Source organism: Zosterops lateralis, assembly GCF_965231275.1.
Source record: "Zosterops lateralis genome assembly, chromosome: 20".
In the NCBI taxonomy this organism is placed as follows: Eukaryota; Metazoa; Chordata; class Aves; order Passeriformes; family Zosteropidae; genus Zosterops; species Zosterops lateralis.
In genome coordinates this window covers 2,629,445-2,767,005 of record NC_139780.1, presented here as the reverse complement: position 1 = coordinate 2,767,005, position 137,561 = coordinate 2,629,445, and the positions used below count along the sequence as shown (strand labels likewise).

The 137,561-nt window shown below is 46.1% G+C and overlaps 1 protein-coding gene across 3 annotated transcripts; it reads left to right on the top strand.

Moving 5' to 3' along the window:
• Positions 1–49,957: 49,957 nt before the first annotated feature.
• On the top strand, positions 49,958–126,454 carry TNC (tenascin C). Of its 3 annotated transcripts, XM_083875574.1 has the most exons (24): positions 49,958–50,522; positions 76,206–76,798; positions 78,521–79,741; positions 81,008–81,271; positions 82,269–82,384; positions 82,465–82,621; positions 83,208–83,477; positions 84,807–84,992; positions 85,764–85,853; positions 87,139–87,402; positions 95,563–95,832; positions 97,790–98,062; positions 106,874–107,146; positions 111,813–111,935; positions 113,186–113,329; positions 114,513–114,632; positions 115,697–115,840; positions 116,488–116,618; positions 117,532–117,664; positions 119,111–119,262; positions 120,417–120,513; positions 121,173–121,334; positions 123,277–123,440; positions 124,933–126,454. In XM_083875574.1, exons 2-24 carry the CDS (start codon positions 76,336–76,338, stop codon positions 125,041–125,043), a joined length of 5,328 nt encoding a protein of 1,775 aa, XP_083731700.1. In that variant the 5' UTR covers positions 49,958–50,522; positions 76,206–76,335; the 3' UTR covers positions 125,044–126,454. The 3 variants fall into 3 exon arrangements, with proteins under 3 accessions (XP_083731700.1, XP_083731701.1, XP_083731702.1); XM_083875575.1 differs by lacking the exons at positions 95,563–95,832; positions 97,790–98,062; XM_083875576.1 differs by lacking the exons at positions 95,563–95,832; positions 97,790–98,062; positions 106,874–107,146.
• The last annotated feature ends 11,107 nt before the right edge of the window (positions 126,455–137,561 follow it).

Sequence of the window (137,561 nt, the reverse complement as noted above, 5' to 3'; positions counted from 1 at the left end):
CTTGCTGTGTGTGTTCAGCCCATCATGAGGGAATGGCTGAAGGAAGGAGAGGATTTGGGGGGTGTCTGGGCTTTTCCTCATCCCCCCTGATTAAACTCCAGGTGTCAAAAAGCAGCTGTGACCTTTAACTTGCTCTTTATAAAGTTCAAGTTCAATTCTTCTGATGTTTGCTCTTCCCCAGCTGCAGTGAGGCTCAGCTTGGTGTGTTGAAACAATTCAGCCTTTTAGCTTTGTAGAGCAAGGGAAGTGTGGTTGTAGGGACAAAACTGAAAGAGATGGGTTGTTGAGGCAGTAAAAAGCCTGGGTTAGTCTCTGCTATGTAAAAACAGCTCAATAATAGTCTTGCAAAGATATTTTGTTTGCCTTGTCTGGATATTTAGAGTTCCTCTTGGGAATTTATGTCCTGAGAGAGGACCAGCTTGGAAAAGTCAGATGGAAATTACAGAAAAACTGCAATGGAGAGGGGAAGAAAGTGTTCTCTGCATGTTTGAGACTGAGCACCCTGCTGTGTCCTTATTTAGAAAGGACCCATAAAGCTGGGCGTGCATTTTAGCCAGCCCAGCATAGAGGGGAATCCCTTTTCTTTACAGTGGCAGCCAAATATTTTGGTGACAGTTTAACCACATATCAAGAAACAACTTTTTTCATCAGAACGTTTTCCAATGTGGTTGTATTGTGTTTATGTGTTGTATTTCCAGGCTGGAAACAAAATCCAAGGGGAGCTTGGGTTCAACCAGTCCTAAAGGAAATGAGTGAAACCACAAGTTTGGGGCCAGCAAAGACACCCAGGTGGCAGCTGCTGGTTTTCCCCAAATCAAGAAGGTTCTGCCTCATGAAATTGAGGGCAGGGGCAGCACCTTCCTAAAGAATTTTGGGACCAGGATTTGTTGTTATAAATGGCTTTGAACACCCCTTTACAGTCCTGGTGAATAAAGTTTTGTGAAAGGGGTCACTCCTGATGTGCTGCCTCATGGTTGACTCTTGTACACACCCAAATTCAGGAGTGCTCAGCAAATCACAAAATATGGTTTGGGTTGGAAGGGACCCTTAAGATCATCCAGTGCCACCCCAGCCATGGGCAGGGACACCTCCCACTGTCCCAGGGTGATCCAAATCCTGTCCAGCCTGGCCTTGGGCACTGCCAGGGATCCAGGGGCAGCCACAGCTGCTCTGGGCACCCTGTGCCAGGGCCTGCCCACCCTCCCAGGGAACAATTCCTGCCCAATCTCCCATCCAGCCCTGTCCTCTGGCAATTTGAAGCCATTCCATCCATATAAGCAAATCTCTCATCCACGTGTGACTCCTGTAATTCGAGGGACCCCATGGAAGCTGCAGGTGGTTGGTGGGGACACAGAAGTGTCTGATGACATTTGTGATCTTGCAAAGTTTCATGTGATAATTTTTTTTAGAATCTGCCAAAAGGGGCAGGTTTTCACCATCTCTGCTACTGCCTTTGGGAATAAATTCCACCCTACTGACTCTTTGAGCCCGGCTTTGAGCTTGTCTAAACACAGATTTGTGCCCTCTTGTTAAATCCTTAAACAATTTTGCTGAACTCCCTGGAGGCTGTGTCTGATGTGCAGTAATTTACTGATGCTGAGCATGACCATGGATGGTTACAGTGCAGCTCTGTGGGAGATTTTTCTTCTGTGCATTCTTTGGCTTAATTCACAGGGCATGTCTTGGGGAAGATTTTAATTTCCACTGAATTGGAGGCGTTCTCTCAATGCCTTTCACTGTGCTGAAAATCCTCAGCTTTAATATCATGTTTAGCTTCTGCTTTTAACACTAAACAATATTTTGATTTGAGAGAACTTGTTGACCTCTGAGGGGGAAAAATGTGCAATTGTTGAGCTCGGCCACATTTGCTGAATGTGCTCAAATGATATGTGGGATTATAAAGCCCTTAAAGAGAAAAATGGCAGGGGTCTCCAGAAGGGCTATTTCCTTTCTCCCCCCTGGTGAAAGAGAGAAATAGATCTGTCTGAAGAGAAGCAGGGTCTGTCCCTATGGCTTTATGGCTGGTTTTAAGTGTCTGCTTAAACCACCTGAGTATGAATTGGCCTCTGTCTGGGAGCTGAGCAGCCCTGCTGAGGTGGCAACAAGCCTGGGGCTTGGAGGGGCATGGAAAAGGCTCTGCAGGAATATCAGCCTGGAGCAGGCTCAGCTCTAGCCAGCCTTGAACTTAGAATTATAGAACTATGAAATTGTTTGGGTTAGAAAAGACCTTAAAGATCATCCCCTGCCATGGGCAGGGACATTTTCCATGGGCCCAGGGTGCTCCAAGCCCCATCCAACATCCAGGGCAGGAATGGGCAGGAGCCCTGGGTGCTTGCAGAGAGTTTAATGAGCCTGCAGAGGACACAGGTAAAGGGGGTGATCATGGTCCATGTGTGGGAGAAAATCCCCAAAGCTCTCTGGGGTCTCTGCTGAGCCCCAGGTCTGAAAGATGCCCCAGTCACAGAGCTCCAAGCAATCCTTCCCCTGCAGCCTGCTGGGGTTGAAAGAGGAAGGAGAGTGGATCCCAGGTTTCAGCAATCCATTAGTGAGGAAGTGTCACATAATTCAGGCTTAGGGGTTTAGCTCGAATTTTAACTGCCTGCCTTGTCAGCTCTGGGGTTGCTCTCTGGAGGAGTGATTTAGATGGGTTTTTTTTCAGGCAGCTGCTTGTGAGGAGCTGATTCTCCTGCAAAGGTGAAAATATGAACCTGGCAAATCCCAAATATCAGACTCTGCTGTGTTTTAATTCTCTGGAGAATGGTCTTTCCCCTCCTGACCCCCTGGAACCTCTTACCATATAGTTTAACCCTTCTTTCCTTCCTTTCTCTCCCTTATTCCCTGGGGTCCAGATATCCCTTCCTGAGAAGAAAATTATATAAACCCCAACTCTTCCTTGTTCTGTCTCTTTTCCCCTGGAAACCTTGAAGAATAAACACCTTGGACAAAGGTCCTGGGAGAAGAGCCTCTTTTGATATCTTTTGTCTTGTCCCTGATATATTTCCCTCCAAAGCCTCTCAAGGACTGACTGAGCCATCCAAAGCCCCCCGGGAGGTGGGCAGAGGGTTGATTATATCACTGCTATAGACAACTCAGGTGCCACTGACTTTGCTCTCTTTGCCCTCTGGTCATCTGCTGGTCATCCCCTGATAGTAAATGTTCCTGGCTCCCCACACTGCAAGCTCAGGCAGGAGCACCACTGGCTAACAGCTGCCTCATGTTTGGCTGATAAATTCATTTAAACAGAATCCCAAATGGCAAAGCTCGTAAATGATGGGTTCACATTTTTGATTCACATGTAAGGAGTGGGGGCGGAAGAGGAGCTGTTGTTTTCCTTCTGCTCTTCTCGTCTGCTTCTAACCTCAAAAACCACTTGGCGTGGAAAAAAAACAATTCCCCGGAGGCTCTGAAAATAGCAAATCTGAATAAGCAGAATATTTTGCAAGTGAGATAGCACACCCACGATCTCAGCAACCGCGCTCAGAGAGGAGGAACATCAGCAGTCACCTCCGAGGAACTGAGACATTAATCTGGGAGCAGAACACAAAGAGGAAACTCAAGTTAAGACACCTAAACGTGACTCATTATGGCCATTTGTCTTAATTAGGACGCTGAGACAATGGCCTGATTATCTCGGCAGCTCTGGGTCATGTTATACCCACCAGCCAGTGTCGAGGAGGAATTAGCCCGAGTAGGACATAAATGCCCTCCTCACACAGCAGCTGAGTCATCGGCCAAGAGAGACAAAATAAATCCTGGGGAGGAGAAGTGGAGAATTGATTAGAGCAGAGGAACAAGGGCCGGGGGATCCCGGTCCAACCTCCGGCTTTGGGATGACTCACTGGAGCCCTGGGCAGAAATTCTGACATCCAGCATCCCACCTCTGCGTGCCTCTGCTTCCCAAAAGGAGAGAAATTCCATCTGCCCCCGGCCAGGGCTGCCCTTGGCTCCCCTGAACAGTGTCTCACTCATCTCTGGGGGTATGGCTCCCGAATTCCTCCTGAATTCCGGGACGATTCAGAATTTCTGACTTCCAGCTGCAAACCCTATGGATGAGTTTGGTGTCTGCCCTAAAGAGCAATGAAAGGAGATGGGATGAGGCACAAAGGACATGAACATGAGAGAGGGGAGTGAGGACTAAGCCAGGGAGGCACTGAGAGCTGACCATTTGGGGTTTTCTCTTTGTTTCATAGTGATCGATACAAGGGATGATAAATGTGTCCTGGATGAGAATAAACGTTTCTCTTAATTTGCCATTGATGTTGCACTACAATAATTAATGTTGTTGACTTGTGATCTTTATAAGAAACTTTCTTCATTTCCAGTTCCTGTTCTGTCTCCTAGAAACAGTGATGGAAAGGCAGGGATTTATGAGCTTTAGTAGTTCTCTGTGTAGCAGAAATCGATTTATTTTTTCCTTGATGGAGGCGATTCTCAAGCTGAGAAATGAGATGCTGCTCCTCTGGCTCACTTGCATAGATAGAAAAAAATGGGTGAATTTGTTTCAGCTGAGGCCACCAGTGCTTTGGGGAGGGATTTTATTGATGGAACAGATTTGCAGGGACAGCAGGGTGACAAAAAGTCTTTGTTTTAGTACTTAATGAAGTACTTAATATTTGCAGTGTTGCTTCTCTAGTGGAGACCTTTAAAGAGCGTAGTGGTTTATTCTCTTCCTGTTTCTGTCCTCAGGCTGCTTTGGGCTTCAAGAGCTGGAAAACCTTGCAGTCTGACTTCTGTTACATGACGAAGCATTTTGGATTACAAGTTGGTTGCTGGTGTTGGCACTGAAGTGAGCTATTATCTCAAAGGTTTAGGTGGCTTGCTGGGTATGTGCTGCAGCTCCAGGGCTTGAGGGGAGTTGGGATGTTGTAGGGAGGAGCAGCTCTCCTGCAGCCCAAAAGATGGTGAACATGAATGGAAATACTAAAAAGTGAAGGGAGAATCCCACTAAACACTCCACTGCTTGTTCCCACTCAGCCTTTCTCATACGTAAATTACATAAGAGCAAACTTAAAAGATTTACTGTTGGCCTTTCTGCCAATCCTGTGCCTCACCTTGAGCCATTTTAATTCCATCTTCTGGTGAGCAATGATGACTCTGCCCCTCAGCTCTCAAAACTGCTCAGAGACACAAGATGGTTTGAAACTGAAAGAGAACAGGTTTAGATCAGATGTTAAGAAATTCTTGACTCAGAAGGAGGTGAGGCCCTGGCACAGGGTGCCCAGAGCAGCTGTGGCTGCGCCTGGATCCCTGGAAGTGTCCAAGACCAGGTTGGACAGACCTTAGATCAACCTGGAACAATGGGAGGTGTCCCTACCCATGGCAGGGGTGGAATGGGATGGGCTTTGAGGTTCCTTCCACCCTTTACCATTCTGTGATTCTACGTACATATGACAAAATACATAACATTTACATATGTGAATGAATGAATGAATGAATGAATGAATGAATGAATGAATGAATATTTAGTGACACATTTGTGATCTACCAAGCTCAGTCTGGTTTTCAGACTCTTTCCTCTTCCCCCACCTCATTTTTGTGTAGGAAACTGTTGCAATGTGCATTTTGCGTTTTCTAAAGTTCTGTATGATTTTTATTATTGAGTTTCTGTAAAAGTTCATCCACCCCCACCCCCCTTTCCTTAATCCCTGTCATTATCCACATAATAGGCCTATCCCTTTCCATTGTACCCCCTCAACAGCCTGTCCCAGTGTATTGTACCTTCTGTTGTATCTTATCCATGGACACACCTCGATACTTGAGAACCCTGGCAAAGCCAGATGGCTCAGCCAAGGCTTCAGGTATCCTCTTTTGCCCCAAAATGACAATGTAAATTCCCCCTTTACCTAAGTCACTCCTCCTCATTTCCATCAGTAACACCCCTGTTCATAAGGGCAAGTAAGAGCCCAAATCGGGACTCACACTCATACTCAGACTCACGAATAAACACCTTCTTTACCACCAAGTATGAGCTGCTCTTTCTTCCGAGCAAGATCACGTCTCTGTCTGAAATCTGGACCCAAAGGAAAAACTCATTTATATGGTATCTGAAGAGCAGAGCTGGCCAAGAAACAAGCCCAGAAGGACCATAGGAAACCACTGGGCTGGTTACAGACTGTGATGCTGCCATGGACAGGGAGCTGCATTTTGCTCTCAGTGCTTTCTTCACCCCTCCCCTGCCGAAAAGTGCTGCGGGTAAGGAGGGTGAGAGGAATGACAGACTTGTCTTTACAAACAAGCACTGGGTCTGCTGGTAGATAAAACCAGCACTGAGAGAGAAAACAAACAGTGAGAAGGATTCTACTGATTGATGAATGGAAAAGGAGATATTTGCCTTTACCAACAAACTGTAGGTTTGCTGATAAATGAAATTGGATATTGAAAGATGACAGAAACAAAGGGAAAATCCATAAAATCCATAAGAATTAAAAATTAAAAGGAAGGTTATACATTAAAGGGGAAATTTAGGTATTGGGCACTCCGGGAAGTCTGCACCTCTCAGCCAGTGGGGAAAGAGAGATGGAAATGGGGCTGGGAAATTGGGATAAATAGGGGACTGAGTCCTCCAAAATTAGAGAGACCCCAGGGGAAATGCCCCATGGCCTCTCTCTTTATTAGAATAAAGTAAAAGAACTCCTCTGACTCCTTTTTGGACATAAAGCTCTTTGGTTTGTGGATTAATTTTCCCAACAAGGGGAAGCAGAGCAGTGAGTGCTGGCGAGGACAGGCTGCACAGGAAGTGAAGCTGCTCTGCCCTGCAGGTTCCAGGTGTGCTCAGCCTCCTCTGGGCTCCCTCGGGTTAATCCCTGCTGCTTTTCCTGCTGGGATGGGGGAATTTCATCCCTCACTGCACAAACCTAAGGCAGCTTTCGGGATGAAATGGAGATGTTAGCAGGTAATCCAAAGGAAGGGGGCACAAAACGCTCCGATTTCCTCGGTATTTCCCTCGAATGAAGGAGCCCTTTATTCCAGCCTATTTTTAAAGGAAATAAGGAAGTTCCAGTGTGTTTGCATTTTCCAGGGGGATGTCTCTGTGTGGTCACTGCATGAATAGGGGACTTTGCCTGTACAAACAGGTAATGACCATCCCAGCTCAGGCATAATTCTGATTTTAGCTCCTGATAGTAATGTGAGCAAAAAGTATGAGGTAGGTACTGTATGGATGAAAGGTAATGATTTCCTGTGAGACAGTAATGTCTTTAACAGAAAAACATCTCAGGAGGGAGCAGGAATCACTGCAGACACTTGATAGCTTTTGCAGGGATTTGTGTTATTAATGTAAACACCACAGAGTCTTCCTTGGAAAAAATAATTTAATTGTTGAAATTGTGTGTTGTGTAAAAAATAATTACAGGTGTGACAACACTGAGCACTTCCAGAAACTCCTGGGTAATTTTCTCTTAAAGGGGAGGGACATGTTTAACTTCCAGGTGTAACAAAAGGTGGGGAAGCCTAAACACATTTGCAAGGAAAGGAATTGTAGCAAACAGCCAGGGCATGGCATGGCAGAGCTGAAGGGCAGATGGTTCTGGCTCCTTTATCTCTGCCAAGGTCGGGATTAATACACAGGAGTCGGAGTTTGTTTTTGGACTTGGATGTTTATTATTTCTTATCTATTTACAGACGCACCAGCTGTGAGCTCTGACGAGCGAGTTAGAGAAATGAGGTAAAATGAAGATGTGTCTAATTCTTTCCAAGGTTATTTAAGTGATAATTACTCAATAACGAGGTGACACCTGTATTATTTATATTTCTGACCCAATAATGATCACCCAAGGCCCGCAATGGGACCTTTTTCACCCGATTACAGAAAACCACCTAAACCCATGAAGAAGAAAGAAGTGAAGAAGGACCCAGACAATGCTCAAAGTCCTCCATCTTGGCCCATAAATTACAATATACTAAAATCCCAAAATCTGAGTTTCCAGAATTCCAACACTCAGGTTAGAACTGGTTCATTTAGGCTGGAAAAGAGCTCTGAGGTCATTGAGTGCAGCCATCGACCCATCCCTGCCAAATCCCTGATTTGGGCCAAAAGGGACCTTAAAGCCCATCTCATTCCACCCCTCTGCCATGGGCAGGGACACCTCCCACTGTCCCAGGCTGCTCCAAGCCCCAGTGTCCAGCCTGGCCTTGGGCACTGCCAGGGATCCAGGGGCAGCCACAGCTGCTCTGGGCACCTGTGCCAGGGCCTCAACACCCTCATGATGGGAGGGATGGAAGTGGTACCTGAGTTTGGGGCCATTGCTCTGGAGAGCAGGGGATGGTGAAACTCTGCTCTCCCTGACTGGATTTGTCAGATCCCCCTGGACTGGTCTGACCAAACCACAGTGGGCAGGACCAGGAAGATGAGGAGCTGCTGCTTCTGGCATTTTCACCAAACACAGCTGTGGGCCAAACCAAAAACAAGACAACTAAAAGGCTTTGCAATCTGTCCCAAGGAGGTAGAAGACATTATCCTCTGAGTTTCCAAGGAAAAAACCATCTCATGCTTAGCATCACTTTGATTTCTGGGTTCAGCAGGAAAGCCAAGGTTTCCTGCCTTCCTGCTCCGAGGATGAGTTTAGAGCAGTTCAGAGCTGTGTTCCTCAAAAGCTGCCCTGGTGTGCCTGGGCTGGTTCCTGCTCTCTGATTTTAAATAATCAGCTAAAGAGGACACAGGGCTGAGACCACCCAAGTTTGTGTCCTCTCTGCTCCACCAGTTCATCCCCACCCAAAGCCAAAGCTCCAGCTGGTTTCCCTTGAAATCAGGCACCACCTCCACCATCACCCACCCCAGAGCCTGTCCTACATCCCCTCATTAACTCTGATGGGAAAAGAGCTGAGAAACACCAACAAAAACACTTTGGGGAGAATAAATTCCCCTTTCTTCCCTAAAAGTCTTCAAGGAGCAGCTGCTGTGGCCTTTTGGGGAAGGTTGGGGAAGCCTTTAGAGCAGCAGTGAGTCCCTGGTGTTCCCAGGGAGGCTCTGTGAGCACAAACAAGATTTTTTGTGCTTTGTGGATTGTCACTCCAGGCTGTCTCTAACAGAAGTGGCAGAACCCCAGCAGCGTTAGTGACAAGCAAGCCTTGGGGAGAGATAATGCTCAACCATCTGCCAGGGTATTTTTCAACTTTGTATGCTGAAACAGTGGATTTTTGAGTAAAAGTCCTCCGTTAAAGTCAACTTTAGGCTGGGCTTAGCAATTCTTGCTGTGGCAATGAGCAAATCCTAAAATGTGAACCTTCTCCAGTAATATCCCTGCCTCAGGTGTTTGCTGACAGTTTGGCTTCAGGGGTGAGGATGGGTCTGTTTATATTTCCTGTGAGTTTGTTTTTTTTTTGCAGCAAATGACTATGGACTGAAGCATTCATTTATTTTACTGTGGTGCAAACAACGGCAGTCGGAACTTGTTTATTTACAAACCAAAATGTTTAGAGGGAAATCATTCCTGGGGAGACACTCTAAACCCAGCCGGTGACAAATAGCCATGATTTTCAGCTTCCTCTTTCAATGGAAAAATGCAAAAATGAAACAGCTCTGATCAGGTGGTGTGTCAGAGCTTGTAGCTGGTTTGAGGCATTGGGATCAGCTTTGATCTTGGGCACAAATGGGACTCTTGTTTCCTTCCCTGCTAATGAAGAAAAATGATCAGTGTAACACAGCAATTAAGAGCACGGAATTCCCAGGGGAAGATTCTGTACAAATGGCTTCTTGATATCTTTTTTGTTTTGGTAATGAGCTGTTTCCCAGAGACTTTAATATATTTATTATGTGACGAATGAGGCTTGGTTCTTTTCAAGACAGTAAAATAAAGTAAACCTGAAATCATAATAAGTCTTCTGATGGGAAGCTTGCAGAAATTACATTTTGGCCTCTTGAACCCAGATTTGTCCAAGTGCAGGGGTTTTATGGGCAGTGTGACCTGCACTGGTGGTGTCAGAGCTGCCCTTGCTGCAGGCACACACTGAAGACCATCAGAGGAAAGAGAGTTCCATTCCAGCAGCTGCTTTTTGAGCTTTGAAAAGGTATTTTAAAACCAAACAAACCATCCAAGACACACAACACCAAGCCACCTCCAAACAACCAACCACTGAAAACCCAGACCCAAAGGGAAATCAAAAGAAAAACTTCTATTAATCTTCAGATGTGGAAATAGCCACAGTTGTTCTTTGGCCTCTTGCAATGGGATTTTCCAAGTGGTTCATTTTGCCTGATGGTTCCTTCCTGTTGGCAGCAACATCTTCAAAAAATCCCCTTCAGATTCACCCAGTGCTGCTGGTTTTAGCAGAAAGTGTCAGTGCTCAGTTTCCCAGAGTCAAGCTGCAAACTCTGCTGGGATTCTCTAATAAACATGAAGCTCAGTTTGGTGCAGGGAGTCATTTTACCAACAGAAGAAGGCTGAGGGGATGGTTGGGAGCTTTTTAAAACCTTGGTAGATTTCCAAAGCTCTTCTTGGAAATGGAGGAATTTTGATTAAATGTATCTGGAAGAGTTGTTTGTCCCTAAGCAGAACCCGTGGTGGAAGTCTAGGGAAGGGAAGTGGCCCAGGATGGATGAAGTCACATCCAATCCATCTTCTTGGAGAGAGGAACTGGGGTAACTCAGTCCCATTTAGGAGGATGAGCAGGTCAGATTCAGCTGCTTGTCTAAAAGTGGTGCAGCTCTGATAAAAAAGATTTGGTGTCTTGCTGATTAAAATCCTCTCCTGACATGGGACAGTTTGAGCAGTGACTTGACCCCACTTTAGCACAATTCTTGAGAGTGCAATGGACACTAATTTCTTAGTGATGTCTTGGGCTTATATTTCATTGTCTGAACAGGATGAAATTTGTTTGATTCCATTGTCTGAATGGAAATAGTTTGATTTCATCCTGATGTGACATGGGAAAAAAAATCCCTTTGAAGTTTTACCTTTTCTCTGAGATGTATCATTAATTAATTTTTATTTATTTTATTTATTTAATTTTTTTAATGTCAGCTTTTGTAATGGAATGTTCTGATGAAACTGCAAGTTCCAGAACACGCTCCAGAGCCCAGGTGAGGGTGTGAGATATGATGAATGTGGTGATGAATGCAGGTCAGGCCCCAGCCCATACTGGTGAGTGGAGTTGTTCCTGCCAGGTGCAGGACCCTACATTTCCCCTTGTTGAAGTTCAGAGAGTTTTTCTCTGTCCCTCTCAGCCTGCTGAGGTCCCTCTGAGAGGCTGCTCAGCACTGGGGATTGTGTCATCACTGAGATTTGTGTCATCACTGAGCTGCTCATCCAAGCCATTGATAAATTAATTAAACAATACTGGGCCCAGTGTGGAATCCTGGGGGGATTCAAACAGGCCTCCAGCCTCACCCTGTGCCACTGACCACAGCCCTCTGGGATCTGCTCTTCAGCCACTTCTCATTGTCCAGAATAACAGCTCTGACGGTCACTGCACTGATGCAGGGTCATCCTCAGAGAATCACAGAATAAAACTGCCCTAAACCCTCAGCATCATTCCAGGTGAGCAGGGACCAGCCCACACAGCACTGGAGAATGGAAAAGTACAAGTAAGAAAGGAAAACTGTCCTGTGCACCAGGGGAAGAGCCCAGAGGGTGGGAGAGTCACACACTGATCTATAAAAGATCCTGAGCTGGAAGGGACCCATCAATCCAGCCCCTGTCCCTGCACAGACCCCACAACAATCCCCCCCTGGGCACCCCTGGCAGTGCTGTCCAAAGGCTCCTGGAGCTCTGTGCCCATTCCCTGGGGAGCCTGGGCAGTGCCAGCACCTCTGGGGGAAGAGCCTTTCCCTGCTCTGCAGCCTGAGCCTGCCCTGGCCCAGCTCCAGCCGTGCCCTGGCTCCTGTCCCTGTCCCAGAGCAGAGATGGAGCTGCCCCTGGGGAGGAAGCTGAAGACCAGGGTGAGATATTCCCCTGATTCACCCACTGCAACACCAGACCTCGTGTTTCACTTCCATCTGTGCCAGGATTGCCTCACATTTCTAGTTTGACCACGGGTGGCAGACGTGAATTTCCCTCCTCCCAACATCCCCTTTGCACTCCCAGAGAAGTTTCCACGTCCGTGGGATCCCTGCCCTGTGCAGATGCAGCCCTGACTCTCGATGCTCTCATGTGTTAAACATCCTGGTGCTGGCCTGGCTCTCGCACTGAGTCGGGCTCTGAGAAATTCGCGGTGACGTTCGTTGCCCCTGCAAATCATCCCTGTCTGCCTCACATGGAGAAACGGGCCAGAGCTCTGCTCGGCACCAGAAGGGAGCAGAGAGTTTTGGAGAATTAATTCTGGGCTAATTCGGTTCAGAGATTTGTAAGTTCTGAGGTATTTGGCAGAATGTTTTGTGAGTGTCGCAACAGCCCCCGGTTGGTTTTAACGCCGTTTTTGTGAAATAGGAAAAATTTTCAAGTGTCTGACAGAAAGGACGTCAAAAGAAATTGAGGTTTTTCTGCTCAAAATTTTGCTTCCAGACTATCCCAGTGAACAAGGAAGAAACAGGCTGTAAAAGGAGAAGGAAATTCAGAAGGAGTAGAATTCCTCCAGAAGGCAAAAATAATCAGGTCTGATGCAGGGTTTGGGGAAAAAGGGGATCTTTATAAATGTGTGGATCCAATTAAAATCATGATGGACTGTGCACCCCTTGCTAGAAAGTTGCACATGCCTTACCTGAGGGTGAATGATTAAAGTAAGACTTTTTCTTTTTGTTTTAACAACCAATATCATTCCATTTAGAAGAAAAAGATGCATTGCATAGGCACACCAGAGCTTCCCTGCATTTTCACTCCTGTGTGAAATAGAAACTGGGAGAAGGATTGGGAGCCACATGGGACAAAACAAGGAAGATGAATCTGTTGTAAAAATGCAGAGACAAAAATTTTATTTCAGAAAAGTTTTAAGATTGGCAAAACACTGCATTGGTTACAGTCACTCTAAATGTCACTGCTCTGTGAGCTCTTCAATGGGTTCAGCAGTGAAGGAGGATCAGTTCTGCTTTCCTGAGCTCTAATGGGGCCACTCTAATGGGCTCAACCAGCAGCAGACAAACCTCAGGCTCCTGAAATGACAAAAAGTCATAGTAGGGGCAGCCTTTGAGTAGCCCTCACCAAAGTGACTTTGACAACCAGCCTTTTAATGGAAAACATCCCTGGAAGTAATTTTTTTTCTGTTTTTCAATGAGAAGAGAAATCAGGCTGAATGTGCACACTGCTGTACCCCTTGAGCTCAGGGTTTAATTTAGGAGTGATGAAGATCACTTTGCCTCTCTGTTCCCTGAAATCTACTTTTCCCTGCATGTCTTTGCTCCATTCCCTCCAGCAGTTTGTTCTGCCTAATTACCCAGAGTGTCAGAGCAGGAGCAGGTGGTGAGTGCTGCACAGAGCTCTGTGATCCATTTCCCTAACCAGGAGCTGCTCCTGGTGTCATTAAGATTTCCACAAAGCTTGTTTTGCAATGTGCTCATTCTTTCAGACCTTACATTTTCTCCCCAAAAATGCTGATTTTTCTTTCTGTCAGCCCTTCAGTTCAAGTGTAATAGCAGCTCACAGGAAACTCAACCCAGTCTTCACAACCCTTCCAGGGGTTTTGATGAGGCCTTTTGCACAATTTGCAGATTTTTATCTTTAATTTATAAATGACTGGGTTTGGTGCACTCAGCTGCTGAACGCAGGTGGATGTTTACACCTCATTATAAACCTTCATGGTGTATCTTAAAATCATGGAATTCCAGGCTGGTTTGGGTTGGAAGGGACCTTAAAAATCATCTCATCCCACCCCCTGTCATGGGCAGGGACACCTCCCACTGTCCCAGGCTGCTCCAAGCCCCAATGTCCAGCCTGGCCTTGGGCACTGCCAGGGATCCAGGGGCAGCCACAGCTGCTCTGGGCACCCTGTGCCAGGGCCTGCCCACCCTCTGAGTAAAGAATTTCTTCTTGACATCTGATCTAAACCTCTCGTATTTCAGATGAAAAACCATTTTGCATCTTTGAGCAGTTTTGCTGCAGCTCAGCCTCACAGCTGTGCCTGTTCTCAGGCAGCAGGGCCAGAGCCCAGGGAGAAAACCCTGCAGCAGGTTCTGGATAAGTCACTTTTGCTGCCTAAAGCAAGAGGCTGATTCCTCTGGGAAACAAGGATCGGTGGCTGACCCCAGGGAATGTTCCTGATGTAGCTGTCACTCCTTTTTTTCTCTGACTGGGCAAGCAAACCTAAATCTGTGCAGATTTGTGGGTTCTGAGGAGGTGGTGTGGGTTAACCCAGCAGGCAATGAGCACCACACAGACATTGACTACCTCTCCCTCGCTGGGATGGAGGAGAGAAGTGGGGAATAGAGTAAAACTTATGGGGTGACATGAAGAAAAAAGGGAAGGGAAGGGAAGGGAAGGGAAGGGAAGGGAAGGGAAGGGAAGGGAAGGGAAGGGAAGGGAAGGGAAGGGAAGGGAAGGGAAGGGAAGGGAAGGGAAGGGAAGGGAAGGGAAGGGAAGGGAAGGGAAGGGAAGGGAAGGGAAGGGAAGGGAAGGGAAGGGAAGGGAAGGGAAGGGAAGGGAAGGGAAGGGAAGGGAAGGGAAGGGAAGGGAAGGGAAGCAACAAAAGAATACACAAAGCAAGGGACGCACTGCAATTGCTCCCTGCTCTCCTGAGGGATGCCCAGCCAGTCCCCAGGGAGCAGGCTGGCACCCCCAGCTCTAGATGTTGGACATGGCAGATGGCATGGAACATCCCTGGGGTCAACTGGGGCCAGCTGGGGTCACTGGCCTGGCTGTGTCCCCTCCTGACCCTGCACTGGCAGCGTGGGAAGCTGTGAAGTGCCTGACTTGGTGTGAGCACTGCTGAGCAAAAACTGAACCATCAGTGAGTTATCAGCATCACTCCCATCCTAAACCCAAACCAGATCTCAGCTTCTAGGAAGAAAATGAACCCTGTCCAGCAGAAAGCAGGAGAGTTCTGTGGTTGGTGTGGAACTCGTATGAGTAACACAACTACTATGGAAAGAATCACCTCTTTGCTGTCCTAAATTCAAACCAAATCTTGCCTCTTTGTTTTGCTGAAATACATATTGTTTGTATTTTGTTTGTATGCTCTTGGCACACTTGTGATATGCTGGGACCAAAAAATAAATCCCAACCTTCAGACAAAACAACTTTCCTCTAACTGAAAGAGGATCTCCTCTCCTTGGTAAGCGAGCCACTATTTAATTTTCTCCATTTGAAGTTTGACTGATGTGTCAAAGGAGGTTACACAACAGGCCATGTTCTTAATTTACAAATGAATCAACATCTTGTTAAGAAATAAACCTCATAAAAATCCAGCCAGCATATTGTTGTCCACCAGCTTTTCTTGTTGCTTTGCTGCTACTGAAGAAGTGCCCAGACTGGGAACTCCAGAAAAGTTCACTGCCCTTTTCTAGGAGGAGAAACATAAAAGTAGGACTTTTATGACAAGAGAATTTTTCTGCTCCTTTTTTACCTGTTCAGTCTTTGATAGTGTCAAGGACACACTTTTCCCACTTAGATTCTCATCTGAAATAAGAATTAAAAATGTGTACACAATATTTCTTGGAATCTTGATCTGGTTAAAATTAGGACAGAAGATTCCTCTGCTCTCCTGTAATGGGGAAATCATGAGTGAGCTGATTTGGCACAACCAGGAGAACTTGATTTTACAATTCCAGGCAGGAGAGGAAGGTTTTCTGCAGGACCCTGTGTGCCCCTCTGTCCCTCTGAACACAGAAATCTACTGCAGTTATTCTTTGTGCTCTCACTCAGTTGCCAGCCTGCCCTGATCCACCTCAAATCTCTGAACTCCATTTCTAACTCCTAAAATCCACAGTGATTAAATTTCTGCTCATTTCTGCTCCTCCATGACCACACTAATGAAGCTGGCGGCTCTTTCACAGGTAAGTTCTGGTATTTCCCACACCAGAGGTTTTGCCTTCTCTTGTGTGTCTGATTCAACAGCTGAATTAGAGAGTGCTTTGACCTGCTGGGAAAAAAGTTCAGGTGAAAGTTTTCCATATTTTACTCAATGTCTCTATGGCAAATTCTTCTGCCTGGCTTAAAGGCTTGGACACAGTGTGGTCTAGCAGCTCCTCTGGGGTGAGCTGCCCTCCCATTCCAAATGCTCCACTCGATATGAAATATGATAAAAGTATGGGAACAGCTTCCTGTCCTTGCTCCAATAAATATTTAGCCAGTGACACAAAGCAGAGCAAGTTCATGAGGAGAAGCTGAGAGGCTGCCAGGCTGTAATTAGTGATTGCTGTGGGAGCTTGGGCTGCAGGGTTCCCATCCTTGCTCCAAATCCAACAACACCAGGTCTTGGTCCTGAGTCTCCTTCACCCTGAATGGCTTTGGCTGCTGGCCTTGGGTGGAATAGGACAGCACAACTTGTCTCCTTGGATCTGTGGGAGATGGGATTCACCTCCACTGATGGCCTCTGAGAAATAAACATCTCCTTTCAGTCCAGAAATTTAAAAAAAAAAAAAAAAAAAAAAAAAAAAAAAAAAAAAAAATTAAGATTAGCTTCAGTCCAGAATTAAACACTGGATTTTTTTCAGACTCCACCTCTCTCTTTGTCATTTTTAATATCCCAGTGATCTGGTGCTTGCTGCAGTTGGTGTCTTCCTGCAAAACCTTATGAGAGGCCTCCTTTGTTACGGTGATAATTAATGGAGTGTTTGCATTACTCAGTAATCCCAAATGGCTGGGCATAGGATCAAGAACCTGTCCTTATTTACTCAGCTCTTTGAGGGTTTTTATTCTAAATGTGCAGGTTCTCACCTCAGCTGCAGCTCCAGACATGAACAGATTAGGGGTAAATGAGGTGTTGACATAAGTGGAATTGAAAAACTATAATTGAGACAGAAGTGGAATTTAAAGGGGTATTTTTCAGCTTGTCCAGAAGTTTGCCTGCTTTTCTTGCTCTGAAATCAGGATATAAATCTCATCGGGTTTGAACTTAAAAGAGCATCTCCTGATGTTGAAATCATTTTGCTTGGTGGCACCGCAAGGTGAGGCAGGATGGAGGCTGAGGGTTTCCAGGTGAGAAAGAGCAGCAGGAAACCACACAGGGTTTCTGGCTGGGGAGAAACTGTTGAATACACATTTTTAGCTAAATACTCTTTATAACCCCTTCATTTCTGCACTGAGGTCTCTGATTGGGAGCAGAGAAATAAGTGAAGGTTAAGGAAAGCTGAATCCTACACTGTTGATTGCCCTTCTCAAGTAAAGCTTTATCACAGAGTAAAGTTTTGTCAAAGAATATCCTGAGCTGGAAGGGACTGAAGGGATCATGCAGTGCCACTCCTGTCCCTGCACAGACCCTAAACTTAAGTTTTCCACCCTTTCTAGGGTCATCTATCGATATTTCAAGTTATTATTGAGTTTAGGGTTGGGCTTTCTTTGCTCTTTAATATTTCGTTACCAATGGGGGTATCACTGAACTGACGACAAGTATAAAACGTGCTCAGCAGGGAAGACGTGACCAAGTCTGACATTAAAATCCATTTTATTTCCATCCGTGTGAAAGAAGAGTGGGAAAGGCCTTCTTATGTCTTCAAAAGCGAGAGATTCTGAGGTGACCTTGAGGGAACAGCTCCATCCTGTGCAGCATTCCTGGCCCAGGCATGAAGGCTGGGTGGTTTGTGGAGGCTCAGGAGATTGCAGCACTTGGAACACCGTGTGCCACCCCATGGAAACATTGTTCAAACACTGAGGGAAACCTCCTCACCTGTTGGGAAAGATGAAACAGGAAAAGCTTACAAATATGATTGCCTGGCAAGAAATACTAAAAATATAAAACCTGTGAGTGAAATAGAAATGAAGGGCAGCTCTGAGATGTGATCATGGCAGGCAGGAAGACAGGGATGAGCTGGAGATGGGTTGAAGGACAGAAAACAAAAGGACCCAAGAATGCAGCCCCTCTCCACCCTGCCAAGGCATCAGGGAAAAGGTGGATAAGAAAAGTCTCTTTAGAGTTTAGAATACAGGATGACATGGTGATAGAGCAGTTCTCATGGGCTGCAGGCAAAGTCTGTAGGTTTTGTATCTCACGCCGGTTGGTCACTGTAAATTAGAATATTCAACACAAAAGGAGATGAATGTCCTTCATCAACAAGGTCCTTCCTCTCTTGCGTCTCTTACCTCTCTTACCCCTGCTATGTCCCCTACCTGATACTCTCTCTCTCTCTCCCTCTCTCTTTGGGGTTTCCCTCCAGCCCAGGCTGGTGGCTGAAGGCAAAGCCCTTTTTACCCACGACCCTGCAATAAACCCACGTGTTCCTAGAATATCTCAGGTCTGCAGAGTTCCTTCTCCCTGTCATCCAGTGCTCCTACACTCACAGGCCCAAACTCCCCTACCACGGCCTGCCTGGAGCCCCAGCTGTGCTGGGGAGTGTTTCCCTGCCTTGCCAAGCCCAGAACATCAAGCTCCAGCTTCATTTCTGGGACAGAGCTGCCCCAGGAGTGCCACACGGAGGAGGAGTTGGAGGAAGCAAAGGGATCATTTCAGAGCAGGGCTTGGCCAAACCGTGCGGATGTGATTTGGCTTCTGGCCACGCAGCAGCTGGGGATGGCCTTAAAAAGCAGTGGAAGTTGTGTTAGCATGTGCTGCTGGCAGGGCAGCGGGACGGCTCCGGGTGCTGCTGACTCACAGACCGGGAGCTGGGGGGAAGTGGATGTTGGGTGATTCATCGCGGGGTGTCCGTGCTCTCCTGCAGGAATCCGCACGTCCCCATGGAGTCAGGGTTGGTGTTTCTGTGGAACAGGGAGCCTTGGCAGGAGGGGAATCCAGCTGGAATCTACATCAGGCTCTCTCGGTGCCGCTCGGTGCCTGAGCTGGGTTGTTGCACCCACAGGAAGGAAAATGATCGTGTTGTAATCCTGTTTAACCAGCCAAAACTGGAGCTGGTTATGGATTCCTCCAGTAATTATTCTGATAAATAACAGCACTTGGGTTTGCCCCTCAGTGGAACAAATGCCAGAAGCATCTCCAGGTGCTTCTCCAGCAGCACCAGGCCTTGACCCTACAGGGCTCATCAGAAGAGAGGGTGAGGACTGCATCAAAACTCATTAAATCATTAGAAAATCACTACTATTTGTAGGCTTATTTCTTCTCTTGGAGTTCAAGGACACTTGAATAAAATTCTCGTGGATGGGAGTGAAAAATGAATGAAAAATATTAATGAGGGAGCTTCACAGGAATTTCCATTTGTACAGAATGTTGTGCTCCAGGGGAAAGACCCAGAACTAAAAAAAACCCTGCTCACATTTTAAATAAAGCCTCTAAAAGTGTGTGCTGGGTGTTTTGGGCAGGGTTAAGGTTGTGCTTTAGGTATGGGGAGGGTGTGGGGGGCTCTGTGGGGACAGGCCGGGGCTGCCCCATGCCAGGCACAGCCTTTCCAGCTTCTGCTGGGCCTGGGAGTTACATCAGGGATGCCTCGATGAAAAACAGGAGTTAAAAAGATCCAAAATGTCAGACAGGCAACAAGGATGAGGAGAAAAGGGTGAGGGAGCAGCCCTGCAAACACCCAGGGTCAGCAGAGGAGGAGGAGGAGCAGAGATTTTTCTGCAGCCTGGGGAGAGGAGCAGAGCAGGGACCCTGGGGGGACCCCAGGCTGCAGCAGGGAATGTTTGGTGTTTCCTGACAGGAATTGAGGAGCCACACTGGAACAGGTGTAAAAGGTGAGGAGGGAAGATGTCAGGAGGAGTTGTGGACTGACCATGACCCTCCATCCCCTGGGTGCCTGCACTGTGCAGAGCTGGGGGGAGCACAGGAGCCAGGAGTGAAGCTGAGCCTGTGAATACAGGGCTGGGGTAGGCAGAGATCTTTTCATTCCTCTTTCTCAACCTATTTTAATCAGCAATACAGTAGGGTTTGTTTTTTTAAAAAAAAATCTTGTTTTGCCAATGGCTGCAGTTGCTAAGAGATCTCCCTGCCTTTTATCTCAACCTACACATTTTCCATCTCCTGTGTTCTTCCCCTGCCCTGTTGAGGAGGGGGAGAATTTTTTTTAATTTTTTTTTTCAGTCTTCCTGCCATGTAACCAGAATCTCTTGAGGAAGAACTGATGCATCAGCACCTTCCTCAGAAGAGCCACCCCTGCCCAGGGCCCTGGCAGCTGCTGCACCTCCCCAAGAGCCTGGGAGGTCTGTGGGAAGCCCAGCTGGAAGCCTGGTGAGCACCACTACAAACACCAACTCTGGGGGAGAATATATTGTTACCTTGGGCTAATAGTTTTAAACCACATCATCAGGATCAGACACCTGCCCAGGTAATCGCCATGGCGACATCAAAACAAACAGTAACCTTGAAATGATCAGCCTGAGGAAAATGAGGAGCTGATGGGGAGTTTTGGAGGGTGTTTAAGATTATGCCTGTGTGGTTAAGTATGAGTTTGTTCAGCACTGAAGTGACCAAAAGAGCTGTGCAGGGCTCTGTGCCTGGACCAGCACACGCCAAATCTCTGCAGACCTCATTAGTCCGGACAAAAGGAGCAGGGATATCAAGATGATCAGAGAGATGGAGAACCTCTCCTGTGGGAAAAGGCTGAGATAATTGGGATTGTTCAGCCTGGAGAAGAGACCAGGGGTGACCTAATTGTGGCCTTCCCGTGCCTTGAGGGAGCCAAAGAGAGAGAGAGAGACTATTGACAGCAGCCTGGAGGGACAGGACACAGGGAATGGCTTCAATCTGACAGAGGGCAGGGCTAGGTGAGATGTTAGGAAGGAATTGTTCCCTGTGAGGGTGTTGAGGCCCTGGCACAGGGTGCCCAGAGCAGCTGTGGCTGCCCCTGGATCCCTGGCAGTGCCCAAGGCCAGGCTGGACATTGAGGTTGGAGCAGCCTGGGACAGTGGGAGGTGTCCCTCCCATGGCAGGGGTGACACTGGATTAGCTTTAAACTTCCTTCCAACCTGTGATTCTATGAAAAGTCCACACCTGCAGCAGCTCTGTGTGACAGAACACAGGCAGAACAAACTCCTGTGGCTGTGACAACACATCCACCAGAATCAGGAGCTGTGATTCATGTCCATGGTCAGCAGCCCCTGAGCCTCCCTGGTGTCCTCCCTGCTCAGTGGATGCTCAGCCCTCACACTGGGCAGGGAACAACTCCCTAACTGTGTGTATACATACTTTTCCCCCAAACTCATGCAGGCATCTGGCTGAGCTGCTTGAATAGATCGTTTGGCTTGGAGGGGAAAACAGTAAACAGGATTAAATGGGTATTAAAATGGAGTCTGGAGGAAGGAAAAGGGCACAGGCGCCCATATATCTCACTCTGGGGTATCTGCATCAACAAAGCCAGGAAAGCAGCTGCTGGGGTTGTTCTGGGGAGCTCTGGAGTGATGATGTTTCTGCAGGAAAATGTGCAGTTCGATCCTGCTGGGAGAGGATCAGCAGCTGCCGGGAGCTCGGGCTCCACATGGAAACCAGCTGAGCCCTGTCTGTCCACATGGAGGGGGGAATACCAGCCTCCTGGACTGCTCTCACTGCTGGAAGGATCTGGAAGAATTAACGAGTTCACAGTTCAGGAATGCTCCGAAAAAAACACAACAAGAGAATCTGAGTGACTGCAGACATGGAAAGTCTGTGAAAGCACAGACCCGAGCTCCCCGTGGAGAAGCAAAGAAGAAAAGGGAGGTGAGGATGACCCAAAGAAGGAAAACCTCTGGGATCTCTGACACAGCTCCCCTGAGGGCTCCTAAAGCAGCTGCTCAGGTGCTTCATCTGGGACTTCCTGGTGGCATGAGGGCCAGTCTGGCTCCTCCAGCCCTCCCATGAGCTGTGCTGGCAGCACTGGGATGGCTCTGGTGGCTCCCAGGTGACTGCTGCCCTTCAAACACACCTGGCAAGGACAATTGTCACAGATCTGTGTCTTAATGACAGAAAAACAACCCCAAACACAACCAGAAACAGAGAGAATAGAGGAAAACCCTGCCTTTAGGACTGCTGGATGCCAGTTTAACCTGGTTTTAATGGTGTCTCTCCTTCATCCATCTGACACAGCAGGAAGGGGTTATTTTGCATGGGAGAAGATATGAGCTATAAAAAGTAATTAGGAGAATGTTTCTGATTGTACAGATGCTAAAAAATCCTGCTCTGAGCATTAATTATAACATTTCATTTATTTTTATTCCAAAATGATGCCCCAAACTGATACACTTGGTACAGGTGCAGCTCTATACAGAACAAAGCTTTCTGTGGATGTGTTTAAATCAGAGCAGAAAAATAAACCAGGGATTTTTTAATACATAATAGGAATGGTGTAATTTTTCCAATATGAAACAGATAAAACATAGATCAAACAACAAAAAGCATCAGCACAAAAGATTTGCAGATACAATTTTAATACCAGCCTCACATAGCTCAGATTATTTTTTTCCAGCCACACATTCCTAATGGAAAATTACAGTGTAGCATCAAACAGCTCAGGGTAAATGAATGTGAGGAGTAAAGCTGAAGTGACAAACACAAGCTTGTGAAACATGGCAACGATCAACAATTGTAAAAATTGTGGAAATACTTCTTCTAATGCTTTTTTGGCCTAGTGCTGTAAGTTCCTCTGAAGGACAGAATCTTTCAGCTGGGTCATGGGGAAAAATTCTCACTTGGCACCAAATATTGCTTTGGGTTATAAAATAGTAAACTCTGGGTTATAAAATAGTAAATTCTGAGTAATAAAATAGCAAACTCTCCTTTGATGGAGAGTCGTATTTCCACCACGGGTTTCAACAAGGGCTGCTCCAGCTTGGAGAATCTTTTTTCCCCAGCATTCCCACCTGCTCTGTGCTTCTCTCTGCCTTAGTGTCTGACTGTATTTTAGCTTCAAATGTTGGGACATTTTTTCACTTTCTTACTTCAAATCTACAGGGAAGTTGATTGTGCTGGTGGTTACAAGTGTCTTTTAATGCTCTATTGTTTGTATATTACTATTATTATTATTATTATTATTATTATTATTACAGGAACATATTCATCTTTATCTAAAGGATGCTTGACTTGCACTAAACTCTTGGAAGAACATTCAGGTTTTAATTGGGGAGTTAAATGGAAAAAGGAAGAAAGAAGAAGAAAATTCAGCAGTTCTGTGTAGCCCTGGTTTTATGCCTGAGATGTTTTAGTTTTCTGAAATTCTTTTCCCAGGGAATTTTCTGTAAACAGGAGAAATATTTTTGTAACTGTATTTATGTTATTAATTCCTTTTCCTAGGAGAGACTTCTTCTTGATGTCCCTCTGCTCTGACCAATGTGAGTGAAGAGGTTTGTCTTTGTTCAACCAATCAAATTGGTCGGTGTAAAATAGTATAAAAGGGAGACACATCCCAAAAATAAAGGAGTAATTTTCAGCCTTCTGAATCTCAGAGTCTGTGTCATTGTGGTGTAAAACAGTGTCAGTTCTGGACCTGCAGGTTTTCCCTGGGTCTGATAACCCCGCTGGTTTCCTGCCTGCAAACCATGCAGGGGGATGTTGCTCCTGCTCTCCAGGCCCTGCCTGTGGCTGAGCACTTTCACAGCCTTGGGTATCTCCACACCAGTGCCCTCAAAGCCTGATTCTTTCAGGAAAACGCATTCTGCACATTCCTGATTGTCTGACTCACGGCCCTGGTGCCAGCACTCCTCATTTCTATTTATTCACCACGGGAAGCCTAAAGTACAAATACACTGGATGAGAGCCTGGCTCCAGTGGAGTCAAGGACAGAATTCCCATTGATGTCTGTGGGCAGAGAACTTCACTTCTGTGCTTTTGGTTGTTCTTTACCATTGCTGGCTCAGGGCTGAAGGGCCATTTGAAAAGGCTCTGTTGCCCAGAGTGATGCTGAGTTCCAGTGGCACTTCCAAACACAGCCCGTGTGCACAAGAAGCATCTGTTTGCATCCTGGGGGCTTTGTAGATTCTGAACTGGGGCAGATTTGAAGGAGGGCACAGAAAAGGTTTTCTCCACACACTCAGGCTCTGGGTCTGTTTGAAGTTGTCCCTCGGGGATAAAAGGACGCGTGGCTGCTCCAGATGTTGTTCAGCTTTTGGGAACACACAGAGTTGGGTAACAGTGATGGGATGGAGCTTTTGCCCACCTGTCCCACCATGATTTTGGGGGTTCTCACAGAGCTAAAACAGCCTCCTGTTGGTGTAACCTGTCCAGCACAGAATCACAGAATGGTTTGGGTTGGAAAGGACCTGAAAGATCCTCTAACTGCAACCACCCCCCACCATGAACAGGGATCCACTTCAGCAGAATTAATGTGACTCTAATTAATGCTGCAGTACCTATTTTACTTCTTCTCTAAAGAAGTGAAAAGAATTATTTTGGATTTTACCCCAGCTGGGGAGAGAGCCTTGGCTGTTGCCTTATTACCACATTGTAAGGACTCACTATGTGCTCCATCAATTACAAATTCTGATAAAGAACCTCTAAGAAAAAAAAAAAAAAAAAAAAAAAAAAAGTAATCCTAAAACCCAACTAAACCCAGAGCATACCACACTCTTAGGAGCATAAAATTTCCAGAAAAAAAGCCCCAACAAATACCTCCAAGTACTTCACATCTGAGTTGAGGAAAGTCCGTTGGTTAAAAAAAATAATACTGACAACTCCCCAGCGCTCAATTAATCATTTTCTTTTAACAACAGCGACTCAGAGGCAGCCACAAAAGTGGAGCAGGAAAGCAGGAGAAATGAAATGGGCCTTTGTCTTGGGGCTGAACTTGGTGCCCCTTGCCAGGACACAAACAGTTCATCTGGGGAGAGAAACCCACTGGCCCACTTGGCATCCTGCAGCTCCTGGCACGGGCTGAACAGGGCAGTAGGTGGTCTGGCACAGCCCTCCTGGACGTGCTTTCTCACCAGGTCCTGTGCCCTGCAGGCAGCAAAAACAGCCCCACAGAAAGGGCTTTTCCATAGGATTCATAAACTGAGCCGTGGTACTCAGTGAAATATGAATTCTGTAAGGCTTGTCCTAGTTATTACAGCCATTAGAGTTGTTCCATGATATCCCATGTAATTCCTTTGGAAATCTGTTTGTTTTGGCTATTCAAACATTTTAGCAGAGAGAAATTGCAAGCAAAACACAGATTTGTGCATTCAGAAATCAGTAAAATTACCAGGTTAAATAACGAGGCTGAAACTTTCAGATGAAGTGATGAAGAAACCTAATACTTCTCTCTGCCTTAGTGTCTGACTGTATTTTAGCTCCAAAAATTGGGACATTTTTTCACTTTCTTACCTCAGATCTACAGGGGAGTTGATTGTGCTGGTATACTACTACTACTATTATTATTATTATTATTATTATTATTACAGGAATATATTAATCTTTATCTAGAGGATGCCTGACTTGCACTAAACTCTTGGAAGAATATTCAGGTTTTAATTGGGAAGTTAAATGGGAAAAGGAAGAAAGAGGAAGAAAATTCAGGGCACATATTTGGTAAATTTGACAAGTTTTTCTGTCAGTTTGGTGTTGTCTCTCAGAGCTCCTGTGTTCAGGGGTTGTGGAGGGGAGACCAGGCTGTGTTTTCTGAGGTTGAGACAGGGACATATTATTTATTTTATAGCCTCAGCAGAGTTATTGTTTAGCAAAACTCACTGAGCAAAAAAGAAACCCAAGGTGGAAGATTGTCTTTACTGGTGTTTATTCTGGTGTGCTTTGGTTCATTTTCCTCCATCAGGTTAAATTGGTGCCTTTCCCATGAAATACAGAGGATTTATATGTGCTGAGAAATGGGCAACTCCTTATACAGGTGCAGTCCTGTTTAGTTTGATAGAATTGTCCCAGTTTTTTATTTTAAAAATTTGAATTTACTTCAGTTTCATATAAAGCTGTAAGTTATGTCCACCCTTCCTCTGCCAACTCAACAACAGTTTGGTTTTCTCCTTACAGGGATGGCTCCCATCAGTGCCAGAGTTGAGAAATGCCCTTCCCAGCACATGAGCTACATGAACTCTCCTGTGACATAAAGAAACAGGATTTTAGATATCAAATGAGCTTTGGTGGGGAAAAGTGTCAATAATAACACAGTTAAATGGGCTTTCAAAGCTGTTTGAGATGCCCAGATTCAGTCAACATCCCACTTCAACACACCCAGACCTCAGTTTTCCTTTGTCTTGGACAATTAGTGAAGACAAGTTCCCTCCTTCCCTGAGGAATGTTGGGAGTTTACTCTCCTGGGAGCTGTCAGTGCAGGAAAGGGATTCCTAAAATATATACAAACAACAGCTTTCCATTCAGTCTGTTCCTTCTTCCAAATCAAGAAGTTGAGTGTGCTGCACAGCAAGATGGAAAAAATTAATTAGATTTCTTTTTTTTTTTTTTTTTTTTTTTTTTTTTTAATGCTAGTGAGTGCAGAGGGTCAGCTTTTATCTCACTGTCAAGCACAGTTGTGTCCATGAAATCTGAAGTCCCTGTCTTTAAATCATTGAACATTTCAGGAGTTCCTGAAAAAAAATCCAAAGTTAATTCAGCAGAGTGTTTTTGGGAGATGTCCTCACTCCCTTTCCAGCTGAGTGTGCCCACTTTGCTGGTTTGGATTGGCCTCCCAAATTACCCAATTCTTGCATCCACTCCCCATCACTCCCTCATTTTCCCTGTGAATTCCTGCCTGCCTGGATTTTGCACAAGTCGATAAGACACTTTATTCCCTAAAGAATCTGTTTCTCAGGAGGGAAAAAAAAAAAAAAAAAAAAAAAAAAAAAAAAAGTCACTCTTTTCCAAACAATTCCAAACAATTGTCAAGAGCTCCTGAGCCTTCTGGAGCATCACACAAAAGCAGCTTAATCCTGCTCTCTGCAAATGTCACTTTGCCTTGATCCCTCTGAGCAGAATTCAGGAATTTGTTGAGTTGTTGCTGCAGCCCTGCCCTGTGTCCCCTCCTCGTGCCACAAACCTCACACAGGGACCTGTCGGGGGTAACAACAACACACACAGGATGGAATGGCTTCAATTCTGTCTGAGGGGATGCAGGGCCATAATTCCAGGGCACTGGGATTGGCTGATCTCTGTTTGCTCCTGCTGGAGCCTTTGAGACTGAATTAGGTCATGGATCTGTAGGGGGGGTGGAATTTGCTGTGTAGAGCAGAAAAAAAAAAAATTAAAAAATTCGAGTTGAGTATGGCTGGGGCTTGATGCCTTCATAAGGATTTACTGGAAGTGATTTTGTAGTGTGACCTTGTCCAGAGAGGCAGAGCCAGCCCAGGGAAAAGGAGTTTGTGTCTGCCTGGCTACTGGGGCAGAGAAGGGGACAGGACTGGTCAATCAGGGTGAAACTACTGCTGTTCATTTTCCTTTTATTTCCACTGAGGTCTCTTGAGGACATTCTGTTGAGTGCCTCCACTTTGGAGTTTCAGCTTCCAAACTGGGCTGAGGGGAGGCTGGTGGTGGCTGTGCAGGCAGGAGGAGGCAAACACAGACCTGGCCAGGGGAGCTCTGAGCTGGCACTGACATCCCAGGGTGTGCAGGGCAGGATTTATCAGCTTGGGGTTAGTGCCACACTGTCCCAGTGGGGATTTGCTGGGTGGCAAATTTTGGTTGGCCTTTGGAGGTAAATTGTTACAATCAGGGAATGGTTTGGGTTGGAAGGGATCAAATCCCATCTCGTCTCACCTCTGCCATGGTGAGGGACACTTCCCACTGTTCCAGGGTGATCCAAATCTTGTCCAGCCTGGCCTTGGGCACTGCCAGGGATCCAGGGGCAGCCACAGCTGCTCTGGGCACCCTGTGCCAGGGCCTGCCCACCCTCCCAGGGAACAATTCCTGCCCAAAATCCCATCCAGTCCTGCCCTCTGACCATTCACTGTGTCCTGTCACCCCAGGCCCTTGGATACAGTCTCTCTAGCACCTCTGTTGTGAGGAAAGGCTGGGAGAGCTGGGATTGCTCAGCCTGGAGAAGAGAAGCTTTGTGGTGACCAAACTGTGACCTTCCAGCACCTTAAGGAGCCTGCAGGAAAGATGGAGAGAGACTAAAGGACAAAATAGGACTAAAAATTTCCCCCAGCCCTCAAGTGAATTTGCTGCAGATCTATTCCCCTAGAGTGAGAACTCTGCTGAATGAATGATCCCTCTGCTGCAGCTCTTTTATTTAAGAAATTGCTTTTCACAAGGGAATTCTCTTCACTTGTCACTGTCTGGGTGACACCAGCTGTGTGACAGTGACAGCACACGGCCCCTGGAGGGGACACTTGGCACTGGATGGAGAAGGAGGAGCTGGAGCTGGGCAGGAGAGTGGGTTTGTACACGGAGTTCTGCCTCATTTGTTGCCACTCAGTGAGTTTATTTTGGTGGTTTGACTTCCCCAGTGAAAGATACACAAAAGGTGTGAGAGGAGCCTTCATCTCCATGTCCTGATGGAAGTGTTCTCCATTCCTGGGAGAGGAAGTGGTAAAGGGAGCACGTATTTATGTGGGAAGAGATCCAGTTCTGCTAAGACAGCTTTGACTAAATTGTCAGAGGGGATTTTTCCATCCATCCTGCCCAATGAGGATTTGTAGAGAGCTTGACTCTTCTGTCAGAGGAGTGTGGACTCCTGCAAAGAATTAATAATGTTACTGATGGCCAGATACACCTGCTGGATGCAGCAGCCCACCAGCACTGTGGGGGGAAAAACAATTTGTTTTTAGACAGGATTAAAGGAAAGCAGTTTGTTCTTTTTCTTATAATGTAACAGCCAATTTACACTTTAAAGAGAAGGAATTCCCCATCTGGAGGGAAGATGTGTGTGCATTCAGGTTTGCTGCTGTAAAAACAAGCTGTGGAGGGTTCTAGCTGGTTTTTGCAGCTGAATCATTGAGCCAAGTGGTTTGAACTGGGTGAGGGAAGGCTGATCAAGAATGGCCCATAACGTTCTTACAAGATTTCCTCAAGGGCTTTGCAATTAGAGATTATTGTGTCATCACAGAGGAAGGGCAGCCTGGAGGTCAGCTCTGGTGTGGGAAACCCCAGGCAGGTCTTTTAAAACAGCAAGGGCAACTCAAAATGATGAAATAATGAGGGAAGACCAGCTTGTTACTCAGCATGGCTTCCCCAAAATCTGCTGTGCTGTGTCAGCACAGAGACGTGGCCCTGAATCCCAAAACGTGGGCAGTGTGTTTAGACTAGAGGATGTCTCATCCTTGAAAAGTTTAAATCCAAGCAGAGTTCTTTCCCACAGACATAAATAGTCTATCAACACAGGACTTTTCAAATTGATTACTCACAGAATACAGATTAATATTTGCCTCACAATTCCACTTCTGATCAATTCCCAGCAGGGCTCTGAGACGTGGGAAGGGCAGTTCTGCCCTGGAAAGTTTGGAGGTTGCAGCATCTGTGGCTGAGGCAGCAGCAGATGTTTCTGTTTGGATCCCTGTTACCTCTGCCCTTTGAGTGGTAAGAAATTGTGATGTGGGTGTGGACCCTCACAGAGGACAGCAGGGTCAAACATGGAAGGCTCTTTATTATCTAACTCCAATTCTACTTATATACATTTTGTACAGAGGGCCCAGATTGGCCCAAGGAGGTTACAACCTCCTGACCCCATTGGTCACTGTGACCACCACTCAAATTCTCTCTCAGAGAACAACTATGCAAAACACACAGATAAATTCTAAGAATACACATTGTTTACATGAAGCAGCGTGAGAATCAGGCTGCAAAGGTTCAAACACTTGAAAGCAAGAAAGTCAGGGACGACAGATCCCCGCACAGTTTGGGATTGTGGTGTGGCCACTCCATTTTTCTCTGTGCTGTGTGACATTAGAGCAGTGATTCCTGCCCTCCCCAGGGGCAGGATGTGCCTGCAGCCAGCAGAGCAGGACGAGCAGCATCTGGCACGCAGGGCACGGGATCTTTCCACAAGAGCAGCACAGGACACTTTAAAGCAAACAAAAGGTTGAAACAATCAGGCTCCAGGCAGCTCGGAGAAGAAGAAGAAGAAGAAGAAGAAGAAGGGCTGAGGCTGTGGAATCCCAGCCAGCACATGCTCCAGGCTGGTGACGTTTCCCAGCAGCAATGTAAAACAAGAACTCTTTCACACTTCAGTCCCCCCAGCTCTGCCGTGTTGTGCCGGGCTGAGTGTGACTCGACTTTGTTCTCCAGACAAGGCCCCATATTTGTCCATGTTTACATATTTTGACAGGAAAGGAGCAGCTCTGCTTAATATCCCCTGGGCTTCCTCAGAGCAGATTTAAACAGTGCAGGGCAAATAACAAACCCTGCAGGTCCTGCAGGAGCCGAACTCCCACGGGCTGGGCTGGTGTGGGGAGGGAGCAGGAATCACTCAGGGATTTGGGATCTGTGGTCTCTCCTACATGCAGATGTTGGGGAAACTCCCATTCCCTCCAAGCAGGGAGAGAAAAGTGATCAAGAGGGTCTGCTAGGAGAGCTGCCTCCTCCTCCTCCTCACCCCTCAGAACGCCTTGGGAATGCTCCTCACAGGAGCCGAGCACTGAGGAGTTGTTCCAACACACCCATGGCAGGGACAGGCTGGAATTCTGTGTGCACTCAGTAGTGCCCTGCCTTTAAACCCATTTGTGAATGTGTCACTGAATCCCAGGGTTGTGGAAAATGAGGGTTTATGGAGCTGATTCTTTCTTCTTGACACTGAACTTCATTCTGATTTGATCCCATGTGCAATGGAACTGGGATGGAGCACATTTACTGAACAATCTTGGTCCAGTTTTGTCCTCAATTCCACTGGTTTTACTCGTTCCTACAGGCCCTGCTTTAATCTGTTGTGTTATGGGCAGAGGACCTGAAAAGTTGGAAGAAATAAAGGACAGATAGCAGTGGATGAGGAAACTCAGGCACAAAGAATATGAAATTATTTTTCTGTGTCTTGTGGGTTATCAGGGCATTTATTGCAAGACTGCCTTACTGCATCCCCCTGAACTTTGATCATATTTAATATATTCTGCTTTATTGATCTGCTTTGCCTTTTGATTTAACAAGGAAAAGCAACAAAGAAAGCACAAGTAAGCCTGAAATGGATAAAATCTGTGCACTGAAGATGTAGCATGCCTTCCTCTGAAGGACCTTTCATCTAAATCCTGGGAAGCTGGATTAGCACTACGGGGAATTACAAAGAAATGCTTTTGTCTGAAAGTCAAGGCAAGGTGAGGGGTAGATACACAGGAAAATGTGTGACCCCTTTTAGGGCAAAGCTTTTTCTTGGAAAAGCAACAGATTTGGTTCAGGGAATTCCAGCACTGCTTTTCTCTTCATCTTTTTGAGAATTCACTCTTTTCTTGATTTCTCTCCTTTTTTTTTTTTTTCCTCTCTCTGAATATTGTGAAACAGAACATTGTGTCACACTTTTAACCAGAATCCAACAAGCTGAAACTTTATTTACATTCAGGATCAATGAGAATGAATGCAAGAAGCCAAAACCTTCATTAAATGACAATTTCTGTGTCCAGTGAGCAGAAACACAAAGAAACAGCAACTGGAGGAGCTGCTGAAATCACATTACTCTATTTATATTTAATAGCTTTATTTAAAAAAAAAATCCAGGCTTATCAGTAATTAGAAATACAGGACAAAACTGAGAAGGGCAGAGCCTCGTTGTCTCTAAATAGATATTGTAAAAAAAAAAAAAAAAACCTGGCTGCTGCTCCTGCAGCAGAGTCAGCAATGAGACCTCAGGTCTGTTTAATTTTCTGTGAGGAAGATGAAATGAGAGCAGACTCAGAGCCTTCCTCTTCCCATCCCAAAGTTCCCTTCCTTTTTTAAATAATCTGAGGGGGAAAAAAACCTAAAGCCCTGAACCCAAAAGTTAACCCAGAGTTAATCCAGTTTGAGTTCTGCCCTTGGAGAAAGCTCAGGTGTGACACTCAGTAGGGGTGACAGGCTGGGTGAAAACCCCCTGAATTCAGAAGGGGCTTTTTAACTAAACCAGGAGAAAACCTCAGCAAACTCCACCAGGCAGAGCAAGTCCTGGAGCTCTCACAGCACACCAAGGAAACAAGACCTGTGGTGAGCTCCTCAATGTAAAACACACACAAACCCTGATCTGCAGCTGAGGAAAATTGGCTGAACTCTCTCTGAGCACAGTTGAAGAGCTGTTGTTTTATATTTTGATGGAGTTCTCTGTGTTTTGGCAGGGCAGCAGTTTAGGCTCCCTGACACACTTAAGTGTGGATGGGTGGATGGAATAAAGGATGATTTCATTCAGCCAGTTGTAAATATTTATGGACACAGCCATCATTGGTAGGGAATGCGCTGTTACTTGGCATTAGGAATAACGGAAAGGGCAAACATGGCTGAGGCTCACGAGGCACATCTGGGGCCAGTGAAATTTATGTATTTCCCCAGATTTCTGATACTTTTGTGAAGGTCTAGACAGGTGAGCAGCATTGCAGTGATGGAGGTGCTCATTTCAGGCTGAGGATTATTCCTGTGTTGATATGAGGATGAAGAAACAGAGGAAGTGTTTGGGTTTGTTGAGAGCAGGAGTTTGATTTCAGTGATGGGTTTGTTCCCTGCTGGCTCTAATAATCCAAAAGCTTCGTTCAGTCTTGTACCTGTGGCCCCAGTGAGCCAATGTGACCCCAGTGCAGCAGATTTTGTGATGTGGTTGTGTCTGAATGTGTCTGCAAGGTCAGGCTCTGACAGACATCAGGAGTTGATGCCTTGGGAAGGCTGAGCTGGAACAGAGACTGGGCAGAGCTGGAGAATAAAGTAGAGATTTATTGAAAGGCCTTTAGGATTCACCTTGGGCAGGACAAGAGCCTGACCAGGGCTACACCCAAGGTGGACCCAAATTGGTCACAAAATGGATCCAAAATGGTCACAAAATGACTGACTGGTCACAAAGTCTCACATTTTTCTAAGTTTTGGTCCATTTGGATATTGGGGTTGAATTGTCCAATCCCAGCTCCAGGCTGTGAGGTCCCATCCTTCTTGTCCCTCCCTCCAGCCACCCTTGTTTGTGCTTTTGGGGCTGAGAGTTGTCCTTGGTGTGCAGCAGGAAAAGGATTTGTTTTGTGTCCCTGCTGTGTGCAGAGCTGAGTGACACTGACTGTGAGCTCAGAGCTGCACCCCTGGGCACCACAGAACCTGAAATACATGAAAGCTCAAATTTAAGGCATCAGAGTCATTAGGAAAAAGTAACTTTTACCTTAAAATCTGGGAAAGGATTGTTAGGTCGGTTCTTCTCCTTTTTGAAAAGCTGATTTTTTTTTTTTTTCCACATATGTCCATTCCAAAGAAAGTTTCCTTCTGGTTCTGCCTTGCCCAGAAGCCACGCATTCCACACAAGCCTTGAGAAGTGCTGAAGGGTTTGGTTTGGCTGAGGATCCTCCTGGGTGCTGGGAGCTCTGGCTGCGCCTGGCTCTGTCACAGACACCCTGTGCAGCCTTTTCTGGGCCACAGGGTGGGCACCAGGCAGAGGATTTTAAAAACACAAGGAACAGATTTTATGCACAATTCATTGTTTTTCAGGTACAACTTCCAAACTTAGCCCTGACTTATTGCAGGAAGGATTTTATGTTGTTTGCTACACCAGGAGGAACAAGATTTGTATCTCAGGTCACTTAATCTTTCTCCTCTACAAATATTTCCCTCCTTCACTGCATAACTCCAACACTTTGATATCCTTCTACGGGAAAAAGCTGCCACAATAACCTGAAGCAGAAAAACCCAAATCAAACCAAACCAAACCAAACCAAACATCCTCCCAGCCTGGCACCTTTGGGGCCAGGTTTGTGGGCACAGATCCTCTTCACAGGCTCTCCTGAAGTTCCAGATGTGTCATTCTCCTGCCACCCCTGCAGTTCCAGATGTGTTCAGCTCCTTGGCTCAGTGTCCCCTGCCTGCCAGAACTGATTCTTGCAATGGGAGCCCAGGAAGGATGTCACCCCCCATCACCCTGTCACCTTTTCCAGAGCCATCCTTCAGCTCCAGCCTGTCCTCAGCACCTTCCTGAGCAGCAGCTGATTCCTGGATGTCTGGGCTGGCTGGATGGAGGCCTTGGCCAGAGCCTGGCCTGTGGGAGTTGGTGGTAAACATTCTCACGAAGGGCTCGCTGTCTGTCACAATAATTTGCTAATCTGTTTATAGCTGGGATTCCTACAAAATGAAATCAGTCCCCCATATAAGCCTCTGATCCAAATGTCTCCAAGAGCTAGACTTGATGCCTTTGATGAGATCACTGAGCTTGCTGCTGCTTGACCCCGTGACATTGAGCAATATCCTGCCAGGATTTATCCAACCTTGGAGCTCACAAGGTGTAAGAGCAATTAAATCCTACATCCTGTTTCCTCACTGCAAGGGAGCTCTGAGCTGAAGATGCCACAAGGTTGTCTGCCAGGCAGTAAATGCTGCTTAGACAGTGGAAGTGGGAGCAAAGTGATATTTGTCAATACATCTGAATTTTGAGAGTTGGAGAGTTATGGAAGGGGAACCGTTGGGAGAGAAAGGGATTGAGAGCAGCACCTGGGGGTGCTGTGGGTGAGAGCTGGACCTGCCCCAGCTCTGAGCCCCCTGCCCTGGGCTGAGCCCCAGCCTGGGCAGCAGGGGAGGGGATTGTGCCCCTCTGCCCCTGTGCTCAGCTCAGAGCCCACCTGCAGAGCTGCCCCAGCACAGCAAGGACCTGGAGCTGCTGGAGAGACCCAGAGGAGGCCCCAGGGGGATCAGAGGGATGGAGCAGCTCTGCTGGGAGGAAAGGCTGGGAGAGCTGGGAGTGTTCACCTGGAGAGGAGAAGCTTTGGGGTGAGCTCAGGGTGGCCTTGCAGGGCCTGAAGGGGCCAACAGGAAAGATGGAGAGAGAAGATTTACAGGGATCTGGAGTGCCAGGACAAGGGGGAATGGCTTCAAACTGCCAGATGATAGGTTTAGATTGAATATTGGGCAGGAATTGTTCCCTGGCAGGGTGGGCAGGCCCTGGCACAGGGTGCCCAGAGCAGCTGTGGCTGCCCCTGGATCCCTGGCAGTGCCCAAGGCCAGGCTGGACATTGGGGCTTGGAGCGGCCTGGGACAGTGGGAGGTGTCCCTGCCCATGGCAGGGGGTGACACTGGATGATCTTAAGGGTCCCTTCCAAGCAAACCATCCATTATTTTGTGATTCTTTACCCTCTTAAACAATACAGTGATTTCTGTCACAAAATCACAGAGACTGTCGGCAGAGTCCCTGTGGGTGTCATTTGTGCCCAAACTTTGGGGATCCTCAACTGCTGCAAAAGGAGCCTGCCCTGAACTCATTCACAGCCTCCTGTCCTGTCTGTGGTCACTTTGACCAGCAAAACAGAGAGCTGATAAACAAAAACCATCAAAGGGCAGGGTTTTCAAGTGAGCTTCAAAATGAGTGGTTTGAATAGTAAAAACCATTTAAAAAAGATCAGATTTTAGCACTGGACAGTCACAATCTCCAGCAGACCCTCAAAGGCATCTCCAGTTGTAGCCAAATCCTTGTCACAGTCTTTGTGTCACTGCAGCAGAGGAAGTTTTTTCTGTGTTTTGCTGCATCCCACAGACGTGTTGGGGTGTGTGAACAGGACCCTTCTCAGCTCAGAGAGATCACACAGCTGCAAGGCCAGAGATCTCTGTTATTCCAGGACAGGGCTCACCTGGGGGATTCTATGAAGGAGTTGATGCTGCAGATCTCTAAAGAACCCACTGTCAATATAAAGGTTTTTCCGCAGCAAAGATTCTTAGAAAATTTCTGCTACTCTCTTATTTATATTCTTCTCTTAGATGATAAAAAGGGAAGAGTTTTACAATCTGTTCAAGAGCTTTAAAAAAATCCATATTTATTAGCAGTCCCCAATTCAGCTGTCGCATTCCTTTATTTGGTGCTTAAAGCACGTTTGGGAGTGCTCAAAGTATGTTTGGGAGTGCTCAATAACTCGAGGGGAGTCACCCCAGCCAGGCAGGAATGCTCAAAGGAAGTGGAAAATCCCTGGAAGTCAGACAGGACTGTGCCCAGTGCAGAGCTGTCCTGCCTGCCCTGGCAGAACTTAAGGTGCAGCCTGAGCCTTTGGCAAAAGGAGAAAGCACAGCCCAAAAGTCACTCCCAAAAATATTTCACTTGCTGGGAGTCTCTGGTATTTGGCAATTACCTTTAGATTTTATTTTCTCTTTTTATTTGAAAGAGCCAGACATTTCTAAGGAGCCTTTGGGGATGTCTGTACTGCAGGTCAGTGCTGGGAGAGAAGCTGAACCTTGGCTCAAGTGCAGACAAATAAACTCCCCAGTTCTGTGGTGCCCAAAGAGGGCTTTGAACACTCCTGGGATTCTGAAACACGCCTGTGATGTGAGGCAAATGTTAGTAAACAGTCTGTACAGGGATTTGATTTTCTGTGCCTTCACACCCATTCACATCCAGACTAAAACCAGTTGGCATCAGCTGCTCTCACAATTTTTAATTTGCGTTTTTCCTGGACATCAAACCATGTTACATCTTTTAAAGGGAGCAGAGAGGCTGCAGCTGATTGCAAGAGCTCTGTGTGATCATGGTGGTTTGTGAACACCTTTACAAGCTGTTTCTCACCTTTTCCCTGGATCCCAAATTCAGGTTGAATGAGGAGACAAATGGCTGGGGGACAGAAGGTACCAAGGATCTGCTCCCCAACCTCTCATCTCCACTGCAGGCAGGAGCAATCAGAGGGGTTGGACTGCACAAAGAGTGTAAAATGAACAAGGAAAGATTTTCTCTGAGCAGGTTTTGGCAGCTGCACATCCTGGACAGGCTTGTCCAGGCCATGAGAGGGACTGCTGGGAGAGCTCTTGGTCCTGATGGTGACAGAGATGTTGAGTTGATTTCTAAAACCTCCTTGATCTGGTTTGAATGCAGGCCTTTGCTCCTGGAAAACATTATTTTTGTGGATAATGATGCCAGGACCTGGTGAGGGACACTCGAGTCCTATGATCTGACATTCTGTGATTATCCAGCACTGGGAAGGCACATGAAGAGCTCAGTGGTTTCTCACAGGGTGGTGTGCCCTTGCAGGACCTTGGGGGTGTCACCCCATATCCTCTGCCCACCCTGTCTGCAGGATGGAGATCTTTGGTTTTCCCCAGCAAGAACTGACTTCAGGATGGGTCTGTGAGCTTTCATCCCTGGAAAAATAAGTCATTATCGTGTTTATGCAATCCTCAAAATCTCCAGTGCAATTTGCATTTAGCAAGGACAAGAAACACTTCAAATTATGCTCAGCCAGTCTCTGAGGAGAGCTGGGGGTCCTGCTGTGCCCAGCCTGCCTTCCAAGCCAAACTGACAGGGGGCATTTGCAGAAAGCTTTGTAGAACGGGCCAGATTTTAGACATTTCTCCAAACAGACCTATTAACCTGTGCAGGAATTTGAGAACCCCACGCCCCCAGCCCTGGGGGTCCCCGAGCCACATTTCCAATGATGGCATTATTCCTATTCCTGAGGTGAAAAAAAAAACCAAAACAACAAAACCACCCCAGCAACGAATTCTGTCTGGCTTTATGTTTCCTCCTCCCGTACAGGAGGCTGCACCTCTGAGTTTCTGATGTCAGATCTGACCACATTCAGCAAGTTCCTGTCTCCAGGTGGAATTCAGTCTATTGACACAGTTGGCTTTTTGCAGCACCATGAAACATTAACCACTTCCTCTCCTCCTCCCAAACTCTTGACCTGTCATTTAGGGGCAAAACTCATTTACACCAATCAAAAACCTGAATAATGACATGTTTTCTCAGCCAGGCTATTTTTTGATTTACACCTCCTTAAGAGCAGAATTTGCTCCTGAGTGCTCTCCTTCCTCTCAACCTCTTCCTGCCCAGTTAAAACATTGGAGTTATTGTAGCTCCCCACATTAAATCCCAGCAACCTGGAGGTCAGGCAGTCCTAGACCATTGTGGTGAATATATCAGCTCACCCTGAAATAGAGCTGCCTTTCATCAGATTCTTCTTTAATGAGGTAAGAGATTTAATTTCACTGTTAAAAAGCAAAATGAAATCAGGGACATGTGATACGTGAGCAACTCCATTAGACCCCACGAGGAAATGGGAATTGCCAGACCAGGTCTAGACAGCAGCACAGGCAGCGTCTCTGAAATGGTTAATTATGGAACAAATAGCTCACTTTGAGTGCTGCCTGGAGAGAAATCCCTCAGTCCGGGGTCTGGAGAGAAAATTCCTCTTGTAGTAAGTGCATCCCATTCACTCTCACCTTGGGAAAGTGCATTTCAACAGGACTGAGGTGAAAGGACTGGAACCAAATAGGGAAAGTTTTGGTGGATTTTTTTTTTTTTTTTTCTGTTGTGCTGTCTTTTATTTTTTAATAGAAAGTACAGAAAATATAAATTCCCTGGATTGCTTTCAGAAGAGGAATCCTGAAAGGCTCCTGTTGTTCCTCTCAATGCTGCTCTTACACCGACTGCATCCCTTGCAGCCAGCTCCTGGGCAGGACATGAGTTAAGCTGGAAAACCCAGAACGTTCTGTATGTTCCCTGCTCTCATTTCTGGGCTGTTTGCTTTTGTCTGTCAGCCGATGTAAAGAATGTAAAATCATATTTTCCTCTTTTCCTGCGGGTTATTTTATTCATCTGTACCACAGCGCTGGAACAGGCACAGGTGCCAAGACTCACTTCCAAGATTATATTTTAACAACTTCCTCAAGTGTCCATTAGCCTGCAAATGCAAATTGCTTCACCAAGGCACTGCTTGTTACTCTCTCTGTACTTATTAAATCTCATTTCTGGATCTGAGACCCTCTGAATCCAAGTTTCTGCTGTCTGAGCCAGCTGCTGAAAGGAGTAAATTCAATTACTCCGTCCTTCCTCAATTGTAATGTCTTTAAACAAACACAGCTCACAACTGAGAGCCCTAGGGAATAACAAAAGGAGTATTTTTTTCCCAATTCCTTGTCTGGCTGCCTCCTGAGGATGTTTTTCAGTGTTGTAGGACTGTGACACGTCCACTAAACAGGACATGGGCTTGCTTATACCTGCTCTCACTGCTGACTCATTAAAAAACTCTATTAAAACTTGCTAATTGGGAGTGTTGGAGTGAGTAATGTTGTACTCACATTGCTGGCTGTGTGATAAAGGCACAGTGAACGCTGCAAGGGTTAACTGCCCTGGGATGGGATGGGATTGGGATGGGATGGGATGGAGTGGGATGTGATGGAGTGGGATGGGATTAAATAGGATGGGGTGGGATGGGATGGGATGAGATGGGATTGAGATTGGGATGGGATAGAATGGGATGGGATTGGGATGGGATGGAGAACAGGCAGGGAATAAATATCCCTTCAGGCTCCAGGGGATCCATTGTGGCTGCTCCCAAGGATCTGGGATGCTCCAGCTCACTTCCTTATAATCTCCACATCCCAAAATACTTACATGCACTTTACTGCAATCATGTTTTTAAGATTGTTGGTGTCAAAATCACAGCTAATCATGTTAAATATATCCTTAAATGTCTTGCAGGCACAGTTTCCCTTAAATAAGGAAGGCAGCAAGGCAAAAATCCATTTTTGGACAGATTTTATCCATTCCAGAAGAAACTTATTCCAATATGATGAAAACTATGATGTGCCCCACAGGGAAGAGGATTCCTGCTGCTGGTGAGACCAAAGAGTGGATAATTATACAGACATGAGCACACCTGATCATCCATTTGATGCTCAGCCCCACCGAGTGCCCACAGGACCTGCTCAGCCCTGCTCTTCCCTCAGAGAGGATCCAGAGCTGGGCTCCTAAAGAGGAGGACAGTGCCTTTCCTTGGAAAAGGAATCCCCAAACCCATTTGGCAGCTGTTTGAGCAAACAGTAGCATTGCAATTTCCAAATGTTTTCCTTCTGGCCTGCCTTGGGATGGGCAGGCAGGGGAACACCTGTGGAAAATTTGGAACAGGGATTTGTCTGCAGGTAACTGGGCCAGGCAGGAGCTCTTCTGCAGAGTCCACACATCCCCAACATCCCAGCCAGCCCAGCCAGGGTCGGGATGAAATTTTCACACCTGTTTCTCCAAATTCAATCATAATAAAATAAGATTAAAAAAAAAAAAAATTCCATGCGAGCTCAAAGAAGGAAACATTCCAGTAACATTTTACTGACTGAAATTTCCCGTAAGATGGGCCTCTGGCTAAAGTGTGGAAAATGTGTCCTCACTCTCTTCCCCCCCAGCCCTGGGCAGCCCTACAGACACTCTGCTGGGGTTTTGTCCCTGCCAGGGCTGCCCTGGGGCTTGGGGATGGTGGGGCCCTGGAGTCACTGGTGTCACCAGTGTCCCCAGGGCATGGCATGTCCCTGAAGTCACTTGTGCCACCAGTGTCCCCAGGGCATGGTTGGTCCCTGGAGTCACTGGTCCCAGGAGTGTCCCCAGGGTGTGGCTGGTCCGTGGAGTCACTGGTGCCACCAGTGTCCCCAGTGCACAGTTGGTCCCTGGAGTCCCACCAGTGTCCCCAGGGCATGGCTGGTCTCTTGAGTCATTGGTCCCACCAGTGTCCCCAGGGCAGGGCTGGTCCCTGGAGTCCCACCAGTGTCCTCAGGGCATGGCTGGTCCCTGAAGTCACTGTCCCACCAGTGTCCCCAGGGCATGGCTGGTCCCTGGAGTCCCACCAGTGTCCCCAAGGCATGGTTGGTCCCTGGAGTCACACCAGTGTCCCCAAGGCGTGATTGGACCCTGAAGTCAATGATGCCACCAGTGTCCCCAGGGCGTGGCTGGTCCCTGGAGTCCCACCAGTGTCCCCAAGGCGTGGCTTTTTCCTGAAGTCACTTGTCCCATCAGTGTCCCCAGGGCATGATTGATCCCTGGAGTCCCACCAGTGTCCCCAAGGTGTGGCTGGTCCCTCAAGTCACTGTCCCACCAGTGTCCCCTGGGTGTGATTGGTCCCTGGAGTCACTGGTGCCACCAGTGTCCCCAGCAGCCCTGGAGTGGGGACTCTGTGTTTCTAAACCCTGGGTCACCGCGTTACACAGCAAATTGGGAACAGACTCTGCTCGTGTGGAGAGAAGAGTGGGGGGGAGAAATGAAAATAAAATAAAATCCAGAAGTCATAATACCATCAGAGAAATGTGTGTGAAGTCCCCAAGTGCTCCCGAACCTTGGCCCAAAGCCAGTTTGAAATCCCAGACTCCTGATGTGCCGAATTCCGAGTTCCCCCACCCCGCAGCTCCTTCTTTTTTGTAGTTTATTTTTATTTAGCAACACGTAGCGAGACACAAACTTTACTGTTGCCACGCTGAGGCTGTGGAAAACTACAGTAGGAGGCCACGGGGCTGAATTTGGCTATAATTGACTGGAATTCATGACAGGGGAGTATCTTTTGTTGGCTTTACAGAATGGAATCACTTCCTAACAGTAATGAGCAATCTTGGACAGGATCATTTTGGGATAGTAAAGCCCTGGCTGAGACACCAGGAGCTTCCAAAGCTCCTTGCACAACGGGCTCTGTAAAAAGCTTTTAGGAGAGAAATAAAATACTTGGAATTTGATACCTGTGGAGGTTCTGACTTCTCTCTGTTCTCCAGACATCAGTTTTAGCCTGGTGGGAGGCGCTGTCTTTGCCAGAATAAATGGAGTTTAAAACAACAGCGGTAGTTTTGTCCTAAAAATTATTTTAGATGAAAAAACTTAACTGCAGTGTCACAAATCAGGGCTGTTCTGGAGAGGAAAAATTAAATTAGAGATCTTATTTACAGCAGCAGGAACTGGTTTTGGGTTTTTTGGGGGGTGGGGTTTTTTTTCAGTTTTGTTTGGTTTTGTTGGGGGTTTTGGGGGGGTTTGGGGGGGGCTTTTTTGTGAGGTTTTTTTTGTGTTTGGGGGTTTTTTGTGTTTGTTTTTTTGTTGGTCTGGTTTGGTTTGGTTTGGTTTTTTATTTTTGTTAGATCCACATTTTAGTTACATGCTTACCATTTGTTTAGGATAGAAAAAAAAAAAATTGATTTTACCCCTTTACAACAACAAGACTTTTCTGCTCTGTCTCGGTCATTTCAGAAATAAAAATACAGTTAAATTATTGACACTGATGTGCAACATCAGCAGGGAAATTAAAAAAAAAAAGGAGTTGTCAGTTCTTTTGTGACAAAACCAATGCATTCAGTTAACTCCAATGCTGTAAATGAAGTTTAGGAGGAGTATTTGTACAATGCTATCACACCCCTGGCACTCAGACAAATGGGGACAAAAGGATTTTATTCAGAATAAAAGCAGCTTGCGTGATGTCTATTGTTGCACTGTCATAAAATCAACTTTGTTTTTACGTGCAACGATTTGGATTGTTCTCTTCCTGAAGGTTTGCTTTATTTGCTGACTCTGAAACAAAGATAAACTGAAATCTGGGCTGGGAAAAGGTGGTTATGAGGAAAAGAGGAAGTTTAAACTGAATTTGCTCTCATGCTGTTGATGTTGAGAGAGCCCCAAATTTGTGAGGAGGTCACAGGATGCTGCTGGGGTTTGGAGAATGAAGGGAAAGCAGTTGGTACAAGGAGAAGTCAGTCAAGCCTTATCCTGCTTTACTCTGGTGTATATTTTTCTTTTCCAGTGCTATTTGATGGGCTCTGCTCTCAGTTTTAGCTGGATGTGAAGAACAAAGGGATTGTTCTGGGCTCGGTTACAGACTTACATGGTTTTGCTCAATTCATGACAAATTCATGACAAATTCTCTGTCTCGTTTTTTTTCTTTTTTTTATTTCCTTCCCCCTCAAAGTTCTTGCTAGGCTGGATTTCCACAGGCCCAGGAGTGACGTCAGCAGTGAGCTCACACATCTGAACAAGTCTGGGATTACAGCTGCGTTTAATAAAATCTGAGTTAGCTATAGAGAATGTAAGTAAGCTAAATCCCATCTGCTTTGAGGTTTCCCTTTGGTCCCTGAAGAAGCCAAAGGCAGGATATGAGCGGAGGTGTCCGGGCTCCTTCCGGAAATGCTGGGAAAAGGCAAAGGAAAAAGGTCTCCCTCTGCTCCTCTGCTCTGCTCTGTGATGGGACCTCAGCAGAGAGGGGAGAAAACCAGCTCCAGCTCCCCTCACTGCCAGGGAAATGGGCTCACAGCTCTGGGTGATGCTGTTTTACACCACAATCACACAGACTCTGAGATTCAGAAAGCTGAAAATGACTCCTTTATTTTTGAGATGTGTCTCCCTTTTATCCTATTTCACACAGACCAATTCAATTGGTGACACAAAGGCAAAACCTCTTCAATCACATTGGTCAGACCAGAGGGACAGCAAGAAGAAGTCCTTCCTAGGAAAAGAAATAAATAACATAAATACAGTTTACAAAAACATTTCTCCTGTTTACAGAAAATTTCCTGAGAAAAGAATTTCAGAAAATTAAAACAACCTCAGGCATGGAAACCAGGGCTACACTGGGAGCACAGAGCACCTCCTCTCCCCTCCCTGATTCCACAGAAATCCCAGATCAATGGGGCAGCAGTGGGATCTGGGCTGTGCTTTCCTCTCTTCACCCCTGAGGGCTCCTGTCAGTGAGGGGGGGATAATCATGAGCTGGGTCTTGGCACTACTGAACAATTTGGATGTGATATTCCAGATGGGCAAGGGAAAATCTGGATAAAAAACAGGAAAGAGAGAGAAACTACTTTGAACTTTCCACTCAAAATCGAGATTAAGCTGGGAAATCCAGTGGAAATTCCCACAAGTCTGCTTTTCCTTGACCGTGTTTTTTTTGTTGTTGTTGTATTATCAGGCCGTCAGGAAATAATCAGGAAAATTAAGCCATAAAACTTTCCTTGCTAGTAATTGAGGAAGCCCAAATTATGTTTTGATTACATGCATCTATTGTTCCAACCAGCCCCCTGCCCCTGCTCCCAGGATATTGCTCTTGAACATGAGGCTCTGCATCCAAAGTTGATTTCTTCCTTGGAAAAGCACACATCATTTCCAGGTTTCACACAGAGCTCCTGTGCCAGTGCTGTGCTCACTCAGCTCTCCTGGCTCCTCCTCGCTGCCATTCCTGGGACCCCTTCAGCTCCTGCTCCCTGCAGAGCTTGAGAATTGCAGAGCAAACGCTCAGTTCTGCATCAGCCACATCCCTGAGCTCCCCTGATGTCTTTATCTGCTGCATGGTGAGCTTAAATATCCCTATATCCCTTTTTTTTTTTTTTTTTCCCTGATCTGTGACCATCATTTAATACTTTAAACCAATTTTTGATTACGCTTTGAAGACCAGAGACTTCGGTGTCTAAGGCCAACACAAAGAGGTTTTTAGTTATTTGGGGATTTATTTTTTTTTTGTCTTTTCAATCACACCTTGAGATTTTCACTTGCACAGGCAGCTTCCTTCTGTGGGAGATTGTTTGGTTACTCAAAGGACAGAAGGACAGACAGAAAGGTCCCTTCTGCTCTCATTGAGGGAATCTCAGCTGGGTTTGGGTTTGGAAGCACCAGACTGGCTGGAGACCTGCTCTGGTGGAAGGCACAGAGCTGGAATGAAATGAGCTTTAATGTCCCTCCCCACCCACCCCACTCTGGGATTTCATGGATTTCCATCACCTTTTCTATCAAATGGATGCTCAGGTGTGCTCGTGCCTATATAATTATCCACTCTTTGGTCTCACCAGCAGCAGGAATCCTCTTCCCTGTGGGGCACACATTGGTTTTTATCGCATTGGAATAACTTTCTTCTGGAATGGATAAAATTTGTCCAAAAATGGATTTTTTTTTTCCTTGCTGTTTTCCTTACTTAAGCTTCAGTAGGGAAACTGTGCCTGCAAGACACTTAGGGATATATTTAACATGATTAGCTGCAATTTTGACACCGACAATCTTAAAAACATGATTGCACTAAAGTGCCTGTAAGTATTTTGGGATGTGGAGAAGAACATGAGCATTTTTATGAACCCAAGCACTTAGAGGGTACAAATAGCACAGGATAAAACATTTTCAGCAGATAAATTGTTTTCCCTTTGCCATCTCTGGATTAAACACTCAGGAGTGATGCTAACGAGCTGATAAAGCTTTACACCAGCCCACAGAGTGAGTTCCACTTGTTCCCTCAGTCCTCAGGGATTTGATGTTCCCTTCCTTGTCAGTTCTCACACCCTGGTGCACAGCCAAAGCCATATTCTGCCTCCTAAACTTCCAATAAATCTACTGCAAGTCTGATAAAAGCCAAAGAAGTCCCTGTGTCTCACCGAGTCTGACACCAGCAGTTTGCAAGGAAAAATATTTATGTACCGGCGTAGTCGTCACTGTCTATTTATTCTCTTTATTTTGATTTTTCTCGAGGGAATTTTGCGCAGAGATTATCTTTGTAAATGTTTGTGCTATCACTAACAACACTTTTTTCTTTTTTTTTTTTCTTTTTTTCTTTTTTTTTTTTTTAGCTTGGTTTGGTTTGGGGTTTTTTGTGAGTGGTGATTATCAATGTGCTGATGCATCTCTTGCAAATGACTTTTATTTTATGGATCAGGGCAAGAGAGGATCGAGGTCAGATGGGCAGTCAGGTCTCACTCTCAGGTGTCTTTTGGGACACAAATGTGATCAGAGAGGTGGAAATAATTTTATTCAGCACCAATATTTGCTCAATTCCTGCTTGTTTGTGTTCCCAGGTTGGGAAGCACAGGCAGGACACTCTCAGCTCTTTGGAGAGGTTGAAGGGATGTCTGTGACAGCCCATGGGGGATCTGCTCCCCAACAACTATTTCCCATTTCTTCATTCAGGGAATGAATGCAGCCCCTGGGAAATACCTTGATACAAACAATAAGTACAAATATTAGAGGAATTATTTGGAATTATTATCCTTTTTCTTTTTGGAGATCATACCTCAAAAACTCCAAAATTGCCAGTTGTTTTTTTTTTTTTTTTTTTTCTTTGTGGTTTTTACTGTTTGGTGTGATATTTAATATATCAGTGAATACTATGGGGCCTTGCCTTTACAGTTTTTTACTTCTGCATCTTCAGTGAGCTCAGACTCCTCCAGGATTAAGAATGAGCTTCTGCATTCTCTGATCCCAAACCTGTGGCCACCCTCTAACATGGGTTGCAATTGTCAGGATCAATCCCTCCCCAAATTAATGTTGACTTCACCATGGCAGCCTGACCACCACTCATAGTACTTGGAAAAGCTTTATCCCAATTTAAGATCCCAATTAATTTATATAATTATATAAATTATAATGGGATAAATTTATAAATGAGGCTTTTCACTGGAAAAGTGGCCAAAACTCTGCAATGTTTAGAAGCCCTTCTGAGTCATCCCATCAGGGAAGGGGGAATATTAGTGTAGAAATAACGTGAATTATTGTAAATAGGTATTTAGAGCAATAATTGAGATTTTTCCAGGGAAGCAACTTGAAGTGTCTTGTTTAATAGCGTTGAGTGGCTGTAAGGAAATGCTCCCATAAAAATCAGTTTGTTTGCAAATAATTGTCAAAGAAGAAGCAGCAAATGGTTTTGTGTAATTTCCTGGGAAATCAACAGCAAAGCAGCAGATAAGGTGGTAATGCAAGAGCCAGAGTTTGAGGAGTATTGCTCAATATGAACCACAATTAACTGAGCTGTGTTTGGCTGCAGTTGTAAAGGAATGAAGACAATGCAGGTGGAAAGACAAAAGCATTTTGATCTCGGTGCTGTGCCAGGGAAATCTTGTGAATATGGCCTGAAAAAACAGAAAAATTAGGAAAATTATATTCAGTGAAAAAGGATCAAAGAAATTGACCTGAAATCATCAATCTTGATAATGGAGCACAAAAAGGATCTCAGTCTCCTTAAGGATCAGCCCTGTGATATCAGAGTCTGTCTTTAAATCTTGAGTTTTCTTGTTCCTCTCGCAGTTCAGGGAGTTGTTTTCAGCAGATGATTTCCTTGGCACTCAGCTGGGGCTGCTCTCAGGCTGGGCTGTGCTCTGTCCTGCCCTGAGCTCACCCCCCTGAGGCTGCCAGAGCTGCAGGAGCCTTTGGACAGGGATGCCCTGGTGGGATTGTTGGGGTGTCTGTGCAGGGACAGGGACTGGACCTGGATAATCTTTGTGTGTCCCTTCCCACTGAGGATATTCTGTGATTCTCTGGTTCCACTCTAACATGAGTTTTCTCTGATAAATACATTTCCTCCCAGCCACATGCACTGAATGCTCCAAAAATCGCTCAAATCTTGTCATTTCTGTTTCAGATGTTTTATTCCAGTGGCTCACTGCGTTCCCATCCGTGTGCTCCTGAAATTGGCTGCAAAAGACTCTCAGGCTTCTCTACAGGTGCTGTTAATTCACATTCAGGGCAGATTTCACTCTCAAATATTCTGCTACAAAGCAGATTATTCCTAGGGCTGGGTGAACCAGCACAGGTATTAAATTGGAACTAAATCTAATTATCTGTGTTGTAACAATTTTATCCCAAGGTAATAATGAGGAGGGTTTTTTTTCCATTTCACTAATATTTCCCCAACAATTACTTGGTGTCTTTCAGGCTTTCATAAATATCAGTCTCTTCCTAGATTTGTTTATAATTCATGACTTTCCACATATTTTTGAATTTCACCCCTAACACTGACTTGCAACACATAAAACCACAGCAACAAACTCCAGCATATTCAGCACAGTGTTCATTTAATTTCTCCCTGCTCCTTTCATTTAAAAAAAAAATCAATTTCTATCCACATTCATCTGATGAAAGAGGGCACCGCAGGGCACAGAATGCAGTGCTGGTCCTGCTCGTTAAAGATCACAACCTGGAGCTAACTTTCTGATTAAAATACATTTTAAAATACACTTCCCCTGTTCTTTCATGTTATTTGTTTCTGACTCAGTTCAATGCTTGCCACAGATTGTGATTAAGGATGGGTGAGCCCAAAAAAGATAAAACAAGAACAAGTCTGAGCTCTTACCTGGAACTTATCTCCTGTGTTTTTGTTTTTTTTTTTTTTAAAGTCAGGTAAGTGGGTGGTGAATTATTGGAGAAGAAATTAGTTTAACTTTTGATTCAGCAGCTGCTGGTGGAAAAAAATGGCATTAGCAAATGCTCCCAAAATAAATCCCACAAGTTGCTTCCCACAGTTTGATTTTATCTTGTGCAGACTCGTGTGTAGGGACAGGGAAATAAAGTGTTTTTGTAAATGTTTGTGAAAGAACTACTCAAAGAAGGGACAGGGAATGGTTCATTGGATGGAGAACTGTCGTTTCCTGAGTCCCACTCTGGTTTTATTGGAAAAACTGTGTTACATCTCCCAGGCAGGTTTTGGTCTTGAGTACACACTTCATTGAATTATAAATCGTCCTTAAATCACAGAGCATTCTGAGCTGGAGGGGACATGCAGGGATTGAGTCCAACTTGTAAGTGAAGGCTCAAACACCCCCAGGGTGATTTCACACCCTGAACTGGGGCAGAGCTGGCCCAGGCTGGCTGCAGGACCAGCTGGAGAAGATTCTGAGAATTACACACACAAAAAATTGGAGATCTGCTCACCACTGCATTCAACAAACCCACTGCCTCTGAGGCTGGTGGAGATGCCCAGAACAAGATGTTCTTCTAAGAAATCAGAGCTCAAGGATGGTCCAATGCCTTGAGCAGGAATTAAATAACATTTCTGACCCTCTTTCCAGCAAAGCTCATTTCTTCTCTGAGAGTATGACTGTTATGAAACACAGCATTTCACAAAATTAAGGCAGAAATTGGAAATGGGTGTTTGTGTTTGGAAAAGACTAAAATTTTCTCCATGTGCTGGGGAGGGGAGCTTGGGGTGAGCTCAGTGATCTCATCAGATACAGGAGAAGGCAAACAGGGGGTCAGTGTTATATACAGGAAAGCCACAGCAAGGAAAATTTAAAGTAGTTCAGTGGGCAAAAGAGGTCTGTATTTTATGTTTGTTTTTTTTTAATAGTCAGAATTTCAAGGTCAGGGATTCCCCCATCCTTTCCTAGATGTGTAGGATTGGTACTGCTGTGAAGAAGCAAAAAGGAAAAGAATCCTGAAGCACACAATCATGGAATATCCTGAGCTGGAAGGGACCCACAGGATCATCAATCCAGCCCCTGTCCCTGCACAGACCCCCCAACAATCCCCCCCTGGGCACCCCTGGCAGTGCTGTCCAAAGGCTCCTGGAGCTCTGTGCCCATTCCCTGGGGAGCCTGGGCAGTGCCAGCACCTCTGGGGGAAGAGCCTTTCCCTGCTCTGCAGCCTGAGCCTGCCCTGGCCCAGCTCCAGCCCTTCCCTCACAAAGGGATGTGCCCGGGAAAGGCCAGTGGGAGGAGGTGTGTTCAGAGAGGAAAATGACCCAAAATTCCGAGACAATCCGTTTTTATCCTTAAGAGCATCTTTGCTCCAGAGGAGGATCCCAGCAGCAGAGGTTTGTGTTGTCATGGCCCTCAGAGATGTTTGGGTCAGCCTTTCTAAACCATCCAACAGAAGAGTGATTTCATCTTTTATACTGGAAGACAGACCTGAAAGTTTGAGATTCATTTTCCTCTTTCCTCCTCAGCCACCACCTCCCCAAAAACAGAACCCAAAGGAAACAGAAGCCCAGAGCACAGCGGGCTGGGGAGAGCCAGGATTTTGGGGTCAGGAGGAGAGAAATTGGTGCTCATGAGAATCCTTTACCTGTGATCTCTTTTTTTTTGCCACAAGCCTCGGGTTAAGGGTACCCAGAGCCAAGAGAGAGCCCTGGGAAGGTCCCAGCTGAGCGCTCTGTGTGTCACTGATAACTCTGGCTGGGGAAGCAGAGAAGCCCTTGAGCCTCCAGAAGTGCTCGGGTTATCTGTACACACAGCCAGCCACGTAATGCCTTTTTATCTGATCTGAGAAGAAAGGGAATCCCTCCTGTGCTGTCCTCTTCGGGCTTTTATCTCTCCTACTTTAGTTTGGAGGTTTTTTTGTTTGTTTTATTTTTTTTTTCTTTTTACAAAGACTCTGCTCACTTTTCTCATGGATTCCCCACTCTTCTCCCTGCAGCTCTTCAGAGCAGGAGGGCAAAAGGATGCAAAAGAGATGACAGGCGTAAACAGATGGGAACATGCCAAATCCTCTGTTTGCATAAATCTGAATTTTGCATTTAATTCCACTGGAGTGGGGTCTATTTGCACTGACATCAAACTCATTAATTTCCGTAGGAGTCCCAAGAATTTAAACCCTGATTTCACGTAAGCTCGCTACTATTTCACAACATTAAAATAACGGGGGGTGAGGGGATTACAACTCCTGATAATGCACTCCGCTGATGCTGTAGGGAAAATATTCTGCTTTTCTGACTCATTTGCCCTGAGCTGACTTTCTTTTTGAATGGTTCAGGGGGTTTCCTTCTTTAGCCATAAATCAGATGCAAATTCTCCTTTTTTTTTTTTTTTTTTTTTTGTGTGTGTGTGTGAGCCTGGGGATGACAGTGAGTGTGCCAGTGTGTGCGCGCCTCTCAAGCCACGCCAGAGAGAGAGAGAGAGGCTGTTCCTTTAAAGCAAAACCAAAAAAAAAAAATTGCCTTCAGGCATCCTATTACAGTGGAACGAGCCAAGGATCAGGATTTGCAGCTCAGCTATATAAACCCGGCAGAATCTGGCTGCCGTGGCCACTTTGCCTTGCTGTCAAAGCTCGCTGCCTCGCGCTCGCACACGGCTCCGGACGACGGAAACTCCGCCGAGTTTTGACAGGACGGCAACAAAAGTCCAGGAGAGCCAGGGGCTGGCTTTGAACACCCTATTTATTTCATGGAGGCTGCTCACGGTGGGATCTAAGCTCTGTCAGAGTGTCTGAGGTAAGTCTGCTTCGTCCTTGAATTAAAAAAGTCGGGAGCTGCTCTCGCACACAAGTTTGCGGTGATTCCAAGCTCCAGCATCCCTGGTGGTTGTGCCCAGGTGAATATGGGCAGGGATCCTGTCAGGGAATAATTTATCCCTGTCAGGGAATAAATCATGGATTGGAGCATGTCTGTCTGCACTGCCCGGTGTAACCATGTCAGAAATGTCTCTGTGACATCCATCCCACCCAGTGAATGAATGGAGCAGCAGCTGGCTGGGTGCTGCACATCCACACGAGTACAGACAGAGTGACAGGCAGATTTGGGATTTCCTCTTGGTTCTTGGAGTGCTGTAAATATTTCCCCCATCCTCACCTCGAGAACAAGACTAAATCCACTGGCAGGTTTTAACCCTCCCAACCAACTCTTGTTGTGCTCCTGTCTGTGACCTGATGAGAGCCAGGCCCTTCTCGCTGGTCATTTGCTGTCCCCACTTTTTTTTTTTTTTTTTTTTTTTTCACCTTTGTCACCTTCCTCCCCACCCCCAGTGGGCTCCAGTTTCTTCTAAAAGTCCGGTAATATTATCCTGCAGCGGGGAGCAAAGCACAAAGGGAGATTCAACTGGTATTTTATTACCAGTGCTTGTCTGGGTGGGTTCTGGGAGCGGGAGGGTGAAATTCTCCATCCTCATGGAAAAACAGAGGCACTGACTCCGTGTCTCAGCTCCTTGCTCCCTGGTGCACTGAGATTTTCTGCATGACTGTGTCTGCACTTACCAGCGAGGCTCAAATTGGCTTAAAAAGGAGAAGTTGGCTGGGAGAAGGTGAACACACTTAGATTCATTTAGGAGCTCAACCCACTCACTCAAGACTTCATGTTACATCACCTTTGCAGAGTTTTCCTTGCCTGATTTTCTGTCTGGCTACTGGGACAGAGAGTTTTTGGCAGTTAATCTAAACTTCTGAAAAGTCTGTCTCATACTATGGAAAGGAATGTTCAGGCTGAAATGATGGGGATGTGTTGCATTGCACAGTGGAGATCTAAAATTAAAAAGCACAATAAAAATATTTATAGAAGATTTTCTTCGTGAAAAAACAGAAAACAATGGGGTGGATGTGATTCTGTGGTCTGGGTAAAAACCTTGCTGTCCAGCTGTTGGGTTTGGTTTTCTCTCCTGGTTTATTTTTCTAAGACCACATTAAATACTGGGAATTCATTTTACACACTTCCTGATTAATGTTACATGTGGGGGTTGTTTTATTGTGCTGGGTTTGTGCATTTGCCTTTTAAAGCTGTGAAATCATAGAATGGTTTGGGTTGGATGGGACCCTGGAGATCACCCAGCTCCAGCCATGGCCAGGGCCACCTTCCACTAGACCAGGTTGTAGAGTTTAGGGGTGCTGGAGTCCAAAACTGAGGTGGGCAAGGGGGATTAGGGACCATCCTTTGAATCCGAGGGAAACCTGCAGAAATGTGATGTCTTTTGGGTTGTTTCTTACTGGTACAGGGAACTCAGGGGCAAATTGAATCTGGAGAAGTTTGACCAGACCAAAGTGTTTATCCAAGAGAAGAGAACTGGTCTGTCTGCAGCTCAGACAAATTCCCCTGGCAGGGAATTTGGGAAGAAGCTGGAAGAGCTGTCAGGGTGTTCCCAGTGCAGGAGCTGCCCCGTGCTCAGGGCAGGACAAGCACCTGGGACAGGAGTGACAAGGGCTGTGCCTCCCACCACTGACCAGGCACAGCCACTCTCCCAAATACCAAACTGACGTTCACTTCCCATATTTTTTGCTCATTAATTTTATCCTCTGGCTCCTGTAGCCCAGAGAAATTTCTTTGCAAGTCCCAGCCCTTAATTCTCTCACTACAGTTACTTTATCAGTGTTCCCAGGGCTGTGGAAGAGCCAAAGGGTCTCCTGCAAAGCCCCCAGCCCTCAGATGGGAATGTCAGGTCTCATCTGGAGAGAAAGCAGAAACTCTGCTAAAGAAATCCCTGACACAGTGGTCATGGGCACATGGAAAAGACAAAAAAGACCCAAATCTCCTGTTGAAATAGTGATGCTTAATGAGGTTAAACTTACTGGGAAGATCCCTGAAGGCAGCCTAAAATGTGCTCCACAAACTCTGAGTAACTCTTAGCTGGAGACTTTTTGAAAGCCATCCTCTTTTATTATCCCAGCTCTTTAAAACTGGATCATTTCTCCTCAGTGTTCACTCAAACTTAACTATCATGTTGCTATAACATCATTTCTGGAGGTGTTTGACGTTCAGCTTATTTTTCATATTAGTGCTTTTTATAAAATATCTAAAAAAAGCCAAAGACTATTGATGGGTGAAGATGTTCTGACTTGCTATAAAGAGACTGTCAAAGTTTGTTCTTGAGCATTGTCTCACTTTTTGATAAGAAAATGAGATTAAATGGCAGGGTCTGTGCTTTTTGGGACTTTCTCATCCTTTCCATGAGTGAGGCAGAACTAAAAAGCAGAATTGTCTGTGAAACAGTGATGCTGCTTCGGAGCCAGAGCTTTAACCCTTTCATCCCTCCTGGAAAAATGGTTTGGAAAACCATCTTGGCCAATTCTGTGCTGTTTTCCTGGTACAACACCAGGGTCCCTCTGCCCACCCAGCCTTGCAGGATGTGTCCAGAGTTCTAAGTGGTGCTGATGGCATTTAATTGTGCTGGGTTGGACAGTGGGTGTCTGGTGGAAATGAGTGTAAGGGATAAAGTGTTTCCATCCAGTCCCGTGTCCCTTAGAGAGCCCTGGAGGAATATTACCTTTGGAAGTGAGATTAATGCAGAGGGTGGTGTCTGCTTCGTTATCAGCTACACATTAACCTGTCCAACCTCTGTGCCACGGGAAATCCAGAGTGGTTAAATAATTACTCTCATTCGAAGCCTGTGACTTGATAAATTCCTCCTTGGCCTCGTGCCATCACAGTCTGCTAAGCTGAAGGGCCACTGACAGTTTTAAGGTCTAGTGGCTCATAAAACTCCAGGCTTAGGAGTGGATGATTTACATCCCTGGAAAGTTCGAAATCTCAGCTTTCCAATAATAAAAAGAATTTGTTTTGAGCTCTGTTAGTTTCAGATACAGGGCTTTGAGGCTGGGCTCTGATTTACCAACGTGTGCTTTCTCAGAACTAATTACTGGTGTGAGTTTAGCACACCCTGCTCAAAGACTGAGCTCTGATCTAACCCTGTGTCTATAAACTGCAGAAGTCTGAAACTACTGTAAAATGTAATAGCTGCTCTTAGTGGTTTTAAGGAAGCTGCTGATGTCATGTTGCAGAAAAAATCATTGTTGCTGAAGTGGGAAACTAAGGAAGACAGCAATTGATGTGAAAGGAGTTAATATTTTGTCATTTAACAGGCTCAGAAATTTTCAAAACTGCAAGCAATTATAGGATTAGTAACTAATGAGTTCTGGACAGGAAACACCATAACCTGAGGTCAAGAGCTCAAACTAAGGGACGTGTACAGATTGCTTGTGAGTTTTTAAGATGCAATTCAGTTCATTAAACTGCTGGATATTCAAGAGGACTTGTTGTCCATGGTTTTGGTTGGTCGATGCTGTAATTATTGCTCCAGCATTTTAGAGCTTCACTTTATTAAGAGTGAGAGGTTTGATAAACATGTTCTCTGTCACAAAAACCTACAATTCCCATTATTAACTATTCAAAAAAAATTCTTTTTATAGTGAAGATAAAAAGAAAGTAGGAAGGCAGTTTTTTGAGGAGGAGGACTGATGGGAAGCAGAGAAATGAACAACCCTGAGGGTTGACCTCGAGCTGTCTCAGTTTCCACCAAACTCAGGGATTCTGCAACTGTGAAACCTCCCCTCCCTCAGTGCCCACTGTCCATTCGTGTGTCTGACCCTCTGGCCAGCCAGAGCTGGAGTTAAAAGCCTTCCACATGTGGGAAAAGTTAGAGACTGGGCTTTGTTCCAGCTACTGAAATCCCTCAGTGCATGATGTAACCCCGCGGTGTGGAACGGGCCGGCTGGGAGGAGCAGTCAGCGGGATCCTGCCCGACAAGAGGTGGCTCTGGAGCCTGCAGGAAGTGTCTGGGCATTGAAAGGAGGAGTAGATGGGGATCCTTCTGCTAAAAGAGCAAAGTTTGAATAATTTAGTGTCACTTTTTAGCATTGAATGGATGATAAATGTGCCTTTACAACTAGAATTGTTCTTAATATAAGATTTTCCTGGATTTCTTGACTCATCATTTTTCTCTCCTTTATGCTGCCTGTCCTGTTGACGACCAAAAAACCATCAAAAAACCCACCACCTATAGCTTCAGAGAGTATATCCAGACGTAGAATTTGAACAATATTTATTAATACAAATTATACCATCCCAACACACCCCTCCTGATCCAATGTGAGATTTCACCACTCAGGCTGGCGAGCCAACGGGAAATCACTCCCCATTTATGTTCCTGCTTGGCTTATGCATGAGCCAATCACCCAAGACAAATCCATCCTGAGCCGATCCCGTCGCAAGAAATTTTCCCCAAAGCTCCCATCCTTAATTGTCTGCAGTTTCAATTAAACCGAGGTGGGATGGTGCCAAGTTTTCAGCACTTTCCAACGGGAGCGCCCCGGTGCCCGAATAGGCAGCGGCATTTTGTATTCTTCGGGGAGCGGAGGGCAACGTTGCCAAGTTTGCATTCAGTCATCCATCACATATTAGCCCACTGGAGGTCCATTCTTCCCCAGCAATGGGGGAGCTCTGCTTCCTACTTTGAAAGATTACTCACACAGAAAGCCCTTTCCCCAAACCCAGCCCGGAGAATGGGAGCTTTTCTTCGGTCCGTACAGGCGCTGGCTTCCCAAACTCCCCACAGAAATGATATTGTTTCATGCTCAAGAAAACATATTCTCCTCAGCAACTGAGGAGAAAGCGCAGGGTGGTAGGACAGAAACCTTAAATACAGATTTTTTTTTTTTTTTTTTTTTTTTTTTTTTCCAAAAAAGTGCTTGCTTGAATCCTGAGCTCCACAAAGGTCTATTGTGGTGGCTGCCTCTTCCCATGGCAGGCTGGAGCATTGGCTGTGTGTGGAGATATATTGGCCAGGAGCCTCCCTGGAGGCTGAGACTGAGAGCCTGGGGAAATTCCACCATAATTATTTGGGCTTTAGCTGTGCCCAACGTGCAGCAGAACTTGCTAAGCTCATAAGCCTAAAATTGCAAATGCTAATTTTGTTATGGAATTAGGATGTTTACCGGAATATTAATCTAAACAGTCTTGATTCTTCTTTAAATTTATCTTCTTTTCCAACGTTCTGGCAGCACAAAAAAGCTAAAATGGGAACATAAATTCCTTCTGCTGCTTATACATGAAAATTAAACTGTGAGATCCTTTCCCTGTGTGCCCACCAGAACTGGCTAAAGAGTTATTTCCACCATTAAGGAAAGGCTGGAAAAGGGCTAAAAAAAAGCTTTATTTCCAAGACATACGTTCACTTTCCCCTGCCAAGAAATCAAAAGACCTGGCAAGAGGCAGATTTTGTCGGTCAGTTTGGGGTTTATCTCAGGCACAGGATGCAGGCCAGCAGGTGAGAGAGGCTGAGCACTCTGGGGACTGTGGTTTTGTGCCTCTTTGCCTTGATGAAAAGCCTTTATTTGGACAGCAAAGGGTCACTCTCAGTGTGTGCTGAGCACTTCAGCACCAGCCCTTGGTGGTTATCTCCCTCCTCAGGATTTCATCTTGTCAAGGGCTGTTTGTTGGCCTCTCAAAAGGAGCTCAGTGGCCACTTTGCAGTGGTTCTTTGTCTCTCCTGGTTCCTCTGGAAAGCCAGCCTCTTTTGGATATGCTGAGTCCTCCTAAATAGCCTCTCTGTGCTGCAGAACAAAGGTCTATGCCAAGAAAGATATAAAGGTAGCTTGTGATCTGCAGGCAGCCCATTCCTCTTGGCCAGAGCCAGTGTAATGCATATTTTCCCTTTGCTTGTGGCTTGTACTTCCCTCCTGCACTGCTTGTACCACAGTAATTCAGGGCTGACTCCTGATGAATGCTGCACACTGTGGGCCACAAGGCACGGCAGAACGGGATACATATGAAGGGAAAGTTCTCAGATCATTTTTCTTATTGAAGGATTTTGGCCATGTAAACAGTTTCCAGGAAAAAAAAAAAAAAAAAACCAACAAACCTCTGGCATTTCCCATGGCGAGCCCTCCTTATGAATGTCCTATCTATTTTTGCAGTTTGGTGGCCAAGTGGAGTGTTTGGAGGAGGATATGCCACCTACAAGCCAGGGAATTTATATTTCCACTGCCAAGTGTTAATTATGATGTCGACTTAGCCACTTTACAGGTTAGCAAGTCAATCACAGGGAGCCAGCACTCCAAGTGCTGCAGCTCCAGGCTTGATGGAAAGCCTGCAGCACCCAGACAGTGCCATTCTCAAACACATCAGCGTTAGTTGTGGCTTTATTTGTCATTCTCTGGCTCTTACTTCACATATTTTTTTTATTTGTCTCAGGGAGAGCACACTGGGATTTGCCAGGGTTGCTGTCAGAAACAAGGAAATTCAGTTTATTACCACCAGCCATGTGGCAGGGATGCCTTTTTGGTTGTTCTGATCCCTGACTTGAACAATTCCAGGGATGGGGAATCCACAGCCTCTCTGTGTTATATATGCGCTATATATCCTGTAATCCTGTATACTATTATCCTAGTAATACACTGAAAAAAAAAAAAAGGAGCGAGGGGCTTAATTTAACTAAAAATTAAACTAATTTAACTGAAAACTCCACCTAGGAGAGGGCTTTTCCTGCTGACAGGAGCAATATTGAATCCCCTTTGGTAGGGGGTGTTGGATGCCCATATAACACACATTGCCTTAATGATATCTTTTTGAACAGGATGCCTTGGGCTGCTCCAGTTTGGTCTGTGCTCATATAGGTCAGGAGTGCTCATGGAGCAGCACAGGGGACAAACCCAGGCTGCCAGAGGGGAAATTAGAACCCATGGAGCATTTTCCATGCCCAGAGTGGCTCTGCCTTGACCCTGTTTTGCACCACAACGACACAGACTCTGAGGTTTAGAAGGCTGAAAATGACTTCTTTATTTTTGGGATGTGTCTCCCTTATACACTTTTTTATACAGACCAATTTGATTGGTGACACAAAGACAAACCTCTTCACTCATGTTGGTCAGACCAGAGGGACATCAAGAAGTCCCTCCTAGGGAAAAGAATGAATAACAAAGTTACAGTTACAAAAACATTTCTGTTAACAGAAAATTTCCTGGGAAAAGAATTTCAGAAAACCAAAACACTTCATGCATGAAACCAGGGCTACACAGCATTGCCTGCATTGTCCCCTGTCCCCTCCAGCCTGCCCTGCCCAGGGGATGGGTTTCTCCTGGGCAGACTTGAGGGGCTGCCAGCCCAATTCTCATGTGACACAATGGCATTGATTTCACTGGGGATGGATAATTGAGCTCCACATCCCTCCTTTCACCATCCCACGGCTCAAATTGCTGCCAGCCAAGGCACCAGCACAGGCAGGGCTCAAGTCACTGTGGGTGAAGAGAATGAGGTCAGAGAGGTGATGGTGGAGGTCTCCCAAGCCTCCCATGGATGTGGCAGTGCCAAATTTTCTGACATTTGAGGCAGCAGTGCAGATTTTTGCCCGAGTTCAGTCACTGATCACTGCTCAGGGCTGTGATCGTGGCTGTAATTTCCATTACATTACATAAGTGCCTCTGCTTTACATCAGAGCACTGCAAAACATCCCCAGACCGGACTTTGCAGGAGCAGCCTCCTCTCTTTTTCCAAACGCCTTGCACTCAATTTGTCTCATATCTCGTGCCTCTCGTTTGTATTTCACTTCACCTTGCCAAGCCGTGGCTGATTTCATTTCATTCCATCCTCTCCTCATGATGTGTTTTGTTCTGCTCTGAGTTTGCTACCCTTCCCCGGGTTGCCAAAGATGCAAATTCTTGATGCTACCACATGTGACAGAACTAGGCCAGGCAGATCTGCAGCCCGGGGGCGATTACTGGAAGTCAGATTTCAAGGAACTCCTTCTGTGGTCTTGCGGGTTAGAAAAAAAAAATGTGCACATTCCTGTGTGTTTGAGGTGCTAGTACCAAGGACAGAGGAGCTCCAGCAGGGAGGAAAAGCTGCCCAGGGAAACTCATAATTGGTTTAAAGGCGAGGAACTGCCTGGTGAAGGGTTACCCATCTGTTTCCTCAGCTTCTCTTAAAACCATGCCCGAAGTCTGCTAATGACAGGAGGCAAGGAATGATAATTCTGGTCCCCAGGAAAAGTGCAGGCTTTTATGGCTGAGTCCTGAGTCGTTTTTAGTGCTTTGAATAAGTATATGGTTAAATCAAAGTAAAATTATAAGGTGCATGCAAATATTCATAATGAATTCTGAAAGTATCCTGCTGACCAATATCATCTGCAGCAATCCCTTCAATTAAATACTTTCCCTTATTCCAGACCAATATAAATGTAAATTGTTCGTGCTCTTGGTTACAGCGAAGCCTTTTAAAAGGGAAGAATTCCACCTCTCTTGCCTCTGTACGTGACATTCCTCCAGCTAAAATGATTTTAAATATGGAAAAGTGTGGGGCTGGGTGTGTGGAGCAGAATTTTGGCTCATCTCGCACTCCTGACCTCCAGGAGAAATTTGAAAAACAGCTTCCTCAGAGGTGCTGTACGAAGCAGTGCTGTCTCAGTGCCTGTTCACTGTGTATTTGTTTAATATGTCAGTAGTTTATGATTCTTGTAAACGATCCTTATTTCTGTGGCACGGATTTCACCAATATTTTTGGTAATTGCATTAATTTGGCATCTGATTTTTAAAGCAAATCAGCTATTCCTTCACCTATTGTTATTATATTTATCAGGAGTATTGATGGCTTATTTCCTACCTCTCATTACCAGTAGAAAAGGTGACGTTTGATACCTAAATCATAAATTTTTAAGACAAATTACACTGGCCAAGTTCCCACCTCCAGCACTGGCTGCTGCTTTGTTCTCACCAACTCCTGCTTGGCGCGAAAGGAGCGGGAAGAAAACTCAGCAGCTCTCGAATTTCTGCTCTTCCCATCTCATCCCAAAACCACCTAGAACTTCGTGAAACAGGGTCTGGAAAATTTATGGGTGGTTTTGGAAGCACCAGAGTGGAGAAGGGGCTGGAAACGAGGCTGGGCTTTGTGCGTGTGGAAGGAACACGAGTTGCGCTGTGATTCACGCGCGCGAGCGCACGAACCTCATGCTCTGAAACGGCATCAGCAAAGCCCTCAAAGTATTTCAAAGCGAAGCCTCCAGCGTCTTACCCAGAAAATAATGAGCTCCTGACAAAGTGTAACTTGGCAGAGAAACTTTCCAAAGGCAAGTTTAGAAAACCGTAGATCTTTTCCAGCTCCGCGTCTTTGCTGCGAGCGGGGAAAAGCCAAGAGCCCGAGCAAATGCTTTTGCTATTAGCAAAGGCTTTATTAAAAGGTACAGGACGTACTTCAGAGAGGCAGGAGTGCTTTCTGCTGGGGGATTATGCACAGGAGCTGCTCTTGCTGTGAAAGGGGTTTTGTTTTATATTGGAAAAGGCGCTAATTGAGGCTTCTGTGTCTGTGGCCTGCGTTCAATGCCCTGAGTTCTGCTGGTGTCTTCAGAGAGTGATGGGTAAAAGTCACCCCTGTGCTGGAGATGCAGACAGGGGGTGCGGGCAGAAACCAGGAGAAAGGAGAGTGTGATCCATCCCCTCTGCTTTCCACGAGTCCCGGGGGTGTGACCCATTTCTACAGCTCTGCTTCTGTGTTCAGAGCAGTGCCAGCTTTTCTGAATTGTTGTCTTTGCTGCTCCCATCTCTGCTGTGCCCTGCTGTTTTTAACACACACTTTTTGTCTAGGCTGTATCTGCCATGGGCTTTCTCTTCCTCCCTCTGGCAGCTACAGCAAGAACAGAGGTTGCTTTGCAGATGTGAGAAAAAAGTATTTAGCAGATGGCTTTTTCTCCCTTCCCTTCCCGAGTTTGTAGCAAGTTGCTCCACTTGGCTGATTGCTGTGCCCCCTGCCAGGAGCCTGAATGCAGCTCCAGAGCACCCCACTGACCTGTTTGCTTTGTTTCCCTTTTCTGAGCTCCCATTTCCAGAAATTGATGCTCAAGTGTCGGAGCCCTTAACAAAAATCCAAGCTCCAAGGGCAGACTGAATTCCCTGTTAACTTGTGCCTCAGCCCAGTCCCTGTGAGTTAGACCAGCTGGGTTTGGTGTGAGCTCTCCCATGGTTACCTCTTGTAATGTTGTGTCTCTTTTATTTTTTTTATATGCAACACATTCGAATGATCTGCTCTATAAAATAACCAGGCTGTTTCTTGTGGCTGGTGTAAAATTCTTCCTGTGGTGGGAGCTGGATGAAGGATTCTCCTGCACTTCCCATCCACAGGGGTGAATCACTGGGGTTGTGTAACAGCAGCAAACGTTGGCACACCAAGCTGCAAGAGGACCGTGCACATGTGTGGGAATGATCCCTCTGATCCCATAAAATGTCCAGAGATTAAAGGACTTTCGGCTGATGTAAGAGAATGAGCTGGACCCGTGTATTTTGGGTCTGTTGCAGATTTTTTTCAAATTCTCTGGTGTCTTTCTCTGTGGGTTTTGGTAACCTTGCAATTTATTTCCATGGATTCATCTTCTCCTTCTGGTAACTGGCCTGGCTCATCTCCTTGGCTGCAGAGTAAAGCTGCAGTTTCCTATTGTTACCCCAGAATTTCAGGCAGTCCTGTGGCTCTGTGCATGTGTGCTGCACATCTGGTCAGATTTTCTTCAGAGCAAAAGATTTCAGAGAATCAGAGAATGACAGAATGGCTTGGTTTGAAAGAGACCTTAAAACTCATCCCATTCTATCGCCTCTACATGGGCAGGGACACCTCCCACTGTCCCAGGCTGCTCCAAGCCCCAATGTCCAGCCTGGCCTTGGGCACTGCCAGGGATCCAGGGGCAGCCACAGCTGCTCTCAGATCCCTGTGCCAGGGTCTGCCCACCCTGCCAGGGAACAATTCCTGCCTAATCTCCCATCCAGCCCTGCCCTCTGGAAGTTTGAATCCATTTCCCCTTGTCCTGGCACTCCAGACCCTTGTCAATCTTCTCTCTCCATCTTCCCTGTTGGCCCCTTCAGGCCTTGCAAGGCCACCCTGAGCTCACCCCAAAGCTTCTCCTCTCCAGGTGAACACTCCCAGCTCTCCCAGCCTTTCCTCCCAACAGAGCTGCTCCATCCCTCTGATCCCCCTGGGGCCTCCTCTGGGTCTCTCCAGCAGCTCCAGGTCCTTGCTGTGCTGGGCCCAGGGCTGGGGCAGCTCTGTGGATTTCCCTTTCTCTCCTGCATTGCAGGGATAACACTCCAGCCCTTCCCCGTTTAATGATTTATTTTCTGACTGTTTTACAGCACTCCTCAGGGAGATGTTTAATTATGGAAATGAGGATTTGACAGCACCTCTCCTGTGAGGTCTTTGGAATATTTAATTCACAGGGACACATATTTCCCCTCTGGGGTTTTACCAGGGGTTAAACAGAGGCACAGCAGATAATTTGTGAAATAATTTCAGAGCAGGATGGATGAGTTTCAGCCTCAGCCCTAACCAAGGGGCCACACCATCAACCCCAAGGTTTTGGGCACTCTCTGGAATCCCTGCAGAGAACACAAGGGTTTGTGGCAATTCCATGGGTCCAGCTCTGTTTAGCTCCATTTCTCTTGGTGTGGAAAATGAGACTTGGGGGTGGCAGATCCTCAGTCAGGAAGGTTTTATCTTCCCCTTTATTGTTGAGCTGTAGTTTTTCCAAGCCTGGGGAATCCAGTCATTGGGAGACCTGTTCATTCCCACGTTGCAATGACACCTTAATCTGTGCCTCACCATTCCACTGAACTCTAATCCCAAGGTGAACACACTCCTTGGCTGCCCTATTGGTTCACCTCGAACTTTATTCCAATTTAGATTTCCCCACCCTTCAGGAGACTCCCTGGCAGGCCAACTTGGCAATTTGTATTCCCAGATTCTATAAAGGAGGATTTGTCCTCTCCAGACAGTTCCATGCTCACAGCCCCACTGACCAGGGCTCTGTGGTAAAGCACAGGTGAGCTCTGTCTCCCTTTCCTGTCCATCACCTTCCCCAGGTCCCTGCAGGACAAATCCAAAAGGAATGTGCTCCTTTCCTTCTGCTGCATGAGAACCAGGATCAAAAACCACACTCACACTGTTGGAAACGTTAGCTGAAATATATTCCAAAAAATGAGATTACTCCAAATGAGCATTTGTTTGGCTTTTCCAGCTCAGCATTCAGAGTTTCACCTCCTCACATCCTAAAGGGAATAAACCTAATTTGTAAGAAAAACCCTTTGCTTCTTATAGATGCAGCTTTTTCATTTCCTGGGCTTTGCACCTCTAAGAAAGAGCAACATAAACCATGAGTGAGACATTACTTCAGCCAACCTACTCCAGAGGCTGCATTATTCCCTTGAACTCATTCAGCAGCATCCTTTTTGCACGGTCTTATCCTTTTTTTTTTTTTTTTTTTTTTTTTTTTCTTCCAATAAAAACAGGATTTTTAACAACATAATAATACACAGACATATTTTTAGCTGCTGAGAATCCCTGCAGTGACACGGGTCAAATCCACCAGCTGGTCTGACATGTTTTGAAGGAAAAAGGGGAAGTGGAGTTGTCTAAGACACCAGAGCAGCACCATCAAATCCCAAACCTGAGAAATCTCAGTGTCTGTCTCCTGTGCTGCCCCTCCTCTCTTCTCTCTTTCCCCACTCTCCCAAGCTGTTTGTTTTACATCTCGAGCCAAGCTGAGTCCCAGCCAAACATCCTGGGGGGGCAGGAGGGTTGTTATTGATCCAGAGCTGCAACCCTTTGGTGGATAACAAGCAGAATTTGTCTTGGGAAAAGGAGAATCCCTGTCCTTGGAGATGGTAACAAGCTGAAGGTAATTGGGCAGAGCAATAAGGAGCCCTCTGGCTCCTGGACCAGCATTTTTAAAGTATTTTGCTGCATGAAAATTCAATTTGATGTTTGAAAATGCACTGACATGTTTGACTCCCCGATGGGCACAACTCTGAGCTTTTTGAGGTGGGAGTGAACAGGAGATTCATTCTCTTTTTTCTGTCCTGGGGTGCAGGAGAGCACGAGCACTGTGGGTTCACTTTCATGAATTTTCACTTAGTAATTGAAGGCCAGGCTGCTCCAGCTTTTATTAGAAAAAGGAGCAGGAATCCTTTGAAGAAACGATTGAGGTGGTTATTCTTTCAAACAGGCCATTTGGTTCAAAGCAAGACATTGCTGGTTTCAAAGATTGACAAAAAAGATTTGTCAGGGAATTTTTTTTCTCAAGAATAGGAACTCCTGAAATGCTGCTGACTCCCTCTTAGTTTCCTTCTTGCTGAGTCTTCAGAATCAAATGAAAAATGGCACCTTTCAGTGTGTGGTGAAAAACTTTCAAGCAGTTGTACCTGTTACTTTGTCATCACTTGGCTCCAGTTCTTTCATGGAGACAACTTTTACACCATTTTTTTATTTTTTGACATCCAATGGAGAAGACAACGGAGGAAAATACTGAATGAAATTATACAAAATGAGAGGAACAAAGAGAAATATTTTTTTTCTAATACAGGGAACCGCTGATGCCACCAAATAACTGATTTGAAATACTGAAATCATTCTAGTAACTACAGTAGATGTCATTTATAAATATCCCTGAGTGCTTACAGAGAGATCAGTGCAAATCAGCCAAGTCTTTCTTCAAGTCCAATAAAAACTGGAGTCCAATTTTAGTTTATCTCCTGCCTAAAGGAGCAAAAGCCCAGTTCTGGTGAAGGTTTTCACTGCTGAGGGCAATGCTGGGTCACCCTGGCAGGAGAGTGTGGGATGGTTTGTGCTGTTTGTGCTGCATTGTCACCTCCCAGGTGACACTTGCCATGTGGACGGGTGTAACTGGTGTTTGCCCCAGGGCTGGCCCTGTAGAAATCTCAAAAATAGGTGAAGATCTTTGTTCTGTCATCTCAGAACAAGGAATCAGTTTCTTGTCCCCCTTTCCCATCTTATTCCTCTTCCCTTTGCCTGTCGTGCAAAATGAACAAAAAAAAACCACCAAAAAAAACCTCAAAAAAACCCCCAAATTCAATTTACTTATTCACTTCTCAATTCTGCCTGAGCCTGTTTTTTAAAGACCCCTCTTTTGTGAGTTTAATCAGATGCTTGATAAGAGAAAAAGCGTTGCTAACTAGCAGGCTACAAAGCAGCCCCTTCAGAGAACACATGACCTCATCCCCAGGATCCCTCCAGCCCAGGAATTCAGCCTCCAGCACACCCAGAATAAACCTTTGCAGGGAAATGCTTTATCCACCTCCCCTTGGCCGGGCACAGGCTTTGCCAACGTCCTTCTCAGTGGCTGGGACGGAATCCGTATGGAAATTCCGATTTTCCTGCCCGCCAGCAGCCTGCCCTGCTGGCTGGAGCTGCCTTTGGGCCGCTGCCCTGCTCAGAGCCAGCCCTGGCACAGGGATGCCGTCGTGGAGCAGGGCTGGTTTTCACTCCCAGCTCCCTTTGTGTGCCGGGGTTTTGTTGGATGCTCGGAGCCTTGGCAGGCGGGAGCAGCTCTGGGGAGAGCTCCCCAAAGTCACCCTCTGCCAAAAGGTGACACAAATCCCTCCCTGATGGATGGGAAGTGACACCACGGTGTTGTCTTGGTTTTCTGAAGGGCTTTAGCACCTGATATTGGACAGCACCAATGTCCCAAGGTTGTCACCCCTGCTCAGGGGGCTGGAGGGTTTCCAGCCAGGTGCTTTGGGATCTCAGTCTGGGGTGTCAAGACTCAGCTCCTGCTGCTCCTTGGATGAAGAGGAGAATGTGGTGAGCAGCTCCCTATAACAGTGTGTCTTTTTCAGGGTGTAGTTATGGCCTTTCTATACCCCAGTCAGCCTCTCCAGTGGAGAAATTGCTCGAGAAGAATTCAGGCAGCAATTCCAGCTCACACATCCACACACGGTACAAGGCTGAGCTCAGCAGAGGGGCAGAGGGCTCCCAGCCCCAGAGCAATTCCAGCAAGTGTTTATTCCATGTGCCAAAGGTGAATCCGGAGCCAAAGAGAGATTTTTCTCAGTTATTTGGAGTCTCAGGTTCGTGGGTGGTACAGGGGGCAGGGCAGGGGGCAAGTGGCCATAGGGAAGAGAGAAACAGGACACCAGGCCCCATTGCCAATGGGGAAATAGGGAAAGGGGATACCATGGGGGAGTGATGGACTTGTGAAACCAAAAGAGAAGATTGCACAATGTCTGCAAGGAGCCATGGGGGAGAAGCTTTTTTTACACCTGGGGTATCTTTAATCTTCATTTTTCCAGGGCAAGCCAGTTGGAAATTCTTTTAATGGCACAAGGGACTCCACAGCTCCCCACCCAGGCACAGTTTTGCTGGACCAGGTCTGCAAGGACATGCAGAAAGTTCTGCTGAGTTCTCAAAGTAAAATTAACTGAAAGGCAATAATATCCTGTCACATCCCAAGCTGGAGGCCTGGTTTCAGCCCCATCATCCCTATCAGGAGCTCGTAACCACGCTGGAAGGCAGCACATCTGTGGCTCACACTGAGATGTATCATTTATTTGTTTCTAATTATGCACATTTAGCAGCAAATTACATGAAAGATTAAACACCGCATTAGGAGTGTGGCCTGATTAATTCTGCACCATGCTTCTCACTCACTCAGCAATTACCTCCTCTCCTTTTTAACACGGATAATTTTATTAAATCTGGTGGTACCAAAAATGAGTTAAGAGCTTTGGATTCCTGTTTTTAGTGTGGTCTCTCCCCCGAGGCTGGCTGCCTATATATAATTATTACATAATGCCACGTTGGATGCTTCTCATTTAAACAACAGCTGAAATAGCTGCAAGGCTCTGACACGAGCCAAGGCAAGCTGGGACATCACAGGGCTCAGCAGATGCCACTTCCTTGGCCTCTGTTCCTGTAAATGTGGATTTTTCATCGCGCTCGGGATACCTGTTGGAGGCAGATGTTGCAAAGCCTTGAGGTCTGAGTTTATTCTACAAATAATTGGCCTGAAGAGTAAATTCTGCCCTAAACACAACAATGATGGTGTCAGAGCAGCTCTGCTAAAGCCAGATAACATTTCCAAATGGCTCCTTTGCCTTTTTCACCATCAATCTCATCCCCGCCTGTGACCTGTGTAGAGTGACTGTGATTGAACCTTATTAAGGGCTGTAAGCCCCTTGTCTCCTCTTCTTTAACACTCTGTTGTGGTTTGAAAGCAAAACGAGTGAGAGGCTCCAAGTCAGAAATACAATTTAATAAGAAGAAAGGTAAAAAGGTAAAATAAAATAAAATAAATGCAATAATACAAAAGAGCACTGACAGAGTCAGAGCACACCCTGAGCAGGGTGGTGGGGGCAGTCCAGGTGAGGGGCTCTTCCTGAAGCAGTGATCCCACAGAAAGGTCTGGGAGCTCTGCTCCTCTGGGAATCCAGTGGCTCAGGGCTGCTTGTCCTGTCCCAAATCCCAGATTCTCTCCAGGTGGGAATGCTTGGCTCCTCCCCCTGGGCATTGGGAGCATCTCCCAATGGGATGAGGAGTCGTGCAGTGGCTCCTTGATGGCCCATTAAACAGAGAGAGCTCCTGGAGGGAGTTCCCTGTGAGTCCTGGGCAAGGCATTGATGGGCCATGAGCAGAAGAGCCCAAAGGAGGGGCCTGGGAAAACACTGCCCCACCTGGTTCCAACAGCTCATGGGGATGGGGATGGAATAAATACTGTGTGCACATCCTACACTACAGTCCAAGACACACTCTTGGGGCTTCCTCTTATCCAGATGATATATTAAAAGAATTAAGACATTCTAGCATGAAGAGCACAGAGTTTATGCAGAAAAATTGGGAGCAGAGGAAGCCTTTTTATAGGGGTAAACTGAATAATCTTTCTAGAGCAGTTAGAAACGTAGAATTAGGAAGTTTAGTTGTTTAGACTTATTAGAAATCAGGGTGAGAACTGGCTGGGCTGAAATGGCAGAACTGAGGGATGAGCTCAGCTCTCCCAAGCCCCAGCTCGGTGCCGTTCCCACATCCCTGGCTCTGCCCTGCTCCTTTGCTCCTGATGGAATAGCAATGGCAATGGTATGCTCAGGCAGGATTTCTTTGCTTTTCTCATCATCAGCCAGGTAATTCCTGAGGAACATAAATCAGCAGAGTCTGTAGGACCCAGAGACTGGAAGGCACCTCTTGGTTGCTGAGTCCCACATCCTGTTACTGCAGGCACCTCGTCACATGATGTTTTTAATTTGTTTAATTATTGCATGTTTTCAGCAGTCATTTTCTCCCAGCTCTATCTCTGCCAGCTGACCTAATTTTTCATTTAATTCATGAGATTTGCTCAACATATTCAACATTTCATTGATCAAAGGTGTCACTGACACTGCAATAAGACCACCTCTGTTCCCTGAAATTTTCCTCTGCTTTTTGCTCTGAAAAAGAGCCAAACTCATTGTTTAGTTTGGAAAGTTCTGTTCTCTCTCTGAGATCCTGAACAAGGATAGACCTGGAGAGATTTTCCATGGCTAAGAGGACAAAACTTCTGAAACAAAAGTAGTTTATAGTGGAATAATCATGCTAATTCACCTCAAAATAGTCACTACAACAGAAGGTTTAGTCTCTCATGGGTCTCCTTCTATGCTTATCATTCAGAATTTACCAGAGCTCTTTCACATTTTTATGGATGTTGGCTTCAGTGGGTTATTTCTCCTTCCCTTTTGTGGCACTCTCATGCCAAGGGCTTTGAAATATGAGCCTTTGCTAAATCCCAAATTGTACACAAAGCAATTAATTAAAATTCCTTCCAAAACAGCCCTGGCAAAGCCCTGTCAGTGCTGCTTTCCAGCCAAGGTAGAAAGGGTGGAGGCTAAAATGCCTCCAAGTTGTTTTATTTCGGGATGTTGTACAGTAGGATCTGTGAACCAGAGACCCAAAACAGGAACATCATTTAAGAGCTGCAGCCAAAGGTGAAAACTGGACTGGAGTGAAGAGTTCAGGCTTAGCTGAGTGATATTAATTTAATGCAGGACCTCAGGGGCTGCAGGGGGCAAAAAGCACCCATGGATTGTTTTAATTGCAGTTCTGTGAAGGAGTCTGAGGTACAAATGTGATCACAGGACCTCTCATAGGATTTATGATAATCTAAAATTTATAACTAATTCCATTGGCGTGGGCAAGGCCCTTGGAATGGATGATGGATAAATTCTGGGCTTTAAAAATCTAATCTGTGACAGCTCAGGAATCAGTCCTGAGTTAACTGTGCAGAGCAGTTCAGAGTGTTCCTGGCTGTGTCTGCCCCACAGAGTCTCTGAAATGTGCAGGGCCAGCACCAGATGGGACACAGGTGGCTCCTGGGGGCACCCAGAGCCCTGAGCTGTGGCTGCTCACCCACATCAAACACAAACTGCTGCTTTGCCCTGAAATGAGGAGGATTTCAGTCACAAAGGCAGGCACATCCAGAGGAAAATGTGCTTTTATGTGCTTTAAGGGCTATAAATGCCTTCTGGGAGGTGTTTGAACCACGGTGGTGGGACTCAGCAGAGCTGCATCAGCTTCCTCGGGCTTGCAGTGGGTAAAATATCTCAGCAAAAAGGTTCCTGGGGAGCTTGGGAGTGCCAGTGTCAGCCTCTCCATGTCCCAGATTTCCATATTTAAAGTGGAGTGTGGAGGAATTTAAAGAGGAATGTGGAGGGTTTTATCCATTTTAATTCCAAAAGCTTTGGGAGAGGAGGCTCTTTGCCTTCCTCCAGCATATGTGGATGCCATGAGGCTCCTCTTGTGGGGCTGTGGACACCACTGAGTCCCTCCTGTGACAGAAAAAGTAGATTTGTGTCACTTGGATCCCTACACTTCAACTCCTCTAACTTTTAAACTTCCTTCCCAGGTGTTCCCTCTCTGCCTCTTTCTCCATGGAGTTTTTCCAGAGGATGTTTTCTTGCTTTTTCCCTCTTTTTCACTCTCAGTGCACTCCCACAGACAGCCAGATAATTTTGGTTAATGCATATCTCCCTTTGTAATTGGGTGGCAAAAGGCTTTTTATTCAGCCCTTTCACATTTTGCTGTTTATTAAAGGGAGGTCACTGAGCCTGGCTCCGTAGTTTTGTGGGGACTTTCCAAATGTGGGATTTCTTATCTAGAAAACTGCGGAGCATTTGCAGGATGTTTATTCTTCATGACCTGGACATGGAGGCAGAAGTGAAGCTGTTTGAGTATAAATTAAAAGTAAGTCCTTGTCATGGTTTGAAAGCAAAACGAGTGAGAGGCTCCAAGTCAGAAATACAATTTAATAGGAAGAAAGGTAAAAAAGTAAAATAAAATAAAATAAATGTAATAATACAAAAGAGCACTGACAGAGTCAGAACACACCCTGAGCAGGGTGGTGGGAGCAGTCCAGGTGAGGGGCTCTTCCTGAAGCAGTGATCCCACAGAAAGGTCTGGGAGCTCTGCTCCTCTGGGAATCCAGTGGCTCAGGGCTGCTTGTCCTGTCCCAAATCCCAGATTCTCTCCAGGTGGGAATGCTTGGCTCCTCCCCCTGGGCATTGGGAGCATCTCCCAATGGGATGAGGAGTCGTGCAGTGGCTCCTTGATGGCCCATTAAACAGAGAGAGCTCCTGGAGGGAGTTCCCTGTGAGTCCTGGGCAAGGCATTGATGGGCCATGAGCAGAAGAGCCCAAAGGAGGGGCCTGGGAAAACACTGCCCCACCTGGTTCCAACAGCTCATGGGGATGGGGATGGAATAAATACTGTGTGCACATCCTACACCGCAACCCAGGACAGTCCTCAACCCAAAACCTGGATGGATTCCTGCTTATCACTCTGCACTTTTATCTTTTAGAACCCCTGAAAAAAAGGCAGTCAACTTCTTTCTGTCCCCTTTGAAAGTCATGACCCTCTTTTCGCCTCTCTTAATGTAGCTGATTTAAGACTTGGAAGAAAAATCCTAAATTCTGAAAAATTCCCTTTGGAGTTTCAGACCCTCAGGGCCTGCTCATATCTGCCGGGTCTAATTGGGGCTGAAACAATTGCCTCACCTCTCTGCATACAGCAGATTTTCTTTATTATTCTAAATTCAGCTGCTTTAAAATTCCTCTCCTTAGGATGGATACAATGTAAATAAAGAACAGGAGGGAAAAAAAAAAAAAAAAAGGGACAATTTGGCTTTGATCATTTCTGCTGAAAAGATTCAGGGCTGATGGCTTAGGACTGTTATGAATTTCTGTAGGACTGTTATGAATTTCTGCTCTCCACTGTGGTTTAAGGTAGTTTGACCTACACTGAATATCCCTGCTGATTCCATCACCCTGTTGGAATTGGGAATGGAAAGAAAATGATTTTCTGCAGTTATGAATGTGTGGAAACAGCAGTGAAAGGTGATGAAGCCAGAGCTGTTCATGTTTTGGGCCAATACATCAAAACTTCCCCAGTCCCCCCTGTCCCTTGCTTTGAGAGAATTTCAATTGGCTTCAGACTTGATCCACTCCTGCTGGAGAAAATTCCTGGAGCCTGGGGAGTCACATCCTCTTGGCAACGCCCCCCCCAGCACCCTGGCTTAGAGAGGCTGCATCTTCTGAGGCCTTGCCTTGTGAAAATGCCCTCTCAACTGGTCTCAATTTATGAGTCCTGTGCAACAGCACTGCTTGTTATTCCTTGCAGAAAATGCTCCAATTCCCCCATTCTGCAGAGAGGGAATGGTCCAGCTCAGACCAAATCCCTTATGTGGCTTTTTGTGGCAGGAGATAAGGAGAGGGGGCAGAGATAAGGTGGTGTCAGTGCCTCTACATGAGCCCTGCTGGGCACTCCAGGCTGCAGGGAACACACAGATCACACCGTGGTGGAAACTCTGGAAACATGAAGTTCCTGCAGTTAACAGATCACAGAAAACTCTTTCGGGGTTAGCAATTGACAAACCTCAAAATGCTCCTTGTTGTGTTCCCTGGAGAGGGTTTTGGCTTTTCTCCAGCCGAGTCTTCCTCCCTGTCAGAACCAGCCCGCTGCTATTTCACCCAGATTTTAACAAGATGTGCTTGAATCCAGTATGGTGCTGACAATATTTGATCCCCTCCTGCTGAAATGTTGGAAATATCTGCTGAGACAGGAATTGTTCCTTTTTTTTTTTTTTTCCCCTGCCATTTTTATGTCTAATTTCCAAGTCATGACATGTAGAGGGTGTCTGAGCAAATCTAATCAGCCTTCTGCCTCCGTTAGGAGGGACAGCTGAGATGGTTTTTAACACCTCCATTCCTTCCTTGCTGCAATCTGTTTTGATTAAAAATTGCACAGGGCTCTCATCTGCATATTTATCATTCCACTTACCCACAAGTCATCTCACAACTCTGCCACTCCTGAACGTTCAGGAGAGGCTGGAGTGCTCTACCCCAGGACTTTAAAGTATGCAGACATTAATTTAGTTTCTCACACCTGCTGCTTTCCAGCAAATATGGCTTTGGGGAAGGGAAATATTCCTGCATTAGCCTTGCTTAGTATTCCCCAGGAGTCAGGATTCCTGGGGGTTTTTTTTTCAAGATTGATTGAAAATTTCCTATTAAGAAACAAATTTCTAATTAAGTGGAAAGGTCCTGAAAAAGTTCTGATGCTGGGAGGGAGCCAGGGGAAGGGGAGATGTCTAAACAAAGAAATAACCCTTTTTAATAACATTTATTCAGCTTTTGACAGCCCAGACTGTGACGTGCTTTCAGATCTTCAGATGAAAGGGCTGCAGTGGAAATGAAAATTGTTCCTTCCCTTTGTGCTACTGACAGTCCATTTTACCTCCACCACATATTATTAAGTGTATCACCAAGGTTTTTAAGGAGTGTTTTCTAGAAATAGCTTTTTTCTGCTCTTTGGTTAAAGCCTAACTTTTAAAGTTAATGTTCATATAAGAAAATCCTTTTCTTACTTGAATCTCCTTTTGCCCCAGCTGGTACTGCAGAGATGCTATGATTTTGCTTCTCAATTAATAATCTCTATATTTTAATCAAATATTTAAAATGTGTGAGAGGATCCAGGCATCCAACAACACCTTTTCTTCTTATTTATATTGAGATTTTTCCTTGGGGAGCAGGAGAGCAGGAGATGACTCTTGCCCAAGGAAGGTGGGAAGGAGCCAGTGACCAGATGGGGAGAACACAAGCCCCAGATTTATTGTCCTGCAAATGACAAGCAGAACATTCTGCAGCTCATCCACATCCTCATGTCCAGCATTTTTGTAGTCAGGGTGGCAGGAAGACCTGAGGGCACAGCTCATTAGAATGAGAGATGTCCCCTGTTAGACAATATTTGTAAAATAGACACACTCTGGGTCATAAAAACCTCTCAAAGGCCCTGAGAGATGTCAGACATCACCCAGCTCCTCTCACAGACCTTCATGCTGGGAAGGGTCATTTTTTGCCAACCTTTGCGGCAAGACTTTTAGATGCCCCTAAATAATCCAGCAGCTGATATCTGCAGGGAAAATATCCAGAGGATTTCTCCAAGAGGCAGGTTTAAAATACAATCTACACAAGCTGTTCTGAAGGGAAGACAAAGAAAAATGAAGGGACAGCAGAGCCTGGCAGTGGCTGTGGCTTCATCTCTCTCCTGCTCCCGGGTGGTCGACTGTGGTCAGAGCTGTTGTTTGGATATGTTTGAGGAGCTGGGGCTGGAGAGAAGGATGTCCTCTTTGTTCTCCCAGCCAAGACCGTGGCTGGTGTATAAACAACTGGAGGAAGGTGTCTTGTTTTGTGGATGTCAGATGCAGGAGTGGGGCTCAGCTAACCACGCTGGGCCCTTGGCAGACGGGATGGAAACACCTGATGGGGTGAATTAGCTCAGGCATCACACGAGGTGTCAAAGCACAGGGGTCACAGAGCAGGCGTGGAATGCTGCTCCTAGACCACCACGATGCTTCTCCAGAAACCTCAAAAGGATGTCAGCCAAGACAGATTCATTCTTGCAGTATTATCTGTGAGCTGAGAGAGGTTTGGCTGCCTCTAACAAAGCAAGAGTCCACTCAGAGTCCTGGTGTTCATGTGGCTTTCATCAGTAGTGAAGGTGACAGTGACAGTGGCTCTTGCCAGAGCAGGTTTTTAATTTTCTGTTGGGAAAGATGAGGCAGAAAAAGCTTACAAATATGATTGCCTGGCAAGAAATACTAAAATATATAAAACCTGTGAGCGAAATAGAAATGAAGGGCAGCTTTGAGATGTGATGATGGCAGGCAAGAAGACGGGGATGAGCTGGAGATGGGTTGAGGGATAGAAAACAGAAGGACTCAAGGGAGTAGCCCTGCCAAGGTACCAGAAAAAAGTAGATAAGAAAAGTCTCTTTAGAGTTTAGAATACAGGACAATATGGTGATAGAGCACTTCCCATGGGCTGCAGGCAAAGTCTGTAGGTTTTGTATCTCGTGCCGGTTGGTCACTGTAAATTAGAATATTCAACACAAAAGGAGATAGAATGGATTGGAACAAGGTCCTCACTCTCTTACCTCTCTTACCTCCCTTACCCCCGTGATCTCCCTCACCTCATACCCTTTTTCTTTCTCTCTCTCTCTCTTTGGGGTTCCCTCCAGCCCAGGCTGGTGGCTGAAGGCAAAGCCCTTTTTACGCACGACCCTTGCAATAAACCCACGTGTTTCTAGAACATCTCAGCTCTGCAGAGTTCCTTCTCCCCGCCGTCTATGGATGCCCTTACAATTTTCCAGGCATATTAAAGAAATCACAGTTTACACCATGATTAAGTGATTTGTCAACTCACACTGGTCAGCAGAAAAAAGTGCAATTTCCTTGGTTTGGGCAAGGCCTGTATTCCTGTAGGTTGGGATTTACAGAAGCCATAAGGAAATGGATGCTCAACTTTCACTAAAATTCAGTGAGAATGAGATGCAGAGCTGCCTCCAGTTTGTTCCATTTTCCATTGGTGATCCATCTGTCAAGCAGCCTGTCCCTTTAATGACTACTCGAGGGTTAGGCACCAGTGTTAGCTGTATGACCCTGTCCTGGGGCAAAAAGGTGCATAGCAGCACATGGAATTGCACGGGAAGCACTTTGCAAAGCCCAGGTGGGAGTACTCAAGACATAAAATCCCATTTCAAATACAATCCTGAACACATTTCATGAACTGGCAGCCCAGTATAGGGATTGAGACAGAAATGAGACCTGGGCCATGTCTGTCTCTGTTATTCTTAATTAACAAGCTTGTGATCTCTTCTGGTGCAGGCAGGGCTTGCAGAAATATTTGAACAAACGGGGTAAGTGTTAGAAATGCCTTAAAGCTGAATGTAATGTTTTCTGTAACAAGGAAAAAGCTTTCCCTGCTGCTTGTTTACTTCTCATTTATTCCCTGGTAAAAAGGGGTGAAGTTTGCCCTTTGTGAGCTCAACATTTCCTCCAAAACCCACTAAACTCCAGTGAAGTGTCTGATGTGTTATTGTCATTCCCTCACAAAAGCAGCTGGGATAGCACGGGAAAAACAATCCCTCCACTTTGGGGGAATCAGAGGGGTGGAAGGGGCTGGTCTCTCATCTGACAAATAAATTAGCATCAAAACTACGATGTTTAGAGGATAAATTGCTGTTTTCTCCATTAATAGCATTTCATAGCTTGCAACCACTGAAAGCACAGTCACTGATCTAACCATTAAACCAAGCTCATCTGGGAGTGGGAAGGAAAACAAATGCTGAGATGACATTTATTAGGTGTGCATGTTCAGGGAGTCCATTACTGCTTTGGCTCTTCATTCTACGTGCTGAGGGGCTGATCCTGCATGGAAGTCAGTGGATGTCTTTCCACTCCCCTGGCTCACTCCATTGAAAAGGAACTCGCAGAGACTGAGGAGGAAGAGGAAATATTAGAGCTAATTGAAAAGAATGAGTTTCAGGAGGAGCTGTAGAGCCCAGCCAGGTGCTTGTAACTGTACATGAGTTATTGTGTTATAGCTGAGGAAAGATCAGTGGGAAATGCTGCCTGATGGAAAGGGATATTGGCTGCTCTAAAGGCATTTTTACATGTGTAGTTTTAGTGCTGTCTCTGTTGTTGGAGGAGTCTCTGCTTCTCTTATGTCTCACTGCTTTTATACTAAAATATCCCCGTGATACAAGCACTGACACCAGAACCTTCCACCTGCAGGGAGCTCCATTTATCTTCATGCCCTTGATAAATCATCATATAGTGGAACTTACTATGGAGCCACAAGCCCTGGAGTTCAGATTGCACAGAACATACAGAAAAGGGATGGAATCAGCTCAGTGGTGCCGATGCACCTCTTGAAATGTCTCAGGCTTCTTACATGGTCCAACCCTGAGCAGCCTCCAAGCAGTGGAGGGGTGAAGGAAACATAGAATTTAACATTGGTTAAATCATAATAGAACACATATTTATTTTATCTACCTCTGTTTTCAGTTGAGCTGAGACTCAGCAGGCATCTTTGCCCCAGGTCATCTGCTTGAGGGAGTTAAACTTTCTACAACCCACTGCATTTGCTCTAACCTGGAAATAACAGCAGCTTTCTTCACGTCTGCTGACATTTCCTGCAGTGGAAAACCACTATTATACATCAGAGCAAGCTCAGCATCTTGGGTGAAGTGATATGGTCCTGTTCTCTGAGGATGCAGCACACTAGCAGAGCCACACCTTTGCTGGGTGGTGCAGCAGTTAATAATCCCTTACACTGTTCTTTCCTCTTTTAGGGAACAAACGCACCAGGAAAGAAAAGGATCTCCAGTTTGGTTTGGTCTGGCTCTCCAATTTCTGCTGCAGATTATAAAAGCCAAGCAGACCTAAGACTCTCTCAGCCTTGAAAGGGAACCAGGCACCACAATGGGACTCCCCAGCCGGGTCTTGGCCTGTGCCATCCTCGCTTTGCTGTCCCAGGACGCCTCTGGCGGACTCATCAAGAGAATCATCCGGCAGAAGAGGGAGACTGGGCTGAACGTGACCTTGCCAGAGGACAACCAGCCTGTGGTTTTCAACCATGTCTACAACATTAAGCTGCCCGTTGGCTCCCTCTGCTCCGTGGACCTGGACTCGGCCAGCGGCGACGCCGACCTGAAGGCGGAAATTGAGCCCGTCAAGAATTACGAGGAGCACACGGTGAATGAGGGCAACCAGATTGTCTTCACTCACAGGATTAACATTCCCCGCCGGGCTTGTGGCTGTGCAGCTGCCCCAGACATTAAGGATCTGCTGAGCAGACTAGAGGAGCTGGAGGGGCTGGTCTCCTCCCTGCGGGAGCAGTGTGCCAGCGGGGCTGGATGCTGTCCTAATTCCCAGGCAGTAGAAGGTAAGGCAGGCTTGGGGGAAATTCTTGTGCTTAGGGTGATATTCCAATCTGCTTCAAGAATGAGCACAAGTCAACCTGTTAAATTTGAAACGTAATCAAACCTGGGAATGTGTTTGGCCAGCGTGCAAAGTACATTCATTCACAGTTCCACGGCTTTATGGATCTGTGGGTCAGGAGTCAGCCCGGGACCCTTTGTGGCTGTGGCATTGAGCATGGACAGCACTTGGGCATGGTGATAATCTGTGTCTGAGTCAAGATTAAAACTCACACAGTCCAAGCTCTTGGCTCCACTTTTTGTCCCCTTGAGAAAGCTGCCAATGTAACCATTTTTGCTTCCAAGTTTTCTTTAGTAGAGACCAATAAAAATACAGCAGGACGTAAGGCAATAGACAAGCAGAAATAGTTATAGAAGAAGGAAAAAATCTGTCTGTCTGGTTAATTTTTAAATTGAGGGAAGGGGTTGGTCACACAAGAGAAGAAACACAAGTCTTCTTCAGAGCAATGTGTCCCTCTGAGCTCAGGGCAGCCTCTCGAGTTGCTGATACAGCAATGACACAATGTGCTGCCTGAGTTTTTTGTGTCCTGGGGTGAATGGATGAATGATGTTCCGTGGTGCATGCCCTAATGAAGCAGTCAGGAAAGCTGCTCAGTCAGTGGAAGAGGATTTTGAGAAGGCAGGAGGAATCCAGCATGCTCAATTACCAAGTCGTTGGCAGGGGCTCTTCCCTGGCATTAGAGCAAATTAAAGCTTTCCCAGTAAAGTAAACCTAGCTGGAGAAAGAAAGAGAGATTCTCATTTAAAAACTTTAAAAACCAATGTTGTGTAGGGAACTAGGAAAATCAGAGTTGTTTCAGGTCATATTTTCCATGCTGACCTGAGGCATCCTAGTGCCATGGGAGTAATTGGCACAGCCACTGCCTCTTATGAGCCCAGCTAGCCTAATCTGCTGCACCAACTGTGATGGGGGTGACAGGGACTGCCCCCAGGCCCTCTGTGGCTCAGGTAGCAGGGACAGGGGCTGTCCCCAGGCCCTCTGTGGCTCAGGTAGCAGGGACAGGGGCTGTCCCCAGGCCCTCTGTGGCTCAGGTAGCAGGGACAGGGGCTGTCCCCAGGCCCTCTGTGGCTCAGGTAGCAGTGCAGAGCCCCAAGGCTATAGCTGCTTTTCTGCAGGGTGGATGGTGATACACTGTTGAAGAGCGAAGGCAAGGAAGGAAAGAGGGACTCTTGTTTGCCACGTCCAAGAAGGGTTTATTCCAGATGGGAGGGCAGGGACAAGAGCCCCGAACAAAGGGGAACATGGAGTTTTAACTGGGGGAGGTACAAGGGGTGGGCACCAAACACAAACCAATCCAGGGAAACCTTAGGAGGACTCAGGAACAGACAGATAAGCAATCCAGTCATGGGGAAAGGGAGGAGGACACATGCGTACACAGCCAATGGCTTATTGAATGCAAGAGAATTTTCTAGAGGGATGGGACAGGCTCAGGGAGGATTGGCAACTGGGTAAGTGTTGCTTAGGGAAGGGTCCAGAACAAGGGGCTTGAACATAAATAACACTGACAAGGGAATAGGCAGGGTTTAAGGTTGGAGGATACCAAGGGAAGGGAGGAGGAGACTTGGGAGGTACCAAATAAATAAAGAGGTACTGAACAGTAAAGGAACTTAAACTGATCAATTAACACACTACCACAAGTAATGAGTTTTTGGGATCATTGGCACAGGCCGCCTGGACACCACACCCTACTGCAGCGGGCACGGCAACTACAGCATCGAGATCTGCGGCTGCATCTGCGAGCCCGGCTGGAAGGGCCCCAACTGCAGCCAGCCCTCGTGTCCCTCCGACTGCAACGACCAGGGCAAGTGCGTGGACGGGCTGTGCGTGTGCTTCGAGGGCTACACGGGCCCGGACTGCGGCCAGGAGCTCTGCCCCCAGGGCTGCGGCCCCCACGGGCGCTGCGTGGGCGGGCGGTGCCTGTGCCACGAGGGCTTCGTGGGCGAGGACTGCAGCATTCCCCTGTGCCCCCACAACTGCCACGGCCGCGGGCGCTGCGTGGACAGCGAGTGTGTCTGCGATGAGGGTTACACCGGCGAGGATTGTGGAGAGCTCATCTGCCCCAACGACTGCTACGACCGCGGGCGCTGCGTGAACGGCACGTGCTTCTGCGAGGAAGGCTTCACCGGCGAGGACTGCGGGGAGTTCACCTGCCCCAACGACTGCAACGGCAACGGGCGCTGCGAGAACGGGCTGTGTGTGTGCTATGAAGGCTTTGTGGGGGATGATTGCAGCCAGAGGAGGTGCCCCAGCGACTGCCACAACCGCGGGCGCTGTGTGGGTGGGCGCTGCGTGTGCCATGAGGGGTATCTGGGTGACGACTGCAGGGAGCTGCGGTGTCCCAATGACTGCAACAACCGTGGGCGCTGCGAGAACGGGCAGTGTGTGTGTGATGAGGGCTTCATTGGGGAGGACTGCGGGGAGCTGCGCTGCCCCAACGACTGCCACAACCGTGGGCGCTGTGAGAACGGGCAGTGCGTGTGCCACGAGGGCTTCACTGGGGAGGACTGCGGCCAGCTGAGATGTCCCAACGACTGCCACAACCGCGGGCTGTGCGTCAACGGGCAGTGCGTGTGCGATGAGGGGTACACAGGTGAGGACTGTGGGGAGCTGCGGTGTCCCCACGACTGCCACAACCGTGGGCGCTGCGTGGAGGGACGCTGCGAGTGCGACAACGGCTTCACGGGCGAGGACTGCGGCGAGCTGGCCTGCCCCAACGACTGCCATGGACGTGGGCGCTGCGTCGACGGGCGCTGCGTGTGTGATGAGGGATTCGTGGGCGAAGACTGCCGGGAGCGCTCCTGCCCCAACGACTGCAACAACGTGGGGCGCTGCGTGGACGGGCTCTGTGTCTGCGAGGACGGCTACATCGGGGATGATTGCTCTGATGGTAGGTGCAGTGTCCTTCAAAGCTGCTTCTCCTTGGGTCATCCAACACTGCCTGAAGCTTTTCCATGGAGCTGGGCGCTGTTGTTGGTTTTCCAAAATAGTAGGATGAGAGGTGCAACAACACCAGTAAGCTCTTGGCGTGCTGAAATATCAGGGCTGAGTAGTGTAGGAGTTTCTGGTGAGTTTTGGTGGTCACCAAGACAACAGGCTGATGATGGTGGTGTAGGGCTTTTGTCACCTCCATTTCTGCTCCCACCACAATGTCGCTGGTGCTGTAGCCAGTACTGGCTGGGATTTGTCACCATGACCCTTTGGTTTCTCATAGCACCTCTTGATGCTAGAAAAAAAAACTGAAAGAAGATGTTCTAGCTAAGGAGAAAAGGGAAATGTTCCAGAGTCTTCCTACTACACGTGTGTGTATATATATCTATATATCTACATATATCTATAAATATAAATATATATATATATATGGATCTGTGTATATTAGATCTCACAGAAGCTTAAGAGGAAAATCGTGGGATCAGCTGGAGTGGAAACTTAGCTATAAAGTCACATGCTTGGTTTCCCAGGACCACTGACTCTATGGAAATTGATAGAAAAATTTTGGCAGCCTGATAATGACAGGCGATACACCATAAATGAGGTCGTTTTCTTTAGTAGATCCCGGGGGAGAAATTGTGAAACTAAATTTTGGTAGAGTAATCAAAGAGTAGTTTGGGGTTGGGAACACTGTAAAAGATAATGAATACTCATTAAAAGAAATTCCCATCTTTCATCTCCTCCTTCTGGAAGGTGCCTAAGCCCCACTTTGTGATCTTGCACAGGCAGATCTATTGCAATTATTCACTGAAATAATAATGTTTTATTTTACTTTGGAAAATCAGTGCAAATCCCAGGACTTCTAGCTCTACAATCACTGGCAGTTGAATTAAACATCTGAATCCCTCAGAACCCAGCTATAGCAGTCTTGTGCTGCAGCCATGAGAGGAGCAGCTGGAACGCAGTCAGCCAGAGGTTGTGTGCAAGTGTGAGAGCAGAAATTGGCCCGTGGCTTCTGGAAATGTCTGTAATCTCCATCAGCTGAGCATTCCTTTCCTCGGCAGCTAATTTGTGGGACATGCCTTCCCCATTCCCTGCGTGCGAGATGAGCCTTAGCAACCAGCTCCTGGGAAAATGTGAAACTGGGCAAATCATTATTTCCTCAACCTTGAGAACTTCTTATAACTTGGGTTTGGCTTTTTTTTTTTTTCCACCCTATTCCCAGTGTCTCCTCCAACTGAGCTGACTGTGACCAACGTGACGGATAAAACTGTCAATCTGGAGTGGAAACACGAGAACCTCGTCAACCAGTACCTGGTCACCTACGTCCCCACCAGCAGTGGGGGCTTGGACATGAATTTCACCGTGCCTGGAAACCACACAGCCGCCACCATCCATGAGCTGGAGCCGGGCGTGGAGTATTTCATCCGTGTCTTTGCAATCCTCAAAAACAAGAAGAGTATTCCAGTCAGCGCCAGGGTGGCTACATGTGAGTTTAATAATTTCCTGTGTTCATCCTTTTGTCTGCTCTGTTTGGATCCCTTTTTTGGGGTGGTGCTTATTTTGTATTTTCTGTTTTTACATTGTATGTGTTGACTTGCGTCCCTTTTATGGGGATATTTATTCTAAATTTTCTATTTTCAGTTCAGACGTATTGATTTACATTTCTTTTTTTGGGATATTATTTCTTTTGTGTTTTCTACTTTCAATTCAAATGTTGGCCTGGAAAAAACGGACTTCTGCACTTCCTTTTTCTACTTTTTTCCAGCACAAGGGACTGTGTTAAAAGCACAGTTCACAAGTTCTTCTACTCTCAATGTCTCCCAGTATGGGGTCTTTGTGAATTAAGAACTTTAACTTCTTTATTAAAGTGCATATTTTTTTCTTATAATGTGCATTTCTCTATTATAATGTTAATTTTAAAAATTCTGGTAATTCTTTCTGAGAAAAAAGCAAAAAATGTAGCAGCACCTAAAAGAGCAATATGAAATCACTTGAATTCAAACCATTTTGGCTAAAATTGAGGATATATTTCTTTTGCATCTTTGCTGTTTTACTATGTCTTACCTTTTATCTGCCTGTCTGTCTCTCTGTTGTTCGTCTTCCTTTTTGTTTTGTGCACATCATTGCCATATCTGAACATCCCAATATCAAAAGATGCTCTTTGACTTCTGTCACTGAGCTCATTTCTGGAGAGCTGGGGCAGGATTCAGCTCTCCTGACTTCCAAAGTCAACACCAGGCTTCTTCCAAGAGGGCACAAAAAAGATTTTTCAAGTAAAATTCATTTTATTCCAAAGTGACATCTAAACCAGCTCAGAAAAGTCTCTCCAAAGCCACAATAACTGGATCTGAGGAGAGTTCAACCACCTCAGCTGCATATCCTGACCTTGCAGATATTTCTAGAGGTGGAAAGATGTCCCACCCCAGTGCCCTATTTATAGGAATTTACAGCTCATGTGGGAATATCCCTTTCTTCTGCCACAGATCTGCCTGCTCCAGAAGGTCTGAGATTCAAATCTGTCCAGGAAACATCCGTCCAGGTGGAGTGGGACCCTGTGAACTTTTCTTTTGATGGCTGGGAGCTGGTCTTCCATAATATGGTGAGGAGGCAGTTCCACATATAGAGTGAAAAATCCTGGATTTCTTTGTTTGTACTCACTGATTGTCCCGTGTGTTCCAGAAAAAGGTTGATAATGGTGACATAACCAGCAGCTTGAAAAGGCCAGAGACATCCTACATGCAGCCAGGTTTGGCACCTGGGCAACAGTACAATGTGTCCATCCATATAGTGAAGAACAACACCAGAGGACCAGGACTGTCCAAAGTCATCACCACAAGTAAGCACAAGCTGTGTTTGGTCTGGTTTTAGTTGGCCACCAACAAAACATCTGCTGTTTGGGGGTTTTTAAACAAGAGAAAGTCAAGTTCTACACTGGGAGTTAATAGAGAGGGGGAAAGGAAATAGTGGAGTTGCTAATGAATACATGAGGAAAAATATAATTCTTCTCCACATTAACTGTTTGAAGAAGAAAGGAAATTTATGTCCAGCCAGAAGGTAGCAGGCAGTATGTACTCTTATTCCTTTTTTCAAGACGTACATCAGCAGGAACTAGAATTTTTCACTAGAATTTGTTTCATCCTGGTGATATTTGCGTGAAGGGTGTGTGAAGGTGGGGAAGCTCTCAGGATTCCTGCTTGTCTTTCTTTTGGAAGTTTCTGATTTGAAGGAGTTTTGATGAATTTGCTTCTGATCAATTCCATTTGGAGTCTAAAACTATAGGAACCAAAGGAAGGGCATAAATGATAATGTTAATTTTAAATCTGTTCTGGATCACCAATTAAAGGCGTAAGGGAATATGGGTGTTTTTCATGGCAAGATTTCTTTAAAGAGCCCCTTTTCCCCTCTCTTTTGCCTGGTAACAGAGCTCGATGCCCCCAGCCAGGTGGAGGCCAAGGACGTCACCGACACCACAGCTCTCATCACGTGGTCCAAACCCTTGGCTGAAGTTGAAAGTGTGGAGCTCATTTATGGCCCCAAGGACACTCCAGAGGACAGGACCAGCATTGGCCTCTCTGAAGATGAGAACCAATATTCCATTGGCAACCTGAGGCCACACACAGAGTACGAGGTGACGCTCGTCTCGCGCCGAGGGGACATGGAAAGTGACCCTGTGAAGGAAGTCTTTGTCACAGGTGAGGGAAGGTGTAGCCCTGGTTTTGTGCCTGAGGTGTTTTGGTTTTCTGAAATTCTTTTCCCAGGGAATTTTCTGTAAACAGGAGAAATGTTTTTTTAACTGTAACTTTGTTATTCATTCCTTTTCCTAGAAGGGACTTCTTGATGTCCCTCTGGTCTGACCAATGTGAGTGAAGAGGTTTGTCTTTGTTCCACCAATCAAATTGGTCTGTGTAAAGCAGTATAAAAGGGAGACACAACCCAAAAGTAGAGGAATAATTTTTCTTCTGAATCTCAGAGTCTGTGTCATTGTGGTGTAAAACAGTGTCAGGAATGTGCCACAGGGACCTCCCATCCTCCTGTGCTGTTTGTGTCTTGTTGCTGGAGTTGGCAGTTACTGATCAACACAAAATCAGCACAATTTTAGAGGTACATGAAAGTAGAGAACAATTTCCTGTGCATTTTACGCCTTGTTGGCTCATCAAAATATTTAGACACCCCCCACAAGAATCTTAAATGTATTTTAAATTTGGGAATTAGGTTATTTTGTCTCTTACCCTAAATCCCTATTCAAAAAGCAAATTCCTCTGGATCATTTGTGTGTCAGATGAGCTAAATATCTTCCATAGCTCCATCTTATTTCTCTTTGCCTAATTAATTTAGAAGCAGAGAACTGTTTTTTTTCTTCTTCAGTTCTGCAAATATTTCCTGCCATTCTTTTATAAATTTACTGTGCCCTTCAGTGATTCTGGGTATGTTTTTGGAAAGTGTGGGTCCTTTAGCAGGTTATCAAGGTTTGATGCATTAAGAGAGCTGTGAATTACATCCCTTTTCATCCTAAAATACAGTTCTTATTTTGGCGCAGGATTTGAGGCCACTGTAGGTGTGAAAACCGAAAGCTCGTTGAATTTCTCTATAATATTCACCTTATTTTTGAGCCTTAGAGTTCCTTCCAGCCATGAATGCAAGATGTTACTGAACAAAAATTCTAGACATGACCCCAGTTCTTTTTCTTTTTTTCCTTTTGAAAGCTGAGGTATTTCTAAAGGAAAGCAGTATTTTCATCCAAATATGTTTTTCCACAAACCTGTTTTTGTAATAAAAGCTAATTATTACAAGTGAAAATGTTCTTTTTGTCTCAGGAGGCAGAAGTTAAATATCTTGAACTGAAGCTGGAGCACTCTGCATTTCATGCTGGAAGAACTCTGGTTTTTACAGTTAAGACATAACAGGATCATGTGAGAGGAAACTTTACGGGTCATTTCACCCTCTGAAAAGCGCTGTCACAAGAGACTGCTGTCAGAAGAGAAATATTCCTAATTATTTATTTACTGCTTGGTTGATTCCAGACCTGGATGCTCCAAGGAACCTGAAACGGGTGTCCCAGACTGACAACAGCATCACCCTGGAGTGGAAGAACAGCCACGCCAATGTCGATAATTACAGAATCAAGTTTGCCCCCATCTCTGGAGGGGACCACGTGGAGATCACAGTGCCCAAGGGCAGCCAGGCCACAACCAGAGCTACCCTCACAGGTAGGGGAATGGAGAGATTGTCACTAATGTCATGCTGGTTTTGTCACCCCAGGGCACAGGACATGGAGAAAAAAAAATGTCCTTGTGGTCACTGGACATTAGAGGGACAAACAAACCTTGAGCGATCTCAAGCAATCTTTTTGGGATAAGAAATTATAAATTTGAAATTAGATGTTAGGAAGGAATTGTTCCCTGTGAAGGTGGGCAGGCCCTGGCACAGGGTGCCCAGAGCAGCTGTGGCTGCCCCTGGATCCCTGGCAGTGCCCAAGGCCAGGCTGGACAGGATTTGGATCACCCTGGGACAGTGGAAGGTGTCCCTCCCCATGGCAGATGTGGAATGGAATGAATTTTAATGTCCCTTCCAACTCAAACTATTCCATGATTGTATCATTTTGAGTAGACCAAAGTGAATTAAAAGCCATGTGAAATGGATTTACACACCTGCAGGTGGATAAGCAGCCAGCAGAAGGTGTGTAACCATTTCACTTCCATGTGCATCCCTGAATCCAACGAGTCAGTTCCCCTAATCCTAAGCAGCTTTGTGTGAGTTGCTTCACATCCTGAGCTGAAAAGGTATTTTCATGTGCTGGGGAGGGATTCACTTATGCCAGTCTGCCGTTTGTCAGCTGGAGGGTCAACAGACACCTCAATTCTCTGCATAGAGAAAAGCAGATCTCTTACTTCACATCCATTCAGCCTTTCTTATTCCAACAAATGCCTGCAGGCATATTCCATGGACAGGAACTCATATTTCTTCTCCTCATCTCATAGGTTTGAGGCCTGGAACTGAATATGGCATTGGAGTGACAGCAGTGAGGAACGACAGGGAAAGTGCTCCTGCTACCATCAATGCTGGCACTGGTGAGTGTCCCGACCCCATCTGAGCTCTAGAGGAGGCAGAAACTCAGCTTGAGCCACTCTTCCATCTCTAAGAGATGCTGGAAGAGATATTTTAGAAAGTTCTTGGTTTGATTTTGCTACATTTCCCCTCAAGGAAATGAAAAAAATTCCCCACAAAGGTCATGACCTCTGAATCTGACTTCTTTTTCCTGTTCCTCTTAATGTTGTGGGAGTTTCATCTCCAGGTGAACTCTTTAATGATAATCATGCTTATACTGATCACTGTGGCCATCCTCTGTCTGTCAGGGTTTCTGGCAGGAATGGCAGTGGCCAAAATGTTGATGTGACCAAGAGTGGTTGCAGTACTCCTGTCTGACCTTCCAACCCAGAACTTTTCACATGATTCCCCCTTTTCCCAGGTGAATGATCTGAAGGCTTCATTTCTTCCTCTCGAGTGTAAGTGGGGGAAATTTGTTCTGGTTTTGTCTGTAAAGAAGAACATCACCCTCCTCTACCCATTTCAAAAGGTCCCAAAGGTGGGCACACCCTGAGCCAGGCCACCAGTGGAGATGTTCTGTCATTACAATTCAGGATGGCTCATGTAACAACACATAGAACTCTGATTTCTTCAGAGGGTTTATAGCAAAGTTTATTGAAAGACAGATTCTTTTATACAGTGTTTCGGTACAATGGATAGGATTGGTCCTTTAGGGCACCAACTTTTTGTAAACATCTCCACCAGTAAAAAAGTTGGAAAAACACCAGGTGTCAGGAGGAGGAGGATATCTGCAATGTTGTTTTGGGTTCCTCCTTATGATTTCCCAGCCCAGACTGAGACAGTTCTGTACTTGGCTTTCCCGTTGGCTTCAAGGCACTGCCTGGAGAGTGAGAATCCGTGTTCTGACCACTGTCAGTTCCCACAATGTTCCTCTAGTGTGATCCCAATATTTTCTGAGCCTGAGAATTGCTGAGCTCTTCTCAAGGGAACTTTTCAACAGTTTTCTTTTTTCCCAAAACAACCCTGTGTAACCAACATTCCTTTCCCATCACAACAGGTGTTGTTTGCTATTTCTGTTCCTGAGCCAATGGAGAGGTGTCAGCCCTATGGACCAATAACGTGCCTTTAGCACAGCGTGTTATAAAAGGGCTGAATGGATTGTAAATAAACCTTCTGATTTCTGCTGCCCCCTGACTGGAATCAAACATCTTTATTTCATGTCCTATTGCAACACTCTAGAGGTGCCTGAAAAAACCATCTCACGGCAGCTCAGAGACACCTCAACTTTACTTTCGTCTCCCCCTGTAGATCTTGACAACCCCAAGGAGCTGGAAGTGAGCGAGCCCACGGAGACCACGCTGTCCCTGCGCTGGAGGCGGCCGGTGGCCAAGTTCGACCGCTACCGCCTGGTGTACACCGGCCCCGGGGGCAAGAGGGGCGAGGTGGAGATCCCTGTGGACAGCACCTCCTTCCTGCTGCGGGGGCTGGACCCAGGCACCGAGTACACCATCAGCCTGCAGGCAGAGAAGGGCAGGCACAAGAGCAAACCTACCACTGTCAAGGGTTCCACGGGTGAGTGACGGCTCTTGTGGTCGCTGGGCGAGGAGTAACCCAGGGATGGCTTCACCTGATTTTCTGATCCGTACCTGGGGAACCTCCTGCAGAGCTCTGCCAGCACGAGAGAGGGAAGGATAGCTCTGTATTTCCCTCCCTGCTGTGTTCACCTCCATGTTCCCCATGATTTCTTGCTCATCCTTTGAGAGGCCTCACAAAGAACTCATCCCATGGTCCTGCATGGATGTAGAACTCATTCCTTGGTTTAGGCCAGGCTGGGTGGTTTTGTACATCATGTACTTCTAACATGTTTTGCTTTCTACAGGCAAAAAGCTAAGAGGAGGAGCAACCAGAATGTGTTTAACATTGTTTGTTCCTGCCTAATGAATTCTCTTCACAGCAAGCCATCATCTCTCAGCAGGGCCAGTGGGGCTCTGATGTTGCCCAGTTTCAGTTTTCTCATCCAAAAGTGGGAAAGGCTCCTGCCCCATCTGGTTCCAGCCACCATTTCCACTGGGTTCTGTGACTTACATTTGTCTGTTTCTGCCATCTCCATTTGTGCAAACCACTCCCTCTGACCACTATCAGTGACTTATTGAACAAGGTTTTTATCCTCTCTGAAACATTTTGAGCCAAAGTTTGTTGTACAGAGAATTATTTCTCAGTATCGAACACAAATAAGTCCTGAATTTTTAGTTTTCTTGGGCTAAATTCTGTAAGGAAAAGCTTTAACTGCTCTAAGCAAGCAGAGATGGTGATATCAGAATCAGCTGGGATAGTTATTGTCTTTAGCAGATACAAGTGTTTATCCTTTTCTCCCCAAAGACCATCTGTGAGGTGAGCACACGCCAGACATTGTGGATTTTACAAATTAATAACTACACAGCTTAAATGATCAAAGCTGAGTTCATATCCCCTGGCAGTGCCCACACCAGCACAACCTCTGGATGCTTTACAGAGACAGCAATCCATCAGAGAGTTACATGGTCTGGAAACCATCAGCCCTGAATGAGTTGTTTGATGCCTAAGTCAGGCCTGTGTTCAGTGCAGGGAGAATTTGGGAAGCCTTGGGGCACAGACAGAAAAAAGGAAGCTGCAGGTTTGTGTGGCAGGAGTGAGCAGGCTTCAATTTCCCAACTTTCTCTTGGAAAAGTTCTCCTCTCAGTTGGAAGACTGAGAGGTTTCAAGGAAGCCTGCAGAGATGGTGAAGAGGCAGAAACAGTGTGCTGTGGAATCTCACAGCCTGGTCTTTGCAGCACCAGCTCCCAAAGCTTCACAAGGTGAATTCTTTTTCCTGGTTTGCCTTTTATTTTTTTTTTTTTTCTTTAGATCTACCTTAATCTGGCTGCTGTATTTGTTTTATGTCTTTACTCAGAGCACCAGTAAACAAAGAGGGCTCTGCAGTGGGCTCCTGGGAGCAGCAGTTGACATAACCTGGCTCTGTGACCTTTGTCCTGCGTAGGAATGGACAAATCCAAACACAGAGCACAGGCAGCAGAAATTCTCTGGAATCCTGGGCAGTACAGGACAAGTGGTCTCTCTTCAGTTTGCTTTTCCATCTATGCTCAAGACACTCCTCTTTATCCATGTTCCAGCTCTTGGGAGGTCCCAAGTGCTCTGGATAAAGCCAAACAATCTTGTTTTGCCCTCTCTGGTGGAGGCAAGCTGAAACATTCAGAGCTCATGAACCTCTAGCAAAGGACACATCCCAGTACAGGATGGAAGCCACTGCTGCTTCTGTCTCTGTCACTTGAGCTGCATTTTCTCCCCGTGAAAAGTCCTTTTTAGCTGATCCTCTCATCCTGCACTCATCCTGCAAAGATTACAGAGTGTAGTTGGCTAAATTTTGCTGAAAAGGCAAGACTGAATATTTCACATTTTCATTTGCTTGTTTGTCTCTTGTAGCTCCATGTAGTGTAACCCCAATGCAAGCATTGAGTCCTGACCCACAGGAGCTCCCTGAAATGGGTATTTTTGCTCCAGGGGCTTCAGGAATGCAGGAGATTTCCGTGAGGGACCTTGTGGTCCTGAGGGGAACAGACCACACAGCTTTAGGGTCTTGTGGTGTGTGAATACAGGAGCCTGCAGCAGTTTTGGGATGGAGTACATGGCAGTGTCACAGCAGAGAACCCCTGGGAGCTGGGACTGGCAGCCTCCAAACCAACACTCCCTATAAAATCAAGGTGTGTGGATTGGCTGGAGAGCAGCACTCTGCTCACTCTGCTCCCCTGGGAGCTGTGGCTACAACAGGAAATTCCATTCTGCTATTAGTGGAGGTATCACGAGGGTCCCACCTGGCTTTGCATGAGGATTTGACTCAGAAATTAAAGAAAATGAGCTTTTTTACTCCTTGGAGGGGCCTTGCCTTGAGCGTGTCCCCTCAGATCAGCAGCTCATCTGCAGGGTGAGCACGTAGCCCAGCTCTGGGCAGCCCAGCACTCAGACTGCAGCTTTGTTCTCCCCTGCTCTGCTCCTGGAATCCTGCCTGCAGAGCACAATGTGGGGCCTGGAGCAGGATGGATAGCAATGCATCAGCCATGAGAGGCCTGGGGAGATAAATGAGGGAGCATTAGAGAAACCAAGAGCCAAACCCAAATTCCTCTGCTGAAGGACCCAGATTGGGCAGCAACTGTTGATGAATCGTGGATGTGATACTGCCTTGCCTCTGGAAGTGAGTTTGTACAGCAGAGCATGGCTTGCAGAAGTGACTTTTCCATTCTGCTGAATGTTTTTCAGAAGATTTATGCTGTTTACCAAAGGCCCTTGTCCATGTTGTGCGTCAGCCCCTCTTCCTCTCCTGGCTTGGATTGCGCCACCAATTTTATACAAACTCAAAGAAACATCAGCAAGAATGATTAGGTGAGGCAGCTCCATGGGAAAGTGCAGGGCTGACCACTGGAAAACTAAATTTGCCAGGGAAGGTTGTCCATTTGTTCAACTGAATCCTCTTTGGAGAGCGCTTGAGTTCAGGATGAGGATTTTTAGTGGTAGCTGCTCCAGTATTTCTGGCTTGTGATGTGCTGCAGAGTTTTCTTCATGAAATTCAGAGGTGCACAGGCACTGCAAGCCCAGCTTAACCTGCTGATTTAGGTTTAGCCAAAGGGGACTAAAAAATAAACCTTGCTGGGTCATTGTGTCTCACATGAAAGATTGGGAATGATTGGCTGAGAGCCCCCCTTGGGGAATTACATAAAATCCCAAATTCAGAAGTGAGAAGTAACACAGGATTCTGCTTGTTCTATCCCAGGAGGTTGGGGAAATGTCCTGGCAGCACACGAACATCCTTTTTAGTAAAATCACCAGAGAAACATTCCAGTGGAATTCCTCAAAAGGCCAACAGCACACCACAGACATGGAGATTTTATCAAGAGATATTGAGCTATTTCCTAAGCTGACAGTAAGAAGTACTCCAGCCTGGGAAGGAGTGTATGTTTGTTATCCATCCAGTTTCCCTTTCGCACAGCTTTCATCTCTGTTCATTCATCTCACCACTGTGAATCATTCTCTGGCTGTCACCCACCCACCTAAAGCTCCCAGAGCTCTCTGTTTTTCCTGCCCATCCATTCCCCTCGTTGTTAAATCAAGGGTTTGAGCTCCACTGCTCTTGTTAGTCTGCAGTTTGTTTTCCAGATTTTCCATTATGTGTTACAGCACTCTGTCTGCTAAACAAAGAACACTGATACTGTCTGTGGTATCAGAGTATTTCCCATGTATTCAAATAATTTTTAATTTTCTATCTCCTCTTTGTTTGTACACAAAGCCACACATTCCCCTGATACACACAAATATAAGGTGGGATATATCTGTGTTAATATCTATGGTAGAGGGAAACCACTCCTTCTCACCCACAAATTCATTTGTGGAGTCATTAAGTCCAAGGAAATATTCAGAATTACATTCCCTGTGTTCCATGGGCCAACCTGAACATGGCAACCTCCATGCAGCTGCCAAAGTTGGCACAACAAAATAAATCCACTTGTGAATCCAGCAAATTTCTGGATCCAGATCTCACACAGGTGGTTGGCCCCTCAGGTTTTTTATAATATGCTTGAACTGCTGCTGCATTTTCCATCCAGATTGGAGTAACCAAATCCTTGTGTGGCTGTGCCAGAACTGGCAGGGATTTTGGAGAAGTGTGGGGTGGTCAGGTAAAATGAGGGAAAATGAGGGAAAATGAGGGACAATGAGAGAAAATGAGGGGACAATGAGGGAAAATGAGGGAAAATGGGAAGCCAGTTTTGACTCATCTTACACAGGGTTCTCTCACACACCCTCAGTACATCAGGAGTGTAAAGACACCCTAATTTTATTTTGCCTCTTGTATTTTTGAACGTTTTATCTTCAGTTTCCAGTACAGGGTTCATGGCAGGGTTTTCTCCTCAGTTTCCATTCAGGGTTGAGTTTCCCAGGGGACCATCCAGGCTGTCCCTGTGGGACACTCTGCTGCTCTCCTCCCCACTGGGCTGCCCACTCTTGTCCTCAGCAGGAACCCTCCCAGTAAAGCCCAACCACCCCTGTTCCTGTTAACTGGACAGCTTTTAGACCAAACAAGTGCCAGTGCTCTCCCTGCCATCATTTCTCACCTGTTCCCAGAGCAGGAAAGTCCTGCTTGATGCACAAGCACCTGGGAGTTGCAGGAGGGTTCCAAACTTTCCTGCTTTGTTCCAGGAGCTCAGCAGCCCTGGAGCAGTCACAGAACAATTCTGACAGTGGTTTACTGGGGAAGAGGGGATGATGACAGTGGTGCTGGTGTGATGGAAACATGGTTATGTCCAGGCTGCAGCAGAGACAGGGCTTGTTCAGGTCATGGCTGGGCTGGTTTAAAGGCTAAAGCTAAATCAAGTATATCAATGACATATGTAAATATAAATAGAAATACTATATTATATATAAATATATAAATATATATATATATATATATATATATATATATATATATAATATAAATATAAATCACTCTTTGCCTTATAGGCTTCTCTCCCTCCTGGAGGTGAGCAGAAAACAATGTTTTCACACCTGCACTCAACCTGAGAGTGTATTTACAAGATTACATTTCTCCATCTCTTTGAAAACATTTCTAATTGAATTTTGCTCCCCTGAAAATGTATTTCTTTGTGATGGATGTGTGATTGTGGGGACATGTAATGAATCCTGAGCACATATTTGTGCTGAGCTGATGGATGGTGCTCCATGACTTGCTCTCTCTTAATTGAATGCAAGTGGAGCATGAAAGCAAGGAAGTCACTGAGGTGTGAAATGATGTGGGTTCCCACTAATGAGGAGATAATTCTGCATGTCAGAGAAATCCCCTGCCTGGGGCCTTTCAGCTGGGATCGGAAACATGTTACCTGTGATCTCCACTGCTCTCAGATTTCCAGAATCTGACTGTTCTACAGGATATATGCACAGATCATTTGGCATGTTGAAAGGCAGGGCTTTCCCCTTCCTATTCTTGGGACCTCCTACAAGAAATATTTGTTAAGTTCTTTCTATCCTTTTCTGTCCCCTCCACTTTATTCTGCATGTATCACAATGGATAATTCCTCCAAGCCCGTTTTTGGTGGGATTTGAGAAGCCTTAGTATGTTTCTGCTGTGATTTCCCAGCCTGAGTTTGGGCATGTTTGTGATTTTTGGCATGAACTCCCCTCAGGGTTTTTATTGGAGCATTCACTGATGGGTGTAGGAAAGACAAAAGGCATGTTTGGATGCTTAGGGCTCCAGTGAGCAAAGTTCTTTGTTGGTAATCAAAGAGAAATGATTTCCATCAGCTGAGGAGGTGCCAGCTCCCTGCTGGAGGTGTTCCAGCTCCTCTCTGTTTGCTGGTGTCCACTCTGGATCTGCTGCTCAGGGCGGCTCTGTGAGCACCAGGGTGTGTGTGCTGGTGGTACCTCTGCTCCAGGCCTGGGTTCAGCCTCCAGCACCAGGAGAACTCCTCAGTTTGCTTTGTTTTCAGAGCCCCCAATGCACAGCACAGGGAGAGTGTTGGAGCAGGGGTTAGCTGGTGTTTTGGGGTTTTTATCAGGAAACTTTAACTCGCAGTTTACCTCTGTTTAGCACTAATTTAATTTAACTTTAATTTAATTTAATTTTATTTTACCTCTGTTTAACACTTCTGCCCACCACACCTGGAGCATCAATCAGTGAAATACCATTTGATCCTCCCAGCTCTTTAACATCCCCAGCCCTGAGCCTCTTGCTCTGCTCTCAGTGTCCCCTCACCTGCCCAGCTCAGAGGCCACTGGGGCTCTTTGTGACCTTAACATTGCCCATTAACATTATTCCCAGTGGTTTCACCCTGTCCTTGATCTTTAGCATGGCACTGTGATGGCTTTGTCACCTGTGTTGGATGTGGGTGGCTGAGGATTTTGGGGGTCCCCCACAATCCTGTCTGGTGGACAATTCCATGGGAGAGTCCCTTGGCCCCTGCAGAGCACGAGAGGGTTGTTTGCTTTTCTATCTGTGACGTGCACGAGGAACGAACAGCAGGAAAAGGGGCTCTGCATATTGGAGGAGAATGAAACTGAGCATTTTCAGAGAAATCGGAATTGCTTTTAACTTCTTATGGTTTCTGTATTACTTATTATAACCAAGCTTCTATTTAAACGATTTACTATTATTGTAAATTTAGTTTCGCTTTCATTTTAAGGAAATGTATTTGTTTTATTTGTTTCTGTTGCCACCAACAGATTGTGATCTCTGATACAACCAGTTCCCTTTCTGTCCTGCTTTCTCTTTTCCAGATAACAATCTTATTTTGACAGAATTCATATTTTACCTCAGTGAATCTCTTTTCAGTTCCTGATAAGGGAAGACAGCTCTGAATTAATGCATTTCTTTTATTGCTGTTGAACATCATCTCATGTCATAAACAATCTCTTTCCTTCCAACAGGATGGTGAAAGCTCAGCAGAACTTGTGTTCCTGAATAGCAGCAATTTACTGATTTGTTAATGGATTTTCCTGAAGATCATTATGATCTATGAGTGCTCAAGCTCTGAAAATCCATCCCCAGCTGCCTGCCCAAGGCTTTGAGCAGCCATGCAATAATCACTCTGGTTTTACAGGGAGAAACTTTCTGTGAGGGATGCTGCTGAGCCTAAATTTCATTTATTCCAGGCCCCCCTTCACTTCTGTATTACAGTATGCATGAAGCTGAAGTTCACAATTGACAAATCAGATCCATTTCCCTTCGTGCAGCCTCTCTCACGAATTCTCAGTCATGCAGGATGGGATTATTCAGAGACACTCTGTTCTTACTGTGGCACTTATGTGTCAGCAATTCAAATAAATCAGAAGGGTGCTAGAAAACCATCAGAGGCCACACAGGTCAGTGAGAGGGCACACTGGAGTTTCCAGGTGGAAAAATCAGGCAGTGCTCTCTCATTTTCCCATCTGACTGCTAATGTTATGGAATCAGTTGTATCTCCTGTGTAACAAAGAACTTTCCATTCTTGCCCAGCACACGACCTCGACTTTGAGATTTAACAGCATCAGAGTTACCTCTGATGGCTCCCAACTCCCCCTGTGGGGAGTTTGTCAGAATGTTCATTTCTGTGAATGAACATTTTGATTTTAGATTAATATCAGTGACTCTGAAAGTCCTGTCTCCACCCACAGGAAGGTTTTGTGGGTAGAATAATGTCCTAAAAATGACAATTCTATTAAAGACATGGAGGCATTTTCCTCTTCTTTATTGTTTTATATTGGAAATAGTTTGGAAGCATAAGCAGCATCCTTCAAGTGGATGCAATTAAAATCTTAAATATGTGAATCCTGACTACTCTAAACCCTTTGCTATCCTTACAACACAGTTACTTCAGAATGGCAAACACTGAGTATAATTGTTATAGTAATACCTATTTATGCTATTGGGAGTTGTAATTAATGTTACAAAACACTCACAGCTGTAAGATTCCCAATGAGCTGCTTTCTGTGAGCAGCCTCTGAATATTTAGTAATTATTACAGTCCTTCTCTCCCTGTTCTGTTTTGCCATGTCTCCAAAGTGATTTAATTGAGGTTATCTGAGGCAGCTGATGAGATGCAAATATGTGGAGGGGAGGATTCTCTGCGGCCCTGATTAGACGTGAAATTCATTAACACAGAACCCCATTAAATAATCCGACATCAGCACCACTCTGCAACCCAAGTAACAGACTGACTCTCTGTCCTTACGCAGAGGAACCTGAGCTGGGAGAGCTGTCAGTATCCAAGGCTGGCTCGGATGGTTTCCAGCTCACCTGGACAGCAGCAGACGGGGCCTATGAGCACTTTGTCATTCAGGTGCAGGAGTCGGGCAGCCCCGAAGAGACCCGCAACGTCACAGTGCCGGGAACACTGAGCTCTGTGAATGTCACCGGCCTCAAGGCCAGCACCCCTTACACCATCACCCTTCAGGGGGTCACTCGGGGCTACAGGAGCACCCCCCTTTCTCTTGAGACCACCACAGGTACCTGTCCTGCAGCCCCCACGTTCTCTCTGACAGGGATGTGAGCTGCGGCTCTTGGGAGTGCTGGAGGAATCCTGCTGAGCTCCTGAAAGCTTGACTGAACATCCCTGCCATGGCTGAACATCCCTGCCATGGCTGAACATCCCTGCCATGGAAATGCCTCGTGCTCAGAGCTTTCCAGAGCTTCAGTGCCCTGGTGCAGCCCTTCCCTCCCTGCTTTACCCCACCCCCTGCCTCAGAATAACTTTATTTTTGTTCCCTTTCCTCACTTACCTGGCTGACACTAACAGCAAAACCCAGCTGGATGTTGTATCTGCTTGGGAAAGGCCAGGTTGCCTGGGAAAATTATCAAAATCTTGCCTCTAATTAGCCCAGATAATCAAAGCCTGAGAGTGTGGTCAGTTTTTTACCCTTCAGAAGCTGCCTCTGAAATTCTGCAGTAGCTTCTGTGTGAATTCAGGCTCAGCGTGGGGGTGCTGAACAACTCAGCATGGTGAAGTTGTGTGTACCTGACTCAGGGCAAGGACAAACACCTTCTATATAGGAAAGGACACAAATTAATTCCTAATAAGTCTAATAAAATACATTAAGCCATCCAAGACCATGAACCAGTCTGATTGATCTAAAAAAGATATAATGCAAAAGATCAAATTCAGCAGAACTAACCCATAAAACTGCCCTGAAGAAAGGCAGGTGAGCTCTGTGCTATCAGGAGCTTGCACGAAACTCATCAAGGGCTCCAAAATAATTTTCTGGCTGATCATATGAACAGTTTGAAATAAGAGCTTGTCACAGGCTTTGACCATGAGAGATAAATGTGTATTTACACATCTGCTGTGTGGCTCTCTGATCCTCCAGGTGTTACGATAACTGTAATGAACAGTGTGAATTAATGGGCACTAAAGTGCACCAGTGGCCTTTCCTCCAGATAATGCCTCGTAGACAATTTCTGCTGCCTCTGGGCTCCCCTACAGCCCTTTGCAACCTCCTGTCCCTGTGATTCAGCCAGAGCTGGCTCCTGCCAGCTTCCCCCAGCACAGAAAGGGGTGAGAGCACCTGTGAGAACTAACCAGAATTAAAGCATGAAGTGGCAGCAGAGCTGGCTCGTTTCTGTAGTGCTTTAAGCAGCCTGGCTTGGGCAGGAATGTGTCTGTGCCGTGTCCCTGTGGAAGTGCTGAGCTTTGAGAGTCCTCTCCAGGAGCTGGGAGCAGATGCCCGTGGAGAGCAGAGCAATGTGCTGCACAAAGAGACAGAGCAGGAAACACATCACGGGTGTCCTGCCTAAATACATGCAATGTGCATATTTAAAACAGCAGAAAATGCCCTGCTGAGGTTTTCCCTTCCCTTTCTGGGTCAAGCTCAGCACCCAGCTTTTCAAAATCTTCCCTTCTCGGGGCTTCCAATTGTTAGAAAAATCTGAACTTTCCTGTAGCTCTACGGGGATGTCTGCAGAGAGGAAGAAACCCCCAAGGCATCTCTCCCTGTTTTGCATTTTGGCTCCAGCTCCAAAATTACAAGCCAGCTTTCATAGACTTAAGCTGAAAGGGAAAGTAGAAGAGTAAACAAAACACAAGATTTTTCCTTTGGATAAAGCAACAGCTTTGGTTTTAGCTTCTCCTAAAACTGGAAGCTGTCTTTTCCAAATACCCCAGGGGCATTAAAAAAAAAAAGTCCTTTTGCATCTGCTTTCATGCTCAGGCCTCAAAGACATGGCTGCTCCTGCAGGGAAAGGAAACTAGCCATAGTTTTAAATGTTATTTTAATTTCTTTTTTTCCTTATCTAACATTTTGCGACGCTTTCATTTGATTTCCTCCCCTTAGTACCTGTCTGCTTGTAGCAAGCTTTTACTCACACCCTCTTCCCCAGCTGGGAGTGCTGCCAGCAGGGCAGAGAGGAGCCTTTGAGAGCAGGAGGAGTTGGGGGGGCCCTTCTGACGGGTGTTGTTTCCCTCCCCAGGAGAGCAGCCCGGCGTTGCTGAGCTAACGGTTTCCGACATTACCCCCGAAAGCTTCAACCTCTCCTGGACAGCCTCCAACGGGGACTTCGACGCCTTTACCATTGAAATTATTGATTCTAACAGGTTGCTGGAGCCCATGGAGTTCAACCTCTCAGGCAACTCAAGGACTGCTCATATCTCAGGGCTTTCCCCCAGCACTGATTTCATTGTCTACCTCTCCGGGATCTCTCGCGGGTTCCGCACACAGGCCATCAGTGCTGCAGCTACCACAGGTACACCAAACCTACCTCAGTGCTAACTCTGCTTCTCTGAACTCTTCCTTACAGGTTGTGCCCCCTCCCCTGCCCTCAGCTGCCCCATTTCCCAACCCTCTGCCTCTACGCCTTCCGAGGAGGACCAGCCGGGACATTGGGAGCTGTGCATGTTGAGCCTCCATCCCACCCAGCAAAGCCAGGCAGTCACACCGTGCTGGGATTTCATTCACACAGTCAGTCTAAACATTAAGGTTGGGGCAGCCTCTGGGGCAGATGAGAAGCAAAGAGAATATCCCACGAACGAAGCGGGGGAGGATTCCTTTTGTTCACCTTTCAGCCTGTATGAAAGGGTAAACAAAAACACAAGATTTTCCTTTGGATAAAGCTACAGCTTTGGTTTTAGCTTCTCCTAAAACTGGAAGCTGTCTTTTCCAAATGCCCTAGAGGCATTAAAAAAAAAGTCCTTTTGCATCTGCATCTGCTCAGGCCCCAAACACAAGGCTGCTCCTGCAGGGAAAGGGAACTAGCCAAAAACCCAGCAGGAGATGATTCCTTGTGTTCACCTTTCAACCTGTGTGTGCATCTGTCCCACAGCACAGAGCACAGTTTCTCTCAGACAGTTTCTAGATTTGACATATTTCCTATGTGTCCTTTCTAGACAATTTTCCAGTCTGATTTCTAGGCACAGATTTACCCTGATTCTCCCAAAAGATGTCAGGCACGTCTCAAGTCTGTGCCAGCACAATTCTGCAAGGCACATTCACTGCTTGAATTCAGCTTCAATTATTCAGGTTATGTTGGGTGAGAGATTGAAAAGTCCATCTGAATTGATGTCAGAGAACAGAATAGGCAGGCACTGAGTTGTTGGCACGTTGCACATTTCAAGGTTTTGCAGCTGACAGTTTCCCCAGAAAAGACAGGGAAGTCAAATGTTCAGGATGAGAGTGGGAAGTGAGGACTGGACTACAAAAACAGGACATTGTTATTATAGGCAGATAATGGCTCATGTTGTGGTCGTTTAACACCTCCACCACGTTTTGCCCCTCTAGGAAAAGCTGCCATTAGTGATTTATGACAGGAATGGAGTAATTTGGTCAGTGAAAGCAGGATATCAAATCTCAGCTATCAATGATATAATATCAGGGTTTTTTTGCAGCAGAAGACTGTGAATATGCTCATTTGATGATGGGTGGCAGGGTCAGGGTGATGGCAGGGGTAAGGGGAACACAGGGAAACACGAGGCTGGGTGACCCTTGTGACCTGTGGTCGTGCAAATTCAAACGTCTCTATTAATTTATTTTATTGCTTTGGCTTTTAATAACTGTGATACATTTCCGTTTGTTTTTCTTCCCGTAGTAGAGGAACTTCTCCTTAGCAAACTCAGTGTATCAAACGCTACCTCAGCCAGCCTGTCACTCACCTGGGAGGCACAGGACAAGGCCTTTGACCATTTTATTCTGGAAGTCAGGAACTCTGACTTCCCCTTGGACTCTCTGGTGCTCACAGTGCCAGGGGACTCCCGGCACTCTGTAGTGACCAACCTCAAAGCTGCCACTAATTACACACTCCAGCTCCATGGGGTAATTGATGGCCAAGGTGGGCAGACCTTGACAGCCATGGCAACCACAGGTATTTTCACTGTTTCACCTTCCAGGTTTGCTTTATTATTCTCCTTTCTCTTGCTGTCCACCGAACTGCTCTAAAACGTGGCTCCAACTCATCATCATTACCTTGGGGAATTACAGGGAAATCACTATGAGGGGAAGCTGAAATGCACTGAGAGGGCTTGGAAAAAGATCTACAGCAGTGGAAAAGGCTGAAAAAGTGCCCCCAGCATTAAGAGAACCAGTAGGAAACCGTGATGGTTTCCTTATATATACACACACCTCTCTGCAAGTTCAGTGTATATATAATTATTGCCTTGCTCCAGATGGTCGATGTGTTTCACTCAGCATCTTTGCACTTGATCTTGAATGAAGTTGTTCATCCCACCACCCACTTGCTTTGTTGGGGGTGGGAGAGAGGCCTCTCGTGTTGTTCTCAGCCTGGAGACGCACCTGCATGTCAGTTTTGTCCTCCCCAAGTGTCTCTAAGGCATCTGCATCTCTGGTGGGCGTTTGGTGCCGCATGTGAAATGACCAGCCCAAACTGCATGGAGTGGTCTGGCCACCTTCTGCTGGTTCTGATATTTTCTCTGCCCAGGATTGTTATGTTCTCAGCACAGATCAGGGCTCAAAAAAACAAATTCCCCTTTTTCTTGGTGGTCAGCCCACCACTTGCCTTGCTCCCTTTGAGTCCCCACAGCCTGTCTTGTTTCCCTGGGTGTCAGAGCTTTCCCCGTGGTGGTGATGGTGATTCCAGGATGGCAGGAGATCACTAAGACTTGCCTGAGGATGTGACTCCAGCTCATTTTGCATGTAGCATCCCTGGAAGTCAGGCTGTCATGATGGGAATGTGCCTGACCAGGGATGCAGGTGGCATGTCAAGGAATGTGGCCATGCCAGGATGAGGTTGGAGAGGCTCCCTTTGCCCTCTCTGAGCTGCATGTGGGCCTGAGGGCTCAGTTTTCCTGGGTTTTCCACCCAAGCCTGTTTGCTTTGTGGATATTTTCTCATCTCCTTGCCTGTCTTCAACAGCACCATGGTGGCACCTTCCCTGCTGGCCATGAAGGCATCCATGGCCACTGATTGGTAGCATGACATCTGTGACATCTGTGACATCTGTGACATCTGTGTCCTTAATCGGGGCCACTTCCTTTCACCTCTTCCCAAACAACTCCAGAGAAGGAGGAGGATGATTATTTAAAAAATCTTGCAATGAGGGACGGGACTAAAAGTTGGAGCATCTTGCAGCAGTTCTTCTTTTAGCAAAGAAAAAGATTTCTCTCTTTCTCCACTCTCTGTCGGTGGGACACCTCTCCCTGACTTTTCTCCCAGCATGGATCACTTTTCCATCGTTATTTCTCTGTGTCTGACTGGCTGCATTTCCCAAGGCGTTCTTGGTTCCTACTCAATGGGTAACATAAAAAATAGAAAATCAGCCCAGAGAGCAAACGCAGGATTCTCTGACCCTCTGACTGTTGGGGTCGTGTTTGTTCTCTCTCTGGGCTTTAATGAAATTTTAAAGACTTTTGTGCTAAGTGTAAGAGGTTTAAAAGAGAATGGGTAAAGAGCTCTCCCTCTCCTGAAGGACAAGTTTCTCTCCTGGCAGGGAGATTCACAGAGATGTGAATTTGAATTTCCTCCAGCAAAAAAAAGGAAAGTCGTTGCTCCTTAAGGAGCACTGAGCAGTCAGGGAGGAGAGCAAGAGCAGTGCTGTGGGGTTTGTTGTTTATTAGACATTCTCTGATTGTGCCTAATCAGAGCATGAGGAACACCTTATCTGCGGAGTCCAGGGAGGTTTTGGCCTGAGATTAGTGCTGAGATAATCCCTGTTAGGCCTGAAATCCCTCAGAAACCTCAGGGTCCAAAAATAGCAGGATCTACAACTCCAGGCAACAGAAACACCAAACAGAACCTGGAGTGTGATTTCAAGGATTCCTGCCCAAATCCGACTTTCTCTAGTTTGGAATTGCTGGGGGCTCTGTGTTCCCATCAGATTCCCAGTGTGGATTTCCTGCAGTTTGTTGGTGGTGGTGCTTCTGTAAACCAAGCTCACATTTCATTAGGCAAGTTGAGTTTATTTAAGAAAATTTAATGAAAAAAATATAGTTAAATAATTAAAACAAAACAAAATATATAAATGAATAAAAGTCAGCACTAATTTCGGTGGCTTCTTTCCAAAACCTGAGAAAATAGCTCTTGCAGCACTACTTTAAAAATATATATATTTATATTTTATTTTACCTTGTTTTATTCTATTTTACTTTAATTTTATTTAATTTTATTTTAATTTAATTTTTATTTTATTTTGTTTTATTTTATTTTATTTTAATTTAATTTAATTTAATTTATTCAACCACAGCAAAACAAGGTTAAAACATTATTTTCTTCAAACTTTATTTATATTAAAAAATTTATCTTATTTTACTTTAGTTTACTTTATTTTACTTTATTTTATTTATTTTACTTTATTTTTTTATTTTAATTTTATTTTATCTTATTTTATTCAACCACAGCAAAATACAATTAAAACATTATTTTCTTCAAACTTTATTTATATTAAAACATTTATTTAATTTTATCTTATTTTACTTTATTTTATTTTATTCAACCACAGCAAAACAAGATAAAAACATTATTTTATTAAGACTTTATTTATAATAAAAATATTTAATTTTATCTTATTTTACTTTACTTTATTTTATTTTATTCAACCGCAGCAAAACAAGATAAAAACATTATTTTATTAAGACTTTATTTATAATAAAAATATTTTATTTTATCTTATTTTACTTTACTTTAATTTTTATTATTTATTTTATTTTATTTTTATTTTATTTTACTTTATTTTATTTTTATTTTATTTCACTTTATTTTATTTTATTTTATTTTGTTTTGTTTTATTTTACTTTATTTTATTTTATTTTATTTTATTTTATTTTATTTTATTTTATTTTATTTTATTTTATTCAACCACAGCAAAACAGCCTTAAACCACCATTTCTGAGCCCCCACAACCCCCCTCTTTACTGATTCCCTCACCCCCCCTGGATTAAATCTACCTGTTCACCTGTGTTCCTTTCTCCCCCAGAGGCTGAGCCACAGCTGGGCACGCTCACCCTCACAAACGTTACCCCCGACAGCTTCAACCTGTCCTGGAGCAGCCGAGGCGGGGCCTTTGCCACCTTTGTGATCCAAATCCGGGATTCCCTGGCGGCTCAGGACCCCCGGGAGGTGACGGTGCCGGGGGACGCGCGCAGCGCCCACATCTCAGGGCTCACAGCTCACACTGCCTATGACATTCACCTGCGGGGCACCACCCAGGCAGGTGTCCCCACTGAGCCCCTCACTGCTTTTGTCACCACAGGTACCTGCTCCCAGATTTGGGGTCCCTTTCTTGGCTCAGGGAAATGTGTGTCCCCACCAGCACATGGAGGATCTGGCCAGCGGTGATGAATTTGTTTAAAAAACCCGGTGCAAGGAGGGGTCAGAGCAGGAATGTTGGCCTTCAAACAGTTCCCCAGAGCTGGATTAGTTTAAAGGGAGTTAAAAGGGCAGGTTGAGCAAACTCAATCCCAGCTCTGAGCAAGCTGGGACAGTGGAAGGTGTCCTTGCCCCATGATAAGGTTAGAACTGAGACACAGATTTGAAAAATCCTAGCTGATTTTTCAAAGCTGAAATTATTTTTTACTGAAATTATTTTTTACTGGAATTATTTTTTAGTGAAATTATTCCCCACACATCTCCACGTCGATAAATACCTACCACTCTAACAACTACTATTAGTTGTGAAGTTCTTTCCGCGACATTTCAAGAACTGGATGAGTTTAAGGTGCCTTCCAACCCAAATTATTCTGTGATTCCATGATTCTGTTATTAAGACCCCTCTAGAGCCTTTCTCCCATGTCTAATGATCTTTTATATCTCCTGAATTTTGAGGAGATAAATGCTGCTCCATGTCGCTATAGGACATGAAAAGAACGACACACACAGTCAGGTCATCAGGGAAAAAAAAAAAAAAAAAAAAATAGTTCATTTTCTTACTTTGATTTATATAGATTTTGGACAATGACCAGGGATTGGACAATGAGGTTGACACCTCTCCCACCACACTGGTCAAACTAGAAGTCCATCAATTGTCCCTCCTCCAGAGAGGAATGTAAATATCATTTTCTTTACCTGAAAATCTGTGAGAAACTCCACTACAAAAATGCAAACATCAGAAGGCTGAAAAAGATCAGGGCTACGAGGGAGAAATTTGGCTGATGCTCAGGAGTTCATCAGACAGGACTGGCCCCTGGAACACATCCTGTCCTGGGATGTTCTCTTCAAGAGACGTACCCAAAGTGTGAATCTTGGGCAGTGCTTGATTAGAAGTAAATAAGATGCAAAAATATCTCTAAAATGACTATTAAAATGTGTAAATATTATCACATAAGGACTTCCAAATGACAAATCTTCAGGGGGTGAATTTTTATGCCAAATTCTAACAAAATCCATTTTGGCATTTGTGAAATGTCAAAAGCAAACTCAAGATTTTTTCAGGAGAAGGTTCTGCCTTTAACTCCCTGGTGTTTTCTGAAGTGAGTGGAATTTTGAGTGGTTGGAAGATTGGCTGAATCAGCTCCTGAGCCCACAGAGCAAGGCTGGACAAACACTGGAGAAACACAAGCAAAGCCTGGGAATCCGGGATCAAGGGCAGGGCTTAGCAGAGCCACCTGATCCTCCCGTTTGACTTGTCAGATTTTGAATGAGCAAAATACACTGAGAATCTTGTGAAACTTTGGCCTCTTCTCTTGCTGAGATTTAGTGGATAAATTTTGAAGTGTTTTCCACGTCTTTTCACTTCGACAAATGTCATGCTGATGTGAGAAAAAAAGACCCTCAGTGGAATTTCTTTAAGTTGTCAACAGCGCACAGCAGCAGCTGATTTGCACTGGCTGTGACCCTGAGTGATTAATGTTCCTGTTCTGGCACCTCTGACCCCTCCAGCACTGAAAACTAAAGCTGGAGATATTCATGTGAAATGGGTGAAGAAGTAAAACACAGGAGTTGTGAGTGCCCAGACTGAGGCTTGTCTCTAAAGCACTGACAGTGGAGAGAAGTAAAAATAATTGAAAGCTTTATGTGTAGCATTTCTAAAGCAGTTTCAATGATAACTTTCTCAGAGTGCAAGGGGAGCAGCAGAAATGTGTTTGCACAGGGAGCTTGGGAGGGGTTTCAATGGAGCTTGTGAGAGGAGGTGCTGAGACATCCTTGAGGAAAATTCAAAATTGAGCTCCATTGAAAATCCTCATCTTGTGGTCCTGGCTATTGAATCCACACTAGGGGGAAAAAATGTGATTTTTCTTTAGTGTGACACTTTCTAATTTGCAATGTTTTTCACTTCTTTATTTTATTTTTTTATGTGTGTGTGTGTGTTTTTGCACCTTCCCTTCTTTTAGAGGCCATGCCCCCACTGGAAAACCTAACAGTGTCTGACGTGAACCCCTATGGGTTCACAGTGTCCTGGATGGCATCGGAGAATGCCTTTGACAACTTTCTAGTAGTCGTGGTGGACTCTGGCAAGCTGCTGGACCCACAGGAGTTCCTCCTTTCGGGAGCCCAGAGAGAGCTGAAGCTTAAAGGCCTAATTACTGGCATTGGCTATGAGGTTTTGCTTTATGGGTTGGCCAAGGGGCACCAAACAAAGCCCCTGAGCGCTCTGGCTGTTACAGGTATTTCAATGTGAGCAAATTGTTCCTTTCCAACCTCTTCTCTCTCTCTCTTTCCTTCTCACGTGGAAGATGTTTCGTGCAAACCTTGCCTTTTGCATCCTCCTCTGCATCGTGGCTCCACGTAACTCCTCGTGACTGATGGGCTCACCAGTGGAATTCCCTTTAACTTGGTGTTTCCCTCTGAGGGATCCCGTGGAGGAGCATGTGGGGGGAGTGAGGGGTGAAAGGTCCTTACGGTCTTGCAGGTCTAACAAAGTCTTGAAAGAAGAATGGATGCTGCATGCAGAGCTCGTCTTGTTAACAGCTGGGCACATCAGCATTCTCCAACAGCATCATTCTCCCAGGTTCCAGCCAGCAGGACCTTCAGGAGGAGCCATGGACTGCTTCCCATGGCCTCCTCTCTTTCCCTCTCTGTGTGGGATCATTGCCACCCCAGAGCTGGCACCTCTCTCCTCAAACCAGCTCGTGCTTCCAGCCCCATCAGAGCTGCTGTTTTCCAGCAGCGCTGGAGCTTCCTTGGGAAACCATTGCAGGCTGATTCTCCAGCACCATCCAGCAGTTCTCATCTGCACATTCCTGTCTGGGCAGCAGGGAAGCTGGGGGGATCTGGTGGGAAGTTTAAGGGGAAATAATTAGGATTAGCTGTGTGTGGAAGGAAGGACTGCATTTGGTGAGAGGTTTGAGAGGAAATAAATAGGAATGGCTGTGTGGGGAAGGAAGGGATGCATTTGGTGAGAGGTTTGAGAAGAAATAATTAGGATTGGCTGTGTGTGGAAGGAAGGATTGCACTGGAGGGGCTGTAGGACATAACCACTCCAGCAGCATTTCTCTATGTAACAGTGCCTGACCGTAATGAGTTAGAGGTGTTTTGCAGGTAATTAATAACTTGCAGCCCTTGGGATCCTTCTGAATGGGTTCATTAACTGAAGGCTGCAGCTCTTGCAGTTAGATTGAAGGGTGCTGTTAAAAGGAGGAATTTTTATGATTCCCCTTTGCTGTTCAAGAGCACAGTAAAGGATTCATTGGATGAGAAGCATCACAGATGCCAGAAGTGCATGAAATAAGGGGTTTGCATGGAGAAAAAGAATTTTCAGTGGCTCTTGTATTGTCCTAGGAGACAATGACAATGTTCCAGACATGCAGTTCTGTAACAAGAGCTTGTTTTTATTTGCCATAAAGGTGTCACACAGGTAGGGAGGGAGAAATGCCCAGGAAACTCACCTTTAGCATGTGTAACTCTGCATGTGGGAGACAAACCTGTGTGTCCATGCAGGGGTTTGCTGTTCAAGAGTGAAAGTCGGAATGGGCCTGCACACACTCACATTTATCCTGTTCTGTATAACACTAATATTTTTATTTTTTATTTTTTTTTAATAGCTGGCAGATTGTTCCCCTTGCTTTGAACTGTGGTCGGATTCTTGCAGTGTGCTATAGCCAGACCTCGGGCAGGTCTCTGATCAACTGATTAACAAACCATTTCTTTTCCCCACTGCTATCTTCTCCTTTTTTAGAAGCAGAACCCGAGGTCGACAACCTCCTGGTCTCGGACGCGACTCCAGATGGATTCCGTCTCTCCTGGACTGCGGATGACGGGGTTTTCAACAGCTTTGTTCTAAAAATCAGGGACACCAAAAGGAAATCTGACCCCCTGGAGCTGATAGTGCCAGGCCATGAGCGCACCCAGGATATAACAGGGCTGAAGGAGGGCACAGAATATGAGATTGAGCTCTATGGAGTTGGCAGTGGACAACGTTCCCAGCCCGTAAATGCAGTAGCATCCACAGGTATTGTCTTTGCAGTGGGAAAAGTGTGACAATCCCATCTCCTTTCAGCAGCTCCTTTTCACAGCCAGCTCGTGCTGTTCCAGAGGGGTCCCGAGCTGTCTCCCCTGCATGTCCCTTGTCCAAGTCAGTGGCTCAGTGTGATGTGGTTGTTTGTGATCAGTCTCAGCTTCCCAAGCTTCGTCACTGTCTGTTTAATGTGGTTTAATTGAATTACTTTAATGATCAGGAATTAGGCAGCAGAGTGTGGCAATTAAAACGCTGTCTTTGAGGGCCAAGAAATATTGTTTATGCATCAGCCTTTTTTCAGTGATTTTCTGTGACTAATTACATCTCAGCTCTGCACAGCAATTTTCCTCCCTAGGAAAGAGTTATGACAAAATGAATTTACCAGGGCCATTGAGAAGTTTATTTATGGCTTGGCCAGCAAAGGCCTAAGCACCATTAACTTAGACTGATCTTACCAGGAGCAACATATGCTCGGGAATTCAAATTGACTTGAGTTTCTTTGCAAAATCAAAGCTTTGATTCAAGTTCATAATTGAAGCATTTCATTGTGGCATTTTCAAATGAAGTGTTTCAATTTTTTTTTTCCACACCAAAATCATGGTTTCATTCTGAAACACATTCAATCTTGAAGCATATGATGCAATGTCTAAATTTGGTCTTTAAAAAATGTTGAGCTTGCTGATGTGAAAATGTGGTAATTTGAAATCAATTTGATTATGGGAGGAAAGGAAAAGGATGGGGACAGGAAAGTGAGGGGAGATCTCACCAGGGGCTGCAGCTCCTCCCCAGGGGCAGCTCCATCTCTGCTCTGGGCCAGGGACAGGAGCCAGGGCACGGCTGGAGCTGGGCCAGGGCAGGCTCAGGCTGCAGAGCAGGGAAAGGCTCTTCCCCCAGAGGTGCTGGCACTGCCCAGGCTCCCCAGGGAATGGGCACAGAGCTCCAGGAGCCTTTGGACAGCACTGCCAGGGGTGCCCAGGGGGGGATTATTGGGGGGTCTGTGCAGGGACAGGGGCTGGGCTGGGTGATCCTGGTAGGTCCCTTCCAGCTCAGGATATGATTCTAAATTCCATGAGTGAGAAAACCAACAGCAATGCCTAAAGGAGGCATTTACCAGCCAGCACCCAGGAAAAGGGCAGCAACAACTCAGTGCTGAACAGCTTCTCCTGAAGCAGCCTCAGAGCCCTGATCCTCCTCCCTGCTCCTTGTGGGCTCAGCTGCAAGCACAAAAGGGCCCCAGCTGCACTGCTGGGTGCAGTCACATCCCTGCAATAACCAGCCAGGCCACCCCCAGACACTGCCATGCAGCAGAACATGCACCAGCAGCCCCCCTTGGCCAGGCTCCTCACGTTGACTCCTAATGGAGAGGGATGTTTAAAGCCTTGTGCACTTGTTAGCAGCCTGTCCCCATCCTCTCTGACTCCCAGGGTATTTATGGGGAACCACGGAGAGTTATCATTTTCCTCATGACTACATCCCTGTGCAGCCTGGCAGGGAGATTTAGCACATGTCACCCACTGGAGCCAACAGCCCAAGAGATGTTTGTCAGCTGTAAATAGCCCATGAATAATGGACAATAGAGCCACAAAACCCCAGCTGAATAATTTGGGCTGCAGGTTACACCACATTGGGTGGGTGGCTGCCAAGGCAGCTGACTAATTTCTTTTTTAGGAGTGGATTATTGCACAAACATATGGATATTTATAGCATTTCAAGTGTGGTTGCAAGGAAATATTTCTATCCCTTGAAGAGGGAATTCATCCACTGCTGCTCTCAGAGTTGGTGTCTTTTTAGAAATTTATCTGTAAAATCTCAGTTAAGGTGCAATTTAACCCCCACTGGGAGATCACAACACATCTATGGACCAATTAATATCCTTGTGGGATGTGTGAGCCTCATGCTGCTCCTTTCCTCTTCTTCCAGTGGTGTTTCGCCACACTGTGACAGCATTTTTTTTTCCCTGAGATGATCACAAAACACTTCAGATGCTCTTGATCTGTGATAAATGCAACCTGCTGCTGCTGCCTGTTGATTGGGAGAAGAAAAACAGGGAAGAAACTCCTCTAAGTCTGCTAGGAATGAAAGAACAATTAGCAAAAAAAAAAAAAAAAAAAAAAAAAAATCCCTAAAAAAAATAGCTGCTCTCAGGTACCATGGGTGATTTAGCAGCCTCTCAGGAGAGTTTCTTATCTCTCAAACACCTGTTTGGGGATGATGCTGGAGGATAAAGATAATTTACTGTGCCTGCCCAACAGACGACCTGAGGTTCTCAGTGAGTGCCAAGGCAGGAGCACGCTGGCTGTTTTCTATGCCTGCTTAATTCTGGCTTTCAGGTAGCCCAAGAAGATGATTTCACTCGCTTCTTTTTCATTCCCCCTGTGCTCAAAGGTGCAAATCTCTCCCACCTCTGGGACTCATTCCGGGACAGATGCTCTGATGGTCCATTATGTTTATAATTGCCAGGTTCTCTCCCAGGAAAGCTGCAGTTGGGGCACCTGGGGATGTGGAAAACTCACATCAAAGCTCTTCTTACTGCTCTTTGTCATGCAGCTCACCTGGTGCAGAAAACAAGCCTGAGGCCCATGGAAATGTGCACAGCAGATGGATTGGGGATTTCATTTTCTGGGAAAAGCTGAAATTCTCTATGTGTATGAAAACCAAGGGCTGGTCCATCTCTTTGGTCTTCAAAATCACCACTAACCTTTTTCTTCAGCCACTCAGGCCACCTGTAATGTAAAGCAAAAACAATGTGATTTTTATTTCTCTCTCTTTCCCACATTTTCCTTGTTTTCTCCGATTTCCTTCAGCCTGTACTCAAATCAGCAGCACCTTTTTGTGCCCTGTCACTTTTCCAACCCCACCTTCCCTCCTTTAAAATCTGTAATTCTTTCCTTCCCTTTGCTCATTCACATGAGCACACCCCACCAACACAACACTTCTGGTGCGCTCCAGAGACAGAATTTACATTTCTCTTGGGAGCTCAGTTGTTTTTCTTTCCTTGCCTTTCAGTTGATTTAGTGCCCTGCTGCTTTGGGGACACATGGAACAAACAAACTCCGACTCCTTTCCCGCAGGCACGTTCTTTCCGAGCTATTTCAAGCCCAATCCCTATTTTTTTTCCTTCTTCTTGCCCCTCTCCCAGCTATTTCAAGCCAAATCCCTATTTATTTTTTTTCTTCCCCTTGCCCCCCTTCCCCTGCCCTCAGCCTGTCTCCACTACTCTTCATGTGGCTGATGTTTGGGATCTCTCCTCTTTGTACTAATGGCCTGCCCTGTGTGAGTTGTTGATTTTTTGAACACCTCAGGGTTGTTTTGGTTGCAGCCAAAAAAGCTGGAAACGTTGGAATTGGGGTGCTCAGTGTAAACCTGGAAGTGGCAGCTCTTTTTGCCACGTCCCTCCAAAGCCTTTTCCGTGCTTGTTCTGCAGGATCTTAATTAAAACTCCCAACTGGAATGTTTCAGAGACACTTTGGGTTTAAGTCTGGATTATTTTTAGAAAAATCTGGGCTTTGTTTGCTCAGCTTACTGATTGAATTTACATGGGCAAGTGCAGTGCTCGGGTTTTGACAGGGAAAGGCTGAGTTTTATGACAAAGATCTGCACTGGAGCCACCAGTGCCTTCCTCATGATGGTTGTACTTGGATCTTCTCTGGGTGGATGTGCTTGAAAGAAAAATCACGGGCTCACAGAGGGAGATTCCAGGAGGAAAATCTTGTTGCTTCTGGTTTGAAGCCAACAGAAGTTCCAGGAGTGAGTCCTTGAGAGGAGCCTTGATGGACTCCCACACCTGAGTCTCCTTGGAGCACCCTGCATTGGGAACTTTATGCTCAGGAGGAGAGATCTGGCCATGGCTGTCACTGCTCTGTGTCACAGAGGGCTCTGGGACTCTGTGGAAGGTCTAAGAATCCTCCAAGTGTAACTGGGGTAGAAAAAAAATCTTAAATACAGCATCTCATGGGGAACAGGATGTCATTTCTCTGCATTTTCCATCCTCCTTTTCTACAGCACTGAAATCTCTGGTATTTCTATATGTAGATAAATGTTGGGTATTTTTAACTTGTGCAATACTGGAATGGTCCTGAAAAAAAGGAAAATTTGGACCAAATAGGTCATTGCTCTAATAAAACCCTTCAGTTTTGTACCCCCTCTATTAATGTTGTCTGTCGCTGTAGGACATGAAAGAAAAATGGATGTCTCTAAATATTTTAGAAGGCAAAAAGCATAAAAAGTTTTATTGTCTAAATTCTCTATTACCTTTTATAAGGTGTTCCCATCCAGACTGAACATGATTGGGGAATAGGAACGACACCTCTCTGATCCCATTGGTTAAACCAGAGAAACAGCAAAACACCACCTGGAGAAAGATTGTTCTGAGAAAGGAGAGTTGTTTGCCAAGATTATTTTGAGAAGAAGCTTTCTTGGGAATTTTTTCCTTGGGAAAAAGTTATCAGCTGCCAGCAGGCTGAAATCTCTCAGACCCAGAAATATCAGGCCCACAGTTGTTAATTATGTATAATGTTGTTAATGTGAGCAGAACATTGACAACACCAGCTCATGGTTTATAAGATGATAAAAAAAAAATCAATTTTCCAGCATAAGGACTCACAAACAAATGATTTACCTTTTCTCCCTGTGTGGTGTGTTCTCTCTTCTCTCCTGACAGTGGTTGGCTCTCCCAAGGGCATTTCCTTCTCCGACATCACGGAAAATGCTGCCACAGTCAGCTGGATCCCCCCTCGCTCCCGCGTGGAAAACTTCCGCATCTCCTACGTCCCCGTCACGGGAGGTGAGCAGGGGCAGGGGCTGGCAGGGGCAGCAGGAGGGGTTTGCTGGGCTGCCTTTCCTCCTTCCAGGGCATCTCCCAGGTGATCTTGGACAGATCATCTCTTTTTTCCATTCAAGAATGAGGATGTGTGGCCAACCTTTGGACACCATGTCCACATCCCATGGGCAGGGTTTGTAAGGCAGCCCAGAGGTGGATGCTGGAGTGGTTGCACTCCCAATAAGTCTCTGTCTGAACCTCCTCAGCAAGGATTAGTTTCCAATCTGTCATTATTTTGTAGGCACTTTGTGAGCTGGGCACGGTGGAAAAGATGGCCCTGGATATAATAATCCTAATCCATAATTATAACAATTTTTCACTGGAAAAGATGGCCCCTGGATATAATAATCCTAATCCATAGTTATAAATATTTTTCAAGGCAGTTATTTACTCAGTGCTCCCCAACATTGCCTCATTCTGGTTTAGTGTTCAACTTCCAAAACTTCCTCTACTTCAATATATTTTTAACATAATTTAGGGACATCTCTGAAGGGAAACAACTAAAGAACAAACACTAAAGACATCAGCACCAAAAAAAAGTCCTGCTGTTGACTGAGACAAGGAAAGATTCAGGTCTTAAGGCAATATAGTCTAGAAGCACATGTGCACCTTTAAATGCAGTGGTCTCAGTGAGGAAAAGGAATCCAGTCATGAAATTAGGCACTTATCTAAGTGCTTTCCTGGAATAAACCCAGAATTTGAAGGAAATATGGGTGCTGAGTCCTCAGCCACACATAGAGCACTTTTAAAATAACATGTATTGTGTCTTTATTCTAAATGAGGGGTGTAAAGGAGAATCTTCCAGCCCTCACCACAAACAAGGCAGATCTAAACTGCAAGTCCCATCCCCATCCCCAGCTGAGGTTTCTGCTTACACCTTGTCTGGGAAATGTAGTTTTCTGAACAGAAATCACGGGATGGTTTGCACAGGAAGGGACTTCAAAGCTGATCTCATTCCAACTCCCTGCCACAAACAGGGACACCTTCCACTACAAAAATGTTCATTTTTCTTACTGAACACAAACCCATGATTTAGATTTAGGTGTTGTGGCAACAATATTTGACACCAATGGTTTTAACTAACTGGGGAAAATTCATCTCCTGCTGTAGAAGCACATCCACAGTGGCCATAATAATTTTAACTTGAAAATCACCCTTCCAGCATTTCCTGGAGCACTGTGGCACTCATCCCTTGGCATTTGGCCTCATCCTAGGTACTCCAAATGTTGTCACAGTGGAAGGGAGCAAGACAAGGACCAAGCTGGTGAAGCTGGTCCCAGGTGTGGATTACAACGTCAGCATCATCTCTGTGAAAGGCTTTGAAGAAAGCGAGCCCATCTCTGGCACCCTGAAAACAGGTAATGATATAAAAGCAGCAAATAGCAGCTTTTTAAGTGAATCATCTGGGCTGCAGGAGAGACTCAGGGACTGGAGCTGCAGGCTCACCAAGATCCCGTTTTTGCTGCCCACACAAACTGTGGGAAGCTCTTTTTCCCACTCCTTCTTTGTCTTTGCCTTTTACGTGAGAATGGAATTTGTAAATTTGGTCAGGCTCCCATTTGCTAAATGCTAAATGAACCTGTGAGATGGAGACAATTCACATATTTACAGTTCTAATTCATCAGAAAAAAACCCAGAGGTTTGTTTGGTTCTTTTTTTAATTAATGATGTTTCTGAGATGAGGGAGCAAAGGGCCAGCTCAGCTGAGCAGTTCAGACCAGTTTCTGGTGTGGACTTCACATGGTTCCAGACTGTTCTAAGCATAAAAACATTCTCTCTCCTGATCTTTTTTCTTCAATATTCTCTCAATATTTTTCTCAGTATTCTGTCTCCAGATTTTTTCTTTAAGTATCCCTGCAGGAAAACAAAAGTCCACTCTGCTCCTGCTGACCCCTCCTTGTATTCTTTTTGGAGACTAGCAAACATCCAGAGATCTGAGGCAAAGAACAAGATGATGAGTGTTGGATAATGGCAGGAGATTTATAACCCATCCCAGCTATTCTGGAGACAAAGATCCATCTTAATTCAGGGAGAACATAAACCTGTGTGAAAAACAGAGTGCTGTGAGGAGGCAAGGCAGGACGACTGGGGATTTTGGATGCCTAGCTGGCTGTGGGATTGGTTTGTTCCAAACAAGCTGCTGCAAGGTCACAGTGCCCATCAGCTGCTGTCACTTTGGTTATTTTTCCCAGCTCTGTCTCCTGAATTTGCTCTAAAAAAACAACACAGATTTGAGGGTGTTGAGAGAAATATTTCAGCTTTGACAGAGCTGTTGGGATTGATGGTATCAAGAGTGATCAGAGAACATGGTCAGTCCTGTTTGTTCCCAGACTTTCATCCCTTCCAGCCCTGACCTCCCTCTCCACTGGAGGCTTTTGGTGTCTTTTCACAGGCACTGACATTTTCCCTGCAGAACTCCACTGCTCCAAAGGGAGCCATAAAATCTGCACTGAGTTTTGGGCCATTTTCTCTCACAAATTTCCAGCAGAGTTTTGCACAGAGCCATGTTTGCCAAATTCCTTCAATGTGTTTTTCTTGCAGCTCTGGACAGCCCGTCAGGCCTGGTGGTGGTGAACATCACAGACTCTGAGGCTCTGGCAACCTGGCAGCCAGCAATTGCTGCTGTGGATAACTACGTGGTGTCCTACTCCTCTGAGACAGGTGAGAGGAGCTGGGGGTGGGTTGGGGAGATGAAGGGTTAAAGCTCTCAAGAGGTGCTCATTTTAACTCCAGGAAAATCACTGAATATCCAGAGCTGGAGGGAGCCACAGGGATCACCCAGTCCCCCAACAATCCCACCCCGGGCATCCCCAGCAGCGCTGCCCAAACACTCCTGGAGCTCTGGCAGCCTTGGGGATGTTATTTGCAGGAGGGGCTTTGCTGGGAGCATTTAAAAATGGATAATTTTAATTTGGCACTGTCGATCCAGCCACGAACAGAGATGAGGGAGATCCCTGGGAAGCAAAGGCGGTGTTATAACCCCTGTGAACACTAGAGAGAGCTCACACTTTTAGAGAAAGGGCTCTGCTATAACCCAGACTCAGCAGAGGTGTCAGCACAGCCACGGGCTCTGGGCTTTTATCATCCTGCACTTGCACCAACCAGGAATGAAATAAACCAATGATGTGTCTGAATGTTGTGGTTTGAAAGCAAAACGAGTGAGAGGCTCCAAGTCAGAAATACAATTTAAGAAGAAGAAAGGTAAAAAGGTAAAAATAAAATAAAATAAATGCAATAACACATAGAACCACTGACAGAGTCAGAACACACCCTGAGCAGGGTGGGGGGAGCAGTCCAGGTGAGGGGCTCTTCCTGAAGCAGTGATCCCACAGAAAGGTCTGGGAGCTCTGCTCCTCTGGGAATCCAGTGGCTCAGGGCTGCTTGTCCTGTCCCAAATCCCAGATTCTCTCCAGGTGGGAATGCTTGGCTCCTCCCCCTGGGCATTGGGAGCATCTCCCAATGGGATGAGGAGTCGTGCAGTGGCTCCTTGATGGCCCATTAAACAGAGAGAGCTCCTGGAGGGAGTTCCCTGTGAGTCCTGGGCAAGGCATTGATGGGCCATGAGCAGAAGAGCCCAAAGGAGGGGCCTGGGAAAACACTGCCCCACCTGGTTCCAACAGCTCATGGGGATGGGGATGGAATAAATACTTTGTGCACATCCTACACTGCAACCCAGGACACTGAATGATACCCACATCTCTTTTCTTCTGCGCTTCGTTTCTCAGAGCCAGAAGTGACGCAGATGGTGCCGGGGAACACGGTGGAGTACGACCTGCAGGGGCTGCAGCCCGCCACGGAGTACACGCTGAACATCCACGCCCAGAAGGACGCGCAGAGGAGCGAGACCCTCTCCACACAGTTCACCACAGGTGCCACCCCACGGCTGCCTGCCCTTCGTGTCACACCTGCCCCCTCTTCCCCTGGTGCCTTTTTGTTACCCCTGCCCTTAGAGGGGTGACAAGTTGTGATGTGGGTGTGGACCCTCACAGAGGACAGCAGGCAGCAGCAGGGTGGAAAGAGAACATGGAAAGTTCTCTTTATTATCTGACTCCAATCTACTTTTATACATTTTGTACAGAGGGCCCAGATTGGCCCAAGGAGGTCACAACCTCCTGACTCCATTGGTCACTGTGACCATCAGTCAAATTCTCCTCTCAGAGAACAACTATGCAAAACATACAGATAAATTCTAAAAATACACAGGGGGAAGGGAAGCTGGAGGTTGGAGCCAGACCCAACAGGAAAAGTTTTCCTCTTCTAAGAATTTCTCCTGTTCTAAAAAAGCATCATTGAAACCAAAGTTCTGTTTCCTGGGAACTCATAAATGCCAATCTCTCTTCTTGTGAGAAAATTAATTCTCAGCCACAAAATTCAGGTTGAAGTGTTTTTTTTTCACTTCAGATCTCTCTGGAGAGAAGGTTTGTTTTCCTGGCTCACTTTAATATAGGGCCCACAAGATAAGGTGTGGAATTAATTTATGTGGATGTGGTTGTAACTGCTGTGGTGCCTCCTGCAGGGCTGGATGCTCCCAGGGATCTGAGTGCCACCGAGGTGCAGTCAGAGGCAGCTGTGATAAGCTGGAGGCCTCCCCGTGCTCCAGTCACTGAGTATCTCCTGATCTACGAATCCACTGATGGCCAAGTCAAGGTAAATAAAGCTGGGCCTCAAATCTGGGCAATGCAACATAATCGTGTGCCTTAATTTAAATAATTAATCTAAAAATACTCACTGCCTCTTTCCATGTTAGACTGAACACAAAGGCATTTCAAACCCGCTAAAGGACTTTCTTGCATTATACCCTGAAATAAAAGCTCCACTGCAGCCTGAATTTTGCCTTTCATCCCTCCACAGTACAGATAAAAGCACAAACATTTCCCTTCATTCCAAACAGGCAGCGTGGAGTAAACTCACACCCCCAAACTGGGATGGGATTCACTCATCTAAACTCAGGGGAATCCCTGTGCAAAGGGAGGTCTAAGGAAGGATTAATTTTGCCTGTGAAGTGCCTCTTCTTCTCCTATAATTTTATTTTGTTCTTAAATAATTAGATTACACTAAATGCTTAAATATGAATATGGGGAATCCCAGCAAAAAGAATATTTTGGATGCCCAGCTTGGACCATTGGAGAGGATTCCGATTTTCAGGAAGGCAAATTCCCCAAGCACACTGAAAATCAGTCTTTTAATGTCTCAACAAAACAGCCTTTTGAAGCCTGGAGTGAAACATTTCTTTATCCTAAAGGAAGAGTTCCCCAGTTTTTTTATGAATTTCACAATCTGTATGTTCAGGGCATGTAAACATTTATGCTGCCTTGCTTTTCAACCTCCCAGCTTGTACATTATGATGACAAACACTCATTTCCAGGCAGGCTTTATTGAACTTAAAAAGATTAACTTGGTAAAAATCTTAAGAGGAGTAGCTTTATATTAATAGATTAAAGATACCATCAATAATTATGACAAAAATATTATGTGACAGACTGAAATATGCAACCATTCTGGTCATTATGATTTATTTCTCTGAGATTTCCCTGTATTATTTTTTATTTTTTCTCCATAGGAACTCGTCCTATACCCTGAGCCAACTTCCTACAGCCTGACAGAGCTGAGCCCCTCCACGCAGTACACGGTGAAACTGCAGGCCCTGAGTGGGGCCCTGAGGAGCAAAACCATCCAGACCATCTTCACCACCAGTAAGGGCATTAGGACACAGCTAAAATAATCCAAATTACAGAGCTGAGCTCTGCTGTGAGGGCACACAGACCCCACACAAGGTTTTAATCCATTTGTAGGGTTGGTGTAAAGTTCCTGTTCACCCAGATCTGTTCTCCCTTAACAGGATGAAATTCCAATATCCATCCACATCACCCTCACTGTCCTTTCTCTGGTGAAACATCCCTGTGAAATATCAGCAGGAATTCTTTAAAATCCAGCTGACACCTTGATTTCTCCTCGTATTGATACAGGAAAACAAATCATGGTTTGGAGCTGGAATGAGGCAAACCACAAAGGCACACCCAGATCAGTGCTGGGGGCTGAGGAGATGAATTCCTGGGCAGGTTTTTCTCCTCTCTCAAAGCCCCTCTGCACGTCAGCTCCAGCCCAACAGTGCAGCTCTGCAAGGATAAATTGGCTTCTCTGGAGGTCACTTCACAGCTGATATTACAAAAAGAAATTTTTCAGTATTAGCTGTGACACTTTGCCTGTCATTTGTCTCACTTTTCCCAGTTTTCAGCCTTTCAGGCCCAGCAGGACCTTCAGTCATTCCCTCTCCCCCTCCTGCTGCTGGCACCAGCTCTAGCCCAAGGACTGCCAGAAGTCACCCAGCCCCAAGTCTGCCCTGAAACTCCTTGTGCAGAGCTCCACCAACACATCCACAAAGAGGAGAGGAATTAAATCCTCTTAAATTAAAATTAAAACTTAAAAATTGTTTTGGTGATGTTTGGTAGATTGACCATGAGCAGGGACTGAGCAGGTGCCTTCACAGGCAGGGATGTGTAACACTGGCAAGGACCAGCAGCAATTCTATGAGAAGCTACAGGTAAAACCTCTCCTATGGACACACCTGGAACAAGACTTAATTGGCTGAAAAAGTTAATGACCTGAGGGAATAAAAAGAAAAAAAGAAAAACTGTTTTATGGGGGGCTAGAAATTGTTCTGACTGCAATAATTTTATTGGTTTGATGTCAGAAAGAAAAGCTTAACATTTTCCTGTAGCTTCAACTATTGCTGTTTGCTTTGTTTTTTAGAAGTGCAGCTTCATAACACATTCAATATTGTCCTTGCTAGCAAAACACTCCCAATTAATTTATTTTTGATTGAAGTGCTGTCTCTGTATCCCCCCTCCCTTTTCAGTCACAAAATCAGGGATCAATAGATTTGGTTTTCCCCCAGAGCTGTAACACAGCTCCTGAATTTCAGCCTTTAGCTGGAGGATGCACTCCCCTCCTGGCAGGGAGCAGTTATCTCACATTCCCAGCACTTCCAGAAGTGTAGACAGATATGAAAAAAACACATTTAAAAGAAGAATTCACCTCATCAGCTGTGTCCTGTGGATGTTCTGCATGCAGGATGCAATGGCAAACCTGTTCTGGGATCTGATTTCCTAAGGAATGCTTTCTCTTCCCTGTGTGTGCAGCTGGGCTCCTCTATCCCTACCCCAAGGACTGCTCCCAGGCCCTGCTGAATGGAGAAGCCACCTCTGGGCTTTACACGATTTACCTGAATGGGGACAAGGCTCATCCTCTGCAAGTGTTCTGTGACATGGGCGAGGACGGGGGCGGATGGATCGTGAGTGTGGGGACGGGGGCAGCACATCCCAGCCCTGTATATCCCATCCCATCCCTGCACATCCATCCCTGCTCATATCATCCATCCCTGCACATCCATCCCATCCCTGCTCATCCCATCCCATCCCTGCTCATCCCATCCCATCCCTGCACAGCCCAGCCCATCCCTGGAAAGCCCTGCTCATCCCATCCCTGCACATCCCATCCCAGCCCTGCACATCCATCCCTGCTCATTCCATCCCTCCCTGCACATCCCATCCCGTCCCATCCCATCCCTGCACATCCCATCCCATCCCATCCCATCCCATCCCATCCCATCCCATCCCATCCCATCCCATCCCATCCCATCCCATCCCATCCCATCCCATCCCTGCTCATCCCAACCCTGCCCTGCTCATCCCAGGCATCCTCAGACTCTTGTTATCACAGCAGGGCTGTCTTGTCGATAAATTTGGGCAGTTTTATCCCAATAAGGACACTCCAGTGCTCTTTCTGTAGCTGGAGGAGAGAGAGGTGTCTCCAAGGAATGGGTCACATCCCTGCTTTCATCTCTGATCCCTCTCCCCTGGTGTAAGGGCTGCTGAAATGACCATATTGGAGAACATATTATCTAAATAATCAGCAAGAAGAGGGGAGGCTGAGCTGACTCTGTCTGACTGAGAGAGGGAGGTTAAAGCTCAGCCCAGGGGAAGTGTTTGTTCAGCAGCCACAGGGTGCAGTGGCTTCCAGAGCCACAGTGCAAGGGACACATCCCACCCAGACAACAAAAGAATGGCAGTAAAATTCCACACTGACATCCCCAAATTTGAACACAGAAAGGCAGGAGGAGCTGGAGGAACACTTGATTGGGAGATGAGGGGATTGGGAGATGAGATTTCCCTTGGCTGGGAAATCCAGAAGTGCAGGATGGGTTTAAAAAGGCAAAGAGCAGGAACTGAGAGGCCACATCATGCAGAGGAGCCTGGGAACCCAACAGAGAAATTGCAGACTTAAAAATTACATGGAGCATCCAACAGCCTGGGTGCAGCTCAGCCCTTGCAGTGAGACTCTGCTGGGAGGGGAAAAGGCAGGGCAGGAGAAACGCTGAGCTCTGTGTTTTCAAAAGCTCTTTCCCTCTGGCCAGGGCGGTCTGTCCACAACATTTCTTTCTTTTAGGTGTTCCTGAGGCGTCAGAATGGAAAGCAAGATTTCTACAAGAACTGGAATACTTACGTGGCAGGGTTTGGAGATCCTAAGGATGAATTCTGGATAGGTAAGTGCTGAGAATTTGTATTTTTTGGGGAAAAAAAATAGCAAAACACAAACTCAGCCCAAAAGCCCAGGAGCCACTTAGAGCCTCCATTTAATAGACAGGAGTATTTGTAAAGGGGAACGGGGGAAAAGGAGCCAGGAACACCCCCAGCACCAAAGGGTTATTTATGATCCAGAGAGGAAAAGCAGAGTGAATAAAAATCATAAACTAACATTTTGGTAAAACAAAAGTAAAATCTCCATGTTTTCAAAGGTTGTGCTGCCTTTCTCTGGTTGTAAATGAAAGATGATGATGATGATCACACAGCAAAACTTTGGTTGTTTTGCCCAACCTGTTTCTATGATTTGAAGGGGAGATCTCTCCCAGTCAGGCTGGGATTATTTTATTTGCTTTTGTGCTGACATCACCCTGGAGCTGATCCAGCTCAGTGTGGTCACTCACCAGTGCTGGTGTCCTGCTCTATTTGACCAGTCCAGCCTGGCCCCAGTTATGGAATAATTACATGGCAGAGACAAAAAACATGGAGAGGCTGATGGCTTCAGGAACCTGGAAATAAAACAATGAGCTTTTGAGATAATGTCAGTATAGGAGGTAATGAGTGTAAAGTGTGGTCTTTATTGGAGGCCTCAAGGGGCAAACATTCCTTCCCGCTCACACAGGCCTGGAGAACCTGCACAAGATCACCTCCCAGGGGCAGTACGAGCTGCGGGTGGACCTGAGGGACAAGGGGGACGTGGCCTACGCCGTGTACGACCGGTTCAGCGTGGGCGACGCCAAGAGCCGCTACCGGCTGCGCGTGGACGGCTACAGCGGCACGGCGGGTGAGCAAAGGCTGATTCCTCCTCCTCCTCCTCCTGGTCACCTCTTTCCTCCCCACTGGGTCAAGGGAACCGTGTGGAAACTGCAGATCAGCTGTGGGTTTCTTATCTGGTTTTCTTCCCGTTAGAGCCGGGGTTAACGCACAGGAGTCGCGGTCCGTGTTTGGACTCGGTGTTTGTTAATCCTGATCTGTAGCACAGTCTCACCAGTGGTGAGCTCTAAGTGACAAGGTGGAAAATGGAGGTGTCTCTAACTCTTCCTAAAGACTTTTAAGTGATAATTGCCCAATTGGACTCAGTGTTTATTAATTCTTATCCATAGCACAGTCTCACGCGTGGTGAGCTCTGACAAGGTGGAAAATGGAGTCCCTCTGACTCTTTCCAAGGACTTTTAAGCTCTAATTACCCAATAATGGGGTGACACCTGTATTATTTATATTTTTAACCCAATAATGACCACCCAAGGTCCGTAATGCGGGTCTTTTTCACCCAATTAGAAAAAAACGCTCAAAACCATGAAGAAGGTGAAGAAGAAAGACTTAGACAACACCCTAAATCCTCCATATTGCCCCATATATATTACTATATACTAAAACCTTAAATCCTAAATTTTTCACCCTGTGAGATCACACAATTCTATCCAAACTACACACCCAATAATCCCATTGCCATCACTCAATTTTCGAAGGCTGTTCCACAGCCTCAGGTCAAATGTAGTTCTTCCTTGAGGGTCAGTGCCTTTTAGCACAGAAAGCCTGAAATTTTCCTCCTCCAGAGTTCCAACAATCAGCAGGTACCTCCCCTGTGTGAGGTGTTTGAAAATCAAATATATTGATGCATTTTATGTTTCTGTTTTATATCCTCCAGGCGTTTTGGTGCCATATTTTATGGCCTGCTTATGGCAGGATTGAAACCAGTGTATTAAACCACAATATATCTCATTTGGCCAATCTTGGCTGTCATTTATACAGCCAATAATAGCCTGGCACAGCTTCTTTTCTTGTCAGTAGAATTTGCAGCAAAGCCCTGCTGCAATGTGATTTAGAATTTTGCTGAACAAATCATCTGCCTTTTGTAATCACACTGGGGCAAACCCTGCAGCCCTTGGTGAGTCCCCTACAGGGCTCCAAAGGATTAAGAGATAAATCCAATTTAACAATATGTCATAAAAGGAGATAATTTCACACTGCTGGGTGCATAAACCAGAGCAGAGGTGTCAGTGTGGGCTCTGCCCTGTGACCAGAACAGGAGCTTTTACCCAGACTACAGAGATACAAAGGAAATGCAGCAGCAGAATTAATGTCTGTTTAATTTAGATGGGAGATTGGGCAGGAATTGTTCCCTGGCAGGGTGGGCAGGCCCTGGCACAGGGTGCCCAGAGCAGCTGTGGCTGCCCCTGGATCCCTGGCAGTGCCCAAGGCCAGGCTGGACATTGGGGCTTGGAGCAGCCTGGGACAGTGGGAGGTGTCCCTGCCCATGGCAGAGGTGGGAATGAGATGATATCTAAGATCCCTTCCAGCCCAAACCATTCCATAATTCTGTGATTTAAGGCAAATTCTCTGGTGCAGAGTGGTAGTAGCTGCTACCATGAGTAGGGTTCAGTCAGTGTGGAGATTTCTTTGGTCTTGATTCCTTCCTTGGGAACATCCCTTTAGTCTTGGCTTGTCCACACTGTAAAATCCAGCTTTTAGCAAAAAGTGCAGAAATTGAGCTGCATAAAAAAACCCACTTCATATATTGGGGATTAGAGACCACTTGAAAAAGTATTTTGACCTGCCTGCAATAACAAGAATTGTGCATTTCCTTCTGCATTAAAACAAGTCAATTTTAAAAAAATTCGATGCAGACAGGGCATGGCACAGTCCAAATATTTTCTGCAGAATGGGCACACCCATGAAATCTAAACCAGGCCACCCACTGACCTTTCTTTTGCCCCCCCATCCAGGTGACTCCATGACCTACCACAATGGAAGGTCCTTCTCCACCTTTGACAAGGACCACGACTCTGCCATCACCAACTGTGCCCTGTCATACAAAGGAGCTTTCTGGTACAAGAACTGTCACCGAGTCAACCTGATGGGCAGATATGGTGACAACAGCCACAGTCAGGTGGGTTTGGGTCTGAAGGCTTCTCTAATCAATGAGAGGAAGGGGAATGGCAATTATGAGTTTTTCTGATGGCTCAGCCAGCTAAAAATCACAGCATCCTCTCCTTCCACTCTCCAGGAAAATAGGGGAATGTACAGGCAGTCGCTCACAAAATAAGAATTTAACATCAGCTGGTGAAATCCTGTTGGCTTTTCTGATTTTCCAAGGGAATATCCAAAGTGTGCAGGGAATAATTGTAGTTTTCAATATGTGAAACAAAAATGTTCTTCCTGCCATGAAAGCCAGGCAAGGAGGGAAAGCTCTGAGGGACAGAGATTTAATAAGACCAAGCTCAAGGTGCTGCCCCTGGGTCAGGACAAGCCCCAGGATCAATCCAGGCTGGGCTGAGCACAGGGAGCAGCCCTGGGAGAGGGGCCTGGGGGTGCTGTGGGTGAGAGCTGGACCTGCCCCAGCCCTGAGCCCCCTGCCCTGGGCTGAGCCCCAGCCTGGGCAGCAGGGGAGGGGATTGTGCCCCTCTGCCCCTGTGCTCAGCTCAGAGCCCACCTGCAGAGCTGCCCCAGCCCTGGGCCAGCACAGCAAGGACCTGGAGCTGCTGGAGAGACCCAGAGGAGGCCCCAGGGGGATCAGAGGGATGGAGCAGCTCTGCTGGGAGGAAAGGCTGGGAGAGCTGGGAGTGTTCACCTGGAGAGGAGAAGCTTTGGGGTGAGCTCAGGGTGGCCTTGCAGGGCCTGGAGGGGCCAACAGGAAAGATGGAGAGAGAAGATTTACAGGGGTCTGGAGTGCCAGGACAAGGGGGAATGGCTGCAGATTGCCAGAGAATGGGTTTAGATGAGATACTGGAAGGAACTGCTCCCTGTGAGGGTGGGCAGGCCCTGGCACAGGGAACTCAGAGCAGCTGTGGCTGCCCCTGGATCCCTGGCAGTGCCCAAGGCCAGGCTGGAGCACCCCAGGATAGTGGAAGGTGTCTCTGCCCATGGCAGAGTTGAACAAGATGATCTTTAAAGCCTCTTCCAGCCCAATCCATTGTGTGTTTCCATGATTCTGTGACCTCATGTGGGTGGGTTTGTACAGGTTGGCCATTCCACAGCCCTGTGCTTCCCAAAGCTCCTGTGCCCAAATCAGAAACCTCCCTGTCGCAATGGGACACAAAATAAAGATGTTTGACTCCAGTCAGGAGGCAGTAGAAATCAGAAGGTTTATTTACAATCCATTCAGCCCTTTTATAACACGCTGTGCTAAAGGCACGTTATTGGTCCATAGGGCTGACACCTCTCCATTGGCTCAGGAACAGAAATAGCAAACAACTCCTGTTGTGATGGGAAAGGAATATTGGTTACACAAGGTTGTTTTGGGAAAAAGAAAAACTGTTGAAAAATTTCCCTTGGGAAGAGCTCAGGCTCAGAAAATTTCAGGTGCACACCTGCCCAGCCTGAACCAGGGGCAGCAGATGGAAATGTGAACCACCCCTCACCTCTCCCCTTTGCCTCCACAGGGCGTCAACTGGTTCCACTGGAAGGGCCACGAGTATTCCATTGAGTTCGCCGAGATGAAGCTGAGACCCTCCAGCTTCCGGAACCTGGAGGGGCGGCGGAAGCGAGCGTAGGGCCCGGGGGGCTGCGGGCAGGGCTGGGGAGGGCAGGGATGGAGGGCAGGGATGGACAGGGGTGTGGGGAGACCCTCTGGCATCGCTGGCCTGGCGGTGTGAGGAGCCGGGACTGGTAGCACAGCATCGGTGACCCGCAGCCCGACACAGGCTTTGCGGCATTCCAAACAACAACAACAAAACAAAAATAAAGCCTTAAAACATCCCAGAGTTTCCAGCAGAGCAGCTCCAGCTGCCCACCAGGAACGTCCTCCACACCAAAGACAACGATCTCAAGGGTTCTGTGTTGTTTTAATAATTTTTTTTATTTTTATTTTTAATTTTTTTGCCAGAAAGCGTCTGGGATAAAGTTCTTCCAACTTCTGAGGATCTCTTGGGTGGCCCAGGGGAGGGGAGGGAGAACAGCTTTGTACATTGGTAGTTTGTTTTAGAACCAGCCATATTTTACACACAGAAATGTGTAAGATTAATTATCATTATTATCATTATTATTATTGTTGTTGTTAGTTATAAGTGAAAATAATCGGTGGTTTGAATGCCTTTGTTTATATATATATATCAAGTATCCCAGAGAAGGAGGGAACAGGAAGGGAAAAGAAGTATGTTTGTTTTTAAACTTAAGCATAAGATTAATATTATTAATATAAAGACAAAGTAATAATAATAATAATAATGATAATAATAATAAACTACATTTTGTCATTTTTAAGAGAACCATGCTTTTGGAAACACAGCAGGACAGTGTCTGATTGTAAATTTTTTTTTTATAAATAAAAGCACAATTACTTTTAAATAAATTTCTACCTTTTTTTTTTTTTTTTTTCATCCATGTGGGGTTTGTGCATGTCCAGGATATATTTACTTAGATGGGGAAATAAAGACAGACTGAGAACAATTAGGCTGCTGAGCCCCTACTGAAAACTGTTCCTTTTGTCAGTGACTGGTTGTAATTATTTTGGTGGGTTTGTTGCAGTGAGGTGCCCGTGAGGATTTGGGTTCTTTCAGAACGTAATTATTCTTTTTTTTTTTTTTTTTTTCCTGCCCAAAAGCTTCTCCCATGTTTTTCTAAGTGTTACTGACCAATGCTTGCTCCATCTAGGTGGGAAAAACTAACAAAGCAAAACAAAGAGAACCCAGAGTTGTTGTTCAGTACCATGGGCAGCTTTGAACACTTGTGTAAATAAAGGGCTCTCTTTTTTTCTTTTTTTTTTTTTTTTTATTTTTTTATTTTTTAATATGAATGAAAAATTCATGTAGTTCCTCTGTATCACACTCTGCAGTTCAAGACAATAAACGATCTCTTGTTTTAATCCAGTCTCTCTGCCCTACTTCAAGGTTGCATTTTGCAAAAGTTTTGCAAACATTTTGTCAATGTTTCTTGCCTCCCTTCTGGCTGAAGTTACACTCCTGAACTTTGTGTTGCATGGGGAATATAAACCTCCTTTGACCCTCCAGAGCACTGCCAGCACTATATTCAATTAATTCTCTATAATTAATCACCTTTCCTTGGTGTTTCTCACAGGCAGCGAAAAGGAGAACAAATCCAGTAATGGAGAAATATGCTCTGCTCTCCAGATGCTTTCCAGGCTATTAGGAGATGGCACTGGATCCGTGTTTCTGGGCTCCTGCAGTCTGTTTGCAGACAGTCAGGGGGAGAAGTGACATTTATGGAATGATTTCCTCATTTCCAGCAGCATCCCAGAGCTGCCTGGCTCTGCCCCTGGTGTCATTTACCTTGGCAGCTCCAAAGAGCTACTGGAGACAGGCTCAGGTTTGTGCCTCGCCCCAGACAAGACCCAAACACCCCGCACAAAAGGGAGATGGTATTTCCTGTAATTACTCACTGACAGATGCCCTGCTTGATATTCCTCATGATCCCCACTGTGAGAGGGAAGCTGGCAAATCCTTGGAGTCAGACCTGCCAAAACACCCATCAGAGCTGACACAAGCTTGATTTGGGACCAGCAGCTCCACCAGCAGCTCCTGGAAGGGAAATTCACTGGCTTTTCCTCCCTTTTCCTGTTTGTAACTCGTGAGAAGAGTTTAAAAACATGCTCAGATTTGAAATCTGTTCGTGAACCTGCCAAACCTCAGCGCTGCTGTTCGTCCTTAAAGTGATGAAGCAGTTTGGGAGCCTCAAGGGGGCAGGAGAGGAAGGGCTTCAAAAAATATTTCCTCAGCCTGATTTAAGGTCCTAAAGGCAGTGGAGGGGATATCTGGGGGCATCAGAGGTGTTTATGGGGTTAGGACTGTATCCATGAAGTATTTTTGAGACAAGTGGATGGAAAACTCCTTTTCCAGTGTCATAACTTTTATTACAACCTGAGTAAGACTTCAGGCTTGGATTTCTTCCTTAAGTTTGGGTGAGGTGAAAGCTTCAAGCCAGGTGGGCAGAAGTGAGATGGATCCATAATCTGGGGGAGTGAGGCTGAAGCTGATAGCAGCTTTCAAGTTGTTAAATCCCCTGGCTTTTGGTGAGATTTGCACTGCTGTGGTTGTTTGTGACTGCGGGCAGTGATTGTGTGCAGTGATTGGAGCGCTCCAGGGTGATGTGGGAGATGACAGATGCCTTCAATTCCTCCCCCTGCCAAAGCAATACCTTGGTGTCGGCTCAGCTGGAGCACCCACATTCTGCTGCATCACCTCTGGGTGCAGCTCCCTCACCTCCTCTCCTGATGCAATTCCAGCCAAGGGAACTGATCTCACCCATTGCTGGGCTAAACATCAGCAGAAAGCCAGGGAATCTCACCTGAGCCTGAAGGAGTGAATAAGTAACCCAGTGATTTGTGACAGAAAACACGAATTTTCCAGCTTTCCTGCCCAAGGATGTCCCTTCAATCAAAATTACAAGTTTGGCTTGGTTTGCTTTGAGAGCAGCTGAGCATAACTGAGGGTCAGAGAGCATGAAAAACAAGAAATTGAGTACACAGTGATCCAGTGGCTGCCCCTGCTCCTCATTTGGTCTCAGTCTTCACTACCTGAATCCAAAACTGCAGCCTTGAAAAACCTTCTTGCAGCTGCCATGTCAATCCTGGGGCTGTTAAAGGGGCAGTGCCTTTTTTCTTTGTTTTTTTCTTTTCTTTTTCTTCCTTCTTCTTCTTCTCAGCTCTCTTTGTGCTTGACCCACTGAACATTCTCTCCCAGAACTTGGTTAGAAAAGAAAGCAGAACAGAAATGTGTTGGTGTCATCAACAAGCAGCAGCTTGATCCCAGCAAAAGGCAAGGAGCTGGCATCAGTCTCACAGGCACCTTCCACTTCTTATTTCTGACTTCCAGGGATGAGGACAGGATGACCCAGGGCCCTGGAACAGAGCTGGGGGTGCTGAGGTGGTGCTTGGCTGGTTCCTACTGGTTCTCTGTTGCCTTGAATTTTCTTGCTTTTGAGTCTTTGAATCTTCACAGCGTGATTCTCACACTGCTTCATGTAAACTATATGTATTTTTAGAAATTATCTATGTATTTGCATAGTTTTCCTCTGAGAAGAGAACTTGATTGATGGTAATAGTGACCAATGAGGTCCATGAGATCACAACCTTCTTGACCAATCCTTAGTGTTTGTATAAAGTGTCTATAAGTTAATGAAGTCAGAAAATAAAGAAACTTTCCATGTCTGACCTGCTGCTACCTGGTTGTTCTCTGTGTGAGTGCAAAATAGCACCCACAGCTCTCTGCACTCCACCAGGAGCTCAAGGCAGAGTGGAATCCTTCACAGAGTGTCACAAATGCATGGAATTAACAAAATGATAATGTTTATTAATGGGAAGTGGGACAAAATTATGTAAAAAAAAATAAAGGATGAGACATGGACCCCCCCCCAGCAGCTTTGGAGCAGTTCAGCACTGCTTCAGCATTTTCTTTGAAAAACATCAGCTCCAGCCTTTGCTCCTCCACCTTTTCCTCAGTGATTTCCCCAGCAGGTACAGAAATCTCAGCCTGCAGAGCTCCAGCAGCTCTCTCTGTGTGTACAACATATGTTGGTCCTGATAAACAAGGTGTGGTTTGTCAGCAGGAGCAAAGCTCAGCCAGATCTTTATTCTTGGAGGTGATCTTTATTCTTGGAGGGCCCTGGAAAAACACACATCCTAATCAGGCCTTCAATCTGAAGGTGAAGGAGTTGGTGTAGGTGAGAGGGAAAGACAATTCTCAGCAAAAAAGAAAAAAAAAAAAAAAAAAAAAAAAAAAAAAAAAAAAAAAAAAAAAAAAAAAAACCAAAACTAGAATAAAAAGATGATGTAAGAACCGCGCTCCGGCTTTCTGGGTCACCCTCGCCCTGCTCACAAGCTGCTCCTGGCTCCATCCCAAAAGCTTTAGGAGTAGAAACACAACCTGATGATTGCACGGTGAGGTTTTTCACTTGACTTGCAGCCTTGGGGAGGAATTTCCACAGGGCTGAGAATGAGTCTCCATCCGGGCTTGCATCAGTCGTGTTCCTGCTGCAGAATGAATCAGGCCTGTTGCATTTTGCACTGGAAACGAGAGATCCTGAGTGGAGGCTGGAGCAGGAACATTTTAACCACACATAGACATTTATTTCAACAGCTCCTGTAAGCTAAAGGAAGGTTTGCTGCAGGGGGTAGGAGTTATTGGATGGGGAAAGTCATTGCAAAATAAGGAGGCTGGTGCTGTGCTCAGCCAGGCCATCTCTGCATCCCTTCCACTCCTACATTCAGACCCACTCAGCTGAAAAATCCACTTCAGCTTTAGTCACCCAAGAGGTGTGGGGAGCTCATGAGATGCTATCTGCAGGATTGCTGACTCGCGCCCTTTCAGCTCGCACTGAGGATAAGGGTTTGGGGTTTTTTTTTAGGGCAAAAGTCCCCTTTCAAGACCTCTGAAATTTCAGAAGTCTGGGCTGAGCTTTTCCAAGGGGTTTCACAATGAAGGAGGGTCAGGTCCCCAGCTTGTTTGGCTTTCCCAGCTCGACAGCCTGTGGGGAAGGAACAGGTTTGGAAGGACAGGTAAAATGTGCCTGTCCCTCCCTAAGTGCCCTCTTTGTCCCTGCCCAGGCCCATCCTGGCAGCCCCACATCCCCTGGGTGCACAGAGGGTCCTCCACAGCCACTGTGGGGTTTGGTGAACAAAGTGCAGCATCACTAATAAATAAATACCCTGCTCTTATTCACAAATCCCCAGCTGCTGCTGTTACAAACTCAGGAATTCCTTTTTTATGAGATGGCTACAGGGGAAAAAGCCAATCATCCTGTACCAGCCTGCCTGACCTGACAAAAAAAAAAAACCAAAACCTCCTCCAAGGTGTCTGGTTCCAAAGCAGCACCTGCCTGAAACCATCACTGCAGGGATGGCTCAAAGGGCCTGGTGATGACTCTGCTCCTTCACCTCTCCGTCAGGTACTTTCCTCAGAGGAAATCATTCAGCTTCCTGTGTGTTTACTGTAAATTCTGTGCTGCAAAGAGGAAAGAGAGAAAGAGACCAACACAGATGGAGAGATTGGGCTGGAGAGGGGAGGAAACCAACACACGGGGGTTTTAATGCAGATAATCCCTTTCACTCCCACTTTTGTGGCTCCCTCTGCCAGAGGCATCCCCCTGTTTTATAACAGCAGAGAGGGTTAAAAGCAATATCTGACCTGAAAATTGGTCCCCCTGCTTAAACTGAAACTACTTTCAGGACTCAAAGGGCTCATTTCCTCCCCGCCCTTCCTCTGCCTCTTTACTTTTACTTTACTTCGTGCCTTGTCCTTCTATTTCTGTGATTCTGTGAAAGTGAGAGGAGAAATAATGTGAAAAAGGCTGGGTTTTGTCCAAGTGAAAAAAAAAAAAATGCCTGGCTGTGTCACTAGAGAGCACAAGCATTCAGATTTAGTCTGAGAGATAATTTCCACTTTGTCATCACACCAATTGCAAAAAAGTCACAGCTTTAGGAAGAGCTGGGACTTTTCTATTAACGAGCTTTTGATGCAAACAGAATGTTGCTTGCAAAGAAGGTACTCAGCAAAAAAAAAAAAAAAAAAAAAAAAAAAGAACAAAAAACCACTAGGTCTTCCCTAGAAAAAGGTTTTAAAGAACAATTTTGAATGTTTCAACTCAGTTACGATCAACCAAAGAAGTGTAAATTGCTGAGAGAAATTGGAAACAAAAGTTTTTAAAAAATCATATTCTGAGTTGCTTTATATCCTGAACCATTTGACTTTTCCCTAGAAAATAAATAGTAAAAATTGGATTGGACCCTTGAGATAATAATTTTTGTTTTCAGTGTGATCTATGTGCATTTTCTGCTTTATGGTAACCAGACTACCAGGAAATTACCCACACACACACCACAGCAGAGCAGTCAAATGAATTGCAATTTTTTTTTCTGATAAAAAGTACATGGAGGTGACATCTCTGTGTTTTGGCAATCTCACATCAGCCCTGAGGAGTCTCCTCTGGAGCCCTTTGTGTGAATATATCCCAACCCTGGCTGTACCTGGATTTTTGGGCTCTGCTCATGGCTTTCCAAGCACTCACAGCTCCAGCCACTGCTCTAAACTCTTCTCACTGAAACGGGGAAAAAGCCTCTCAACCATCAAAATTTCAGTGTCCCTGAGCAGTTCTGAGCCCAAACCAACTCCCCTGTACCAAACCCTTCTCATCTCACTTGGCCTTGGAGGGAAAAGCAGCTCTTGGATGTGATGATGGCTTTGAGGATACCTAAAAACAGAGGCCAGACAAAATCAAAGGAATAAAAAGCAGACGTATTTATGGAAGGGCCTTCAGGTATATTTTGGACAGACAAAGCCCCCCAGGGGCTGCACTCAAAAACGGTCATGGGTTTTCACACTTTGATCAGTTTGGTCCATTTGCATATTGGGGGTTCATCTCCCAATTCCAGCTCCAGGTAATGAAGCCATTTACCCCAAGTTTGCTGCCCCCAACTCACTTTTGTTTCCATCTCTGGGGCCTGAGGCAGTGAGGGGTCCTTGATCCCCAGGCCTGGAGAGGAATTGTTGTGTCTGCCCAAAATGGGGAAGCAGCAGCTCACAGTGTGTGTGGGGTTTGGAGTTCTGCACTAAAGAACTGCAGGGTTACAAATTTATGAAATACATAAAAGCTGAAATCCTGAGGCATCAGTGATGCTGAGCAGAGGGCCTGTTCTTGTTCCCAGGGAACAGGATTGCTGTGAGTGCATCAGCAGAGCTGCCACAGGGGTGTGTGTGTGTGCCAGGACCCTCAGCTGAGTGTCCCCTCCTGCCACCAGACCCAGGGCAGGGCCCTGCAGGGAATGGCCCTGGTGAAACCTGGGTGAAACTGCCCTGGTGGAATCTGTCAGATGATTGAAGGGACAGGGGCTCCATGTTTTGCATCATGAAATCAATTTTACTGAACACACTGCTGGTTTATAGACCTTTCAAGCAAAAGCTAAAACAATAACAACCATATCTGTGTCTCTTAGTAAAAGCTTAAGCTAGTTAAGCTTAACTAGCTTAGATATTACACACATCTGGGCTAGTACAGACTTGTTCAGGCTTGTACTGTCTTGTATACAAACATTCACCTTTATCTCTTCCTCCTCCAGAGTCTTGCCTTGACTTGCCAGGGCTCGTGGCTCTCTAGCACATCTGTCATGAGTTCAGCAATACTTTGAGTCCTGCTCTCCCCAGCTGTGCTCCCACAGGAATCCCCTGTGCTGGAGAATGGAGGGAGTCACTTGGGGTGTGTCCTGGGTTTCAGTGTAGGATGTACACACAGTATTTATTCCATCCCCATCCCCATGAGCTGTTGGAACCAGGTGGGGCAGTGTTTTCCCAGGCCCCTCCTTTGGGCTCTTCTGCTCATGGCCCATCAATGCCTTGCCCAGGACTCACAGGGAACTCCCTCCAGGAGCTCTCTCTGTTTAATGGGCCATCAAGGAGCCACTGCACGACTCCTCATCCCATTGGGAGATGCTCCCAATGCCCAGGGGGAGGAGCCAAGCATTCCCACCTGGAGAGAATCTGGGATTTGGGACAGGACAAGCAGCCCTGAGCCACTGGATTCCCAGAGGAGCAGAGCTCCCAGACCTTTCTGTGGGATCACTGCTTCAGGAAGAGCCCCTCACCTGGACTGCTCCCCCCACCCTGCTCAGGGTGTGTTCTGACTCTGGCAGTGCTCTTTTGTATTATTGCATTGATTTTATTTGTTTTTACCTTTTTACCTTTCTTCTTATTAAATTGTATTTCTGACTTGGAGCCTCTCACTCGTTTTGCTTTCAAACCACGACAGGGTGACACAGCCCCAGTGGCTCCTGCACCATCCCATTGCTGCAGAACATTCCCTTTGGGTTGTTTTCTTCCTGCTTGCCTTGAGAGAGCTGCTGTGGGTTGGGAGAGGCCCTGGTGATACCTTAGCATTTTTATTTTTTTCATATATTTGTAATCCTGCGATTCTTTAGTGTAAAATCCTAAAGTATATATGGATGCAGAGGTGTGTATATACCCATAAAAATTATCCATGTCTGTTTGTCCACAAACATCCACATGTCAATATAAAACTAACTACGAATATAAACAAGAATTATGAAAACATAACGATTTCCAGGCTGGGAGCATCCCTGGGACTGAGGCCCCACGGCACTGCCAGCTCAGCAGAAATGTCAGCTTAGAAAGTGAGAGGAAACCACGGAGGTTTCAGGTGGCAACAGGTGCTGATCTGAGCTGACAGCACTGCCTGGGGCCGCTGTGGCCCTCAGCCCCACACTGAGGCACTCAGGGATCACCAGCACTCCCAAATATTGGGATGGATCCCCTTCTTCCACTCCATTCTAGTGGGTGAATAAAGCACAATGTTCTTTCTTGTTAAGGTGTGATTATGAGTAGGAGTTCTCTGATTCCTGTAGAATCACTGATGTCTGTGCTTCAAAAGACATGGGAGGAAAAGAAAGGGAGAGGCAGAGAGTGTCCTGGGAGGGATTCAGCCCAGATCAGAGCTGGTGTCGTGTGCCTCAGGCTGGAGCAGGTGGTGAACAAAGTTAAACTATAAAGGAGCAGTAATCGTGTACTCCCAGCTTTAGTCCTCCTATCTGGAAAGTTCTCAGTCTCCCACAGAAAATGTTCATCAATCTGTGCCCTCAGAGCTTCTTTCCTTGCTACGGTTTGGCACTTCTCAACAAATTTCCCACCTCAACAGCACGTTGATTTTGGGAGGCTTTGAGACACCCAGGCTGCTGGAAAATTCTATTTTCTGCCTCTGAGCTGAATATTGAATAATCACCACCTGGTCAGGGCACCTCTGTGGGTACCCAGGGAATGGTGCAGTGCAGCAAAACTGTGGACACACAGCACCTCTGGGACAGGAAAAGAGTGATTTTCATCCACAGTAAAAATTAGGATTTTCCCTCAGCTTCATCCCAAAGGCACCAAAAGCAGAGCTGGGCTGTCTGGAGTTGGAACAGAGCAGATTGAGAGCAAATTATGGGTACATTCAGCTGCCTGAGCAGCAGGGGCTCAATTGAGAGGGGATAATTGTGTGTACACCTTGCAGCAAGGATGCAATGCCTGGCAAGGAGCTTTTATTCCAACTGCAAAGTGACAACACACAGGGAGACTTCAATGTTTCTGTAGCAAAAAAAAAAGCTGTGAGCTTTGCATCTGTCACTGGCCAAAGAAACTTCAGCTGCTTTGCTTCTCATTTCCAGGCTGCATGAGCAGCTACAAAGGCAGAAGCTTTGCCAGGGCTTTGCTCCCTCCAGACTGCCCAGGGACTGCAGGTACAGCAGATTTCTGGGGGCTGCTCTGCACTTGGAATTTCTGCACAAAGATCATCCTGTTACGGGGCCATGAAGAGATTGGAAAACCCTCATTGAGAACCTTGTTTTGTGTTAGCTCATAGAATCACAGAACCACAGAGTCCCAGGAGGAGCCAGGCTGGAGGGGACCTGTGGGGTCATCTGGGGCCACCTCTCTGCTCCAGCAGGGCCATCCCAGAGCACAGGGCACAGGAGTGATGGTTCTGGAATATTCCCAGTGAGGGAAACCCCACAGCCTGCCTGGGCTCTACTCAGGGCAGGAGTTGTGTCCCTGTGCAGGGGAATTGCTGGGCTCAGTCCCTGCCCGGGGCTCTGGGGCCATTGCTGGGCCTGGAGCAGAGCCTGGGGCTGCCCTGCCCTCCCTGACACGGGGACAGACATGGGGACACCCAGGGAATACATACAGGGAATACACCCAGGGACAGACAGAGACAGACATGGGGACACCCAGGGAATACATACAGGGAATACACCCAGGGACAGACAGAGACAGACATGGGGACACACAGGGACACTCAGGGACACCCAGGGACAGACAGGGACACCCAGGGACAGATAGGAACACCCAGGGCTGAGGGCCCCTCAGACACCTCCTGAGGTAGGTGTGGATGTCCACACAGACACAAACTCAGGTTAAGAGTGGACATGAAGTGAATATATAACAATAATGTTTTGTTTCGTCTCATAAATCATTTGTATTTCAAACAAATGAGCTTCTAAAGATGGGGTTTAGAACTTTTATTGGTGACATGATTACATGGATATGTAAGGGTGTATATATAGATGAGAGAGACTACAAAAGCAAGTAGTGACAGGACAAAGGGGAATGGCTTTAAGTTGTAAGAGAGAAAAATAGGGGATATTGGGCAGGAATTGTTCCCTGGGAGGGTGGGCAGGCCCTGGCACAGGGTGCCCAGAGCAGCTGTGGCTGCCCCTGGATCCCTGGGAGTGTCCAAGGCCAGACTGGACATTGGAGTTTGGAGCAGCCTGGGACAGTGGGAGGTGTCCCTGCCTGTGTCAGGAGTGGGATGAGATAATCCTCAATGTCCCTGCGGTCCCAGGCCATTCTGTGGCTGTCAGGATGTCACAGAGAACTGTTCTGTATCTCCTGTAAACAGCCCAAGAAATGCCCCATCAGCACAAACGTGAGCAGCACCAAGAGCAGCCGCGGAGCCGAGGACACGGCGAGGAGAGCAAACATTTCACAGAAGGCTTTGGTGATGGTTGTGGTTATTTGCCCTGCAGAACTTCCTAGAAGCCTTTGCCATCGAGAAGATGAAGCTGCTCAGCGGGGCTGCAGTGGGAGCTCCTCACACCCTGCCTGGCACCGGGCTCAGCTGCCCCTTTTCTCAGAACAGCAACTCCCAAAAAGGATCTGAGTGCTCTGTCTGTGTGCATCCCCCACACCCCCAGCAGGTGCTTCCAAATAGGGAAAGAGTTTCAATTTACCTTTAGACATATTAGGAAGTTTATCTAGATTCTTCCATACCCTCCTGACAAGGATTGGTTCAGTGCCAGCACAGGGGCAGGGATTGGGCTCGGAGAGTGCAACTCAGAACCCCTTGGTGATTTTATGGGCTGCAAGCCAGGTTATCCCTCCTAGAACATTCAGTATTTAGGAAGGACCACTAAGGAAGTGAAAAGGCTTTTTGGGGTGTCTTAGCAAGGTGCAAGAGATTTTCTCAGACACCTGTGCACGGCTCTATTATTTGTTTTCTGTGACATTTGTTATTTTGGTATTTTTACTTATTAAACCTATTGATTACAAAACACCTCTGAGGAGCAGCCTCGCTCTAATTAATTATATCCATTTCTCTGCAGACAGGCTGGACTCTCAGAGATTGATATTGTAATTAATAATTACAATTAATTGTAATTAATAAGCACAATAATTGTGCTTATTGTAATAAGCACGTGGCTTATTACACTCTGGCCACGTGCTACTCAGTATCAGTATCAGGACATCTCTGCCCAGGTGTTTTTCCACTGAAAAATCACTCCCAGCCTGGGTTGCTGTGGCACTGCCACGTTTCTTTGAAAAACAACCTCTCCTTCTTCAAAGCCCAGTGATGTCAGGGGTCAAACAGGCCAAAAATACCCAATGGGCAAAGGTTGTTGGTGAGATCTGAATGGAGAAACGTTTTGTGGTCATCCCCAGTGACCCCAGCAGAAAAGAGCAGAGGAGCTGGCAGGTGTTGGCATCTGCAGTGGGCAGAGTGAGAAAATAATAAAGGAAGGCAGGCTGTCAAAGAGGATTTTTAGCACCCGGTACTCACGTTAATCCCCTGACCTACTTTCTAAAAGACCTATATAAGGAAGAATATTCTCCACTGAGCAAGCAGCTAATAAGCAGTGCCAGCATTTAAGAGTTGGGAGTGCATCAGTTCTGAGACTCAGTTATCTCTTCCTGGAAAAAATTAAAGCATAGAAGACAAACATTCTTAAAGTAGGAAAAAAAAATCCACTCGCCTATTTATTTCGAAAAAAAAAAGCTTTGCACCTCAGCAGGGCTGTCAGTTGGCACCCAAAGGTCCCAAAGGCTGTGTGCCCAATGGGCCTCACCAGAGAGAAAAATTCCTGCCCTCAGATTGGCACAGCTCGTTTTACTGGAGTGGCTGCAGCATCCTTTGAGCCACAGGCAGCCATGGGGCACTCTGGGCATCAAACTCTGCAAGTTCCCTCGTGGGCTTGGAGCAGGTCTACAGGAGGGCACGAAATTGGTGAGGGGACTGGAGCACAGGCTGGGAGAGCTGGGAATGTCCATCCTGGAGAAGAGAAGCTTGTGTGGACACCTCA

Excerpts from the sequence above, each read along its gene's own strand:
- TNC (XM_083875574.1), top strand. The coding sequence starts at position 76,336 with ATGGGACTCCCCAGCCGGGTCTTGGCCTGTGCCATCCTCGCTTTGCTG. Across the intron at positions 79,742-81,007 it reads CGGGGATGATTGCTCTGATG|TGTCTCCTCCAACTGAGCTG; the intron begins GTAGGTGCAGTG and ends CCCTATTCCCAG. Across the intron at positions 85,854-87,138 it reads TACCATCAATGCTGGCACTG|ATCTTGACAACCCCAAGGAG; the intron begins GTGAGTGTCCCG and ends CTCCCCCTGTAG.